Source organism: Haliotis asinina, chromosome 14, assembly GCF_037392515.1.
Source record: "Haliotis asinina isolate JCU_RB_2024 chromosome 14, JCU_Hal_asi_v2, whole genome shotgun sequence".
NCBI classification, from domain to species: Eukaryota; Metazoa; Mollusca; class Gastropoda; order Lepetellida; family Haliotidae; genus Haliotis; species Haliotis asinina.
The window spans coordinates 35,748,549-35,892,727 of NC_090293.1; the positions used below are offsets into that span (position 1 = coordinate 35,748,549).

The 144,179-nt window shown below is 40.5% G+C and overlaps 3 protein-coding genes across 3 annotated transcripts; all 3 read right to left on the reverse strand.

Annotated features, from left to right (window-relative positions):
* Positions 1 to 6,756: 6,756 nt before the first annotated feature.
* LOC137260772 (inactive cell surface hyaluronidase CEMIP2-like) lies at positions 6,757 to 34,231 on the reverse strand. The gene is made up of 36 exons (XM_067798345.1): positions 34,072 to 34,231; positions 32,890 to 33,078; positions 32,444 to 32,604; positions 27,514 to 27,655; positions 27,249 to 27,410; positions 26,668 to 26,892; positions 26,199 to 26,303; positions 25,840 to 26,027; positions 25,614 to 25,686; positions 25,400 to 25,518; positions 23,681 to 23,853; positions 23,487 to 23,556; positions 23,079 to 23,225; positions 22,306 to 22,460; positions 21,563 to 21,634; positions 21,206 to 21,349; positions 20,613 to 20,808; positions 19,179 to 19,391; positions 18,803 to 18,902; positions 18,558 to 18,663; positions 17,978 to 18,148; positions 15,821 to 15,983; positions 15,214 to 15,264; positions 14,968 to 15,049; positions 14,164 to 14,278; positions 13,564 to 13,736; positions 13,206 to 13,369; positions 12,397 to 12,559; positions 11,977 to 12,069; positions 11,650 to 11,798; positions 10,567 to 10,645; positions 10,083 to 10,157; positions 9,941 to 9,973; positions 9,002 to 9,083; positions 7,622 to 7,719; positions 6,757 to 6,955 (listed from the first exon to the last, which is right to left on the reverse strand). Exons 1-36 carry the CDS (start codon positions 34,229 to 34,231, stop codon positions 6,765 to 6,767), a joined length of 4,782 nt encoding a protein of 1,593 aa, XP_067654446.1. The 3' UTR covers positions 6,757 to 6,764.
* A 14,767-nt stretch (positions 34,232 to 48,998) lies between these two features.
* Positions 48,999 to 72,220, reverse strand: LOC137261974 (inactive cell surface hyaluronidase CEMIP2-like). Its single transcript, XM_067799779.1, has 36 exons — positions 72,061 to 72,220; positions 70,868 to 71,056; positions 69,942 to 70,102; positions 68,499 to 68,640; positions 68,022 to 68,183; positions 67,480 to 67,704; positions 66,850 to 66,954; positions 66,456 to 66,643; positions 66,082 to 66,154; positions 65,749 to 65,867; positions 64,455 to 64,627; positions 64,203 to 64,272; positions 63,689 to 63,835; positions 61,478 to 61,632; positions 59,769 to 59,840; positions 59,244 to 59,387; positions 58,792 to 58,987; positions 58,341 to 58,553; positions 57,949 to 58,048; positions 57,039 to 57,144; positions 56,107 to 56,277; positions 55,632 to 55,794; positions 55,499 to 55,549; positions 55,176 to 55,257; positions 54,837 to 54,951; positions 53,271 to 53,443; positions 52,943 to 53,100; positions 52,580 to 52,742; positions 52,278 to 52,379; positions 51,913 to 52,061; positions 51,481 to 51,559; positions 51,005 to 51,079; positions 50,812 to 50,844; positions 50,461 to 50,542; positions 50,037 to 50,134; positions 48,999 to 49,585 (listed from the first exon to the last, which is right to left on the reverse strand). Exons 1-36 carry the CDS (start codon positions 72,218 to 72,220, stop codon positions 49,383 to 49,385), a joined length of 4,797 nt encoding a protein of 1,598 aa, XP_067655880.1. The 3' UTR covers positions 48,999 to 49,382.
* Positions 72,221 to 78,136: 5,916 nt separating this feature from the next.
* On the reverse strand, positions 78,137 to 95,732 carry LOC137260773 (inactive cell surface hyaluronidase CEMIP2-like). Its single transcript, XM_067798346.1, has 36 exons — positions 95,573 to 95,732; positions 94,753 to 94,941; positions 93,848 to 94,008; positions 93,189 to 93,330; positions 92,555 to 92,716; positions 91,754 to 91,978; positions 91,519 to 91,623; positions 90,940 to 91,127; positions 90,557 to 90,629; positions 90,278 to 90,396; positions 89,595 to 89,767; positions 89,372 to 89,441; positions 88,710 to 88,856; positions 88,458 to 88,612; positions 87,131 to 87,202; positions 86,724 to 86,867; positions 86,251 to 86,446; positions 85,800 to 86,012; positions 85,328 to 85,427; positions 85,018 to 85,123; positions 84,652 to 84,822; positions 84,272 to 84,434; positions 84,139 to 84,189; positions 83,873 to 83,954; positions 83,534 to 83,648; positions 83,214 to 83,386; positions 82,886 to 83,043; positions 82,523 to 82,685; positions 82,220 to 82,321; positions 81,867 to 82,015; positions 81,438 to 81,516; positions 81,181 to 81,255; positions 80,970 to 81,002; positions 80,546 to 80,627; positions 79,771 to 79,862; positions 78,137 to 78,333 (listed from the first exon to the last, which is right to left on the reverse strand). Exons 1-36 carry the CDS (start codon positions 95,730 to 95,732, stop codon positions 78,137 to 78,139), a joined length of 4,785 nt encoding a protein of 1,594 aa, XP_067654447.1.
* Between the last annotated feature and the right edge of the window lie 48,447 nt (positions 95,733 to 144,179).

Below are 144,179 nucleotides of genomic sequence, written 5' to 3' on the forward strand. Positions count from 1 at the left end.
AGATATGTAAATAGAAGCAATGAAACTCTTTCCACATTCATAAATCTCCTCTAAAACCTGAGTCTTTGTTAACCATGTCAAATGACCAAGGGCCAAGGAATACACTTCTTCTTTAAGGTTCTTATGGGAGACAGTGCTGATTGAAAATGAACAAAAGTGTGTTTTGACATATTACATCACTGAATATTTACAATATGGATGCTGCAGATATTTCATTATCATACAGCACAAAGTGAAACCCAGGAATGAGTTTCACCTTAGTGTTCATTTGGATACATTTCTTGCTGTATAAAGAAAAGAAAGAATTATGTAAAAGTTGAAACACACACACACAAACAAACTGATAGCTGTTGTTTTAACAAAGTCAAGATAAAGTAAGTGAAGTGAGTGATGTAGACTTATTCAGATCTAGCATTGATGTGCCTAGAACTAGAAATAGATTAATAATGAAAATGTTATCACACCAGGAATATTGTCGTTGAACTGGAAGTGGCACATTGAAGCAAGGCGTGATGTCAACAAATCCTCAGAATAACCAGAGCTGATGTCATGGTGACTTCTCAACCAGCTCTTCCTCCAACCCATTGTCATGCTGCCCACCCTTGGCCTACTTCCAGAATAACCAGAGCTGATGTCATGGTGACTTCTCAACCAGCTCTTCCTCCAACCCATTGTCATGCTGCCCACCCTTGGCCTACTTCCAGAATAACCAGAGCTGATGTCATGGTGACTTCTCAACCAGCTCTTCCTCCAACCCATTGTCATGCTGCCCACCCTTGGCCTACTTCCAGGATAACCAGAGCTGATGTCATGGTGACTTCTCAACCAGCTCTTCCTCCAACCCATTGTCATGCTGCCCACCCTTGGCCTACTTCCAGGATAACCAGAGCTGATGTCATGGTGACTTCTCAACCAGCTCTTCCTCCAACCCATTGTCATGCTGCCCACCCTTGGCCTACTTCCAGGATAACCAGAGCTGATGTCATGGTGACTTCTCAACCAGCTCTTCCTCCAACCCATTGTCATGCTGCCCACCCTTGGCCTACTTCCAGGATAACCAGAGCTGATGTCATGGTGACTTCTCAACCAGCTCTTCCTCCAACCCATTGTCATGCTGCCCACCCTTGGCCTACTTCCAGGATAACCAGAGCTGATGTCATGGTGACTTCTCAACCAGCTCTTCCTCCAACCCATTGTCATGCTGCCCACCCTTGGCCTACTTCCAGGATAACCAGAGCTGATGTCATGGTGACTTCTCAACCAGCTCTTCCTCCAACCCATTGTCATGCTGCCCACCCTTGGCCTACTTCCAGGATAACCAGAGCTGATGTCATGGTGACTTCTCAACCAGCTCTTCCTCCAACCCATTGTCATGCTGCCCACCCTTGGCCTACTTCCAGGATAACCAGAGCTGATGTCATGGTGACTTCTCATCCAGCTCTTCCTCCAACCCATTGTCATGCTGCCCACCCTTGGCCTACTTCCAGGATAACCAGAGCTGATGTCATGGTGACTTCTCAACCAGCTCTTCCTCCAACCCATTGTCATGCTGCCCACCCTTGGCCTACTTCCAGGATAACCAGAGCTGATGTCATGGTGACTTCTCAACCAGCTCTTCCTCCAACCCATTGTCATGCTGCCCACCCTTGGCCTACTTCCAGGATAACCAGAGCTGATGTCATGGTGACTTCTCAACCAGCTCTTCCTCCAACCCATTGTCATGCTGCCCACCCTTGGCCTACTTCCAGGATAACCAGAGCTGATGTCATGGTGACTTCTCAACCAGCTCTTCCTCCAACCCATTGTCATGCTGCCCACCCTTGGCCTACTTCCAGGATAACCAGAGCTGATGTCATGGTGACTTCTCAACCAGCTCTTCCTCCAACCCATTGTCATGCTGCCCACCCTTGGCCTACTTCCAGGATAACCAGAGCTGATGTCATGGTGACTTCTCAACCAGCTCTTCCTCCAACCCACTGTCATGCTGCCCACCCTTGGCCTACTTCCAGGATAACCAGAGCTGATGTCATGGTGACTTCTCAACCAGCTCTTCCTCCAACCCATTGTCATGCTGCCCACCCTTGGCCTACTTCCAGGATAACCAGAGCTGATGTCATGGTGACTTCTCAACCAGCTCTTCCTCCAACCCATTGTCATGCTGCCCACCCTTGGCCTACTTCCAGGATAACCAGAGCTGATGTCATGGTGACTTCTCAACCAGCTCTTCCTCCAACCCATTGTCATGCTGCCCACCCTTGGCCTACTTCCAGGATAACCAGAGCTGATGTCATGGTGACTTCTCAACCAGCTCTTCCTCCAACCCATTGTCATGCTGCCCACCCTTGGCCTACTTCCAGGATAACCAGAGCTGATGTCATGGTGACTTCTCAACCAGCTCTTCCTCCAACCCATTGTCATGCTGCCCACCCTTGGCCTACTTCCAGGATAACCAGAGCTGATGTCATGGTGACTTCTCAACCAGCTCTTCCTCCAACCCATTGTCATGCTGCCCACCCTTGGCCTACTTCCAGGATAACCAGAGCTGATGTCATGGTGACTTCTCAACCAGCTCTTCCTCCAACCCATTGTCATGCTGCCCACCCTTGGCCTACTTCCAGGATAACCAGCACCAAGTCCTCCAAACTAATCTGGGCAACTTGTGTCTCATTTACTTTAATTTCGTTTTTCGTATTTTGTTTAGAAAAACGATATGTACAGCTACATTTCTGTGGCCCATCTACCTGAAGTACGTTTGACAGCAATGGCATCAAAAATATACTGAGTCAAAAAAGAAACTTCACATTCTTTCTTCAGGGCACTATGAAAGAACAAGAGATAGTAAGATGGTTAAATTGTAATTATTTCATTGCTGAGATCTGTGTGATGTACTCGATACACTGACAGTGCCACAATCAATTCCATTAAGCTACACCACCGTTCCGAAACATCGGTATACAGAATCTCAAGTCACAATATGGACGCTGAGAATGGAGTCTGGCAGTCCGCAACCGATTTCGAATGGCCTGTGAGGACAGTCGACTTCTAAACATCTCAGCCCTGGTTCGTGTAGCCGGCAGAAATCTGTCACGTAAGTGACGTAAGACGATTTGATGGTCTTCTGTTTGTGACGTCACACGTGGACGACCTGAACTTGGGCGATCAGAAGTTGTGCCAGTTTGTTGTAGATGACCTCGCAAGTCATACACAGTACGACGGCTGCATCCCATTGCTCTTGCAACATCAATAACCGATCTTCCCGCTTGCAACATGCCAACGGCACGTTCACGTTGCACATTTGACAATCATGGCATATAAAGTACCGTTAGGACTGGTTTAAAAGTATTTTTCTTTCAATTCTTGAGTACCGTTAGAACTGTGGTTTAAAAGTAGTTTTCTTTCAATTCTTGAGGCCAGTGCAAACACGTGCAAACGAAGGAAACTTCGATGCGAAGATCACGTGATCGACTGCACGTGCAAGACCTGATTTGGTACTAACGTCATTTGCACGACGAATGGATGGGTTTGAGTGGGTTTAGCTAACATTTTTCGAAAGATAGGGATCCCATTTCGGATACATAGATCTATCATCAGAACAAATATTCATTATTTTTAAAAGTTACATTTGTGAAGTTTCTTTTTTGACTTGGTATATTTCCCCTTTATTCTGCAGCCACTGTGAGCTTTCCTCATTAAGAGGGCACTCTGTGATATAAGCGAAACATTGCTCAAAGCGGCATTCAAGCCAGTTCAGGTATCTTTTGATGAGCGACGGTATGAGTGTGTGTATGCAGACTTTCAACTAGTGCCTTTCATTAAACAACTGTACTGCCGGTGGGACTTTACAGGCTCTACTCAAGGACGCCGTCAGGACATATCAAGGAATTTTTGTGGACAACGTCAAATTTGAGAGAGTCATGCAATACTTCATGAGATTAATCTTACCATCAAAAACAGACACCTCTAACATTCTATGGAAACTCATGTCATTTAGCACTGAAATGTCTCGTAACAGTAACTTCAGATGCTTTTGATGGCAAAGCAATCCTCGTTAATTCTCATGCAGACGCACTACAGCCATGGCTTTGGAAGTACATGGAGTCATCCTGTCGGGGATTCTTATAGGTGGGTATGCTTCATAACTGCAGGATGTAATGTAACATGCTTTACAGTCGAATCATTTTGTTCTGTCCCTTGCCCGTTGAATTCCTTTGATCTGAAATTTAATTGCCGACATACTGCCATTTGTTTTTAAATACTGAACAGGCAAGGCAACTGGTTTTCCTTTTGCCAAGTTCTTAAATAGAAGAAATAAACATGAACGCTTACCTCGATGAGATTTCATTTTTATTAAACTTGATGAAGTATAGTTGTTTTGTGGTTCCGTAAAGTATTTTGTTAATTATCATGTTTATGTTGACCAAACAAGTAAACATCATCAACCTTTAATTTAATAGTCAACTGATCAAGTTATATGGAATATAACCCACCCCTGTTTCGAAAGAATGACTGTTGTTGTAGTTAGCGACACTATAAACTGAGACGTTACGTACATGTCATGTGAAGTGATTTCTAACGAAGCTGTTACTCGCTAGTGTTGAATATACTGCTGATGTGACCACTTCTTCAGTACCGCACAATAACTTCTTTGTCATTCCAGTAGCATCAACACCTGGTTTGTGCTTGATTTCTGTGGAGACAGTTCCGGGGGTTCCAGTCTTGCTGTCCTCTATCGGCATTGACTTGACCTCAAGAACATCTTTGGCCTTCAGTATCACAACCTGCAGTAGCGGCTTCATACTTATAAGTGATACCGATCGAACCAGGAACCACAGCCTATCCCTCAGCATGCCGATTCCGGATCTTGATGCTCGCTTAGCCGTCCTACTATGCAATGATCAATGTGAAATTGACACGGTGAGAGTGACCATGACCAACCTGGAGAATTGCTCCACCCCACTACATCTGTGGGTGAGCTGGGAGAATGGGAAGTTCATGTTCGGAGTGTGGCGTGAAACTGAGAAGGTAGCACTGAAAGAACTGCCTATGACGTACAGTGTTGCCCATGCGATTATTGCTTCCAAAGAGAAAACTATGTGGGCATTTGGTAAGTACCGTAGGAACGTTTAGGTTAGATCTCTAACGTGATAACAAGTGGTCGATAGCATGAGAATTGAGTCCCACAGAGGGCGCATTCAGACACATTTAATTTAACCACCGGTGGTATTTTTGTATTTGTAACGTGGGCCCTTTATGCATGCATGTAGTTTGGTAATGAGTGAGGACGTCTAAGGAAAGCGATGTTATTTACTCCTATTTTGACATTTAAATTTAACTTAGTTTTCTTGGATAGATCAAATTATATGTATGCAGCCACCGACGATAAACCTATCCATCAGGTATCTCCCCTCAATGTACCACTTATACCTTAATAACATATTGTTATCTCTGGTAAGAGATTAAGGTTTAATGGACCCTTAAGATCAGTGTTATGAAATATTACTCTCATGTCTTAAAAGAAAAGACGAGAAAGAGAATACTTAGTCGAGTTGGTCTTGTTGACAACAAAAATATACCTATTGTCACTATCAGTTTTGCCCATCAGGTAAACAGTAACAGAAGGATAAAAACACGCTCTGTCATACATGTGTGTTTCTATCCAGACAATGGACCCATGCCAGAAAATGACGGCAACACTTCTGGCACTGACACGGGAACCGGAAGTTTCGGGCTCGGACCTATCCATAAGTCGCCCGCCCCTGCCACGTCATCAGCACTTGGACGCATCTGCATGTTCATCTGCGCATGTGTGAAATACAAAATAATGGTGTAAAGTATGGAGTTATCTTAATCGTTGTTCCTAACAATGGGTCATTGGAAACTGGAATTGGAATAAACGTCCTTTTATCATTGCGGATAGTGTTTTGTTAATATCACGGTGTCATCATGAGATTATCCCTCTGGGTGAAGTTGATTGCTTCACCTGGAATGTTTGACATACCGCACATATTCAGGTACTCCTCCCAGGCGTTCTAGTGCGAAAAATCATGAGACCAGGTCGGTCAGTGTGAAGAGAGGGCCATCCAGTTTTTATTTCAGCATGCACCAAAGGCCTTAGATTGATTTTTACTGCAAGGGGTGGATGTCGGAAAGTTTCCACACTTAAACCCATGAGTACTCAGTTGACAATACTTACCTCCTTAGAAACTATTGGTTCTTTTCCAAGTACAATGCTTCGTAAGGGTTTGTAAGAAACACTGTTTATTCAAACGAAGTGTTACAATGAGAATCACAGACATTAAAATTATGGAGGACAACCTCCAGTCAAGTATTTCAAAATAAATAATATTACAGCAGAATGAAAGTCAAACGATTATCTCACCAAATATATATTGATTGAATCCATTTGTTCGAGATCACATATATATCTACTATTGCACGAGTCCATAAAATAATCACAATATTTACAATGCTAGCATAAATATATTACACAAGAAAGCACAGAACCTTGGATACACACGTGTTGCAGTCAGTGTCATGTTAGTGATCACGTGGCATAATGAGATGAGGATGCCTACATGACAAGAAATCGACCATGACAGTTTTCTCGGTTCATGAAACGAAGTAAGCGATTGAAAATAGAGGGTCTACGCTAGCATTAAAACCGTTTGTAACAAAGTGTTCTATTTTCTTGATAAGATAAATCAAACATCCCACACATCCCTTAAATCTGCAATTATCTCGACGGAAGCATATTGATGTGTTTGTCATGATACAGCCCGCGCTTTACACAAAATGGCTGCGATCCTGCTACACTTGGTGTTCCGCCATTTCGAGTTGTGAGATGCCAGTAGAACGCAGCTACCTTTGCCCCTGCCCCGTTTGCTGTCCCAGTTGGTATAAGGTGATGAAGACTCGTCATCTCCGTCGTCACTTGTAGCCTTGCTGTACACGTTTCCTGCAGCTGGGTATGGACAAGGAGGTTTGTTGTAGCTCATATAAATTATATCAGGTGTGAGTTTGTGCTCACTGGCTAAGTGAATCGTTTAACCCAAGCAGTGCCTGTATATTTGGTGGTAGATTCTGGGATTCAAAAATACTAGTGAACTACTAGACACCACTGAAGGACGCAATTTGGGGGAAGCGTTTAAAATAAAACGTTACTAATGAATTGATAGATAAATAATTTCATCAACTCTGGCATAATGGTAGAGGAAGCGATACGCCAACCAACCAATTAACTATGTACACTTTATATTCTTAATTACCTTTGATTTAATATTCCACTAGACAAACGTTTATCCTGTGAATGTATATAACTTTGATAGAAACAATAAGTTCCCTTTAAATTGAAAAGGAGACCCAGTGAGAATAAGAACATTCGGAACTTGGAGAAATCTAGACTTGCATCATTTTAGATTGTAGGCTTGTTGCAGAGAGCCGTATACAGAAGGGAAAATAACACGGTTCAGGGACTGAGCTCGATCACACAATTTCCTCTATACAGCTTTATTACGTTTATGTTCTGATATAGGGAAACGTCCAGCATCCCAGCATCCACAAAAAGGGGCATTGTCAGCAAATCGGACACCTGTCAATGCATTTGCTGAGGACGTCTACTCACCAATATACACAGAGGGACTGAGTGTCTCTGTCTTCACGACGTCTGCGATGAAGGAGTTCTCAGCGTCACTGATAACCGTCGCAACCTCGCTATCGCCTCTATAACACAGTATGGACAACATTGACAACCTCGCTGTCGCCACTATAACACAGTATGGACAACATTGAGAACCTCGCTGTCGCCTCTATAACACAGTATGGACAACATTGACAACCTTGCTGTCGCCTCTATAACACAGTATGGACAACATTGACAACCTCGCTGTCGCCACTATAACACAGTATGGACAACATTGACAACCTCGCTGTCGCCTCTATAACACAGTATGGACAACATTGACAACCTCGCTATCGCCACTATAACACAGTATGGACAACATTGACAACCTCGCTATCGCCACTATAACACAGTATGGACAACATTGACAACCTCGCTATCGCCACTATAACACAGTATGGACAACATTGACAACCTCGCTGTCGCCACTATAACACAGTATGGACACCATTGACAACCTCGCTATCGCCACTATAACACAGTATGGACAACATTGACAACCTCGCTGTCGCCACTATAACACTGTATGGACAACATTGACAACCTCGCTATCGCCACTATAACACAGTATGGACAACATTGAGAACCTCGCTGTCGCCACTATAACACAGTATGGACAACATTGAGAACCTCGCTGTCGCCTCTATAACACAGTATGGACAACATTGAGAACCTCGCTGTCGCCACTATAACACAGTATGGACAACATTGAGAACCTCGCTGTCGCCACTATAACACAGTATGGACAACATTGAGAACCTCGCTATCGCCTCTATAACACAGTATGGACAACATTGAGAACCTCGCTGTCGCCACTATAACACAGAGTGGACAGCACTGACAATCTTGCTGTCGCCACTATAACACAGAGTGGACAGCACTGACACAGCATTGACAACCTCGCTGTCGCTATAACACGAGAAACAATAATCATTTACTGGATAGGGACATCGCTAACTAAGGGACCGTTCATAATTTATGGCCAGGGTGGGAGTGGGGTGCTCACCCATTTAGTTTTGGGGAGATGGGGGTCACCTATTTTAGACATGACAAGCAGGTGGGGAGTGGGGGGGGGGGGGGGGGTACTTACTTTGTACTTTAACTTTAGGGGTGGGGGGTGTCATTCACATTGTACATGCAACTAAAAAAGAAACCATCATCACCCCTCCACCCTCGCCATAAATTATGAACGGTCCCTAACTATTACGCACTAACGATTTTCCCCTACACTTAATGGTTACAGATGTAGCTCACACTAACACTAGTTATTGCACACACAGGTTACAGATATTGCGACACAAGTAAAATCGAGTAAATGCTCACTGATTGCAGAACAACTTGGCTTTATCGTAGTTGCCGCGGTCCCCTCTATTCAGGTAGCAGTTGCCGTCTTTGTGGAGCCAGTCTGAAAGACATGGGTGAAACACGCTTTCCTATTGCTCTACATACTACTATGTAAAATGTGGGCAACGCAAAATCTTGTGTGTCATATGCCATATAACACATATTATACAGCCATCTCCAATTCTCGGGGTAAACACGTTTTCTGGCGATATCGCCGATGCGTGATACTTAGCGGTTGTCTACATCACTGACCGGTAACTAGGAAGTGGTGTCGAGTGAGTGAGTTTAGTTTTACTCCGCACTCAACAATAATCCAGCTCTATGGCGGCATAGAAAATAAATCCAGTAAATAATCCAGTCTGGACCAGACAATCCAGTGACCAACAACATGAACATCGATCTGCGCAATTGGGAACCGATGACATATGTCAACCAAGTCAGCGAGTCTGACCACCCGATCCCATTAATCGCCTCTTACGACAAGCATAGTCGCCTTTTATGGCAAGGATGGGTTGCTGAAGGCCTATTCTACCACGGGACCTTCATAGGTCTGTTTTTCATCGAGCTCAAGAGTGGTAATACACCTGATGAATCAAGCAGTTGATAGATGCAGATGCTAGAGGGTGAATCCCTTCATTTAGAAACAACAAGCATTCATACGATAAGAACTGTTTGTATTATTTTTTCAGCCGATATCCGTAAATAGCACGAGAATAGGAAGCGCCAGTAGAATTGTTCCAAGCATCATCAAGACTCATCGACTTCAAATTGTTATCCAAGATAAGGTAATACTAATTTATAGCCACAAGAAACGTTTGTTGATCTGAAACACTATTCAGACTATCCTTACTTTGGATAATTAGAACATGTATTGCAAAAAAGTGTGCCTGTAGTAACGGTACGTCTTCAAGAACTTACCAGCTGAACATGGTCTTGTAGACGACAGTGTTTCTGGAAAGTAAGGAGTGCGTACAATCAGCAAGTCAATTGAAAGGATATAGAATAAAGCATTAGATCACACAGCGGTTATAGCAGTATGGTAGTTCAGGTACAAGCTCACCTATGCTACACACGACGCCGTTCCTGCTTTCTTTGTTTGCCTTCTTCTTGTTGTAAACCAAGGCGTGGTCCAGTTCTGAAGTGAGTGAATGAGCATGGCTTAACACACAGGATGTGTGGTGTGTGGTAGGGTTAGGGGTTTAAAGGGGAGCACCGTTTAGCGCTCTGGTGGGCTTCATCTCAGCACAGCAAAGTTTCGCGTCTTTCAAAAAGCACTCACTATAATCCGTCTGTACAAGAACCGAGATATCAGCTGCATGAGTCAGTTTTAACAGGATACTAAATACAACAGAATACAAAATGAGATACCGGCCTTATGGTTGTCCGTTCACAGGTCAAGAGACCGTGTTGTTTTGATAGACAGAACACAGTTACCGTTGCTGCCTGAACACTCTATACAAGACCATCTGACACGCCATCAGTACAGATCCCACCAGAATAGCCGTTTGTTCACTGAGCAAGAAATATGCACAGAATCAACTCACCAAAAATATCACCGTGTTCTTCAGCTATCCAGTAGTTCATCGTCCGACCAAACCTGAAGATGTGTTCCTTCACTGCAGCCTTTAGAGGAGGAAGGAACGTTAATTGTACATATATATCTCCTGAAGACGATGCAGGGTACAGGAAAAGAAATCTGAGAGAGGAGCGAGGTGGTTAAAGAATAATGAAATCTGAATAAATAACGAGGATGGTATCGGGTTACAGAATCTGAGAGAAGTGTTATGAATCTGAAAGAGGAGCAACGAAGTTATACACGAATGAGGTTGCTCTGGTATTACAAAATCTGATAATTATGTAGCAAAACATTCTACGGCAAGGAGCACGTGTTATGGAGGTTGGAGAGAAAGGGTGAGATAATGGGGTTCAGCAATCCAGATGAACGAAGATTTGTTAGTTTGTTGTTTATCGCCGCACTCAAAAGCATTCCAGCTGCATGGAAACAACTGAGCCTGGTGCAGACAACCAAATGATCAAGAGCATGAGAAAGCGATGTACGCAGTTCGAATACGATGTCGTGTCAAGCCAAGTCATTGACTCGGACCCGTCAATACCGTCCTGCGATAAGCTGAACACCAATTCTAACCCGGATCTTCACGGTTGATGAACTCCGAGGTTATGGACATGGAAGCGAGAAATCTACCGGTGTATGGAATTGGTGACAGGAGGGTAAAGGATTATGGAATACGACAGTGGAAAGAGGTGGTTACAGGGTTATGGTTTTCAAGGCAGGAAAAAGGAGGTTACTGGTTTATGGAATCCAGGCGAGAAACGATGATACTGCAGGGTTACGTGGTATGAGAAAGGATACAGATCCAGCGTTTTGGTATCCACGAAATCAACACTGATGTCACATGATCCGAAAGCAGAGCCGGAAGGTTAGATGTTTTCGTTAGGTAGCTTTAAAGGTATCTAGAAGCACTATACATGATATGTAGCTACAATTTAGCGAAATTAATGACACGTAGCTACATTAGGAGGAAAAGCTTGATATGTAGCTCTACGGTACAGACAGACGTAGCAAACTGTGTAATGTACAGACATGGCAAACAGTGTAATGAACACACCAACTTGCGCACAGTCGAGGCATCTGCCAGAGTTCCACGTCTAGTGCGGCAGACGTAACCAGCGGTGATGTAGTCAACGACCTTGTTGATAACTAGGTAACAATCGCCGCCTTTTAATCGCTGACCATAATTATTCTGACCACAGCGAACTGAAAGGGAGACATTTATAGGTTATCAGAACTGACTTTTAAAAAAAATATTATTCCCTCCTTATATGGTCTCCTTATGAATTCTGCATATCCGAAATCCGAAAGCTTGTCAGAAATCTAAGCAACCCACCTGTGCCATGTCGAATAATGCATGCTGTAACCATGCATGCATTCTTACCTGGTACTGGGACCGGCATAGGTAGCTGGCACAAAGCCGGATAAGTCGCGTCTTCGCGGACATCCCAACGGTAAAGACTACTTGCACTCAGCACTGAAACAGAAACATTGACCCAGGACACCATCACAGAAAATGTTCTTGCTGACAATCCTATGCCGGAAACCTACACTGTATTACAGATACCTCGCTCCATAGAGAAAACCAGTGGTCATTCAGGAAATGGCTCCATCGAATCTAGTGTAGCTAAGGGATCTTTCATTGGATATCCCGTCGTGGATACATAAAGTACATGTAGAAAACAGATATCGGAGCAGCACATTATATAAACATAAACGATTACTGGCACGGAAACACCCAGGTGTGTTTGTGAGAAGTCCCGACTATCATGTGTTCTGCAACATTTGTACAGGCAATACCAACCTCCGAAGTCACGCTCTGAAGACAAGCCTTGGTCTGGAATAAAGTTTCTGTAACTGCCTAAGGGTGTACCATCGACGAAGGTGTAAGTGCCTTCACTGACGACGTCGTGCAGACCAAACCAGGCGTCAGTCTTAAAAGGTCTCATGTAGCGCTCCACTTGAGACTGAAACGAACACGACCATTATCATAGGGGAACACTGGACACTTTCCTGGACCAAGATACAGTCCGTGTAGGGACAATGGACGACAAAACTAACATACACAGAGATGTGGACATCGAGAGCTACAACGTGTGAACAGAATGTACGTGCTCCACACAGTTGATACAATCTGTGTTCTGTTAACAATTGGTCTGTTGGTGCATGTGAGTAATGTGTGGTGAGGAGGATCTCATAGGTTCCAAAGTGATCTATCAGAGAGATCAAATCTAATTTGTTGGATCCACATTGGTGCATTCGATCACCGTGAATTCACTTGAGAAGAAATAGTCTAACTCCCTACAAGTCAGTAGCATCAACGATGCCCGATGCAATTTACTGCCGCAACTTGCAACTTTTATTTGCACGAGTTAGTTATGGGTGCTACCCGTAGGGAAGATGCTCATCTCTTGGCGAATGCCAGGTAGTATTATTATACTGAACGGCAAAAGAGACGCAATTTCCGAGAAAATGAAATCTCATAAAGTAAGCAAACACCCCTCCAAACACACATTTAAAACTGTTACATAAACCACGCGATACTGAAAACAGAGGAGAGGAAATTTATATCATCACTCTCTCGGTACATAGGTAAAGGCATGGGTCTCCTACCTGGACAGTGTCCGAACTGATGGTCGCCAGTTCACCTCCTTGCAGGACACACTGCCTTTGAGCTTCCACGTAAGAGTATCGACCGGAAGTGAGGCAATAACACTTCCCGTCAATCACTGATCCGTTGTCTCCAGGTCCGCACGTGATTCCGGCCAGCGATGTAGCTGCAAAGATCAAAGTTAATTTTGCCTTTTATTTATTTCAAAATGTTGATGCGATATAATACAAAACAAAGTGCAAAATACACTAAAAAAATCTATTTTCGAAAATATACTGACATGCTATTTACAGACACCTCTGAGGTCATCTAAACCCGAATAAAACTGACCCCTCAGCCTCAGGAAATGCGTTTACATACTGTTGCCGGTGGTGTAGACAGAGTTAGCCAGGGAACCTCCACAGTTGGCGGTTTTGTTGCCTGAACAGGATTTGGAACACATGGTGCTGGTTCCAAAGCCTCCATACATATTACCACATCTGCACTCTGTACCGTTCTGTAGAGCAGCGTAGACATAGCCCCGGTTGTAGCATCTGGAACCATATACTTTACTCCATATTTGGTTTCAGATAACCACATGTTTGATAACCACATGTTAATCATTAGCACCATGAATATTACAATAGCTGTGTTTATATTCCAGTGCGCTAGCAGCCAGTATGCCATTTGAAACTAGGTATCTAGATATCAGACATGCTCTTTTTGTGATATGAAATACTTTGGCAGAAATACTTTCCGGAGACGTACGTTGTACTCTTAGCAAGATAAGTCGATCGTCGGTTCAAACCCCACTTTCATATTACAATAGTTTTGTACTTCAAATAATTTTGATTCTTTGGTTTGGCAGTACAAATCCCCAGGTTCTTGAGTTTCGAAAACTGGTAAGCCTTTATTACAGTCCTACCTTGGCTTTCGGATCATCACTAAGTCTCATTTTCATGACATCAATTTTGTTCAAACCTTTCAACACAGGTGTCCACCGTCATGGACATTGGTAGTTCCATAAAACCATAGGGAATATCTCTGTATGTTGAGGAGTCTTTGAAACAACCCTTTAGCTCGGATTTAGTTCGACCTGGGCGAGAAAGAAAGTTAAAAAACACATACTCACAAACACGAATTTAAAATAATGCGCGACATATAAAGCTATTATATTAAACCGTCTTACCACGTGACCATAACGATACATACAGCATGTACACATTCCTTATACTTACAAGTGTAATCCTGTACATGACCAGTGGGATATAATAGAGAAAGGCAATAACCTTTATGTACAGGACCAGGGGGACATACTGGAGAAAGGCAGATGACTTTCTGTACAGGTCCAAAGAGATATACAGGAGAAAGGCAACCACCTTCATGTACAGGACCAGAGGGCCATACTGGAGAAAGGCAGGCACCTTTATGTACAGGACCAGAGGGACATATTGGAGAAAGGCAGGCACCTTTATGTACAGGACCAGAGGGACATACTGGAGAAAAGGCAGTCACCTTCATGTACAGGACCAGAGGGACATACTCGAGAAAGACAACCACCTTCATGTACAGGACCAGAGGGACATACTGGAGAAAGGCAGGCACTTTTATGTACAGGACCAGAGGGACATATTGGAGAAAGGCAGGCACCTTTATGTACAGGACCAGAAGGATATACTGGAGAAAGGCAACCACCTTCATGTACAGGACCAGAGGGACATACTGGAGAAAGGCAGGCACTTTTATGTACAGGACCAGAGGGACATATTGGAGAAAGGCAGGCACCTTTATGTACAGGACCAGAGGGACATACTGGTGTAGAAGGTGCAGCACTGAAGAAGTTGGATTCCACTTCGGCACCAAAGGCCTGGAGGTCAGGTTCCTAGGTCAAACAAAATACGACGAATTACGAAAAGAGCTACTGATGTTTTTCAGGCGTTTATACGAAAATGAAGTCACTTGAGTAAGCCACATGAACACCAAGTGTTATCACAGTGACACATCTGACCTCATGGGAGAAGCAGAACTCACCCTCGACGTAGTCGTAGCACAGGGTTTAGCTTTGGGGATGTTCACTGCATCCTGCAACATGTAGAAACTCTAGTCAGTCAACATTATAACATGGCTGGATTGAAGCAGACTAAGGATTAGTCTCTGAATATAAATAAGTTTGTTAGTAACAAACAAACCCATTTTAATTGAAAAGGAGACCAAGGGAGACTTCATTTAAGGCTTTAGCACTGCAGAGAAGGCTTGGCAGCAGACAAAATAATGTGGTTCAGGGACTGTGAGACAGACTACGATTGAAGTACCAACATCTGCAGGATGTGATGCATGTCAGATGTTGGGTAGCCCTATACGTGACAAAATGTTAGCCAAAGAGTTCGAATGTGAAATCCTATCCACGATATGCCTCTTGGCCCCAAAGCCTAAGTCACTCACTCATATATTGTTCTGGCGTGATCAGTAATTTTGATGTGATGCACACAACGACCAAACACAAGCTTTTAACTGTTTGATGACTGCTTGTTTCGTTTATAAATAGAAACTTTACGTTAAGAAACCACGGTTGAGGTCTACTTGCAGTTAAAGACCCATATGACGAAATGTTCCAATGCGGAGCTGTGTCATAACGTACATCTTGAGGCTGGTTGTAGGTTCCATCGTATGCGTCGAGAAAACAGTCTGCAAGGCTGTTACTGCCACCGGCTCTAGTGATGATAATATACGGGCACTTGTATCCTGGACACCTTTCTCCATCAACACGGTCGACATTGGAGTATATCTTGATGAAAAGCAGGCTGGAAAACACCAAATACACTGAACTAGACAAGTCCTATCTGTATGCTTGGTTGTATTGTTTTGATTGTATTGTTTCTTGACATACCGTACTTGTTCAGGTGCTTGTAGAAAGTTAAGAAGAATTCCGAATATTTGATTCCCGCCAAGCGGACCCAGTTATCATTCTTAACGTCACTGGGTGTATACAACCCAGCTCCACAGGAGCGCTAGACTAGTTTTCAATCCATTTCATTTATCGCGCATCCATTCCCTTGCTGTAAGAGCACGGGCACATCTGCACATTGTAACGTAGGTTTTGTCACTGGTGTTTGTACGTATATATTGACAGTCTAACCTACCGTTATTTGAATGTCCTGACTAGGGTAGTCTGATCCGTAAAGACTGATGGTCCATAGACCGATAAACATGCTAGACAACCCTATCTCGGCACCTGCTTGATGTCAAACCCACCAGACATGGCCATGTAATAATCTGCAGCACCTATATCCCTCAGTGAACACCGCCTAGTCAGTGAGACATGGCCATGTAATAATCTGCAGCACCTATATCCCTCTGTGAACACCGCCTAGTCAGTGAGACATGGCCATGTAATAATCTGCAGCACCTATATCCCTCAGTGAACACCGCCTAGTCAGTGAGACATGGCCATGTAATAATCTGCAGCACCTATATCCCTCAGTGAACACCGCCTAGTCAGTGAGACATGGCCATGTAATAATCTGCAGCACCTATATCCCTCAGTGAACAACGCCTAGTCAGTGAGACATGGCCATGTAATAATCTGCAGCACCTATATCCCTCTGTGAAAACCGCCTAGTCAGTGAGGCATGGCCATGTAATAATCTGCAGCACCTATATCCCTCAGTGAACACCGCCTAGTCAGTGAGACATGGCCATGTAATAATCTGCAGCACCTATATCCCTCTGTGAACACCGCCTAGTCAGTGAGACATGGCCATGTAATAATCTGCAGCACCTATATCCCTCTGTGAACACCACCTAGTCAGTGAGACATGGCCATGTAATAATCTGCAGCACCTATATCCCTCTGTGAACACCACCTAGTCAGTGAGACATGGCCATGTAATAATCTGCAGCACCTATATCCCTCAGTGAACACCGCCTAGTCAGTGAGACATGGCCATGTAATAATCTGCAGCACCTATATCCCTCAGTGAACACCGCCTAGTCAGTGAGACATGGCCATGTAATAATCTGCAGCACCTATATCCCTCTGTGAACACCGCCTAGTCAGTGAGACATGGCCATGTAATAATCTGCAGCACCTATATCCCTCAGTGAACACCGCCTAGTCAGTGAGACATGGCCATGTAATAATCTGCAGCACCTATATCCCTCTGTGAACACCGCCTAGTCAGTGAGACATGGCCATGTAATAATCTGCAGCACCTATATCCCTCAGTGAACACCGCCTAGTCAGTGAGACATGGCCATGTAATAATCTGCAGCACCTGTATCCCTCAGTGAACACCGCCTAGCCAGTGAGACATGGCCATGTAATAATCTGCAGCACCTATATCCCTCAGTGAACACCGCCTAGTCAGTGAGACATGGCCATGTAATAATCTGCAGCACCTATATCCCTCAGTGAACACCGCCTAGTCAGTGAGACATGGCCATGTAATAATCTGCAGCACCTATATCCCTCTGTGAACACCGCCTAGTCAGTGAGACATGGCCATGTAATAATCTGCAGCACCTATATCCATCAGTGAACACCACCTAGTCAGTGAGACATGGCCATGTAATAATCTGCAGCACCTATATCCATCAGTGAACACCGCCTAGTCAGTGAGACATGGCCATGTAATAATCTGCAGCACCTATATCCATCAGTGGACACCGCCTAGTCAGTGAGACATGGCCATGTAATAATCTGAAGCACCTATATCCCTCTGTGGACACCGCCTAGTCAGTGAGACATGGTCATGTAATTGCAGGACCTATACCCCTCTGTACCCCTTGAACCCACCCTGAGGACTTGTCCCAGAAGTAGGCCCTCCCCGTGGTGTCGCTGTCCAGGTCGCTGATGCTGCTGACGTTGAAAGCAGGAGTAGATGTCCCTATCATGGGAAGTCCACTGGAAAAGCTGAAGCTGATCACATCTTTAGGATAGCACAGCCCCAGTCTGACATAGTCACCCCTACAAAACAGAGCAATCGCAAAGTGCACGATTCTTCAGTCCAAGCTGCGAGTTTATTCAATCAGGTACATGCAGCTACAAGCATATTATCAGGCAAACTTCTTCTGAACACACAATTTTCCAAAATATTCATATTCTTCAGGTTTTTCAGAATCTAAAGCTGTCGGTTAACCAAACAGCCATCGGTCACAGACAAGTATTAACATTGTTCAAATAGTTACTTGAGCGGTGGAGGTAGCCTAATGGTTAAAGCGTTCGCCAAGACCCGGCTTTGACTCCCCACGTGGGCACAATATGTTAAGCCCCCGTGACATTGCTGGATTAGTGCTCGATACGGCGTAAACCCACACTCACTCACTCATATAGCTACAGTTATGCGTTCCTGATATTGCACCAAAGGCCGATCTACCTTTCCAAGTTGTGTCCTGCGACCTTTAGCCTAGTCGGAGCTGTTCCGTTGAAGTAGACCGTATAGGATTTCTTCTTGATGACCAGGTAGGCATTTCCCTTTGTACCTAAGTTTGAAATGTACAGGTTGAAAATGAATACATGTGCGGGCCCCAGTCATACTTACGGAACCATCAACAACGGGCGTTTGGAAATCGTCCGTCTTAACGAAATCTGAACTATAATGAGGATCGCACCCAACACTACCTTTCAAGGCAAACGCATCATCAGGTCTGTCGTCCCGGCGCATGTACATTGGGTAGTTCGACTTCAATGTTTTAAGAGCTCCGTCTCCACTAAAGACAGTCTGCAATATGTCACATGGAATATAGCTCTTTGAATAATAACGTACAAGAATGAACTATAAATCTGATATTAGACTGCAACAGAACAAGTCGTTAGAAGACTGGCAAATTCAAGGTAAATTTTAATAGATAGACATATTTACGTGAAACTGCTCTCATATCGACTCAGTAACTCGGTAAAAACGTAAATATAGAGGTTTGTTATAACAGTAACCGTGGAATACCCATACTTACCAAGTGTTAAGACAAAGATGTGAGCGACTGTACAAAACTGATACCTTAGCATAGTCGTGGGGACACACGGCGAAGTTCGAGACGGGCCTGTAGTCACACTGGTTGGTGGTGTGGAAACGCGTATTCGGCACGAACTGTGTACCAGGTGTCCCAGAGACGCTCCCGTCGATGTCCCTGAAGGTGATCTGTCTGTTGCCGTCCCTGTTCTTCATAAGCGGAACAGATGGGTTTCCCTTATATGCCCAGTTTCCCTGAATCTGGAGTAAACGACGTAACAGTTCTATATCATGACATGTACCCCTCGTAACAGTTCAATGTCATGACATGTACCCCTCGTAACAGCTATATCATGACATGTACCCCTCGTAACAGCTATATCATGACATGTATCCCCGTAACAGCTGTATATTCTGACATGTACCCCCATAAAGTTCTATACCATGACATGTACCCCTCGTAACAGTTCTATATCATGGCATGTATCCCTCGTAACAGCTATATCATGCCATGTACCCCTCGTAACAGTTCAATATCCTGACATGTACCCCTCGTAACAGCTCTATATCATGACATGTACCCCCATAACAGTTCTATAACATGGCATGTACCCCTCGTAACAGCTGTATATCCTGACATGTACCCCTCGTAACAGTTGTATATCATGGCATGTACCCCTCGTAACAGCTGTATATCATGACATGTACCCTCGTAACAGTTCTATATCATGGCATGTACCCCTCGTAACAGTTCTATATCATGACATGTACCCCTCGTAACAGTTCTATATCATGGCATGTACCCCTCGTAACAGCTCTATATCCTGACATGTACCCCTCGTAACAGCTCTATATCATGACATGTACCCCTCTTAACAGCTGTATATCATGACATGGACCCAGTAACAGCTGTATAATATGACACGGATCCCCGTAACAGCTCTATATCATGGCCTGCTCACTTCCACTCCCGATCCTCCGTAACTGTCTGTATTCTGACATGGATCCCGAAACACTCTATATCATGACATCTATCCCCGATACAGCTATATATCGTGGCATGCGTGGTTTCCCGTAACAGCTGCATATCGTGACAATGCTCTCGCAAAACCCGTGTATCGTGACATGACCCCTACTAACAGACTAATAGATTTATATCGCGGCATGGTTCCCCGTGACTTGCTGTATATCGTGACATTGTCCTCCATAACACCGAGTCTTGTCTATAACATTACATCACTTATCATGACAAGATATCACATAAAGTGAAACAGCTTGGTCCCACTTAACACAGAGCTACGTTACACATCACACATTTTCGTAATATTGGTGGCGAAAAGATTGTTCCAACAGACCACGACACCAGGCAGGGTTCCCAGACAAGCTGCCTCCACATCGGACTGCACCACAGACACAACTACAGCACAATGTTGTAACACTAAGAAGGCATAACATTCATAACATTGCAAGTGGAAAACGCACCACGTCACAGAAGCCGAACTTGATGCCCTCAACATGGCTGCTGGCTTTAGGGGGATAGGGGTTGCTACGCTTCACGCTGATGGCCCCTGCGTATCTGGTCACTGACCCTGCTGTCTTCGTCTCGTATTTGTTAAAGAAGGTATTCGTCACGTGACCCGGACCCTGGTAGAAGACAACTCCCTGAAGCGGTTCCTCTCTGGAGGTGAAGATGGAAGACACTTTGATTTCATCTTCACACTAATGCCATACTGATCGCAGACTATTGCAAGAATGAATGTTCTTTAATCATGCACTCGGGAATATTTAAACCACACAGACAGTGAAATGATGAACAGCTACTCTGTCTGAGCAGGAACGTTCATTTTAGTTCATTTTAGAGCGAGCAGGCCAAAGCATAGTTTCTCGAGGATATCACAGGGGGACTTGCCTCATCGCCGTCATCCGACACAGCGACAAGCAAGGCAGCAAAGTATCCTGGGAAATGTACATTATTATTTTCTTTCATCTGATAATGACGAGCCAAGAAGCTGGCTTCTTGAACAAACCTTTGATCTCAAGGCACGAGGCATAATATTCAGGAAGTTTCAACATACGCTATGCCAGATCTGGAACGTCCAAATGGTTCCTGCGGAAGACCCAAGTTGTCCGTCTCGCCCACCAGCATGGAGCTGGTCAGCTTGGCATATGTCCCGGTATCAGCAGACGCCATTGTGATTCCCTGCATAGCATCGGCCAGGCTGAAGATATGGAGTGCCCACCATTAATGGAGATAAACACTTATCAGTCTCCAACATTTTATTCATACTACATGTACATTGCGCTGACAATCATGTCTTGTAAGTAGTCTAACAATATACTAACTATAGATAGTGTGAAATGACATCATTTTCTTACTGTAGTGAGGTCTTTAGTTTGTATCTGAAGGGAATTCGACAGAGATTCGGACTTACGTGAAATTGCTCATAATGACGATCCCAGCTTTAGTCCAGACGTTCGTGCCTCGGTTTTTGTAGGCTGTAAATCTGTATTGAAAGTAAGCACAAACCACCATTGATAAGACAATAGTTCACATATCCAGTATGATTTTAATGAACTATAGTCCGTTTTTTTTCTGAAGTGCTGACCGGTGAATTGCAGTGTAACTCGAAAACTAATGTTCGAGATGCGTGTGCACAAGTGCCGAAAAAGTTATTTATTCATTAACCTGTGCTGTCTCCATGCTTTCTCGCACGCCTGGCTGTTCCTTTCTCTGCAGTCCTCCCTCGTAACAAATAGTGAACTGTGTCAAAATTAAAAATTTTAATGATAGTTTGTTACATAATTTATTTATCAATAGGACAAAAAATCTGCCCAAACCTTACAGAGTTGACATGGTGTTCTGATTATGATCAGCGTTTCATTGAGTATGCTATGCTTGTTCGTTTTCGAGTTACATTGGAATTCATCGGTCCACTTTTTAGTCCAACAGACTATAATGGTGATGTATGTACTTATGGCTAAAATGCCCCGTTGTGTATGAATAAATGCATGCCCGTGATGAAGTACAGTGTATTCTGGATATGACGCAGGTTTTAAACTGATCACATGACGTTCCGTTTCTTTATAGGATACAGAACTGTGTCATTAACAAAGTAGTATTTGCCCTACATAAAAGGGACACATTGCAATTTACTGGAACGAAGCGCGCACTTACCCATATAGGTAGGACTTATCAAAATGCCCTCCAGTGTGAGATGGTGAAGTCATAGGTGTGTGAGACACTTTGGCACCAAGGACGCCATTTTCTGGGACGTATACTTTGTTCTTGTATTGTCCGTGAGAAATGCGTTTGTCAATGCGAAGGCCTCTCTGTTGAAGCAGAGTGAATCTCCCAATAACGTGTGACGGGTTATCATTCATCTCTTCTCACATACAGTTCTTGTTAAGCATTGAGAAAGTACCAAGAAAGAGTGTACACCTGACGTGAAACCTGCTGGACTCGGATGTTCTCTTGTATATTACGGCATGTCAAAGTGTCAATCCAAAACACAGCGATGCCTCTGAGTTCTAGTACACGCAGTTCCCTTGGTTCGAGAACATCTTACCATAACATACTCGCTGGTAAATGGAAACTGCCTACAAGGTGCGGGATGCGGGTCTGTTTCTCGCTCATCATAATAACTGAATTACCGTTACATTGATTACAACTAAATAGCTGTTATATTGATGACAACTGAAATACCGTTGTTTTGAGGACATAACTGAATTAAATTTTCATGGCACATCTAAATGAGAGTGAGTGAGGAATAGGACTGGGAAGTTCTAAATCGCACTCAACAATATTCCAGGTATATGCGTGGCGGGGGTCTCAATGGATGGACTAACTTACTGACAACAATATATATCATAATTGCTTGTCGTTAATTGTCGAACGGTTTTGTCCACTTTCAACAAACCTAGTATAATATGATTTTTTTTGGAACGTACATCCATATTCGAGTGAGCAGTGTTGTTTCTGAATTCCTTGATCTTTGTCTGCATGGCATGGAACTCAGGTACCAACCCCCTCTCTAGCTGGCGTTGTCGGGAGAGGCCGAGGGGAAGACGAGACGCAAGGATCCAAAATCCTGCATTCTGGAAAACAGTTACTGAATATTTTATTTATGTGACTGAATGAAAAATTCATAAATCCATTACCTCATACTTTAACAGACCAGAAAAATTATTATTTGTTACATTAACAGTCCCGTAAACATATTCTAATTTCGTTATGAGATCAGGTGTAACTTGATCTGTTATTTATTGTGTTAGGTAAATCCATGTTAGAGGTCTGCCAGTTTCAAATCCATCCATCAGCGTTACAATACGTGTAATTCTACTGTACCAGTAACTTACATCTGAGCCGGCGGCCACGTTGTTGATGAAGGTGTTGTTGGGGTGTGTAATCCAGTAGGAGGAGAGGGCGCTGTTAGTACAAGAAGTTAAAAATACCGATAACTAAAAACACGCTTAAAAACCAAACTCATGGTCAAAGAATAACACCAATAGTATTGTCTTGAAAGATACACAATTAAATATCCTGTCCTTACTCGCAGAATTCCTCCATGGTAGAATTGCACCACTCCTTCTTCATGTCGGACATGATGTGGGTGCCGTGCATGGTGCCGATACACAGGTTGCTGTCGAAGACGTTCCTCTGCTCTGCGCTGTCCTCCAAGAAGAAGCCGTGACCGCGGTGTAGATAACACACATTGTGAGACACCTGGTAATAGAGAGAAACCATACGAAGAGATACGGAGATGTTAAGAGACTGTTGCAAACCTTTTTGAGACACAGCGGTCCCAGAACACACTGACATATACTGAGAGCCATTAAAAACGCAATTGGCATTTGTTGTTTGTTGGTACAGAGGATGTAGGGATAGAAGGCTGATATTCTTACCTATTTCGAGTTTGAGTCCCAGAACCTACTTCTTTTATGATCGTCGATGCTTAAAACTGAACCTTTGACATTTCTTGTAAACACAACTACTACATTCATGAAACATGTTGTGCACGTGCATCACCTGCACCAAGGCTCTATAAAGCACGAGGAATTGTGAAACTGAATCACGTTGAGAAAATGTCACCCTTGATACAAGACAAGAATCACGTTTCGGTGAGAGTAGCAGCGTTTCTTCAGATGTGATGATTGTCAGGCACTGTAAAGTGCATCCAGTCACTGTTGGTCAACTCAGACAATTTTCGGGCCACCGGAAGTGTTGCATTTGTCCGCGATCTGGCACACCATCTTTGACGACAGCTCGACAGGACCGCATTATCCAAGTCTTACACTTTCGAAATCGGTTCAAAACAGCTGCTGATACTGCAAAGAGGACATCTATGACAAAGCGCAGGATTAATTTACCTTTTGCAAATGGACGTTAAAGGACTTATAGACGTCGAGAAGAAAGACTTGCGCCAAATTGTGTTTTTGAACATGGTCGTTTTGGAAGGGATGGTGCCATGACCAAGGCAAGTGCTGAATTGACACCGGCCCTTCAGCATCACTGGCAGACCACCCCACAGCTGTTTCTTAGATATCTGTGTCTTCCAATGACGCAATGACTGTCTTGCAGTGCACGCTATTAACTGCAAGTGACCCAACCTTTGTTTAATGTCGTTGTTGCGTCAGTGACGTTGTTGTTCATTGGACATTTTCCTATTAAGTTATCCACAGACGTTTATTTAAAACATATCAGCATGTTACATCTATATATGTTGACACTTGTGTGAGTAAAGAAAGTATGAAAGTCAAATTGCGTGTTTACTGGTTTTAAAGGAATAAGTCAGAATATGTCGAAGCGTATGTCAAAGGGATATGTCAGGAGATGACTATGCATAGGTCAAAGGAATATGTCAGAGGACATACATACAAATGTCGATGTGTGTCAGGTGGCGAATATATACGTAGGAAGATGTAGTGAGCAAGTGAGTGAGTTAAAAATTTAACGTCACATCGGCAATATTTCAGCCATATCGTGACGAGAACATTTAACTTTGGGAAGGAATCCGGAGATGTAGATGTTAGACATGTATGTATACATATTGTTATATATTTGTCTTCTGCAGATATGTGTGTGTTTGTCAGTGTGAGAAATGTTGCATTATAGCGTGTTTCAACACACGGAGAGAACGGAAACATTTAGTTGTTTGGAAAAAGAAACTCCTGAAAGTCAGATATCAAGACAAAAAAGACGAACGATCAACTCGTCACTGTTGGATTTATCACTATATATCACTTTACTATAGTAAAGTTATGTTTCTAACCTCAGCGCCATCGGTGCCGTGGACAGTGACGCACCTCGTCAAGGAGTGGTGGATGGAGTTGTGACGGAACCAGTTACCGTCCACGTCGTCGCACATGTGGAAGTGGAGTGGGTAGGTACCTGGTCAAGATAAGTTAGTTCTGTTGACCTTGTGTTTGAGCAGCAATACAAATTGTACAACGATATACTCTCCCAGGTGAGATAAGGACACTCACCGACAAATCTCTGCTGTCCCATGTGGTAGAGCTCAATGCCTTGGATGTGAGCTGACTTGAAGCCTTTCACAATCTAAAAAAGAAAAACAAATCGTAAGTCTTTCATGGAAGTAACAAACTATAAAAGTAATTTCGCAAGGTCCATCTTTAATAGTTATTGCCATACTCTGTTGGTCTTAGACATGCACGACATTGTATCTAAAGCCAAATAGAAGATTATTTACACCTTAATATGACCTCCAAATGTGTCAAATCCAAACAGGTCACAGAGGTACTGATCTTCCGGTTCGTTGATACTGCAACCCTCTTCCGGTATCACACCCTCGATGATGATGTTCCGGCTCAGCAGTCCCACTTCCGCCCTCTCGTCCACACCAAGAGTTACCTCTCCATAGTGTGTGTATTTGAGCGGCTCTGAAGGAGAATGGCTGGTTTTGATTCTCAAATTCCATAAACTATGGCATACTGGGGAACAGTATACTAGCAGATGTTTAGGGAGGGACAGTAATAACTGAAGACAGAAAACATGTTGCTCTATATACACGTAGGTGCAATGATAACAATACACCAGCTATACCTACGTACCTGTCAGACAGATTTCGTTGACGGCACAGGAAGGACAACTCTTGATGGTCATTTCTTCAGCTTGTCTCCAGTCGAAGTCGGTAGAGGATATGACGATCTTGTCACCTGTTGAGGATACGAAAGAATATGTTTTTATATAGAGTAACCATTTGGATTATCCAACAGAACTAGAAACTAAGTGGTAGCCAATGTGGGAACATGGTCCGTAAACATGTTCCAAGTCAGAGACTAAATGTTAGATAGTGGGAGAGCACAGTAGTTGGATGAAATATTTATATAAGTTATAATGACAGATCTAATTGTTTAAGATGTAACAAGGGATCAGATGAACAAATTGTCGAAGATGTAATGATTGATGAGATGAGCAAATTGTCTATAGGACATAAGTACATGTCTCCTGAGGTTGTCAGGGGAAAATGCTAGGCATATCTTTCAAATGTACACATGGTATAGAGTACCAAATACACACCGGGTCTCCACGCCGAGACATCAGCGTTCAGTGTCAGGCATGGGTAGGCTGTTTCTGTTAGAAGAACTCGAAAGTTGACACCTGTCTTTTTGTTCGCATTTGAAAAGACTTTGCTGTTCACACTGAACTGGAATCCATTGACATCGACAGCCAGGTAGCCAGTTTCTACAACGCCCTTGTGGTGTGGGTTGAGGACATGTCTCTCGATTGTTGTATCAGGGCGGCCTTACAAAAAAATAATAATAAGGATATTCATAAAGTGCTAGTTCCACATCACTGAGTGACTTGCTCATAGCGTGTATACATATATACAGAAAACGGATAACAGTAAAGACATTTGCCGGTAGCGTCGGAAGAACTTATATGGAAAGAGTTCCACGATGAAGCAGCTGCTCGAGAGAAGGATCGAGCTCCGAAATTTTTCAGTTTATATTCTATATACTAGAGCAGTTGGCCAGCTGATCAGAGATATCCAGAGGGATGGTATTGAAAAACACCTCCTGGAGAGGCGCAGAGACAGTGCTTTGAGGAGGCTGGTAGACTAAAGAACAGTCAGTCTAGTGAACGTAATTGCACCTCACCTGTTCTTGTTATAAAGGCGTAAGCCTGTCTGCCTGTGACTCTCCTGATAGCTGATGACGTCAGACCCCCTGCAGCCTCCAGTGTTGTGTACACAGCGGTCATGTCTCCAGTACCAAGTTCACCTTGAAGCGCAACTGCCAGAATCTTGTCTTGGGGAACACCTGAAACATTAAACATAAAACATGTCATCAGATAGAATCACAGCACCAGTCAATTACCAATTCACTTCCAAACAATCAAATCACGTCGCGTCGATTTGCTCACTTTTTATAAATTCCTTAAATTTGAGGTCCTCGTCATCAATGTCCTCCCCGGTCCTGAACACGGCAAAGTCCCACAGAGAGCTGTCCTCATTAAACACAGACACGTACAGACCTCGAGAAGATTCCGCTCGGAACACACTTGTCTGTAAAATACACAAATAATTGTTTGTTATCCCTGCAGGCATTACTTTTGTATCACAGCGTACACTACACTACACCAACTCAGTTCTACATTAACGATGATTTTACAGGTATGTCAATAAAACAAAACATCAACTCAGCTCGACGTTAAAGATGCTCTCACAGGTATCTGAACACTACATCTTCTAACCTGAACCGCTATCATGACTCTATTGATACCTCAACTCTACGCCGTCTCATCTGTACCTTTATCATGGTTCTATTGATACCTCAACACTACATCGTCTCACCTGTACCTTTATCATGCCTCTATTGATACCTCAACACTACATCGTCTCACCTGTACCTTTATCATGCCCCTACTGATACCTCAACACTACATCGTCTCACTTGTACTTTTATCATGCCTCTATTGATACCTCAACACTACATCGTCTCATCTGTACCTTTAACATGCCTCTATTGATACCTCAACACTACATCGTCTCATCTGTAACTTTAACATGCCTCTATTGATACCTCAACACTACATCGTCTCACCTGTACCTTTATCATGCCTCTATTGATACCTCAACACTACGTCGTCTCATCTGTACCTTTATCATGCCCCTACTGATACCTCAACACTACATCGTCTCACCTGTACCTTTATCATGCCTCTATTGATACCTCAACACTACATCGTCTCATCTGTACCTTTAACATGCCTCTATTGATACCTCAACACTACATCGTCTCATCTGTACCTTTAACATGCCTCTATTGATACCTCAACACTACATCGTCTCACCTGTACCTTTATCATGCCTCTATTGATACCTCAACACTACATCGTCTCATCTGTACCTTTATCATGCCTCTATTGATACCTCAACACTACATCGTCTCATCTGTACCTTTAACATGCCTCTATTGATACCTCAACACTACATCGTCTCATCTGTACCTTCAACATGCCTCTATTGATACCTCAACACTACATCGTCTCATCTGTACCTTTAACATGCCTCTATTGATACCTCAACACTACATCGTCTCACCTGTACCTTTATCATGCCTCTATTGATACCTCAACACTACATCGTCTCATCTGTACCTTTATCATGCCTCTATTGATACCTCAACACTACATCGTCTCATCTGTACCATTAACATGCCTCTATTGATACCTCAACACTACATCGTCTCATCTGTACCTTCAACATGCCTCTATTGATACCTCAACACTACATCGTCTCACCTGTACCTTTATCATGCCTCTATTGATACCTCAACACTACGTCGTCTCATCTGTACCTTTATCATGCCCCTACTGATACCTCAACACTACAGCGTCTCACCTGTACCTTTATCATGCCTCTATTGATACCTCAACACTACATCGTCTCATCTGTACCTTTAACATGCCTCTATTGATCCCTCAACACTACATCGTCTCATCTGTACCTTTAACATGCCTCTATTGATACCTCAACACTACATCGTCTCACCTGTACCTTTATCATGCCTCTATTGATACCTCAACACTACGTCGTCTCATCTGTACCTTTATCATGCCCCTACTGATACCTCAACATTACAGCGTCTCACCTGTACCTTTATCATGCCTCTATTAATACCTCAACACTACATCGTCTCATCTGTACCTTTATCATGCCTCTATTGATACCTCAACACTACATCGTCTCATCTGTACCTTTAACATGCCTCTATTGATACCTCAACACTACATCGTCTCATCTGTACCTTTAACATGCCTCTATTGATACCTCAACACTACATCGTCTCACCTGTACCTTTATCATGCCTCTATTGATACCTCAACACTACGTCGTCTCATCTGTACCTTTATCATGCCCCTACTCATACCTCAACACTACAGCGTCTCACCTGTACCTTTATCATGCCTCTATTGATACCTCAACACTACATCGTCTCATCTGTACCTTTATCATGCCTCTATTGATACCTCAACACTACATCGTCTCATCTGTGCCTTTATCATGCCTCTATAGATACCTCAACACTACATCGTCTCATCTGTACCTTTATCATGCCTCTATTGATACCTCAACACTACATCGTCTCACCTGTACCTTTATCATGCCTCTATTGATACCTCAACACTACATCGTCTCATCTGTACCTTTATCATGCCTCTATTGATACCTCAACACTACATCGTCTCATCTGTACCTTTAACATGTCTCTATTGATACCTCAACACTACATCGTCTCATCTGTACCTTTAACATGCCTCTATTGATACCTCAACACTACATCGTCTCATCTGTACGTTTCACATGCCTCTATTGATCCCTCAACACTACATCGCCTCATCTGTACCTTTATCATGCCTCTATTGATCCCTCAACACTACATCGTCTCATCTGTACGTTTCACATGCCTCTATTGATCCCTCAACACTACATCGTCTCATCTGTACCTTTAACATGCCTCTATTGATACCTCAACACTACATCGTCTCATCTGTACCTTTAACATGCCTCTATTGATACCTCAACACTACATCGTCTCATCTGTATGTTTCACATGCCTCTATTGATACCTCAACACTACATCGTCTCATCTGTACCTTTAACATGCCTCTATTGATACCTCAACACTACATCGTCTCATCTGTACGTTTCACATGCCTCTATTGATACCTCAACACTACATCGTCTCATCTGTACCTTTAACATGCCTCTATTGATACCTCAACACTACATCGTCTCATCTGTACGTTTCACATGCCTCCATTGATACCTCAGCACTACATCGTCTCATCTGTACCTTTATCATGCCTCTATTAATACCTCAACACTACATCGTCTCATCTGTACCTTTATCATGCCTCTATCAATACCTCAACACTACGTCGTCTCATCTGTACCTTTATCATGTCTCTATTGATACCTCAACACTACATCGTCTCATCTGTACGTTTCACATGCCTCTATTGATCCCTCAACACTACATCGTCTCATCTGTACCTTTATCATGCCTCTATTGATCCCTCAACACTACATCGTCTCATCTGTACCGTTATGATGCCTCCATTGATACCTCAACACTACATCGTCTCATCTGTACCTTTATCATGCCTCTATTGATACCTCAACACTACATCGTCTCACCTGTACCTTTATCATGCCTCTATTAATACCTCAACACTACATCGTCTCATCTGTACCTTTATCATGCCTCTATTGATACCTCAACACTACATCGTCTCATCTGTACCTTTATCATGCCTCTATTGATACCTCAACACTACAGCGTCTCATCTGTACCTTTATCATGCCTCTATTGATACCTCAACACTACATCGTCTCATCTGTACCTTTATCATGCCTCTATTGATCCCTCAACACTACATCGTCTCATCTGTACCTTTATCATGCCTCTATTGATACCTCAACACTACATCGTCTCATCTGTACCTTTATCATGCCTCTATTGATACCTCAACACTACATCGTCTCATCTGTACCTTTATCATGCCTCTATTGATACCTCAACACTACATCGTCTCACCTGTACCTTTATCATGCCTCTATTGATACCTCAACACTACATCGTCTCATCTGTACCTTTATCATGCCTCTATCAATACCTCAACACTACGTCGTCTCATCTGTACCTTTATCATGTCTCTATTGATACCTCAACACTACATCGTCTCATCTGTACGTTTCACATGCCTCTATTGATCCCTCAACACTACATCGTCTCATCTGTACCTTTATCATGCCTCTATTGATCCCTCAACACTACATCGTCTCATCTGTACCGTTATGATGCCTCCATTGATACCTCAACACTACATCGTCTCATCTGTACCTTTATCATGCCTCTATTGATACCTCAACACTACATCGTCTCACCTGTACCTTTATCATGCCTCTATTAATACCTCAACACTACATCGTCTCATCTGTACCTTTATCATGCCTCTATTGATACCTCAACACTACATCGTCTCATCTGTACCTTTATCATGCCTCTATTGATACCTCAACACTACAGCGTCTCATCTGTACCTTTATCATGCCTCTATTGATACCTCAACACTACATCGTCTCATCTGTACCTTTATCATGCCTCTATTGATACCTCAACACTACATCGTCTCACCTGTACCTTTATCATGCCTCTATTGATCCCTCAACACTACATCGTCTCATCTGTACCTTTATCATGCCTCTATTGATACCTCAACACTACATCGTCTCATCTGTACCTTTATCATGCCTCTATTGATACCTCAACACTACATCGTCTCATCTGTACCTTTATCATGCCTCTATTGATACCTCAACACTACATCGTCTCACCTGTACCTTTATCATGCCTCTATTGATACCTCAACACTACATCGTCTCATCTGTACCTTTATCATGCCTCTATTGATACCTCAACACTACATCGTCTCACCTGTACCTTTATCATGTCTCTATTGATACCTCAACACTACATCGTCTCACCTGTACCTTTATCATGCCTCTATTGATACCTCAACACTACATCGTCTCACCTGTACCTTTATCATGCCTCTATTGATACCTCAACACTACATCGTCTCACCTGTACCTTTAACATGCCTCTATTAATACCTCAACACTACATCGTCTCATCTGTACCTTTAACATGCCTCTATTGATCCCTCAACACTACATCGTCTCATCTGTACCTTTAACATGCCTCTACTGACAACACAATACATCGTCGTCTCATCTGTACGTTTAATATGTCAATGTGGATATCCCAACTCAACAGATTCTAACCTGGAAATTGAAGAGGTTGTCACAGGTGCTTGGTTCAGCTGTTTGGATCAACTTCGTCCATGATGGCTTCTCTTCTCCGTGTATCTCAATCGTGCCTCCTGCATCCACGCCAATGAACTTCCTCCCAAAGCCAGAAACAGACAACGTAGAGTTGCTTTCACCTGGGAAAGGGAAGTGATGTTGATCTTGGTGTTCCGTGTTAAACTCATCTCAGGGTACGTTGACATGCCATGGTTGATAACTGTTTGGACAGATTATCTTCCACGATACATTGACATTGTCTAACATCCATAGAAACTTTACTTTACATCTCTTTCGCATAAATATAATCTATGTAAAATTAGCGTGATACACAAACACATTCCGCCCATAAACCAATTGTTGATTTGAAAGGTATGCGTCTCTTTAATACCGATATATCTGTCTCTAGATATGTGTTGTCCGACCTGTAAGTCTGATGTGGGTTTTCTTGGTGAACCTACAGTCCTCACTGCCGATCTGGAGGCGGCCTCTGATGAGGATGTAGCTGACACAGACGGTGAGGTTGTCCACGTCGCCCCAGACTAACGCTGCCCCATCCCCGATGATGATGGAGGACAGACATGGCGGGGACACGTTCAGGAGGAGTTTCTTGCCTGGAAGGAAACTCAAGGTTAATCAAGTAAACGAATGTCTCTGAAAGATTCCATGGAAATAAAATGGTTTCGTAGATTGAACGATTAGCCATGGATGTTCCCATGTACATGAAATGTGTTTAAGACTAACAGGTCAGGTAATTTCCGGGTGTAATATCAATCCTGTCTTCATTAACTAAATCACATGAGTAAAATGTATTTTCAGAAACGATCAGTATATTTCAGTATTTAGAGAGGACATAAACGTATCACAACTTATTTTTATGCACGAAGTGTAGTTTTATTATCATCCAGATAGGCGGAACGTAAGTGTCATGTCAAAATTTATAAAACTTTATAAATTATATGAAAAACAACCTATTTGTTCATTTAACCACATTTACCAGTTACTATCTATTGTTCTGATACTGAAATGTCAAAGGTATTTAGAGGTAATGGATGACAACACTAATGATATCTCCTGTTGGAACATTTAAAAATCGTTTCCCTTACTCGATATAATAACGGTCAGGTATTTAAATATGGCATAATTAAATACGGTAATTAAAGGTTAAAGGCAATGTACTGAAGAAACAGTGTTGAACATAGACCGTGAATGGCAATTAAAGTGTTTAACTACATTGCTTCGATTGTTGACAGTGATTATAATGTTGTTGAGTAATTCAGTTGGGACACAACGTTTGCACGAAATTGTACTGGTTCTGGTGGTATTTTGTACTTGATGACTGACATATTCACCCAAAGTTGTTTATTTGTGACGTGAACTAGCAAACAAAAGTCAACAATGTAGAGAAAACAGCTTACACATCAACAATGAGTGACTGTGCTAAACTGTAAAAAATTAAACAGAGGCGCATATATTTGCTTGAAAGAAGTCTTTGACGATAACTAACGTTTAGAGGCAGGTTTACAATTACGTACGTCGGTTTCCCTCGTTTCAAAGGAGCTCGACTACTCACTACATTGTCTTGTGAATGAAAATATCAAGTTTACCTGATGGAATGAGAACCTGGTCCCCTTTTTTCGGTATTGTCTTGGATGCCCAGGAACTTGTGTCCCCCCATTTCAGTAACCCGCTGTCTAGGTGGGGACAAGCACTTTCTCCCACCCATGCGGACAGACAAACGATAACTACTTGCAAGAACAAATGCATTTTCAATAGTGTCCATCAGTTCAACAGGCATATTTATACTCTACAGTTTTGTTAAGTTAAATCATGACATCACCAATAATCTATTAAGCAGGTGCAGTAAAGTGCGTGCATGTAACCAATCAGATCCGGGCTGAGTAAGATTAAGGTCAATGGAAGTGAGTCGCGACGCACTTCCCCTGTCTCCTGAAGTAGGCAAGTACATTGTGTGCACCAGGGGGTGCGACACATACCGACTTTCTCGGTGTGTCAGGGTAAGTCACTGTTTGCAACTGTTGCCACATCAGCATCACTAAACCCAATAAACTAATACGGTAACGTGCACTCTGAAGTCACAATACCCTGAAAATGGAATATCTTCATCACAATGGAGAAACAGTAAATCAGACACCAGTACTTTAACTTCGTTATTTTAAAATTATATCTGCATATATATTTCACAAACACATGTATAAACATATGTTTATACACCAACATACAAATATATGTACATGTATACACATATGTATATATAACACGCATGCAAAAATGTGAAATGTAAGCATACACATAAATGAATGCAAACATATATACAAACACTGATACACATATACATACAAGTAAACATTTACATATACATACAAGTAGACATTTACATATACACACGTATGATCATCCCATAGATGCACATATGCATGATCACATACACACTTACACTCACACACACGGTCACACAGACATATATAGACGCATGCGCACATACGTACGCATACACACGCATGCACGCACGGACATACATACATACATACATACATACATACATACATACATACATACATACAATTTTTCTTTTTGGAACCATTTAATATCATTTACACTCAACATTAACTGGCATAGGAAAATATCACAGAAAATAACAGGCAACATATAAACTCCATAAACCTTCACTGTGTATGTTGTAAACAAGTTACTGGGGTCACGTAGTGAACATCTGTGGTACCGGAGTGAACTGGGATTGGGTTTTATTGGTTACAAGATTTTTTGAGGAATGAACTTTTACTGGCATATGACTTATTCCGTATTATCTAAAGTTTACTGTGGATCACTTGATTTCATTTACATCCTAGGTAGTTTGAAGGATTTGAAAACTTGTCCGAAAGGCCTATGAACGTAATATCTATTATCCAATAAAGCATTCATTATCAATAATGTCACAACTGGACAACAGCCTAATCCGTACGATCAAATAAACAAAATGCACACATACATCATTTATTAGTTTGTCAATGACTTGTTTGTTTATGTTTTACCTAGTTCCACAACATCTAAAACCGTTAATCTGCTTGAACTATCTTGTAGAGAGTGTTACCACACGTGCATTGGTGTAAACTGTCCTGGTGATTGAGCCAAGTGTTCTCTCACATCAAGTTACGCGTATACCGGCCGTCTGTTCTCTCACATCCAGTTAAATATATGTAGAGCCTCGATCTGTTACTGCTGCAACTGGTGCCGCCGCTCGTCAGTTACATCACCTGGAAATACTTGGCGACACATGCACTCAGTTTCATCGTCTGTTTATTCCAGCAGTTATAATATGTCGTCAAACGTTATGAAGTCATTATAGGTTGGTTCTGAGTCGGACGCCTGGTTGCATGGAACTACCACACGGACATGCACTGAATAACCTCTTGACTCTCGGTGTCACTGTGGAAACTTGACTATTAGCAGTGTGAAGCAGTAGCACTTTTGTTGTAAACGCCACATTGCAGATATCATGTGTGTATGATCTGCGACATTGTCGTAATCGTGTTATAAAGTGTCCAACATTGTAGTAATCATGTTTGTATAGTGCGCTACATTGTAGTAATCGTGTTTGTATAGTGCGCTAAGTTGCATAGTAATCGTGTTATAAAGTGTCCAACATTGTAGTAATCGTGTTTGTATAGTGCGCTACATTGTAGTAATCGTGTTTGTATAGTGCGCTACATTGGAGTAATCATGCTTATATAATGAGAATAATAATGAGAATATATATAACGCGCCTTTTCCAGGCTAGATATCCTGTTCAAAGCCAACAATATTCGCTACATTGCAGCAATCATGTTTGCATATTCCGCTACACTGTAGTAACCATGATTGTATATTCTGCTACAATGTAGTAATCAAAGTTGCATATTCAGCTATGTATGAAACTCCTACAAAAAGACAGGAAGCCCACAGGGCTGATAACTTAAAAATGCTGCTGGCCCTGTTAACATGTAACCAGCCCTGTATTAAATATAGGCAATTGAGATAAGGTGTTAAAAGAAAATAATGAATGAATTGCATGTAGTGAGGTAAACAAAACGTGCAAAAGTAAATTTAATAAAACCATGGCTTGGTGGTCACTGTTAATTTAGTGTCACTGCCATCAGAAAAGAACGACATTATTCAATGGCTGAAAGCATTCCCTAGACCAGTCACATTAAGTGTTAGATAAATGGGTAAGTTAAAATCGTTCTGAGGAAGTTAGAGTTTGATTGATCATGAACTAGACCTCATCTAGTTACCACAAATGTAAATTATTTTCGAAATATTTCCCGTTTCTAAAATAAACCTGTAAGCCCGCAATGTAACTATCAAGCAGCTGGCCGCCTGTCAGACGCTATTTCATACACTGATTGTAGTAAGCATATTGTTGTATACGCCATATTGCAGTGATCATGGTTGGATAGTGTGGTACATTGCAGCGATCATGCTTGCACAGCACTGCCTAACGAGGAATGGAGTAGGGGCTCACTGTTCTGACACGGATCATCTTATTGCCCTCTACGGGACATCTTATATTGGATCTCCTCACCTCGTACAGACACTGAACAATTCGTGTTACGCGCTTAATACCCAGTAGCTGTCCGTCGTCTTACATAACAACCAAGACACGATTGGCCAGTCAGTCTGAACACCACCAATTAGAATTGCTCATACTAAACATCCTGACTACAACTGAAAATGGCATCGAAGACTATTCAACCACCGACGGAACAGAATTACAAATATGATACCCAAAACCTAACAGGAAATATATTCCTGCACCTAGGATCAACAAAGGGTACAGTTCCTAAAGTACGTTAACGACCAACACCCGGAAGTAAAAAGTCTAGGTCTACACGAAACGTAAACACGTGCTACCCGTTACAGATATATTATGTTTTGTTTGAAACTGATGAAAACATGAAAACACTACTTTGAGAAGATCACTCACTTTCTTCATTTGCAACCAACCACATACTGGCTGATATTGTGTACTTGTGGCTGTTAATTGTTTTAGGATATAACATAGATTTGACACAACTATGTAGAATTCAAAATTTAAGTATGAATGTTATTTACGTTGATAGAGAAAACAAAGGATCCCTCATGTTAAAAAATTGAAGTGGTGCTCCTATAGCCTCATATGTATATTGAGTAAGCAATGTGGACAATGAACACGCTTCTTTAGTAAGTGTACTAATACGATGACAAAGCCTGAACACATGAGGCAGATAATTGGTGGTGCCGCACATGACCTGACACAATTATGAATGACGAATTTTCAGTCGTAATTGTTCTTGCTTCTAACATGTAATAATCTGAAATAGTCTGTGGCACATTATTTTTTTCCAAAAGGATGACACGCGTACGTATCAGCATAAAATTGTTTTTAATGTCAACATTGTCAATTTCGTGACTTCCGAGAAGTTAAGGTTGAGTCAGTGAATCGTATCATACCGCATTTTTAGATGTTTTGCAGGAACTTTCATGGATTACTGTTGTATTGATCAAATCATTCTTGATGAATATGTCATAGATGAAAGTACATTCTTTAACCCCCAACATACTCTGTTGGGTCTTAAGAAGCCTATGGAAAGAATAACACAAGATACAAGAAAATATATAATTTTGGTAAAAAGCTCACAGATTTATGCAAAAGTCTAAATCTGCTTATTTGTAATGGTCGAAATGGTGGAGACGAAGGTGTTGGTAGCCCTACGTGTAAAGACAAAAGTCTTGTTGATTATGTCATATCATCCCCTTCCTGTCTACACTTATTTGTTAATATGAAAGTCATACCGTACTACTTGTGCTGTGCGTGGTAAACATTCCCGTAAAACTTGGTTTGGTATACACTGGTATGTAGCAAGGAGAAAGTACAGAAAAACTCGTAAACAGTTTCAGAAATTCAAATTGCACCAAAATGAGATATATTATACAAAAACAAGCTAAGGATTATAAAATATGTCTGAATAAATGTATAAACAAAGAACTAGTAATGTGATGCGAGGTAAAACACAATCTTCAGTCAAACAGTATTGGAAACGTTTGAAACCTGCGGATAGTAGTCATGACTCCTCTGGTCCAAATCTGGAGGATTTCTTGAAACACTTCAGAGATATTAAACAGTGAACACAAGATGACGCTGAGAGTGATGACAATATCGTTTTGAAACATATGACACTTCTATACTCAACGATGATATCACATTGCTAGAATTAACACAGGCTGTGAAAAATCGTAAAAGAAATAAGGCAGCAGGTATAGACTTTATCGATAAAATGACTACCTAATTAACTCTTTGGATATGGTTGGTCCTTTATGTGTGACTTTATTCAACCGTGTTTTAAAAACTAGAACAATGACTGAAGCTTGGCTAGCGGGAATAATCAAACCTGTATACAAGAATAAAGGGGAAAAGGATGACTCCTCATCGTATAGGCCAATTGCAATGTTGAGCTGTTTAGGAAAAGTATTTACTTTTGTACTAAACACCGGATTGATTACATTTTTGGACAGTAATGCTATTCTAAGTAATGTTCAAGCTGATTTCCGCAAAGGGTTTTCCTCAATTGATAACCACCTTGATAGCCATGGTGCATTTTTGCAGAGTAACAAAGTTGTGTAAGGTGTGGGATAATTTAACGCTTAATATTGTAGGTACTGCAAGTGTGTGCCAATATTTAATCAATCGCTTTACCATCTTAATTCTCAGAGGATACCTTCCCGTTTCTCCGTAGACCATGTAAGTTGGGGTAGATACTTGTGTGCGGGAATGTGTACATTTGCTGTCAAATCTAGAACAGTGTAAGGAGTCTTTATTACAATTCAGATCTGACTTAACACATACCCTCCCAACCCCACCCCAACCCCACCCAGCTGCATCCAAATGCCATAGTATTCAAGGTCAAATGTAGTTCAATGAGTGAGTGAGTGAGTTAATTTTTAGCGTCACACCGACAATATTGCAGCCATATCGTGACGAGAACCATTAATAATATACATAATAGAGAATGGTAAAAAATCTGTCAACGAAGGGCAGTAAAACAACTAGACTATCACAGACAGACAGGTAAAACTAGTAATTAAATCTAAAACAATTTAAGTCTAGAGGACGATACAATATAAAAAGGGCTATAGACCGCCAACAACTGAAGGTAGATCACCATACCAGGGTCCATGGGGACTTACAGTACCTTTGCTACCTCCATGGACCCTAACTGGATTTATACCACCCCTTCGGCCGCTGGCGATTGTACGAAAGTTTAGCCAAAGTTTCAAAAGAACAAATATACTACGCTTAAAATCGGGTAAGTAAAAATTAAACTGAGAAAAGTGTTGGGACTTACGTAATCTCTCAGGAGGACAATAATTTTATGATACTTTAACCCCTTTGAGGGTGTAGTTCAATGAAGTTCAGTAAATAAAGACGTCTATTCCGGGTTGGGTGTTGTCTTCAGTGGATGTTGTGGCCACCATGAGAAACAAAGGATTGGATATGCAGTCTTGTCGAAATTCTGATCGAATGTCTGGGGAGTCGATTGACGTTCAACGACACGCCGGCCAAGGTCATCCCACACATGCTCGACTGGGTTAAGTTCGGGTGATTTGTTAGACCATGGAAGAGCATTGTAATGCATTAATGGTCTTATTCTGAACATACTGAATAGGCCTGGCATTATCTTGTTGGAGCAACCCCCTGCTGGCGGTCAGTTCTCCGAACCATGATTTTGAATCTTTCAGTGAGTGAGAGAGTGAGTATGGTTTTACACCGCTTTTGCAATAGTCCATCTATATCAAGGCGAAGAGACACCAAAATATGGGCCTTACACATTGTACCCATACGGGCAATCGAAACCAGGTCTTTGGTGTCAAAGGCTTTAACCGCGAGGCTACCCTACCACCCGTGAATCCTTAAGACCTGGCAGTTAAATTGTCCTAAAGTCGCCCAGAGTAAGAGGTGGCTCGTCATATCATGACACTCCAACCACCACATTTGGCAACCTGGGCGACAGTAGTCTGGGCAAAAAAACCCGTTCATTTCGACTTTGACACCTAAGCAGAGAGCGTGATTTGTCAATGAACTATATAAATCGCAAGTTGTGTAGACTAGTGCGCATGCGTGAGTGGTAGCAAGCCGCCTTCAACTTCGTCTCCCCATATAGGTGTATCTTTATCCCTATGCCGTATGAGAATTGGTTCAGTTTGGCAACCAAACAAGGCTAGAAGAACTATGCGCGGCATACATATCGACCCTGGAGCCGTATCGTTAAGTTTGAAGCTGCAACTACTTCTCGGCATCCTCCTTGTTGTTTGTAACTCGGTGGAACGCAACCCAGGCCCTCAGACACGACAGCAGACTCTCACTACAGAAAAGGATGGCTCACTCGGTTTTGATTCATCAGATAAGGACACAAACAGTGTATTAGAAGCTCTCAAAGACATTAAAGGTGAGACGAATAAAAATTTCGAGACACTCTCCTCGAAAGTTAACAGCCTGGCCACCGAATTCCACGTGCAACTTGACTTGAAGGCTGAATATAGAGAGTTGAAAGACAGACTTATAGCTCTGGAAGGTAAACTCGAGGGTATCAAGAAATAGACGAAATAATCTAATATTTCACGGTCTGGAGGGGTCACAAGGTGAGACCTGGTCCGAGACAGAAGATAAAGTTCGTTCTTTCATGGTTGAAACGTTAAACATGTGTAATGTAAACAGCATAATTATTGAAAGGGCTCATCGTCTGAACCTGCGAAACAAGCAGTTTCCAATCATTGCCAACCTAATGCTCTCAAAGGACAAAAGCAAGGTATTTATGAAATCTCGAGAAATATTATCTAAGTCAAGTGTTCACCGTGTTTCAGAAGATTTCACGGAAAGGCTGCGTGAAGATCGACGATCCCTTTCTCCTTGGTTCACTCGTGCACGAAAAGCAAATCATGTGAAAATGAGACTCGATAAACTTATTGTGGATGGTGCTACGTTTATCTATGATCGTGTGAAACAGGACATTGCTCAACTTGCCGGTAAACCCTCTGTGAAGGAAACCTAACCTTTAAACGTTTCTGTGGAACATTTGACATTATTGTCTTTCTGGAATCTTTCGCAAGTAATGTAGACGACTTTAAAGACTTCTTACCAGATTATCACATTATAAACAGTGTACGACAGAAGGTCCATCGTCCTAGACGATGTAGTGGTGGAGTTACGGTGCTAATTAAGCAACATCTGGTGAACTTTGGCAACATCCGCAAATCGTATTGCGAATTTGAGTACTGCGTTGTCTTGTTTTGTAAAATATTGACTGCTGTTTTGAACAAAACTCTACAAAAAGGGTGAGATTTAAAACAAACGATCAGTGAATCTCAGGCTGGTTTTAGAGTCAACTACTCAACTACTGATCACATTTTTGCATTAGAGGCAATTATCAAAAAATATGTATGTAAGAAAAAAGGACGGTTTTACTGCCTTTTAAAAAATTTTTCTAAGGCCTTCGATAAAATTGGACACGATGTACTTTGAGGATCTCTTCATGATGCTGGTGTAACAGGCAAATACTACGACATGCACTCTCAACTTTCATCCTGTGTAAGAACAAACTGTTGACTGTCATCATTCTTCACCTGTAATGTGGTTACCCGTCAGGGGTGCATACTGAGTCCACAAGTGTTTATTATTTTATAAATGAACTGCACAAGAAAATGTTAAATGATGGTGGGAAAGGTGTTTTTACTACACAAACCATGGACAACCTATGTGCACTTATGTTTGCTGATGATATCTCAGCACTCGTTGATCGAGTCTTTTTCTACAAAAGAAGATTAACGTTTTAGAAACTTTTTATAATGAAACTAGAATGCAAGTTAATCTTAAGAAGACTGAAGTTATAGTTTTTAGAAATGGCGGTCCTCTACGATCATACGAGAAATGGTTTTACAAGGGCCAACAGATTGAATCTGTCTCTTTATGTATGTACTGTAAATCAAAAGGCTTCGACTATATTGAAAATGAATGGCATGTCATATTTATGTGTAGTATTTATAAAGATTTAAGAGCCAAATACATCGCTAAATATATACAAGAACCCTATACTGCACACACAATGGTAAATCTGCACCAAAACACGTAAACAATATTATTAAATGTAGGAACAAATGAGCGCTATGTATGCATCCTAAAACATGCGTACGTGAAAGGTGTAAACTATTATCTCCATGTATTATGGGCCAGTGGCCTCCTTACTGAATAAACTGTCTGTCTGTCTGTAAGTTGTGTAGATGCATGATTCGAACGTTATTGCACCACAGGACCAAAATAGGGTTTTCAGGCACGACGTCCATAACGATTTGATCTACTGACCACCAGGGTGACGTTCACTGAACTCTAGCTTCCGGGCATTCAGTGGCAGTGGTTTGATTTAAAACAGTGAATCGCGGCATAACAATATTCTTTCACTAGGTAATAAAGGTAACAATGCCAGTGACTGTCTAAACGCCAAACTGTCTCATCCAGTCAATGTCCCTGCCCTCCATTTCTCAGACCTGCACGTGCATATTGCTGACCACTTTCCTCCATGACGTTCTGATGCAAGTTGACACTTTCGAACGTAAACATGCATTAAAGTTTCCGACTGTGCGTTTGTGCGCTGTACATTCGTTCCGTGTACATAAAGCACCAAGATAATGCCAACATTATTGCAATCAAACACTAACTTTCAAAAAATACTAATATTTCGTTTACTCGGACCCCGCATATCCTGAAACACCTCCTTACGGACGGTTTTTATGTGAAACGGAACTTAAGTTCAATAATTGTACTCGCTTAACCGGATCCCGCGCTTCCGGACCCGGACTTTTCAAACCATTCCCATAGATTTCCTTGAAAAAATTATCCTGTTATCCGTACGGAAAGATCTGTGTCACGTCAGTACTGTTTACCGCACGACTAAGTGTATTCATTCTAAATCTATCGGATGGCATTTGATGTGCATTGTTTAATTACCCATCAAAACACTAGGGACGCGTGTCACTGTTAATTAGAATTTGGAAAGTGTGAGAACATCTCAGTCACGAAAGCACATGCTAAGTGGGATTATGGTTAACTACACTGTAACTGTTCTGTATTATACACGACACCTACTAGTAACCTGTCGCGATGCAAGTTGAAAATAGCCTGTCACATGATCTAAATCACGTGATCCCGTTCGGAAGTTTACTTTCCGCAAACAGCATAAGTTCGACGCGATGTCATTTGTTTTCAAGTCACGAAGTGCATCTTTAAAATTGAAAAAATAAGATACAGTTGGCACAATAGTGCCTTTTTGTCACGGATGTACGTTTTTTATCTAAATTACCACCATAAGATTCACATGCCACATGCTTATGTCCGAGACAACCTGAAAGCTTGTAACCTGCGTTCCGTTTTGCATCTATTATCGGTACATTTACATGTTATGATGATTCACTGTTATTACTATTGACTATTCATTTATTGATCTACGTACATGAAACAATTTTCTCTTTTAGCTTTCGCTAAATTTTCACGTTTTGCTTGTTTGATCCAGTTAACCGGACGTCTCGCTATCCAATCGATTTTCGAGTGAAACCAAAACGTCCGGAAAAACGGGGTTCGGCTGAATCAAGATCACCTATGTGTTTATTTTAGTGAGAGTACACATACTACTTTGTACAATGAGCTGGTGACTCAGTAGTCTACTGGCCTGAACTGGCGGCGCAGATGCAATGTCCTCCATAATGGGAAATGTCATGATCCTACTCCAACCGTCGACAACCAACTTGTCTCAACTCATCAACATGGAGTTTTCATCATCACTCGCTGTAACAATGAACGGAATTTATTTCTGTCTGATCTTTTGCATTTGCAGGAGTAAAAATCATGAGGCACAACATTAATTTTTTATGCAAAACATATCAGCTTTGGATAAGAAAAACGAAATAGTGTATTGCACTTGATTATCACCGCAACAAAATATTATATGTAATTTATGCAAAGCGATGTTCTGATTCGCAATAACAGTTTGGTGGATTAAAAGAATACCCACACTATGTGAAGTTGACAAATGTACTGCCTTTCCGCACGGTAAACATGGTAAATCCTTTCCTTCCTGTTCATCTTGCAATAACCTCTTCACATAGACGACATGAACAAGGTATTCTTCTAGGCAATGAATTATCTGCCACCCGTGTCCATACTTTGTATGCTTACATGTACCGCAAATGCAACAATAATGTACCCATCATAAATACATATAGTGATAAAAACAACAGCAATAATAATAATATTTAGGCATTTTAGTGTGTGAAAATCCCAATTGCTCTCAAGGTCAATTGGAAAGGATCAACATGAGTTCAAATTATTCTAGATATCAACTTCAGAATCTTCATTTTTTAACACAACGTTTCGGAGCTGCTAATTTATTCCTTTTTCAAGGGAGTGATTGAGGATGAGTAAGATATCCTGTTAAGCTTTCGTTCCTATTTCCAGTATTTCATTAAAGAATGTAAAACTGACAATGTTTCCACTGAATGCTAGACTGCACAGTTTCAACGCTGTCTTGGAGTGACTTATATTTCTCGTCGAGCTCATAAAATACTCACAGTGCCGTTCATTCACTAATTATCTCTCTTCTTCTATCCGTAACTTCCAGATGCAGAGCTGAGACTGATATTCTACTGTACGTCAGAATTTATTTCTGATTAACGACCTCACACATCAGTTTTCATTAGCCGGAGTCACTTATGTGAAGGAACAAAGTAACCCGGACTGAACCAAATACCTGAGAACCGCAGAGTCCTCTAGTAGGACCTAGGCATGAACTTGATGTCTCTGAGGCAAGAGCAATGTAGATAACAAGAGCAGCTCAACCCATGCCTCCATCTACATAGTAGATGGCTACTTTCATGTGAGAAATAACGGTATTTCACGTCTATGACGAGGGTTTATCAGAACATTCACTGTTATGCATAGTGTTTGCTGATGGGTCAGTGTGAAAGGACAACGATATATCTCGATTTTTTAAACCTTTCGTTTATCATGTCCCATTCATCATATGCATCTTACGTTCGTATACAGGTGTGGTGTGGTACACTATAAGTTGGTCACTGGTCGCGAGGGGGCCAAGGGCTCATGTACCCTCGAGGTGTGGACCCCGATCAACGTATTTCTCTTACCGAACACCTTCATTTTAATTTTGAACTGCTTGAAGCACTTCTGTTGAACGCGAGACGATTCGCCATTTTGCAGACGACACAAGGTAAACAGATTTAGAGTGATCTCCCTTCCATCAATTTTCAATCGCAAAACATCGGTAATTTCGGTGCTTGATGCGTGATTCAGTGTTGTTGGAGGCAAAGAAGTACTACCATGAAGGACCAGAAGAGTTCGGAATTCCCAGCGGTGTACATTGAAAATGATACATTGCCTGTAAGCGGGGTACATTGAAAATAGTAGAATACCACTTAGCCAATCGGGGAGCGACATTCATGTGTGAGGTAAGATGATTTGAGTTGTTCATTGGTCATGAGGAAGGCATGGGTTGATGTATCCTCGGGCTCAAGGAACATATGCAAACATCGAGGGTATATCAACCCATGTTCCCCGATGCATCAGTGAACAACGTATTTATCTTGCCAAACACCTCAATGTTAAAGGTCACATGCAACCAGAAAAACTAAGTTAAACATAATTAAAATACAATTATAACTTATGCAACTCATGACATATATATACTATGCATTGCTGATTGTGAAAAACAAGTAAACAACATCATAAGCGTACGATCACGAATCAAAAGCACATTATTTTGCACGTGGGCTTACTTCCCTCAAAAAGAAGCACGATGGAGACTGAATCCGGTCAGAGAGGATGTGTGTGCACTCAAGAGTAACGGAGACTTTTCATTGACTGGTTCATTTGCCGATACTCTGAGAGCTCAATGTGTGTGAGATGGTCTGTTTGATTGGCATTTCAGAAGTATGGTGAATAATAAGAAAATACGATTTTTTATTGATAACAAGATCTTTATGAGAGGTTTCGCTATGGATTCATATATGCCGTTGTCAAGCAAGAGTGATACGGATATATAAATCTATACCGAAACGTCGCATCATATACAACAGAAGAAGTTATTATCCATGAATAATGTAAATACAGATGTTGAGTTTTGTGAATATATGCTCTCTGCATTTGCGTTCAATCCAATCAACAAATACTGAGATTGTGAACTACTGGGTGGCTGGAGTATAAAGAATCCAAGTTTAAAGCAGGACCTGAAACTGACAATCTGAGTTTGCACAAGTTTCCGTCCAATCCAGTCATCCGGGAAAAATGGATCCAGTTTGTTCCCAACCCACAGACAAAATAACATGCCACGTGTACAAGTATCACATCTCCCTGTCTGTGCAATTACATTAAGTGACAGGGACAGAACCCAGGTGCACGAGCCCTAAATCAATGTATTTTGTTCATGGTGTATAGCCTGATAGGTATTAAGTTCAGATTGCATGTGGTCAGTGATTGAATCTGTGTATTGCATATTGTTATCAGCAGACAGCAGACACATATGTGTCAATAAAACAGACATTGAGGTTTCTCTGTGACTGAAGCTGCTCATCACAATCAACACGATTACACGATGCCATTTAGAAAGTGGTCAAATGCAACATATGTCATATTTGGGATTTCACTTTCTTAGTAAAGTACAAATTCTAGTACTTTTTTCGGTTGAGTCCCATCCGGGATTCGAACCCGCACCCTCAGAGTCAGGCACCTAATCGCCAGCACACAAAGTCAGCCGCCTAGCCCGCTCAGCCGGAAGTCGCGGTGGCTGAGCGGGCTAGGCGGCTGACTTTGTGTGCTGGCGATTAGGTGCCTGACTCTGAGGGTGCGGGTTCGAATTCCGGATGGGACTCAACCGAAAAAAAGTACTAGAATTTGTACTTTACTGAGAAAGTGAAATCCCAAATATGACATATGTTACAATCAACATGTTTTTCTATGTTTCCATGGACTTGCATTAAAACATTTCACTTTTCAAGCTAAGCAATGTTTAACAGTGAAATTAGTACTTCTCATGCTACACTTTCCTGAAAACTTGGTTTGCATATCCGCATATATGGGGCCAGAGTGTTTTCATTACTGCAGACCCCAGATGCTTGTAATCACAAGAAATATCTCTGTTCTCCACCTTCTGCCGCAGCGATAATCCTTGCATGCATCATTTGCTGTGTTTTTACGAGTCGCTTTCCCCTTTTCAAGCTGCGCGAACCTTAACACTGCGCAAGCGCTATGGGCGCAGCACAGCACATCTATTGAAACCATTTTTTATCCCAGCGCTGGGGAAAAATTAATGAATCGAAACGCCGATTGCGCGGGTTTTTTTCAGTCTCGTTAGTTTTCAACTTTACAAGTGAAATTTGCATTTTTGATAATTTGATAGTGAAAATCCGCACCAAAAGGAATCAGAATATGCAAAGTTGTGTGTTTTGCGTTGCATGTGACCTTAACTGTTTGAAACACAGGTATCGGATTTAACACTTTAATCCACTGTGAATAAAACGATTTGAATCTTGCATTTGGTGTTTTCCCGGCTGGGATTGCCTTAGTAAAGTCGCCGCGGTGTAATTCCCCTTCTTAATATTCACAGGGACTACATTTGAACGTTTTGTGAAAATTTATCTATTAGAGCGCGAGGCAAATCCCGTAGCCATCGATAGACTTTGCAGACGACACAGGAAAAAAGAGATGTAGAGTTATCTCCTTTCCATCGATTTGCATTCGCATAGCATCGGTAATTTCCGTGCATCATGCGTGATTCGAGATAAAGAGGTACTTCCACGAAGTACCGAATGAGTTGCCATTGGCAGCGGAGTACACTGGCATGTACCTCGTTTGTACGAAGGGTACATTGAAAATAACATTAGACCGCTTAGCCAATCAGAAAACATTTATGTGTGAGGTAAGATACAGTGTGATGTACCCTGTCTGTGACACCTGGACAACAAATGCCTCATCTGTCCCCAGAGTACGAGGGGAACAAACGCCCACTCAAAAATCACCTGGAAACGTGTATGTTAACTGAAGGTAATTGCGACATTCTTACACTGTTGTGGTTTGGTGAATCGCAGGATTCTGTAGGAGAAAAGACTACCAACTACTTTGAGATGGATTTGAAATGAAACATATTTATTCAGTTTGTGTTTTTTTTTCGTTTTATATTTTTACGATGGTGAGCTGCATGGTACTCATCTACTTTGTATTGTTTCTGTCATGTTTGCCTGTCGATATTATTGTCAGTGTAGTGTGCCGTTATATTTACTTTCCCGTGTATAAAACAACGGTACCAGTTGTAGAGTTTCAGCAGATATCACAATAGGGATATATATACATAGAATTGACTCAAACTGAGCTCTCTGGTTTCTACGCTTATACAGTATAAAAGCAAAACCAACTCCTATAAATAAGAAACCAATAATTAAACTTCTCAGTCTGGGTATTTAATCATTAATACAATGCTATAATGACAACAACATGAAACCAGTGACATCCATCCGCTCAATGATGCAACCAAAGTCCTTCTAGCATATTCATAGCCAAACAGTAAACTTTCACTTTGAGGGCGTGTACACTTTCGATTTACCGACATAGACCAGGACCAGGACATAAACACATTACAGTTTGCTTGGTCGGCCAATCCAAAATACCCTGAATAAGAAGGATCCGTATCCATAAAATCTTAATTTATATTAAGTTATCCGTGAAATCTAATTTCGTTTCATCTACATCAAATCGAAGTAAATCACCATTATCAGCTTACTGATATATGGTAGTTGACATGGAAGGATGTTTATTCTTAACTGGCCATGATCATGGCACTGAGGGTGCCTCGCACACGACAGCAACCCTCCTGCTGCATATGGTGTTCTTCCACTTGTAGTTGCGTGATTGCAGTCTGGCACATTCTCCATTGGCCACGTTGTCCTCCCCTTGTCTTTTGTTCCAGTTGGTATAGGAGGACGGAGACCCGTCATCCCACTCAAAGGCGCTGGTGACGTTGTTGTACACGTATCCTGCACGATGCATGAGTCAATACATAGTATTAAATGCATATCTATGGAGGCAAACAGTGAGCCTCAAAGCGCAATTTACTCATCCCGAGTTTTCTTCGTATTCTTTAATGTCCATATTTACGGGGCCGAAGCTTCAAATTTTCATATGTAACTAACAACAGACAAATATAGATTAATTTGATCATAATACAATCTGCAAATGAATTAGCCGATGGTTAAATGTCTCTAACAGAGATTCCAGTCTGTTTCACATGATAACTCTATACACAGGATATGAAGGAGTGAATAACGGTTCCAGCAATATTACAGTTTGTTCATGGTACGTTCCGAATGATGACAAGATCAAACTTAACTTTAAATTCAGCATATGCAGTAAGGGCTAGGAGTCACAGTCTTCAATATCGTTAAGCCATGGCACGTCTATTCCCAGCGCCACAACAAGCCTACTCACCAATATAGACATCTGGTGTCAGTGTGTCTGTCTTTACCGTGTCTCCCACGAAGGTGTTTTCAGCTTCACTGAGAATCGTGAGAATCTGACTGTCACCTCTGTAATAACACCAGTACGTCGTTAGCTCCCCGAAACAAATTCAGATGATGGAAGTTGATACATATAAAAACGTATCCACAATACGAGAACCCTTAACCACTTCAGCAAACAACCATTCGAGTTGTACTCTTCTCCAAGACACACTGGTTGCTTTCTACCAATCACAAGGAGGTAGTCTTCACTCATCTCAACATACTGGACACCTGACTATCTACCACTTACAATCAGATTATCGTTGCAAGACTGTCCCCTGATCACAGCGACATTCTGTTCACAATGACTGGCCCACTTGAACAGACTACGACACTAAATAAGTACAACTCACTGGTTGCAGAAATCCCTTGCTTCGTCGTATTTGGCCCGTAATCCAGAGTAGAGGTAACAACTGTCGTTCTTCTGAACCCAACCTGAATCGTATGGAACCATGATGTATCGGTGAATTGGTGAAGGAAGATACACGTGGACCAAAACTAGCTTTGGTTGCATGTAGGATAACATGTTGATGATACACTTTCAGACTCGAGCATATGCTTCCGGAAAGTCAGAATGGACCCAACTGTGACGGCAATCAGCTACATGAAGTTTAACGTTTTGACATATGGCGTGTTGATCTGGGTGATCTCTAAGTGATCTCCTAGATTGTCTTTTGACTGGACATAGAAAAAACAATACGTACCAGTTGAGCACGGCTTTGCAGCTGACAGAGTTTCTGAAAATAACAAGAACCAGGCTAAAGTGTTGGACGCAGCCATTTGAAGTTACATTATATACCTCAAAAATAATTGAATGTTCAAATCACAAATGTTTTCCTGGAATTCTGCTGATGACATTGTGTAAGTATGGCTAGGACGACAGATGTATATACTCACCGATCTTACACACGACACCCATCGTGGCTCCCATGTTAACTATTTTCTTACTGAACAGCTTAATGTCATCCAATCCTGCAAGGCAAATAAATTCACAGAGAATAAACACCGTTTATATTGGTACCTGAACATTGCAAGGACATCAAACATAATCAAAAGTAGTTCAAACAAAGTTTTGCCATAATCCAAATACAGATCCATTCAGGGTGCAGATGTCATCTCCACATATAAATAACTAGAAAAATCGTAATACCCTAGTCTGTCTGACCTCATAACCTTCCCTACTGCCCAGCCCTCTCAGCAATAGTAACGTATTAAAACAAGTAAGTAGAGCACGTCTAGATTTCTCCAGGTTCAGAATCTTTGGTCTCCCTTGGGTCCACTTTCAGTTTAAATCGGTTCCTTTGTTACAAAATTACATATATTCAGATACTAGGCGTTAGTCTAGTAATATCCTAATCTATCCATTTACTCACCTTTGAACGCCTCTCCTTCCTTTTCAACCCAGTAGTCCATGGACTGTCCAAAGCGGTAGATGTGTTCCTGGACGTGTGCCTGTGGAGAGAGTAAGACCATACCACGAAGAACTTTAACGAATGGGTTCCGAGTAACATAAACGATTTGTATCAGTATTAAACGATTCACGCTGATGAAATGACGTTATTATTTGTGGGTATTGAATGGTGGTCTTTAAATACATGTTTAGTAAATACTTACTCATTGCTTCCTTGAACTCATCTAGCAATAGTTACCAGACACCAATTGTACTGACAGTTATCAGACACCCTCTTTACTATTGACCGCAAACACTACTTATTGTAAGTGGCAATTTCTCAAGTGTCCCCAATAGGTCTGGTTACTAGTTACTAATGAGTTATTTTCTATTGTATTGATAACGAGGTACCTACCAATGTCTGAGCGTTCGATACATCAGCCAAAGTGCCGCGTCTGGTGTAGCAGGCGTGTTTGGCGCTGCTGTATATGTGGTTTGTGTTGATGATGAGGTAACAGTCGCCGTCGTTCAGTTGCTGTCCGTAGTCGTTATGACCGCAGCTTACTGGAATGAAGGTGAACATCGCATGAGCTGTGTTTGTACATTTCGTATGTCCTCGTATAGACAACTGCTGCTTTGAGTGACAAGAAGTATCTTTTGTTATCTGATTTGTGATCAAATTACCTGGGGTACTTCGCGACGATGTGGTGATCGTTTTGGTTGGGGTAGGATTGGATAGTGTTGCTGATTTCGACTAGGGATAGCGGACCATGCACATACCTGGAGAAGGAGGGCTTTCAGTGAGGGGTAGCTGACACAAGGCTCGGTGACTCTCTTTTACTCCACCATCATCCCAGCCATAAAGGCTGGTTGCTCTGAGCACTGTAAAATAATACCAACACGCTTTATCTCCTGACCATGAATGTCATTTATTCTGTATATCATTAATATCGTCTGTAAATCAATTTGCGTAAATTGCAGGATGTCGGCTTTAACAACAGCATATCTATTAGTACAATCCAAAATATACATTTAGGACCATTTATGAAAACATCACATTAAATTATTCCTAATATACTCACCTCCGTAGTCCTGAGAACGTGACGTGCCCTGACCAGGCATAACATTTCTGTAACCACCAAGCGCTGTACCATCAATGAAGACGTAGGTGCCGTCATCGATGACGTCGTTAAGTCCGAACCACGCGTCCGTCATGAAGGGTCTCATGTAGCGCTCCACTTCAGACTGAAAGAGACAATAACAAACATGGGCAGCGTGAGTAGAAGAGGTCGTGTCTACTTTGAAGAATATCAAATTTCTCGACAATGTTTCACAGGTAACAACGTCTTTGTAACAACACCTTTGCCCTTTCGTCAGCAATAGCCCTGAACCTTCGCACATATCTTTTGTTAACGAGTAACACACATGAAACATATGTAAATTACCTGAACACTCTCTGAGTTGATGGTGGCCAAGTTCCCTCCGAGTTTGACGCACTGTGCCTGAGCTTCCACGTATGAATAGGTACCAGAAGTGAGGTAATAGCACTGCCCGTCGATCACCACGCCTGTAGCCCGACACGTGGTCATGGCCGAAAGTGTTGCTGAAATAATCATCACTTGGAAATTATGTCTTTTGTTGATCCATTCTACTTTGCAGGGTCTAAGGTGACAGTCCAAAATCAACACGCATGGTTGGACTCTATTCATTTAGCACAAATCTGGCACATTTAACTGCTTGACGGGCCTACATTTATCAGTTGACGATGCTTACCTCTGCCGGTGGTGTAGACAGCGTTAGCCAGGGAACCTCCACAGTTGGCGGTTTTGTTGCCTGAACAGGATTTGGAACACATGGTGCTGGTTCCAAATCCTCCATACATATTACCACATCGACATTCGTTACCGTTCTGTAGAGCAGCGTACACATAACCCCGGTAGTAGCATCTGAAACAAGAGTCATCAGAAGATGACATATCCTCCCAGCCCCAACATGTTTGAAAGGACTCAAAATCTGAGAGTTACTCATTGGTTTTTTAGACTACGTTTGAATCGTTTCCATAGAATTTATGAAAATTATAAATGCCATATATCTGTAACCAGCAAAGTCACAATTTCAAGATCTGTCTCATAGATCTGTTGAAAGATAGGAAATGGTTTTCGAGTTGTGCTCTGGGAACGAAGTCCACCCATTCATTTTGAGAGTCTGAAACGTTTCCGTGGAAACTAAGAAAAGAATACATCACAAAAACCTTTAAAAATCACAAGACACCACTTTGGGGTCTGCCACACATATCTAGAAAGTTTTACTAACAGATATTAAGAAGTTTTAGAGTTCTGTCCAGGAAATGAAACACACCTCTCACTTTTCAGACTAGGTCCCAAAAGTTTCCATTGAAACCGAAAAAACAATAAATCACTAGATCCGGTACATAGTAAAAGGCACCACTATAAGTTCTGATTGATATATCCACCAAGTTTTGCAGAAAAAAACATTGAATGGTTTTTGAGTTCATCCCTCCATTTTGAATTTAAGTCAGAAAGGTTTCCATGGAAACCGAGAAAATAATAAATCACAAGAGCCTGTAGAGAACAAAAGGCACCACTTTGGGGTCTGCCACACATATCTGCTAAGTTTTACGGACAGATATTCAGAAGTTTTTGAGTTCTGCTCAGGAAACGAAACACACCTCTCACTTTTCAGACTAGGTCTGAAACGTTTCCATGGAAACCGAGAAAATAATACATCACAAGATCCGGTACATAGCGAAAGGCACTACTTCAGGCTCTGACTGATATATCTACCACGTGTTGCAGAAAAACATTGAACGGTTTTTGAGTTCTGCTCAGGAAACGAAACACACACCTCACTATGAGACTATGTCTGAAACATTTCCATGGAAACCAAGAAAATAATAAATCACAAAACCTGTAAATACCAAAAGGCACTTCTATTGGTTCAGATTGATATATCTACCAAGTTTTGCAGAAACATATTCTGATCCGGAAACGAAGCACACCCCACGAAGAGACTAAAACCAAAATGTTCCATGGGAAAACAAAAAAAAATATTAATGCCAAAAACCTGTAAATAGCAAAAGACACAACCATAGGCTGAGATTACTATTTCTGTCAAGTTTGGTCTAAAAATATTGAACAGTTTTTGAGTTATACTCCGGAAACAAAATGATTACGGACGGACGGACCATAGGATATCATACATAACTTAAATATAAACACACAGGTTTCTTTCTATGTGATGGATTACACGTTGAACTTTAACCTTGTCCTTTGCATCTGTTCGGTGTCCATTATTGAACAACTCATTTTGTTCACCTACCTCTCTACACAGGAATTGACAGTCATGGACATGACTAGTTTGATATACGCATAGGGGATATCTCTGAAGTTGAAACTGTCTTTGTAGCAGCCTTTCAGTTCCGATGTCGATCGACCTATGAAGAAAATGGCAAATTCTCACTCGAAGCACATGGCTAAGGACTTTTTGGTCATGAATATTTCAACTTGAAATAAAGAGGGTAATGCCAATGCTGACTTATCCTGACAGGCAGACTTTGACCCGAGTTAATAAGTCAGAAGGATTGATTGTATGATGAAAGCTTATGTCTTTGTTGGTACTGTGAATCATCAGCGAGATGCACTGTAGTAGAGTAGTTACCTTCATGTACAGGATCAGCTGGACACACTGGGATGGAAGGTGCAGCACTGAAGAAGTTGGACTCCACCTCGGCACCAAAGCCCTTAAATCCGATACCAAGATACATTAAAGGCTTACCTACATGACACTGAGAATATTAATACATTAATTGAAAGATTTGGAGCTGAGGTTTAAGCTGCTGATTACATTGAGAGAACCATTTAAGACTGAAATTTATGTTACTGAAGGAAATATTATATTATCTTTTATCCCTCCTTTGACTTGAATTTTATGCCCCGTTAATACTGGTACGGAGAAGCTCAGATTTATAGCTATAAACTCACCTCTGGTGTTGTCTTGTTACAAGGCTTTGCCGTGGGTATGTTCACTGCATCCTGAAATATTGGATGTCGATGGTTAAATTTGACCTATTACAAAATACGTTTTTCAGACGTTGCTTGATTAAACATCACTTACATCTTCAGGTTTGTTGTAGGCTCCATTGTATGTGTCGTTGTAACAGTCGATAAGATCATCACTGCCACCAATTCTGGTGATGGTTAGTGACGGGCATCTGTATCCTGGACACGTCTCGCCGTCAACACGATTGACATTGGAGTATATCTTGATGAATAACAGCCTGTAAAACATCAAAAGTTAAATAAGGACTCCATCAAAACGGGATTTCAAAGTTTCTATTCACGTTTCTATTAAAAATAGTGATCGGGTCACCAGGCTCTACAGAGCATCTATCCATCCTGTGGACATCACTAAACCCATACCCAACTGGATATAGCCTTCCACTGAATGAAACAGCTGTATCAACCCTGTAACTCCCTCTCGTGTAGTCTCCTTAATTATGCTTTCGTTACTGCCCTTGGCTCGTCAATATTATGGGCATAACCCCACCATACTTCACAGAAGGTGCAATACTATGCAGCGCCGAACCCACCCTGCGGATTTGTCCCAGAAGTAGGCCCTCCCCGTGGTGTCGCTGTCTAGGTCGCTGATGCTGCTGACGTTAAAAGCAGGAGTAGATGCCCCTATCTTGGGAAGTCCACTGGAGAAGGTGAAGCTGGTCACATCTTTCGGATAGCACAGCCCGAGTCTGACATAGTCACCACTGAAACAAAGATTGATATATTCTAGTGTCAATGAAAGACAGAGTTAAAACACAGAATTTGTGTTTTAAATGTGCGTACAATCGTTCAGTCAGCATATAAAAGATCTTTCTCTTAGAATATCAGGTTTTGTCGCTAACAGCTGATAATCATTTCGGCTTCAAAACCTACGACAAAACTATTTAAAGAATTGTAAGTATGTGCAGTCATGGTCGGTGGTTTGCTGACTATTTAACCAATAGATATATTATAGATTTTAACCAATAGATATGTATTAAACCAAAACGTACATTATACATTTAACTAACAGATATATCATACATTAAACCAATCCGTATGTTGTACATTAACCCAATACATATATTATTATATATTAAACCGATGCGTACAGATGTATAAAGGCACATGGCAAAGGTGAATTAAGCAAGACATAATCCATGATATGTCATAGATTAAACCAATACATATACTATATATTAAACCATAGATATAGTATCATGTATTAAACCATAGATATATTTTTCATTAAACCAATACGTATATTATACATTCAATCAATACGTATACTATACTTTAAACCAATAGATAAATTATACATTAAACTAATAGATATATTATGCATTAAACCAATATGTATATAATACATTAAACCAGTAGATATATTATACATTAAACCGATAAGTACAGAATAACGGCACATGGCAAAGGTGAATTACGCAAGACAAACATTTGCGACACAAGCATCGTTGTGCAAAGACCTTACCTCTCTAGATTTTCTGCAGATACCTGTATTTTCGTCGGAGCTGTGCCATTAAAATACACCGTGTATGATTTCCTCTTGATTACCAAGTAGTTATTTCCCTTAGTACCTGTCAAAAAGGAACGTCATTTAACATTTATGTAAGTAAGAAGATTCATGATCGCTGTGTTATACATGATATACACTACTGCTAGACACACATCAGATGATCCTGGCACTAAACGCATTTGTGACAAGTGAGGCGGTACAACGAATTGGGCGAGTACACTTGGCTGCTACAGGTAGCAATACATGCTAACCGTGACATGAAATCAACACCGCTACTGATTAACACCTGTCTCGCTACTGTGTAACACCTGTCTCACTACTGTTTTACACCTGTCTCAATACTGTTAAACAGATTTCGATATTTATCAGACAACCTGTCTCCCTCTTGTTTCAAGTGGATCGTTCTGTGGGGCGTTCCCAAGTATGCAAATTGGGGTCATTTGTCAGGTCGTGGATAATCTTATATGTGTTTACCAGCTGCAGCAGTGTCCATCAGGTTTTGTAAGGGAGATTCCTGGATACTCACGTATCCGTCCGTTTTGCAGTTATAATGAAATGTATCTTTCCATTTCCTTTATCTTAACTATCGCAAAATCAGTTATTGAGCAACCCAACAACAATATTGACTGTGGAAACTTGATGAGTTGAAAATGACAAAAGTTCGTGGTATAATCACAAGAAGCATTTGAAAAAAATTGAACAAATGCCTGCCGTCCACATTAAGACATTTATATCATTACGTTTAAGTTTGGCTAATACGTTTGGCTAATGCGTTTAAGTCTATTTTGTGTCGAAGTGAGGCCTAAGACAGGGCATATTGAAAACAGTTACATACTAAACACCTCTGGATGGATAGGAAAGATACCTTCTAGGACAAAAGGATCATCAGGTCTGTCGTCTCGGCGCATGTACATTGGGTAGTTCTTGTCTAATGTTTTAAGAGCCCCGTCTCCTTTAAAGACAGCCTGGAATGCAAGTTAAGAATATGGATACTCTCTCATCACAATACCAAATCGAGGATATAACCACTCCCCGTTTCACTGATCTGGACATGCTGACATATACAAGTGCCTCACAATATCGCCACATAGCCGTCAGCACACCCTCTACAATATATTTCGATGAGTGACGTCAACAATGACAGTGTAACGATGAAGTGAAAGTGCTCCTTGTCGAATGGTGGAGAAACTGAACAAACTATTGGTTTGATGTGCAGAGTAAACAGTGAGTGAGTAAGTGGTTTTATAAAGTTCCTACCTTAGCGTAGTCATGGGGACACACGGCGAAGTTCGATACAGGCCTATAGTCACACTGGTTGGTGGTGTGGAAACGTGTGTTTGGCACAAACTGGGTCCCGGGAGTCCCGGAGACGCTGCCATCGATGTCCCTGAAGTTGATCTGTCGGTTGCCGTCTTTGTTCTGTAGGGTGGAGACAGATGGATCACCCTTAAAGGCCCAGTTGCCCTCAGTCTGAATGATAGATAGTTCATTGATACAATACAACTACAGTCGAATCACACCACAGTGCTACAAAGAAGGCAGCACTTCGTGGAAGAGAACTAACGACACTCCCTTTCGTGTTACATCACCACATACATGCCCCACGTCATAAATTTCACTGAGGTTCTACTTTTAAATATACTATCTGGTAACATGCTTTGATTTGTTCTGGGTCTCTCTGGACAGTTCACACGCGACAAATACACACCACGTCACAGAAGCCGAACTTGATGCCCTCAACATGGCTGCTGGCTTTAGGGGGATAGGGGTTGCTGCGCTTCACGCTGATGGCTCCTGCGTATCTGGTCACTGACCCTGCTGTCTTCGTCTCGTATTTGTTAAAGAAGGTATTCGTCACGTGACCCGGACCCTGGTAGAACAACACTCCTTGAAGAGGCTCATCTCTGAAGAAACAGTCAGCATATATTGGAGAATATTGTTAAAGCCGTTTGAAAATGAGTTTACAGTTTCACATTCTCCGCACACGATGACTGAAATCGATTGGTAGATATCTTAAATTGTGTTAGACTTGTAACCATGATCCTTCATATATGATAACCCAAATCGATGAGCGCTTGTTGTACACTGATTTCAGGCATGGTGGGGTAAAAAGTAACCGACCCATGGCGTCGATTGCATACATTGAACATTATGACGTACTCATTTCCTGGTCTTGACCGACCGAAGGGTTCCTGAGGCTCGCCGAGGTTGTCCGTCTCCCCAACAAATAGCGAGTTTGTAATCTCAGCGTATGTTTCAAACGTCCCTGCAGCCATAGTGATGCCTTCCGTAGCATCTGCCAGGCTGTGTAAATATAGGTACAACGTTGAATATCAACATATATATTTTTTGGTGTCACTGTAAACATGAGGCAGAAATTATAGATAACGTAATGCATATCCTTACTGTGGTACAACGTATAATCAGATATAACAAGCAGTTGCTCCAGCTACTGCCAAGGCTAGTAAACAAACCATATTGTTTCACAGAAGGCATTCTTATTACGCAACTGTTATTTAATTTCCGAGTAGCTAGTGATGACTGGTTAGTGTTTCATCCAATGACACAAAGGATGAAGGCAGTAAGGGTAAGCTTGTACTAATTTGTTAATTTGTCTCAAATAGGTATTGTTCAGTATGCTATATTTTGTTACGAAGCAATGGTTTAGCGTTTGTCGATTCTTACGTGAAGTTGCTCATGATAACTATTCCAGCTTTCGTCCACACATTCAGGTCTTTATTTTTGTATGCTGTGAACCTGTAAAGGCACAAAACAGTAATTACATTATTTCAATAAACTCATTACCTTTTGTGAACAGGTAAGTGTTCAACCAGAATGCTTACTGCTGAAGAGCACATTTCTTATATTCCCTATCTATCTATCTATCTATCTATCTATCTATCTATCTATCTATCTATCTATCTATCTATCTATCTGTCTGTCTGTCTGTCTGTCTGTCTGTCTATCTATCAGTGTTGACATGGAGAGGAGTCACATTTGGATGTTTTGCATTACAAATCAAGACAGAATGCAGGAAGGATGATCCCGAAACAGTCAGACTGGTTACATGTACCACCAGCTCATGGCACTTCACCCTGGAAGCGCTGCATCGTGGAACCCAGCAAGGAACACGGAGACCCCTCAACACTGAGACTTGTGTACTTGGGATATAGTCATGACATATTAAAGGCTCGGTCCGCGTGTCATGCTTTGTCTCAGGCTGCATTTACGCCTAATTTGAACACATTAAAAGTATGATTTTTCTATGCACCCGGGGTACCATCGCTCCATCTCGGGGTCAAAGGCATAGGCACGAAGTTGAAACAACGAGCCATGACTTCATGTCGCTGAAGTTCTACTGGTTGTGTCAGTGAATGGAATCACTGTCTCAGCAAATGCTTTACGTAATCGACACTTCACTATAGACTTCTCTCCAAGACTCACGCAAATGTGAGTAAGAAGTGGCTGGTACGCATTCATCCAGACGAGGAACTTAGTTTATATCATCGTTGTTCTGTTATACACTCTGTATATATGCACGGTGCGGTACATTAACAGAAAGTCCCTACTTGAGGGAACGACCTAACTGACATTTGATGCATGACTGCACCTGGTTAACGCCAGCCCAGTATATCACCAAAATGCATCGAAATTCATCACTTGATTCTTCAAATGCATCACCAGAGTATCATGAGATAAATACATATGCGCAGATAAATAGGTTTAGGTACACAATAACATTCTATTATGAAGAGCTCCTACTTCAAATCCCGACTTCCCTAATTAACAGGCAAATCAAAACGATTAAGAACATATTGAGTTGGTAGTTGGTTCTGTTTTCAGACATGATCCGTGAGGCGATAAGACCTATGTCCTGCCTTGTCCAAGCAACTATTCCATGGGAGAGGAAATGCATGGGCTTTAACCTTGTTTCGAGCATTCAGCATTCATCTCCACATTTTCTTTAAGCGAGATTTATACTCAGTCCCAAAATTTGTCTTTTACATGGGGTTCCTTGCGCTTATGTCGAAGCAAGGCAGATGTAGACCCAGTTATGGAAAAGATTATCAAATACTCCTCCTTGCAAACTGACTGATCCATCATTCATTGCCCCTAAGAGTACATCTCAAGTTGAATCGATCAGCAACTTACTGAAGACTTGAGTCACTTAAGCAGTCACATTGAGAGGACAATACAGAGAATTGGCCATTCGTCGGGGATAGAGAATCATGCTGTAGTCATTATTATATGAAGCATCATATCCTCATTTTGGCGAGTAGTGACTATATTGGCATGCAGTATCGACAACGTAAAGAGAAATGTGCAGGCTGTGTAACACAGACCGGCTGACATTCACCACCATAGGATGAGGACAGTATGTCAAGAACTCTTACCCATAGAGATAAGATTTGTCTAGAAATCCCCTGGTCTCTGTCGGCGGATCCCTTGGTGTGTGTGACACTGAGGCACCAAATACGCCATTCTCGGGGACAAAAACACCGTCTTTCATCTCTCCGTTAGATATACGGTGATCGATTCGCAGGCCTCTCTGTTAAAGAAACGTGATTTCAAGTTAATCATCGCGCCAAAACATCAGATTTTATACAGAATCCACGGATGTCAATCGCTGTCTACAAGCTTTTTATTTATATGTATATATATGTGTGTGTAGGTAAGCAGGTAGGTAGGTAGGTAGGTAGGTAGGTAGGCAGGTAGGTAGGTAGACCATATTCTCAAATTCACCTGCTCAACGGTCGGATACATATTATGCTAGGCACATAAAGAAACAGTGCGTACAGAAAATTAAAATCTAATTTTATCAAACGTGTAGGAACATAAGGATTTAAACTCAGAGAGTAGCGACATGTATCGAAGATGCATGCACATGCCACGTTCCGTGAAGTTAGTGGTTTCCTCCTTGAGACATGCAATACGTTGTTGCACGTGCATTCCGGGAAATAGAAACAGAGCAAATGAATGCCACACAATACTGTCATTTCGGAGAGCTCAACCCCTGCCCTTGCCAAAAAACTGAACGGCTATTGAAATGCATAGCATGCCAAGGCTAACGTCTGAAAAACGTCATGAGGGCATTGGGATGGTCCGTGGGGGAATGTCTCTACGGCAAGTGGCTGCACATTTCCACTGCCACCGGAACACCATTTCTGCACGTGAGACGCTACCAGAACAACGTCAAGACAGGACAGATGGATAAGGGTGGCCCATCTTCGCCACAGGTTTCAGACTGCAGTGATGACTGCCCGTACCTTCCGATGATTGCGCCGTATTCACCCCAACACATTTCGACAACGTTTACGTCATCACGGGATCAGACCACGACGTCCCGCCATACGACCTTACATGACACAACGTCATCGACAAGCTCGCCGAATGTGGTGCTGAAATTACGTCCGCAGACCCATGGTTTGGTGGAGAAATGTTTTTACAGATGAGTCCAGGTTTAACATTTACCATAGTGATGGACGTCAACATGCCTAGACTCGTGGGAGAACGTTATGCCCAGGCTTATGTCTTGGAGAGGAGTCGCCTTGGTGGTGGTTCCGTGATGATTTAGGGTGTCATAACAACACACCAATTAACTCCTCTGGTGATTGTTCAAGGCAACTTAACTGCTGTGGGCTACAGGGATCAGTTTCTTCGACCTGTGGCAATTCCTTTTCTGCAACGTCATGGCCCTGGGTTAACATTCCGACAGGACAATGCCCGCCCTCATACGGCAAGGGTTGCGACGGATTTCTTGCAACACTACAAAGTTGACTTACTGCCTTGGCCTGCATATTCACCGGATCTCTCCCCGATAGAGCTTGTTTGGGACGAGATGGACCGATGTCTACTCCGGATAACGTCATTGACCTTGCAACAGAACTTGCAACAGAATCTGACGTGACAGCCCACAAACCTTCCACGCACGTTTGATTGACTCTATAAGCCGTCGATGCACTGCTGTTCTCAATATGTCAATGGACATATCCGTTATTGAGCTTGTGACATGGTCGTTTGAGTCTTGTCCCGCTTGTGGGCTCGTGACGTCATTGTGATTGACGTTTCATTTGAAATTCTCCCGACTTGTTATGGTCTCATGATCCTCCAATCATGTACATGTTCACATGTGCTTTTTACATCGTTAATTTACATAAAAACTGGGATAAATATTTTGACAATGTACAATTGTTTATGTGGCTAGTATATTTAGACATGTATATTAATATATTCATTATACTGAAGATAATAATTATTAATTCACTCGAAAAAATGAACGATGGAAATAAACAGTAATTCTTTTCCTTCATTGATTATTAGTTTTTTTCAATAGCTTTACAACTTTTAATTTAAATACACTGAGTAAATTAGTAAGAATCTGGAGTTTCATACCCGTCTGTGTGTGTGTATGTGTGAATGCATATATGTACTTAGGTACGTAGGAGGTGAGGGGTGGGATTGATGAATGGTTGGCCAACTTCATTGATGTATGGACGAGGTTCACTGGCCTCTTTGTTAAACAAATGAGATTTTCAGTTATCTTTTCAAACTTAGGATTATTTAACAACGTAATTGAACAAACCATGTACATACATGCTACTAACCTTGACATTAGAGTGAGCCGTGTTGTTTCTGAATTCCTTGATCCTTGTCTGCATGGCGTGCAGTTTCGGAACTAGCCCCCTCTCTTCCTGGCGTTGTCGAGAGGGTCCGAGGGGGAACTTAGAGGCTATTATCCAGAATCCGACGTTCTGTCAACAGTCAAACCCATAAAATTAATTGCAGGACATAATACATCTTTGCTACACCTTTGTTCTACAGCTCCCAGGTAAGGTGACTTACTGCGAAGGATAACAGCTCTTACACGTGCATATATGTACTTAGGTACGAAGATTCATCGGTCGTGGTCTGATGCACCTACTTTCCCTGCGCACTTTCCGTGCCAGCTGGAAAGAATTGAAGGCCGCCCACCTCCATCAGATCGAGCTTTTCACCCACGTGAAGCAAACACTCCAACCCTTCTGCTGATATGATTACATCTGCCCTGAGACATAGTATCTTGAATACAGAACTTTTGTGTCGGTAATTTTGCAATTACGGTGACCCTTGTCTGCTTACATCTGAGCCGCCGGCCACGTTGTTGATGAAGGTGTTGTTGGGATGTGTGATCCAGTAGGAGGAGAGGGCGCTGAAATTACAGTGTATCAGTGTATCTGTATAGCATGAAGGTGCTTTGTACAAACTGTCAGCGAAATGACACCGTTGTAGAAATTATGCAAAATACTGATAGTCAAGTAAAGGCGTTAACTGTAAAACAATGACATTTTACTTATTTAGAATTATAATTTCAGGAGATGAGGTTATTCTTACTCGCAGAATTCCTTCATAGTAGAATTGCACCACTCCTTCTTCATGTCGGACATGATGTGGGTGCCGTGCATGGTGCCGATACACAGGTTGCTGTCGAAGACGTTCCTCTGCTCTGCGCTGTCCTCCAAGAAGAAGCCATGACCGTGGTGCAGGTAACACACATTATGAGACACCTGGTGAGGAGAAACATAAACAGATATGCTCTTTTGGTCAGTGTCTTAAGTGCACATATGTCGTGAGATACCTGAAGTGTGAGACACCTGGTGTTACAGTGAATGTATTCCTGTGAATATACATTATGTATATACTCAACACCTGGAAGCAATATAGATCACATATTCACAGTGAGGTACTAACTCTATGCATCAGCCGGTTGTGATGAATTTGACATTACGTTGTGACCAATGTGCCGTTAACATGGGTCTGCTATAGATCAGATATAAATCGACCGGCCATTATTGAAAAGTAAGCGCGTTTCCCACGGGAATGTCCAAGTGCCGAAGGGTCATATATCATGTTATATCGGGTCATGTTGGTATTTACTGTGGAAATCAACTGGGATGAGACAGCCAGCCGACGTCTCACAATGCACGTGCTCCGCACGCGCTATCCGTTCACTGCCCGCACTACCTGCCTTGCAAGGAACACACGGTTCATGCCGACAAACAATTTCATTCTTCACAGCGATCCTTCGAACCCAAGTGGATAAAACCGTCAAGCTAGTTAGCGAAGGGCTGGGGTTGCGAAAGCGGGTGTTGGCACTACATGTTTGAATCTATCGATAATGTCATATTTTTAGATTGAATTCAGTGATGGCAAGACAAAGTCGTATCAGTCTACAAAACAAGTAATAATTCAAAGTGAAGGCCTATTCCTAAGAAAAGTACCATGCAGGGGGACATTATTAAGATAATTGCCCAAAGAAGCAAGATTGTAACAGATTTGAGGGATAGTACGAGACAAAGTGTCTCCTAAGAACAAACGAGTGGCGTCACTGTCGGTTTATAAGTATGTGTTTCAAATAAGGGCAACATTGGTAAATAACGAGTGGTCCCATCAGTCATCCTTTCAGATTGATTTTCAGAAGACCCGGGGCAATGGAACATTCTGGTGTACCGTCAGAAATGGACCCATGACCAACCTAACATTGTTCAGATATTTTGACAGAACACTTGGTATTAAATCTCACAGACAGCTCACGTTCCATGTAATATACTTCTGGCTGCAGAAGACAACACCACCTGACACAGCATGTAATCATACTGGTAGAGAAACTATTGAAGATGTTTCTAACCTCAGCGCCATCGGTGCCGTGGACAGTGACGCATCTCGTCAAGGAGTGGTGGATGGAGTTGTGACGGAACCAGTTGCCGTCCACGTCGTCGCACATGTGGAAGTGGAGTGGGTAGGTACCTGGGGAAGGGAAGGTGGTTTAGGTACGATTTTAGGTCAGCACAGCACTCTGAACTAACATGTGCATGTGCGTGTGAAAGATGAAGGACAGTCATATACAACCGCAACATTAAGAATACACAGGTATGTTACACAGGTAAGTTTAACTTCAAACATATCAGAGTGCGGCACTACGATGTTTGACTATATTTTCCTACCTACTACCACAACTCACCGACAAATCTCTGCTGCCCCATGTGGTACAGCTCTGCACCCTGGATGTGAGCAGCCTCGAAACCTTTGACAACCTAAAGCAAGAATAAGGTTTTGTGGTAATATTTTCATAATGATAACACGAACGTTTTCGGTTTAAAACGTATTTAGGCGGCAGAAGATTGAACAATGAAACAATGAGAAAGCGTTCCACATATAAATTAATCGTAAAATCATCCTCAGTATCGTTAATACTTTGTTTGCTAGAGCCCCACCCGTCATCATGGGATCTGAGGCCGTCCCTTCTTCACTAAGGTGACAACTTTCCAAAACAGCATCGTATCACAAATCGTTTCATTGAGATGATGAATGGTTTATCTGCAAATTTAATTTCACCTTGATATGACCTCCAAAGGTGTCAAATCCAAACAGGTCACAGAGGTACTGATCTTCAGGTTCGTTGATACTGCAGCCCTCTTCCGGTATGACACCCTCGATGAGGATGTTCCGACTCAGCAGTCCCACTTCCGCCCTCTCGTCCACACCAAGAGTTACCTCCCCATAGTGTGTGTGTTTAAGTGGCTCTGTTGGAGACGAAATAGTTTTCGAACTTGGACATAAATGTCATCAGACTGAATATAAGATGGCTTAAGCATGAACGTTTATGTTTCTATTCATATGATAAAAGTTAAGTGAAAGTAATACACACTCGGTGACAACAGGGTCATTGTTGATGTACATATATGCAGAGGCAACGACGGCAGCCACGACACGTTTCAGCTTCACATACCTGTCAGACAGATTTCGTTGGCGGCACAAGAAGGGCAACTCTTGATGGTCATTTCTTCAGCCTGTCTCCAGTCGAAGTCGGTGGAAGCTAGGACGATCTTATCGCCTACAAAGTATTCGTGCACATATACACAAATGTTTCGTTGTTTTATCAGTAACAGTTGAATGACACTTAACTGTGTGGTAAGCCACATGAGCTTAATGAACCATAGGAAAATGCACGACAAGGAATGAATGAATGACAATGATTTGTATAGCGCCTAATATTTGTATAGCGCCCAATATATTATTGCGTGCTCAGATGCGGCTTTAAATAACAAAAAAGGAAACCAAACCTCCACCCCCACCCCCACCCCCACCCCCACCCCCACCCATAAAAGGATAAGCAACTATAAAAAATATTGTCTGAAAAGGTGTGTTTTAATTTTTCACCATTGACTTAGCCATTCTCAACTCAGCTGGAAGTTCGTTCCACAGCACTGGAGCTGCAACTGTAACTTGCCTAATGGTGTTTGAATGACAATATCATTCAAAGTACTGGTTCGAAGAGTTCTACTTGAAATGTTTCATGAAATGATACGTCTCAGATACCAGAGAGTAGTGGTATGAATCACAACTGAAGGGTACTTACCGTCCCTCCATTTGGAAACGTCTGCGTTGAACTTAAGACATGGATAAGCGGCTTCGTGTGTGAGGACCTTAAAGTCGACACCTTTCCTCATTTTCGGATTGGAGAACACCTTGCTGTTTACCCTGTACTGGAATCCGTTGAAGTCAACAGATAGGTAGCCTGTTTCTACAAATTTCTTGTCGAGAGGGTTAGCAGCATACTTCTCATGCGTAGTGCTGCTATTACCTGAAGAAGTAAACACTTGCATATTCACATTTCAAGGTGAGTAAGCGTGTCCCAAGAACATATCAGCCATCTCCATCCATATGCTGTTTGTATCCGACCAACATCTCAGTGTTTTGGAAATAATCTAAAGACGACAAACGTTGCAGAGTACCTATCCACGCACAGTGATTCAAAACAGTTATGTTTGAAACAAATCCCCCAAACCTATACATGGTTTCCATCCGATGCTCGTTTTAGTATTTTCTAACGATAACCATGGGCTGTTCCATAGTTGTCCGGGGTTTTTACTTCTGTTAGAGCAACGAATCATAAGGCACCTGTTCTTGTGATGAAAGCATAAGCCTGTCTGCCAGTGACACTCCTGATAGCAGATGACGTCAGACCCCCAGCAGCCTCCAGTGCTGTGTACACAGCTGTCATGTCTCCAGATCCAAGTTCACCTTGAAGCGCAACTGACAGAATCTTGTCTTGGGGAACGCCTAGAAGTGTAACATAGGAACTACTGATTTAAGCTTATAGGTCATATCAGAGGACACATCGCACTGACACGATTTGTGATAAATGAAACAAATTTAACCCATGTATACATTACTTCGGAAGCATCATTTGTTATATTATGTTTTAAACAATATAATTATCGAGTGGATGGAAGATTGACTGGCGGTCAAATGTGTTAACTGGAAAGAAAACAGGCGTAGGACCTTTGACATTGTAACACGTCATAGAAAATATACAGCCGAGCAGTACAATAACCCCACCTTTATATGATTTATAGTATTCCTTGATCAACTCACCTTCTATAAAGTTCTGAAACTTGAGGTCCTCGTCAGCAATGTCCTCCCCGGTCCTAAACATGGCAAAGTCCCACAGAGAGCTGTCCTCATTAAACACAGACACGTACAGACCTCGGGACGATTCCGCATTGAACACGCTTGTCTGTAAAATAACTGTACTGATATAAAATGGGAAAAGTATTTATGTTTCAATTTCTGAATCAGATGCGTGGAAGCAAACATCAATTATAACACTGTTATAATGAAAGAGGAATGATAGTTGTTACGAGAGTGTGTTTTTCTGTAATTTGTGTAATCATTGAATAGATGATTGTTATTATGGGTAACATTTCGAATCGTTTATCTTCAACGACAATAGTAGTTTAGCGGCACGGCTTTCAAGGTAGCGCTTTAGAGTTGCCTCCCTTTAGGCGATCTTCCATACATGAGCATGTGTTTTGACTGTGGGTAAACACGAGACCGATCGAGAAAGTGCTAAGTTAATGGCGATGCGGTCGGACTGTGCTCGAATGTTCAGGAATCTGCAACTGTATATACATATATAGAGTAGGCATGTTGTGTTGTTGGGACACACAGACCGAATTACACTTGGAATAACTGGAGTTCTTACCTCATTCAGCCTACCTACATCTGTCTGCCTGTTCATCTGATTGTCAACGTCGGATCTATATATTCAATACTGGCACGTCTGTGCTCGCTGTGTAACATTTAGTATAACTGTTTCTCACTGAAAACCCAAACTTTGGTGTGTTGATATATGTGGCCCATTACTTTAGATTTGACTTAGTTGTACTAGAAACCTCTAGTGTGAATCACTGTGAGTTGCTCACGATTGTCACGGCAAATTATTCACCGTAACAAAACAAAGAAGAGCTCTTTAGAAAAATATCAACAAATGACGTCAAAGGTATCAATATCCTTGTACACTAGCAATGCATTCGTTCTTTCTAGATATAACAGTATTGTTTTAACACATTCATAGAATATGACGTCACAGAATAGAACTAAAGTTATATTGGAATCTCGATCCCTATGCTTCCTATCATTTTAATGGTGCGTATTGTCGCAGTTGTTTTATGCGAATCAACCAGGTTTGTCTGACATTGCAAGTAACGGGACAAACCATCTGTTTGATAAAATGGTATTAATATAGTGATTCCCTCAAGCGTATCACAACAGTACAACGTCTCGGCCTGATGTTAGAGGATATCTCATTGGTGTCCGAACATAACATTGCGTCTCTCTCTGGTCTTAGTGGTTATTACACTGGTGTTTGAAGATTATACTGTCTGGTCCTGATGTTTGTGGTTATCACACTGGTGTCTGAACATTACACTGTCTGGCTCTGATGTTTGTGGTTATCACACTGATGTCTGAACGCTACACTTTTGCCCCTGCAGTTAGTGACTCCGTCACAAAAATATAAAATCTAGACAGTCTCACCTGGAAATTGAAGAGGTTGTCACAGGTGCTTGGTTCAGCTGTTTGGATCAACTTTGTCCATGATGGTTTCTCTTCTCCGTGTATCTCAATCGTGCCTCCTGCATCCACGCCAATGAACTTCCTCCCAAAGCCAGAAACAGACAACGTGGAGTTGCTTTCACCTAGAAAAATAGTAAAACTTACAGATCTGTGTATTTTATAGTAAATGCCACCATGATCCGTTGGACTTGTCACGTGATTTATAATGTACACTTTGGAAGTACATTGACAACCATATGTTTTGCAGAATTAGCAGGATGGCAGAAACATGTTTTCTTCGAATAACTTCAACAGGATATGTCCCACATCATGGCAAAAGAAATACAGGTTATGTTCCATTCGGTGAAATAACAATGAAAAGTCAAATTGTGTTGGACGTTTTATAATAACTCGTCAATGTTGCACATTTACACTTGGGATTAGTAGGGCTCGAGAAGAAAATCTTTGAACTGAGACTTACATTAGTCGGCTCAACGACTCTTTGGTCGTTTTACAGTTATGATCATATCCTTAACGTCCTGTGTTAGCTCTCCTACTTAAGAACAGTCGAAATCCAACAGTCTGAATAGCATAGAAAGAACGAATTCTTGACAACAAATCAGTCGAACTGTACAGAGACGCGTGTACTCAAGGATGTGCTTGAGGAAATCAAGCGTGTAAAAAACAAACATAGCCAACAGAGAGGGTATTATTATCTTGCTAACTGGAATAAGTATAACGAAGCATGTTCAGTATTGAAATACAGAAGTATCATCATCACAGCAGACAAACATCTCCACGATAACGACCGTTGAGCAAAAAGGTTAGATCCCTGATCAAGGAATGGAGTATTAAGAGTTATCAGCATAACGTGCTGACAATGTATGTTTCAGACAACTATAACCAACCTGTAAGTCTGATGTGGGTTTTCCTTGTAAACCTGCAGTCTTCACTGCCGATCTGGAGGCGGCCTCTAATGAGGATGTAGCTGACACAGACGTTGAGGTTATCCACGTCGCCCCAGACTAACGCTGCCCCAGCCTCGATGGTGATGGAGGACAGACATGGCGGGGACACGTTCAGAAGGAGCTTCTTGCCTAGAAGAAGATATTTAACCCTTAAAATGGGACAGAGCACCTATTGTGAACAAGAACACTGGATTATCTGTGTTGTGTACTTCACTAATCTTACCTCTGATACATTTTAGGAAAATCTAAATATGACTGTTTTGTCGCCCTGTATGTGACTGGCTGTTGTTAGTTAGAAGAGAAAAACAAAATGTACAGACACGTGCGCGGATAAATGGCTTTGGAACATTGTTATACTTTACTGCAGAAACAAAATATATGTATCAAGTTCCAAAGCTTATGATAAGCACCATAAGTTTTATCGTTGTTAGTTTAGATTCGTAACTGAAATTGTTCGTGGTGATAACGTCAAAAGGGGTTGATGTATTGTAAAAACGATCGTCTTCCTGAGAGGGTACATAAGTCCCGAAACCTTGAAAGCTAAATTTAAATTTACCAGATTTTTAAAACGTATTTGTGTTCTTTTCAAGCTGGCTAAATATTTCTTACAATCGCTAATGGCTGAATGGACAGTGCAAATGCAGTTGGGGTCCATGCAGGTAGCAAAGGTCCTCTAAGTCCCAATGTTCCCTAGTATGGTAATCTATCTTCAGTTGTGGGCGATCTATACCCTATTTTTATATTGTGTTGTCCCTTATACTTAAAATGTTTTAGATTTAATTACTAGTTTTACATGCACATCTCTGATACTGTCCATCGTTGACAGGATTGTATAATCTATCTTTAATCATTGTTTGTCTATTTATTGTTTTTGTAAGCAAATGGCTGAAACATTGTCAAAAGGATTTTAAAGTTTAACTCACTCACTCACTGACAGTAATTTATTTAATTTAACATATATTTCTATAGGTATGTTTCGTGGCACTCGGTTTCTGCCTTTCAGTATCGTTAATAACTAGCCAACTAACCATGGCGTGGAAGGAACAGTGACAAGGACATGACAGGTGACAGAATACAATATGGCAGAATTTGTGAATTGTAGAAATATACTACTGCTTATAAAGTATGTTTACCTGATGGAATAACCACTTGGTCATCTTCTTTGGGCAGTACACCAGATGACCAGGATGTCGTATCCCCCCAGTTCTCCAGTCCAACCTCTAGGTGGGGACAGGCACTCTCCCCTACACCTGCATACAAACACACTACAGCTAACAGCAGCAACATTCGCATCTCTGGTGAATGATAACTGGTACAAACATACGCTCATATTTATACTGAACCGATGATGGACACGACAGAAACAAGAATGCCTCTGTCAATAACGTCATCAAAGCTTTCAATCCCCGTTGTGTGATGACAATGAAAACGATCATCGAGAGTTTGATCAGCAGGTGGACAGTCCAAACAATATACAGATAAGCTAGATACCGGAGGCCATAAAGCGGATATACGTCCTTGATACAATCTGAACCTTTTGTTTGGCCGGATGGACTGACCAACGGGGTTCCTGCTTCAGAAACAGGTGAAATAACAACATCCAGCTGGCGAGAATGGTAATTAGATATTGACTGCCGTGTAACAATGTGTAAATAAATATATGCCGAAAACTCAGTAAGAAATATGGAAGGCCAGTTAAAACAGAAAAGAGGACATGTAGCTAATGACAGTCTGTATTTAGTAAAATCAGTTTGGGGTCCTCTGCCTCTTGAGCTTGGTTCATGCAAAGGGTCCTCACGGTTCACCGGTTGTGGGTTGAACTGGCTCACGGTTCACCGGTTGTGGGTTGAACTGGCTCACGGTTCTCTGGTTGTGGGTTGAACTGGCTCATGGGGCATGACATGCTTAAGCCGACGGAGTTGAATTCGGAGACTTTGCTCCGTCAGGTAAGCGAACATGGGTATGGCATTGTCACAATGCAGATTAAGCGACTTGCCAATGATACATGGATTATGAGACCATCCTGTCGCCTTCGCATACTCAAGTAGTGTGGATTTTAAATGTTTTGACCAAGGTATTCTTCGTCGGATGTGAAAAAAGATAATCCTACAGCTGGTCTTTCCTCCCGAAAGGTCAGGCCATGTCTCATCAATGTAGAATTCATCCGGCAGGTGTGTCGTTACCCGGAACGTAGCACTGTTTCCATGCATAGAAGAGGATAATGTGGGCTTACTTCAAAATCTTTAGTTACGAGGGATTCACACTACATCCGACTTTTATTGTGTAGCATCATGTGTTGCGTCTAAAAGTACGCACTAAGTTATTTTCACATGTCTGAATTGTAATATATTGCGATGCGATGCGATGCGATGCGATGCGATGCGATGCGATGCGATGACTATAGGTTATACAGCTATTTTTGATCTTAGCAATTTTTGACATTGGAAAACGCATAGGAATGCCTTTGGTGACGTAATGTATTTACACGTGCTCAACCCTTTGGCTGCAATCAGGCACGTGCTCCTGTCTCTAATTGGGCGTTCATGTCTACGTTTCCATTGATATTAGCGCATTTCATTGGATACACTTACTGAATAAATAAACTAACGAGCGTCCGAAATAAAAATAATTGTAAATTGTCAAAAAATTGTCAGTCTGTTTGGAAAAAAACTCATCTCTCGCACTCAAAATGCCTCGTTTACAGCAGAGCAGTGGGAGAAGCAATCGGTATGCTACAGAATGGAGCAACATAAGAGCATGTGACTTGGACCATGAATGCTGCAAACCCACCACAGCCAGACTTGTCACACGTCTACTACAGACTGGAAGTACTACAGACAGCACAAAGAATAGTAGACCGAAGGTCACTACCCAACAAGAAGAAAGGCATTGGGTGTTTCAATTGAGAAACCGATACGACATAGTGACGTCATCAAGCACCATCAAGTAAGCAGACAGACTGTGCCCATACGACTTCGTCATTATGGCCTTCGTGCCCATCGACCTTTCAAGGGCATGACGTTGAAATGCCAACAAAAACATGTCAGATTGCGATGGACCAGGACTCTGCCACACTGGCAGCAACAAAATTGGCGAAGGGTGCTCTTAAGTCGATTCTGCATTGTGATGGATTACTGCATAATGCACCCCGATGACATTCATGTGTCAACAGAACAGAAGTTGCAACGGTTTTCTTTTTGTCATCCATAAATACTGTTGCTAAGTGATTGCTTTTTACAATAAAATTTAATTGTACGGCACTAACCACAATTTTCCTTTGTTTTGTATGATCAGACCAAATATTTCGTGGCGTTTTTTTGGACACGTATTTATATAGTTGATAGTGTTATGTTTTCAAACATCACGAGTGTGAAGAAATCACCCCGGGACAACGATGTTGAACACCTCATAAACATTAACACAGTGGTTGTTCAAATGCTTCAGAAACAACCTGTTTCTGAAATCCAGTGCTCGGAGACTACGCGGGCTGTTCAAAAGCTTTTATTACTTTTGTATAGAAAATGAAACTTCCGCTATCAGCCAACAAGTGCTTCCAGATGGGTGTCGCCATAAAATCATAAAGTTGCATTCTCGGGTGCAGTGTGATCTATGTGAGGGCCATAAAAGCAGGCAATACATCTAATTAAGTGTTTGTAAGTCATGTGAAGCGCAAGCAAGAAACCAGAAGTGAAGAGGAATATGACAAGCGGAAAGCTGTCAACGTTCTCACTAAGGATCATCACTGAATGCATGTTGATTGTATTGCAAAACGTAATTAGCCTAACACAACTTTTAACTTGCTTTACGTGACGTCCTGTACTACTTCCGGCACGAAAGCCAAGGTGATCTAAATGCTGATGTCTTTTCCTCCTGCTTCACAGTGTATATTAAAGAATCGTTTCTTCGAGTCTCAAAGTCACAGTATTCAGTGAATATAAAAATGCAATCTTCATGCAAAGTGCCTTGAAAATGGAGAGCGATTCACAGTGTCATTGAACGGACAATGTTACACAGGTCAATCTAAACGCCAGTTAATTACATGGGTGTTATTCAATTTGCCAGTGAAAGCAATTCCTGTGAAGTCAAGAGTCATATGTCATGAAATACTTCTCACCTAGTCACCCTTACATGTATCCCACACCCCGTGACAAAGTTGGAGGTCCAAACGTCACTGGCATCAGAGCAATAATATACACAACCCAAGGTGTGATTTTGTACAAACCGAAGTACATATATCTCTAGCAACCTAAATTTGTTATGCCATCCAATCATCAATGATGCTCTGCACACTCTTGAGACACAACATTATTTCTCCTACCAGAACTGTAAGAGCTGGGCAAATTTCTAATCACAGAGTGTTTGGTTAAAGTAGTTTCAGATTAAGACGATACTGCTGTATGTTCATAATTCAGAATGCATCACTGAGTGAGAGAACCTGTTTTATGTTACAAATAGGGTATACATTACAAAGACGTTTTTTGAGTGTGTATTCATTCTAAAGACTTTATCAGACACCCACATAATTATGAGACGTCAGTCACTGTTGTAAATGTGGTTATGCCCAACAGTTTGATCAGAGTTAATATAAGAGTTTATATAGCAAACTGGAAACCAAAAGTCTCTGTGTATTGTAATCTGACTTGTTGAAAAACATGATCAAATGAGATTTGATCCCCGGAAATTGCAAGACTATTCGCTGCGTATTGACTGGTAGAAACATCGCAAACAATTGCTTTGTTGTGTCATCAACAGTGGAAACGTCATTCAAATCATATTATGACGTAAAGTCAGAATGACGTCACAAATGAGCAGCTGCAGATGCTACCATGGGAACCAGCTAAAACGGCCAGCTGATGACACTTCACTGCTGTGCCCCTACTCGATGTAAATGAGTTCAGACATTAAAACCCTTTGGTTTACTTTTGTGTTTACAATGTCGCTAAACATCATGTGTTGATCACTTTCCATGTGTTATTGAGTATTTGAAGCATGGGGATATTTCATTTGAAACCTCCGGCCTACGCCGTCAGTTCCAAATGTATTTCCGTGCTTCAAGTACTCAGTAACATCCGGAAACTGGCCAACACATGATGTTTATCTCCTAATTCGTTACAGTTCGTTCCATTCTTAATACTTAAGTTACACAGGTTTCTCACAAAGTGTGCTCATTTTAAGGGTTTTGAATATATAGTCGGTATAGTTTTTGTTGCATTAGTATTATTTTAGGATATTTATATAGCGCACATATCCATTATCAATCTCAACTACCTGGGGAGTATACAACTCTTGCTAAACTAGAGTTTATTCTGGTTCTCTCATCCTAACCATTCACAGCTTGGTGGACTGGGATATATAGACACAGTACTGTGTCCATGTTTTGCTGCACGTTGTTGTACCCGCAACTATGCACATAATCCACCTTGTCATCTTGCCATGATCTGATTCGTGGGCTTGTTGTACCGTACACTAGGGTGTGTGACAACACGGAATGAGTCAGCACACAAAGTTGACTCCAAGATTTTAACACCGGGTCACAAGTGGGCTCGATCCCGACACCTCAACCTCGCTGGATCACTAGCCTGGCGCTTTAGCCAGCTAACCTACTGTGCCCCCAACAGGTACAGAGCCGCGAAGTGTCAAAGATCTTTAGCCATGACGCTGTAAGTGAGCTGTGTCTTATAATTGACTCTGTGCTGGGGATTAGGTGACTGACTCTGGCGATTAGGTGCTGGTTCTCAATCCAACTAAAGTACCAGAATCTGTACCTGAGGCCGTGTAATCCCCCGAATATTTGTGTAATATGGTTCTTGCTGGTTCAGGGGACACCAGAGCGTCTCTTGTTCCCATTACATTGTTGTTTGAAAAACAATTTAGTGACATGATGCAGTTTTCATTGTTTTCACCTCTGTGGTGCCAGAGTATCTCATTTGCAAACATCTTGATTCCACACCTCGCATTTCTTATCCAGACCTAACCTTTTCAGTTCAAGATACCCAAAGGTTTGTTTTCACTCCAAATACCGATGCCAAATTAAACTATTATTGAAAATTCATTGCGTAAAATCTGCACATAAAATAATGAAACCATTATCTCAAACATTACCAGAGCCAGATACCAGGTTTTAGCATGGTTACGTCGTCGTCCTTCTTACTAAACGAAGCAAAAGTTTATATACTGGGCAAAATAAGTTAGGGATATTGGTATTGTTATGACTGACATTTCGTCAGTATGTCAATGAAAAGATGCCTCTTTATTTATCATTTCAAAATTTACAAATATCCCTAGTTATTTTTGTCCAGTATGTGTACCAGTTTTGTGTGAGACATACCGTGTGAATAAACATAGAAAAGAATAAAGGAACACGTATACTTTCAAACGTTGTCTTATTCGTTTCCACGATTCATTTACTTGTATGCCTAGTTGCCACGATATTGAAATGTTACGGAAAAACCTACACTTTCATCAGTGCTCATACCATGATCTTGTCAAAGATCTATCTATCTGCCTGTCTATCTATCTATCTATCTATCTATCTATCTATCTATCTATCTAGATGTATGTATGTATGTATGTATGTATGTATGTATGTATGTATGTATGTATGTATGTATGTATGTATGTATACACACACAAACATATACATATACATATGTATGTTGTGCAACCGGATGACCTTATGGTGACGTTTTTCCTTTGTATGAAACAACCATTTTAGATTGCAGGGTACAATCATGTCTGAGCTCGCCCCATGTTTGAGTATACCATTTTAAAGCAGAAATAACTTCTAAATAGAAAGGTTAACAGTCAGAGTATTTAATCATCAGTAACAATAAACGATGACAACAGTATGAAATCAGTGACACCCTTCAGCCCAGTAATGCAACCAAGGTCCCTAAACAATAAACTACCAATTAGACAGTGATATTTCTTTCCCAAGACATAGATATAGACAAAAACATACACGCATTACAATTTCCTTAGTCAACCAATCAAATGTTATGGATTCACTAGCAATGTATTATATTAATGCATCCAACATACCCTGAAAGGGCGGAGTCCGTATGCATCAAATCTTATTTCGTTTAATTGCATCAAATAAAACAAAGAACACCACCAGTATCAGCATACTAGCACTTCATTACAAAATGCTTATATTCTGCGAGATATCACAGTTTACATGGATCAATATTTCTTGCTAACTGACTATAACTACGCTCCTGTGGGTGCTTTGCATATTACAGCACTCCTCTTGCTGCATTCAATATTCTTCCACTTGTAGTTGCGTGTCAACAGCCTAGTACATTGTCCATTGGCCACATTATCCTGGGAATGTCTCTTGTTCCAGTCGGTGGACGGAGACCCGTTGTCCCACTCAAAGGCCCTGGTGACGTTGTTGTACACGTATCCTGCACACACGAAGCATCATTAAACACGTGACTATAAATATTTATGGAGACAAAAACTGAGACTCAAAGCGCAATTTAACAATCCTGTTTTGTCGTACTGTGTTTCACAATCGTTGATGTCCATATCTATGTTGCATCCTTTCATTTTTTTCTGTGTAACTAACAACAGACAAAATAGATTAATTAGATCTTGCAAACATCCACTTTTAATTAAAATTATTCAATTGCGTAATAATCTTGCTACTGGCCAATACGACATCGTCTTCTGTTGGTTACCCAGCCACGTAGGCATTTCTGGGAACACAATGGCCGATCTTGCCGCTAAGGCAGCACTCAACAAATCTGTGACACCACTTCTTATTCCATACTGTGATTACCAAGCTAGCATTAGAAGTTACATCCGTGCTCTGATGCAGAGGAAGTGGGACACCCAAGTAGGTGTAAATAAATTACATGAAATAAAACCGTACATTGGGCTGTCAGTCCAGATTTGAAGAGGTTATTTTACGACGATGTCGTATTGGCCATACGAGATATACACATAAATATTTGCTAAAAGGTGAGGATCCTCCGTTTTGTATCCCTTCTGATGAAAGAATCACAGTTGCTTGACTGTGTTGAGTATTCCATCACCAGAGATCAATTTTTTAATTCACGAACTTTGAAGGATCTTTTAAGAACTATTAGTCCTCGTTTAATTATTTCATTTTTAAAGGAATTAGATTTGTTAATTGCATCGTAACTAGATAAATATTTTATAATTGGAAGATTAAATTGGTAACTCAAATCGTTCGTGGCTGTACCCTCAAAGGGGGTTGAAGTACTGTAAAATATCTGTCCTCCTGAGAGGGTACGTAAGTCCCAAAACATTTGAAGTAAATTTAAGTTTTCCAGGTTTTTAATCGTAGAATGTTTATTGTGTAGCTAGATTTGTCTAAATTGCTAGCAGCTGAGGGGATGATGTAAATCCAGCTATGGTCCATGCAGGACGCAAATGTACTGTAAGTCGCCATGGTCTTTAGTATGTACTGTCGTCTATAGATACATTGTTGTAGTTCTAATCACTAATTGTACGCTTTATTCTGTGATATTCTACTTAGTTTTACTGTCCTTCGTTGACAGGTCTTCACAATGTATGTGCTATTAAGTTATTTGTATTTTTATAATTAATTGTTCTCGTCACGAAATGGCTGCAATAATGCCGATGTGACGTTAAATATTAACTCACTCACTCACTCAATAGATTAATTAGACCTTAATACTGTCAGCAAATGAATAAGCCAACAGATACATGTCTAAATCACATACCCTGATGATTCCATTCTGTTTCACGTGGTAACTCTATACAAAGGGTATGATGGATTGAGTAACGGTTCCACCAATATTACAGTTTGTTCATGCCGCCCCTATCCACAGCAACATAACATGCATACTCACCAATATAGACATGAGGCGTCAGTGTCTTCAACGTATCTCCCACGAAGGTGTTTTCAGCGTCACTGAATACCGTGAGAATCTGACTGTCACCTCTGTAATGTAATCAGTACGACTTAGCTCCCCGAAACAAATTCAGATGATGAAAGCTAACACATACTGAAAACGTAGTTTGTCTAGAATCACTCACACATTTAGAATCTTTAACCACTCCTGGAGTAAATGTTAGGGTCCACTTTCCGAATAATAAGCGAGTGTAGAAAAGCTTTTATTAAGTATTATATGTCTGGTTGGTCGTAGTTTGGATGAACGACACAGTAAATAGTTACTATTCCTTGTAGTTAGTAATCTGTGGAATGTACGAGGAAATGCCTTAATGCTTCACATCGTTTCCAGTATTTTCCAACTTCAGAATTGTTGCAGCATAAGGACTACGTTGTACATGGGGTTTTTACACCTGAGCCTCGGGAATCTGGATGTTGACATCCTCCATCGATTTGACACTCAACACTTCACAAGGTATAATGGTCTCTGCCTGCCACTCATAAGGGGTGCGTTAATGACTCATCACAACATACTGCGCACTGTGTACCACTTACAAGGAGGAAGTCGTCACTGGTGTGTTAATGACTCGTCACAACATAATGGACACTTGACCGTGTACCACTTACAATGACATGCACGTTACAGAACTGTGCTTTGATTACAATGACATTCTGGTCACAAGACTGACCCACGTGGACGTACAGACTATGGTACTAAATAAAGTACAACTCACTGGTTGCAGAAATCCCTTGCTTCGTTGTATGTAGCCCGTAATCCAGAGTAGAGGTAACAGCTGTCGTTCTTCTGAACCCAGCCTGAATCGTATGAAATCATGAAGAGGTTGGTGGTTCAACAAATTCATAAACACCCTGAACACTACAAGCTATGGTGTTTTACTCATTCTTTGAATACACGCAGCAGGATGACAAACTGCAATAGTGGCTACGAGGAAGATACACTACCCACAGACGAGGACTTGAGGAAGGAAGACATATTTGGGCAAAAATATGTTTGGTTGTGCAACAAGATAATTTCGTAGACATGATTACAACTGCGACGGTAATCCGTTACATTCAGATTAAAAAATAGATACATTATGATGTGTGGACTACACAGTGACCTCTTAGAATGACTGGACGCAGAAAAACAAGACATACCAGTTGAGCACGGCCTTGCAGCTGACAGGGTTTCTGAAAATAACAAGAACTAGGCTGAAGTGTTGGACACAGCTATTTGAAACAGTTACTCTTTTAATGGCATCTGTTACATAACAAAAAATAAATGAAATGTTACGAGCACAAATGTTTTAAGGGCTTCTGTTCATGACATTGTATTACTGTGGCCAGGACGATAGAGATATATACTCACCGATCTTACAGACGACACCGATGGAAGTTCCCATTTTAACCACTTTCTTACTGAACAGCTTGGTGTTCTCCAGCCCTGCAGATCAAACAAATTCGCCCAGAATGAAAACCATTTTCATTGAAACCCGAACACTGCAATGGCATCAAACAAATGCGGTTGCAAAAAGCTTTTGTCACAACACAAATACAGCTCAAAGTGCTGCTCACGTGGGTAGATACATCGACAATCCTGATACCCTATGATCAAAACCCACTCACCGATAAACTCCTCTCCTTCCTTTTCAACCCAGTAGTCCATGGACTGGCCAAAGTGGTAAATGTGTTCCTGAACGCTTGCCTGAAGAGAGATTATTCGTGGTTATTGAACGTTAGCCCATTAATACATATTTAGTAAATATTTACACAATTGTTTCTTGAACCCATCCGGCTAGAGTTATCAGACACCAGCTGTACTGATGGTTACCATACTTTCTTTATCCTTGAAGTTCCAAGACACCTTCTGTATTATTGAATGCAAACACTACTTATTGTAACGGGAAATTGTCCCTAGTATCTTCATTCGGTCTGGTTACATGGTTACTTTCGTAGTTGTTGTTACTTACTTTCTGTAGATCTTGTTGTGCAAACATTCTTTGGTAGTAGTTACTGAAAAGATACCTTATGTAGAAATGATAACGAAGTACCTACCAATGTCTGAGTATTCGATACATCGGCCAGAGTACCGCGTCTGGTGTAGCAGGCGTGTTTGGCGCTGTTGTATGTGTGCTTTGTGTTGATGATGAGGTAACAGTCGCCGCCGTTCAGTTGCTGTCCGTAGTTGTTAGGACCGCAACTTACTGGAATATATGAAAGGGTCGTAAGAGGAAGGTGGGCTGGACATTTCGTCAAGCTAATGTTGACAGATTTACTGCCCATAGAGGCTGGTAGTGTTGTGTGGTGTGGTGGTGTTGTGTTGTTGTGATGTGTGGTGTGTATGTTGGGTTTGATTTGGTTGTGGTAACGTTGTTGATTTTATTCGGGGTAGAGGACCATGCACATACCTGGAGAAGGAGGGCTTCCAGTGAGAGGTAGCTGACACAAGGCTCGGTGACTCTCTTTTACTCCACCATCATCCCAGCCATAAAGGCTGATTGCTCTGAGCACTGTAAAATGATACCCAACACGCTTTATCTCCTGACCATGAATATCATTTATTCTGTATATCATTAATATCGTCTGTAAATAAATTTTCATAAATTGCAGGATGTCGGTTTTAACAACAGCATATCTATTAGTACAATCCAAAATACACATTTAGGACCATTTATGAAAACATCACATTAAATTATTCCTAATATACTCACCTCCGTAGTCCTGAGAACGTGACGTGCCCTGACCAGGCATAACATTTCTGTAACCACCAAGCGCTGTACCATCAATGAAGACGTAGGTGCCGTCATCGATGACGTCGTTAAGTCCGAACCACGCGTCCGTCATGAAGGGTCTCATGTAGCGCTCCACTTCAGACTGAAAGAGACAATAACAAACATGGGCAGCGTGAGTAGAAGAGGTCGTGTCTACTTTGAAGAATATCAAATTTCTCGACAATGTTTCACAGGTAACAACGTCTTTGTAACAACACCTTTGCCCTTTCGTCAGCAATAGCCCTGAACCTTCGCACATATCTTTTGTTAACGAGTAACACACATGAAACATATGTAAATTACCTGAACACTCTCTGAGTTGATGGTGGCCAAGTTCCCTCCGAGTTTGACGCACTGTGCCTGAGCTTCCACGTATGAATAGGTACCAGAAGTGAGGTAATAGCACTGCCCGTCGATCACCACGCCTGTAGCCCGACACGTGGTCATGGCCGAAAGTGTTGCTGAAATAATCATCACTTGGAAATTATGTCTTTTGTTGATCCATTCTACTTTGCAGGGTCTAAGGTGAGAGTCCAAAATCAACACGCGTGGTTGGACTCTATTCATTTAGCACAAATCTGGCACATTTAACTGCTTGACGAGGCTACATTTATCAGTTGACGATGCTTACCTCTGCCGGTGGTGTAGACAGCGTTAGCCAGGGAACCTCCACAGTTGGCGGTTTTGTTGCCTGAACAGGATTTGGAACACATGGTGCTGGTTCCAAAGCCTCCATACATATTACCACATCGACATTCGTTACCGTTCTGTAGAGCAGCGTACACATAACCCCGGTAGTAGCATCTGAAATAAAAACCATAGGATATCATACATAACTTAAATATAAACACACAGGTTTCTTTCTATGTGATGGATTACACGTTGAACTTTAACCTTGTCCTTTGCATCTGTTCGGTGTCCATTATTGAACAACTCATTTTGTTCACCTACCTCTCTACACAGGAATTGACAGTCATGGACATGACTAGTTTGATATACGCATAGGGGATATCTCTGAAGTTGAAACTGTCTTTGTAGCAGCCTTTCAGTTCCGGTGTTGATCGACCTATGGTGAAAATGGCAAATACTCACTCGGAGCACATGGCTAAGGACTTTTTGGTCATGAATATTTCAACTTGAAATAAAGAGGGTAATGCCAATGCTGACTTATCCTGACAGGCAGACTTTGACCCGAGTTAATAAGTCAGAAGGATTGATTGTATGATGAAAGCCTATGTCTTTGTCGGTACTGCGAATCATCAGCGAGATGCACTGTAGTAGAGTAGTTACCTTCATGTACAGGATCAGCAGGACACACTGGGATGGAAGGTGCAGCACTGAAGAAGTTGGACTCCACCTCGGCACCAAAGCCCTGAAAGAAACCATGATTTGAATTCAATAAAGATGAATTCCATGATACAATAAAAAATAAAGTAAGGCTGAAGAGTTGCGGCTGAAATTTATGATGCCGATTGATTGGAATTTGTATTACTTGTGACACAAATTTACATGTGCCTTGTTTAAAAAACCGATGGGATATATAGCTATAAACTCACCTCTGATGTTGTCTTGTTACAAGGCTTTGCCGTGGGTATGTTCACTGCATCCTGAAATATTGGATGTCGATGGTTAAATTTGACCTATTACAAATTACTTTTTTCAGACGTTGCTTGATTAAACATCACTTACATCTTCAGGTTTGTTGTAGGCTCCATTGTATGTGTTGTTGTAACAGTCGATAAGATCATCACTGCCACCAATTCTGGTGATGGTTAGTGACGGGCATCTGTATCCTGGACACGTCTCGCCGTCAACACGATTGACATTGGAGTATATCTTGATGAACAACAGCCTGTAAAACATCAAAAGTTAAATAAGGACTCCATCAAAACGGGATTTCAAAGTATTAACATTATTCACTATTCTATGAAGAATAGTGATCGGGTGACCAGACTCTGCAGAGCATGTATCCATCTGTGGATATGAGTGAGCACATATCCTGTGTACATCCGTCCACAGAATGAAACAGCTGCATCCATCCTGTAAACACCCTCATCCTGCAAACTCACCCTGCGGATTTGTCCCAGAAGTAGGCCCTCCCCGTGGTGTCGCCGTCTAGTTCGCCGATGCTGCTGACGTTAAAAGCAGGAGTAGATGCCCTTATCTTGGGAAGTCCACTGGAGAAGGTGAAGCTGGTCACATCTTTAGGGTAGCACAGTCCAAGTCTGACATAGTCACCACTGAAACAATCATTGATAAATGCCTAAATGTACGTACAACTGTTCGGTTAGGCCTGTAAAACTTTAGAACATAAAACCGTTAGGTTTCGTCGCCCATAGCTGATAATCATTTCGGCTTTGAAATGCACCAACAAAAATATGTAAAACATGTAAGCGAGTGTAATGATGATCGATGCCTTGCTGTACAAAACTTACCTCTCTAGATTTTGTGCAGATACATGTAGTTGCGTTGGAGCTGTACCGTTAAAGTACACAGTGTAGGATTTTTTCTTGATCACCAGGTAGTTATTTCCCCTAGAACCTGTCAAGGAAAATGCTATATATAATTGCAATAAGCATTTTTGAAACGTGTAGGATATATCTACTATCAACTTTAAAAAAGTTAAATGTATTATTTCCCCATGCTTAATACTGTGAGGTCTATTTTGTGTTGAAGTGAGGCCTTAGGCAAGACATACTGAAAACATTAACATACTAAACACCTCTGGATAGATAGGAAAGATACCTTCTAGGGCAAAAGGATCATCAGGCCTGTCGTCCCGGCGCATGTACATTGGGTAGTTCTTGTCTAATGTTTTAAGAGCCCCGTCGCCTTTAAAGATAGCCTGGAATGTGAATCACGACTGTCTTAACTTCCTCATCAGAAGAACGTGTCGTGTTCCACTGATCTGGACACTCTAACACATCAATATTTACCTCTAAAGTCAACAGTATTACAACAGCACCAGGCTTGTCAGTCTAGAAAGCCTTTCACAAAAATGATATACCTGACATTACCATGTCATCACCATCAGCACACTCTCTACCTTCAGCATATACACCTTCAGTGTAACTATTGTTTTTTCAGAAATCGAAGGAACTATGGGAGTGCTTTGAATGAAACATTACAGATGTAATTCCCCCCAAAAATATTATTCACTTTTAGATAACAATTATATACATTATATGTTTGAATGATTTTTTAATTACGTTTCTACCTTAGCGTAGTCATGGGGACACACAGCGAAGTTCGATACAGGCCTATAGTCACACTGGTTGGTGGTGTGGAAACGTGTGTTTGGCACGAACTGGGTCCCGGGTGTCCCGGAGACGCTGCCATCAATGTCCCTGAAGGTGATCTGTCGGTTGCCGTCTTTGTTCTTTATGGTGGGGACAGATGGATCACCCTTAAAGGCCCAGTTGCCCTCAGTCTGAATGATAGATAGTTCATTGATACAATACAACTACAGTCGAATCACACCACAGTGCTACAAAGAAGTAACACTTTGTGGAAGAGAACTAACGACACTCCCTTTCGTGTTACATCACCACATACATGCCCCACGTCATAAATGTTCACTGAGGTTTTACTTTTAAATGTACCAACTGGTAACATGCTTTGACTTGTTCTGGGTCTCGCTAGACAGCTCACCCACGAGAAATACACACCACGTCACAGAAGCCGAACTTGATGCCCTCAACATGGCTACTGGCTTTAGGGGGATAGGGGTTGCTGCGCTTCACGCTGATGGCCCCTGCGTATCTGGTCACTGACCCTGCTGTCTTCGTCTCGTATTTGTTAAAGAAGGTATTAGTCACGTGACCTGGACCCTGGTAGAACAACACTCCTTGAAGAGGCTCATCTCTGAAGAAACAGTCAGCATATGTTGAGATTACTGTTGATTTTTCTCCAGTTACAAGACAAACACCATTTTAAAATTACTTTACAGCGTTACATTTTTTACACATGGTGATCGAAATCGATTGGTGCATATCTTGAATTCTATCAAGCTTGTGGCCTTCATTCTTCGTATATGGTAGCCAACAACGAGGTGTGCTTCTTGTAAACTGATTTCAAGTTTAGTGAGGTAAAAGGTAAGCGACCAATAATGTCGATGCATACATTTAACATTATAACATACTCATTTCCTGGTCTTGACCGACCGAAGGGTTCCTGAGGCTCGCCGAGGTTGTCCGTCTCCCCAACAAATAGCGAGTTGGTAATCTCAGCGTATGTCTCAGACTTCGCTGCAGCCATAGTGATGCCTTCCGTAGCATCTGCCAGGCTGTGTAAATATATGTGGAAACACTGAATATCATCAGCATATATATTTGATGCAATATGTTTGAGGTATGTATTTGAGGCATACGTTTCATAATAGGCATTGTTGTTAACAAAACTCGTGTTTCGTGTCTGTTATATAATTTTAAGGTAGCTTCTAGTGGTTCATCCAGTGACACAAAGGATACAGTTATGGTAAGTTTGTATTAATGTGTTTGTGCAGATTGTTCAATATGCTATATATTGTTATGGAGGAATAATTCTTACGTGAAGTTGCTCATGATAACTATTCCAGCTTTCGTCCATACATTCAGGTCTTTATTTTTGTATGCTGTGAACCTGTAAAGACACAACATAGTAATTGCAATATTTCAACAAACTCAATACATTTGTGTTCAGGTAAGTGTTCAATCAGAAACTAACGACTACTGCTGAAGATTGGATATTTCCAGCACCATTACCATGTACCCGATGTACGTATTTATTGATAGGGAATAAGATTGGATGAGATTCTCGAGAGGCATTAAGATGCTGTCATTGAAGTAAAAGACATTTGGGTGTTATTATATTGTGTTTTACAGATTACGATCAAACGGTTCGGGCGATCATGACACAATGTGGCTGTGTAAATGAATCATCCGAACCAGACAGCGAATGGGAATTTTCCCAGGAAGCCCTCTTTAGACGATCGAAAGAGATCCTTCCATGGATCATGGACACTCTCCAACGCTGCAGTCTTGTGCGTTACCCAGAGTATTAGAAGAGCTCTCCTGATTTCTGTCAAGAAATTTGTCGAGTCCAATGTATAGCCTGTAGCAAGTAAAAAAAGGACTCGACCAGGAGGGCCTGTCCTTTGACATCGGTGTCTCCTTTGACAAAGATCTCGATGTCATCAATGTAAAGGATATGAGAAAGCAAATTCGTGCTGCAAATGTCAGGGATGGTACCCACCCTCTCCATTAAGCAGAGAGCGTAAAGGATTTGAATACAGACAAAAAGAACAGAACCAGTCACTGTGGGATATTCCCCATCAGACTGGAAGGTTTGAGTAAGTGAAACATAGCCGCTCTGGAAAGTCAATACAATGACGAGACTTCACAATCCTTCTGTAACAGACAGAGTCGTAGGCTTTCTTGTAGTCAATCCAGCACGTGGATAGGTTGCTTCTTCCAAAATCATTTTGGTGCAAGATGTTTGTCCCAGCAACCCAACATCCCCCCTCGCTCTCTTCTGCGCTCACTTGGAGAGCAGAACGATGACAAAAACCTTGTGAAGATTTTATATTGTTTACTTAAACGGGAGAGGGCGGGAGTCAATCCTAATTCTTTGACGTATTGTGTAACCTTTGCAGAACCATGAAACAACAGCATCTGTATTCACGAGAGACAATATAGTACTGGCATTTGGACACAATTGCACAGTTCCCCAAACTGGCGTCGAATGCATCCTCGTCTCATGCATTATATGATCGTAATCATATATCGATAGTACTGCAAAACATAACTGTTTCCAGAACTTCTCACTGTCATCAAACGGAATACCGTTCATAATGGCCACCACCAAAGGATGAGGACAACAAAGCAAGAACTCTCACCCATAGAGATAAGATTTGTCTAGAAATCCCCTGGTCTCTGTCGGCGGGTCCCTTGGTGTGTGTGATACTGAGGCACCAAATATTCCATTCTCGGGGACAAAAACACCGTCTTTGATCTCCCCGTTAGATATACGATGATCGATTCGCAGACCTCTCTGTTAAGTGAATCAGATATCAAATAAATCATCTTTCCAAATTAAAATTATTTAACAACGTCATTGAACAAACCATATACACATACATGCTACTAACCTTGACATTGGAGTGAGCCGTATTGTTCCTGAATTCCTGGATCCTTGTCTGCATGGCGTGCAGTTTCGGAACTAGCCCCCTCTCTTCCTGGCGTTGTCGAGAAGGTCCGAGGGGGAACTTAGAGGCTAGGATCCAAAAACCTACGTTCTGTCAATTACATGAAAATTAATACTTTGAATAGATCTGCAGTGCTTGTGTGACTCAGTCACCTGCCTAATGGACACTCAGATGGACATTCAGTGACCTGCCTAATGCTGTAGTATAAAGGAAGGTCGGACTGACTTTTTAAAACGTCTTTCTCTATCGGAAGCGTCAGAGAGCTGAAAGTGATTAATCACGGCTGTCTTCATTACGCCTATCGTTATATGAAGGATGTGGAAATGAAATGCTTGCTAACCTAAACCCCAAAGCGCCCTGGTACCACGACGTACTGTGAAGAATAGCACCTCTAGTCTGTTCACAGATTTGTCAGTCACGGTTTGCTGTGTCAGCTCAGACAAATTGAGTGTTTTTGTAAACTCAAACACACCAGCTACACGCCATCTCCTTCACTGACTCGGAACTAACTATCAAACAGGTTTGACATAATGCTACTATCCCGGAGGCATGGAAACGTCACCATAGAAATTATGTCTCAGTTCTTTCTTAGTTTGCCTACTTACATCTGAGCCCGCGGCCACGTTGTTGATGAAGGTGTTGTTGGGATGCGTGATCCAGTATGAGGAAAGAGCGCTGGAAACAAATTGTCAGTGTATTCGTTTAACAGGAATACCGGTTTATACAGTGTGCTGATATGTTATCGATGCATTATCTAATGAAGAAAATGTTGTAAAACAAACAACAGCTTGGTTATATAGATTTATATTTTCATTAGATGATTCGTACTCGCAAAAAGGTTTCATGGTAGAATTGCACCACTCCTTCTTCATGTCGGACATGATGTGGGTGCCGTGCATTGTGCCGATACACAGGTTGCTGTCGAAGACGTTCCTCTGCTCGGCGCTGTCCTCCAAGAAGAAGCCGTGACCGCGGTGAAGATAGCACACATTATGAGACACCTGGTGTGAAGAAGTAAAGGGAAGGTGCACGTTAGTGAAATATCTTAACTCCACATACGTCGTGAGATACCTGTAATTACTGAAGTGTGAGACATATTGTGTTAACTTGAACATATTCCTTAGCTGAAACATCATGTACATATTTGAAGCAATACATGTCGAAAAAATGGATGAGTACTAATTGTTTGCATCGGCCATTTGTGATTTACTTGACCTTACGTTTTGACCAGTGGGTCTTTACCATGGGTCACCTTCGGTCAATGGAATCCTAAAAGTTGTAATCAATGTATAACTGATGCTGCTGTAGCGTCACAAGAAAGAAATTTATAGAAAATTTATAGAAATTGCCTAACCTTATTCACAGACGTCACATATAACACATGTTAAACAGTTGAATAGCTTCAAAGATGTGATGACGAAAGTGTAATATACTTCCGTCTGCATAAGACAACATCACCTGACAGTGTGTAATCATGCTGGTAGAGAAACTATGGAAACTATGTTTCTAACCTCAGCGCCATCTGTACCATGGACAGTGGCGCACCTCGTCAAGGAGTGGTGGATGGAGTTGTGACGGAACCAGTTGCCGTCCACGTCGTCGCACATGTGGAAGTGGAGTGGGTAGGTACCTGGGGAAGGGACGTTTGTGTAGGTAAGATGTTGTGTCAACGCAGGATTCAAACTAAATTCGAATACCCAGGTTCGAGTAGTTCCTTTGATACTACTATAAGTTCAAAGTTTGACACTATGGTATCTGGATTTTGTTTCAAATCTGTCACTGTAACTCACCGAGGAATCTCTGCTGCCCCATGTGGTAGAGTTCTACACCCTGGATATGTGCAGCCTCAAAGCCTCTGACAACCTAAAACAAGAATAAAGTCAAATGAGGTGTTCGTGGTTACACTTTCTGTTGTTAACACGAATGTAACAAAGTTGACACATTTCCAGATTAAATGTTAGGTACATGACAGAAGTCTGAACAAATGATGCCTTCCACATATAAAAAAATCAAAATCAAACCCAGAATCACCAATACTTTATCAGAACCCTCCCCGTGCTCAAAGGATCTCAGACTGTTCCTTGTACATTAAGTTGACCACTGTTCAAAACATATTTATGATTCCAATACTTAGTCTTTCATGTTGCTACTTCAGGATATAACGTCCATTCACCTTGACATGACCTCCAAAAGTGTCAAATCCAAACAAGTCACAGAGGTACTGATCTTCCGGCTCGTTGATACTGCAACCCTCTTCCGGTATCACGCCCTCGATGAGGATGTTCCGACTCAGCAGTCCCACTTCCGCCCTCTCGTCCACACCAAGAGTTACCTCCCCATAGTGTGTGTATTTGAGTGGCTCTGAAGTAGAATGGCTGGTTTTGATTCTCAATTCTATAAGCTGTGATATTCGGGTACTGGGGAACAGTATATTGGCAAATGTTTAGGGAGAGTGATTATCTTGTAAGTTTGAACACAGGAAACATGTTGCTCTATATAGACGCTAATGCAATGACAACGATGCACCAGATATACCTCCATGTCAGACAGCTCTGTTGGAGACGAATTAGTTTTCAAATTTGGACATAAATGTCATCAGACTGAATACATGGCTTAAGCGTGAACATTCATGTTTCTGTCCATGTGACAAACTTTCCTGAAAGTAATACACTTTACATTGTGCTTGAAAACATGGACACTTTTGATGCACACACACGCAGAAGCAAGTTCGAAACTTCTCAGCTCCATCTACCTGTCAGACAGATTTCGTTGACGGCACAGGAAGGACAACTCTTGATGGTCATTTCTTCAGCTTGTCTCCAGTCGAAGTCGGTAGAGGATATGACGATCTTGTCACCTACAAACAACATATACATACGCATTGCTCTGATGTTTTTGAAAACATAACTGTTGAATGACATTAAGCTATATTGTACACCAGAGATATTGAAAGAAACGCATGAAAAATGCACGAGAATGGTATTCACCGTCCCTCCACTTGGAAACGTCAGCGTTGAGTTTAAGGCAGGGGTATGCGGCTTCTTGTGTGAGGACCTTAAAGTCGACACCTTTCCTCATTTTCGGACTGGAGAACACCTTGCTGTTTACCCTGAACTGGAATCCGTTGAAGTCAACAGATAGGTAGCCTGTTTCTACAAATTTCTTGTCGAGAGGGTTGGCAGCGTATTTCTCTTGCGTAGTGCCACTGTTGCCTGGCGAAGTATAAATATACATACGTATTTCACATATCACACACACACACACGCGCACACACACACACACACACACACACACACACACACACACACACAATATCATTCTGGCTTTGTCACAGGTATATTCCTTTTATATGTCATCTATATTCAAGCTGGTTATAATCCACCAATATCCCAGCAATAGCACTTTGTTATGGACATAATCTGAGTGATTGAGCATAGCTTTACGCCGCTTTTAGCAATTTTCCAGCAATACCACGGCGGGGGACACCAGAAATGAGCTTAACACATTGTGATCACTTGGGGAATCGAACCCGTGTCTTCAGTGTGACGAACGTCTGAACCATTAAGTTACCCCATCACCCCGGAAATAATCTGAGAAATAAAATGCCCTGGTTGATAACATGAGAACTAATTCACATTGCTGGAACACAGTGACACACACAAGATTTGTTAGAAACATCACACACACAGCGTCCACACAATGCTCGTGTTTGTGTGTAAACGTGGATGTTTTTAATTTGTAGACCAATGTTCGAGTCACGGCTGTAAACGGAATGGATCGTAAAGTACCTGTTCTTGTGATAAAGGCGTAAGCCTGTCTGCCAGTGACACTCCTGATAGCTGATGACGTCAGACCCCCTGCAGCCTCCAGGGCTGTGTACACAGCTGTCATGTCTCCAGTTCCTAGTTCACCTTGAAGAGCAACAGCCAGAATCTTGTCTTCGGGAACACCTGCAAGTGCAACATGAGAAGTTCAGATTCGAAAGTATTGCAGGTAGGTTACACTATAATACAGCAGGTTTGTATCACATCTGAAATAAGATTTGTTCTGGTTTGTTTTTCGGGTAGGCGTAGGACATTTGACATTCTGATACATTGTATTCGATATGCAATTATAGTATAATAATAAATCAAGAATAGATCCCGTGTAGAAAAGAGTCTTCAACAACTCAGGCTTGCCACAAAGGCGACTAACGGAATCGGGTGATCAGGCTCACTGACATGGTTGGCACATGTCAGCGGCTCCCAATTGCGCAGTTCTATGCTTATGCTGTTGATCACTGGATTGTCTGGTTCAGACTCGATTATTACAGACCCCCGCCATGTAGCTTGAATATTGCTGAGTCCGGTGTGAAACGTTACTCACTCGCTTCCTTTCTTTATAGAAAGTAATGTGGCAAAGGTACTTCCTTGATTAACTAACTTTCTATAAATTCCTGGAACTTGAGGTCCTCGTCAGCTATGTCCTCCCCGGTCCTAAACACGGCAAAGTCCCACAGAGAGCCGTCCTCATTAAACACAGATACGTACAGACCTCGAGAAGCTTCCGCCTGGAATGCGCTTGTCTGTAAAATAATATATTCATGCAAGGAGCTGTGTATTTGTGTTTTGATCTTTCTATTTCAATGACTATTTCAAGTACAAGATCGTTTATGGACAAATGAATTATTTGATGAATTATTGTATGAAAGGTAGTTATGCTCAGAGTTCATGCCAACAAATGACGTCAAAAGGATAAATATCCTCGTATAGATTTTCAGATGTAACAATATTTTCTTTTAGATTGTAAGAGAGGGGTCTTCTACGAATCATACCGATCGTTACTTCTTGGAATAGAGCAGTGGACTCAACTGGTTCATGTCAGTGGTCAGTCACGTCACGCATCATTACGTTCGTAGTGCGTTAGAAACCCTCAGGTCCCGTATATATCTGTTGGTACTAATATAGTGAATCTGTCATGCGTATCTCAACATTACAATGTCTCACCCTGCAGCTAGTGATGATATCATTGGTGTCCCTTAAACTAAACATTGGTATCTGAGCATTGAGCTGCCTCGATCGGATGTTAGTCAATGATCTCACCTGGAAATTGAAGAGGTTGTCACAGGTGCTTGGTTCAGCTGTTTGGATCAACTTTGTCCATGATGGCTTCTCTTCTCCGTGTATCTCAATCGTGCCTCCTGCATCCACGCCAATGAACTTCCTCCCAAAGCCAGAAACAGACAACGTGGAGTTGCTTTCACCTTATAAAAGTAAAAGTTCTCATTATTTTATTTCATTCTAAAATTACACCACAATGTAATGAATTTGAATGGCGAGGGATTTACAATGTGTTGGTTTAGTCGACGGAATTGTAACTCTTATCATGATATTGGTGACATGCTCTCGGGGTTACATGATGTGTACCACATGCTGGGAAAACATATGCATGTTGCATTTCACATAGCAGATTAGGAATGATATGTTATATTCGAAATAGTATGATGAAACTAACATTCTGTATTCCGAGTAATCCTATGACAGTGGCATGCTGTATTCTAAACGTAACAAGATATAGCCACTGACGATACAGATGTCCTATTTGATTGTCACTACAGAACCTCCGAAACGCACTGTACGTGAAATTACTTTTGAGTCGACTCGAAGGACATGCTAACTTTTACTTCTCATGGGATGAGAATCCACATAACATGGAAGAGACGAATTCGTAACAACCAAGGATCAATTCAAATGTTCGAGGACTTATTGGCAATGTCCTTACTGAAACAACGCGTCACAACCTGTAAAAATCAAACAGCCGACAAAGAAAGATTCTATATAAACAGCGTTCCTTTGGTTACCTTAACACTGGTGCTGGCGTTTACAAATGAGCATGTGAGTAAGTAACATTATAGCAGAAATAGTTTGGTGTTCCCTTATCGCATTCGATGAGTCGATCATTTGTATAGCGTGCTAAAGGCTATATGCGTCAAACAACTATAGCCAACCTGTAAGTCTGATGTGGGTTTTCCTGGTGAACCTACAGTCCTCACTGCCGATCTGAAGTCGGCCTCTGATGAGGATGTAGCTGACACAGGCGGTGAGGTTGTCCACGTCGCCCCAGACTAACGCTGCCCCAGCCTCAATGGTTATGGAGGACAGACAGGGCGGGGACACGTTCAGAAGGACCTTCTTGCCTGGAACCAAAAGTACAACACTCTATAAAGGCTGAGAGTATTTAATGTATATTGTACGATCTGTCTTGATCATATATTGGAAGGAACCTTCCATTTGCCATGTGTGGAGCAAAGTAGTGGCTGAACAAGACAAATCGCCAGTTACAGAGGTACGGTTAGCTGAAGTACATTGAAAATATGATGGTAAATAAACTGACTTAGAATATTCATCCGTCCGAGGAGTGATGAGCAGTTGTACATGTTTAAGAAATTTGGACAAGGTCGTCTCAAAGACAAGTGTTCGGTTCACTGAGCTTGAAAGTGAAGATGTCATAGCAATTACTATGAAAAGACACGTGACACATATACGTCTATACGTCCTGTAAATACACATATTGATTTTGATATTGCGTTGATTACATGTAATGGCTGAAAGTGGTATACACCTGGCACCAACATCAGAATTTCAATGTGTATGGGGTGCCGCTCAGTCTTGTCCTTTCAATGTATGCAATAACTGGTCAGCTAGCCATGTGTTACCCTCAGGTTATGCAGACAGAATAAACTCGGAATAGTAAGAAGGCCATGGTAGGTTAAAATGACAGGAGTTTGAATGTGGACGAGTGCACTGCTGCTCATAAAGTATGTTTACCTGATGGAATAACAACTTGGTCATCTTCAACCGGCAGTACACCAGATGTCCAGGAAGATGTGTCTCCCCAGTTCACCAGCCCAGCCTCCAAGTGGGGACAGGCACTCTCTCCCACCCATACGGACAAATATACTACAGCTAGCTGCAGCAACATTCGCATCTTTGGTGAAGAATAACTGATACAACAACACGGCCATATTTATACTCAACCGACCACGTACACATGACGTCAGAAACACGTTTATCTATCAACACGGTGGTCAAAGATTTAAACCCCACCGTGTCCTAGGTAATGAAAACGATATCATCGCCAGCCGAGCGTGGAGAGTTTGATCAACAGGTGGACAATACAAATAGATACAGATAAGCTAAACACCTGGGGCCATCAAGCGGACATACGTCCTTGATACAATTAGCATGTTTTGTTTGGCCGGATGGACTGACCAACGGCATTCCTGCTACAGAAACAGCTCAATTAACAGCAATCAGCCGCTGAACTTGACAATTAGATATTGATTGTCGAGTAACAATGGGTAAATACACATTGCTGAGAATAAGTACTATAGGAAGCCAGAAATGAAGAGATGTAGCTAATAAGAGCCGGTATTTAGCACAACTGGATCCATGATAACAGCTTCATGTCAATGTATGAATGTATGTTTGAATCGTCATAATATAATACAATACGGACGTTGACACCTATGAAGTATCCTACCTGTCGTATGAAGTTATGGTGACGAGGTACCTATCACTCTCTGCCACTTTACATGCATTGCTGCTTTAAGATGTATGATTATTTCAGTACCTCTTTATATCTATCTTCAACCGCAGAACGACCAGAAACAAGCAAAACGATTCACGACTGAAACACCGATGGATCTAAGGAATAATTAATATATCTGATCTCTCCCAGAAACCAAGCCTATGTGGTATGGAGGACAAAACAACTGTGAAAATGATATGCATGAACGTAGCGCCGTAGCACCCTGCATTCGCACAATTTTCCTGAAAGGGTATGTAGTTGCTGTATGGAACAGCGCTTAACAAATTATTCATGTTTACCGTATACCGCTGAATGCCTCATTCTGAAGGTCACTTGAATGCACACATTTTATTTAATCGTCTGAAGCAACAAATAAATGAATATTCTTCTTGAATGCACTAACATGAATAAAGCTTAAACAGAAATAATGCATAGCTCATTAAACACTATGTATATTTGTTTACTCCGTCCTATACCCTGTAAACACAAGAAACGTCACGAATGATTTGTTGTTCGGCATACTAGTATTTGTTTGTGGTCTCGTCCTTGACTGTGAACTGACCCTCAGCTAATGGAGTCTCTACATCCGTACCCAGCGGGTTTCACACACAACAAGAATGAACAGCATTTACCAAGTTTAAAACTGCGACAGTATGAACGTATCACCCGAGGCCCATATGACCAAAGTTTGAAATTTACGTATAATGAGAGCATATTGTAGACAATGAACAGATAAAACAAAGACGTGGGATGGCAACCACTTTCCTAAACTTCTAATGCGTGAACTAATTGTAAACGTTATTCATTGATATCATAGTCGATTCCAAAATTCAAGGTTTTATTTTAAATTTAAATTTGTTACAATAAAATGTCCATTGTAGGCATTGGGAAACAGAAACATCAAAAATAGAGGGGCCGAAGGAATACTCAACTCCATGTATTTCAAGACCTAACGCCAAACTTCGCAAAAATGAAGGTTCGCTTGCTGTAGCCACAGCACTGAAAGATTATGCTTTATTACGCAATAATATACAGTAGGAATATATTGAAGCGTATTATGGTCATATATAAAATATATTATCTCCTAATTAGGGCATAGTATCTGCTAATTAGAACTTCATATAGTTCTAATTAGAAGATATTACGTCCTAATTAGGAGATATGAGGTCCTAATTAGGAGATATGAGGTCCTAGTTAGGAGATAATATGTTTTTCGTTACGACCGTAATACGCTTTCATAGGAATAACTATTTACAACAAGGAAAATACGGACTAAGACTGTGACTATTGTCATTGTAATAACCCATTACGTCATATCATAATGATCAGATTTCTGTATAATGGTTTAACAATAAACCGCAGGTGACACTTCACTTGCATGGCCTCCCATAACCTGGAGGATATGTTCGTCCTCCTCTCTGATGTTGTGGTACCACCAAAATATGTATGCCGCCCCATTTGCATGTTTCTTTAATAATGTACTTCCACAAACTATATGTAAAACTCGTTATACACGCGAAAACGTAAACGAGTTCAAGGACCCAAATCGCTATAGTTTTATTTCTATATATGTATATCTGTGTAACACACACTGAGAACGCATGCCCTCATAATATTTAGAATATTGCATAAGTTGTACTGAGCAGTCAGTGAAATTGAATCAGCAATGGTGAAACAATTGATCAACTGGTATTTATGGTATCAAAAGCTTCCATAAAGCTTCACTATAAAACGTGTTTGAGCATGTGTATAACTACACTGTACGTTATATGTGCGATGTGTGTGTGTGACGTCTTTACTTTCCCAGTTACCCACTGGGTATAGTGGAAATAAGGCGAATACATATTTGTAGAAGGTGTCAATTCAGTGATACGTCTCGATACTTTCAGATAAGCTGCGCATTTGCTTAAGTGCATGTGAAAATAAACAACTCGTTTCTCTCTGAGTTCCATGCACATAGATACACATGAAGAAATTGAAGAACCGAAACGTAGAGCATAGATACAGACTACTTATATGCAGGAATACCGTATTAAAAATCTGTCTGCAGACCTTTTCTTCTATTCCCATTTGTCGAAAGAGCTGACAACTATGTGAATGAACGTGATTTACCTGGTAACCTGGTCACGCTGAAACGCTCACCACACCTTAAAGGTAGAAGCTTAGCTAGGTCACGATACCAAAACCATGGACGTACGTGAAATAAAGTCAATATTTCACATACTGGATTATTCTGTTTACGTACAGGTAATTTGGACATATTTATGCTGTTTACATAGATACCCTAGTTAACGAATGGTACATAAGTTTCTAATGGGATGAAAACATTCGAAACTTGAAAATTTATTGAAAATGTTGCTTAAGTATGTATCGACTCTATATTTCTAACCCTAGTAAATTACAAACGGTTCCAACACATTCTGGGAAATGTCTGCAAATCCGATCTCATCATAAAAAGTAAGTACTGGGCGATGATGACATGTTCCAAAGGTGCAGCTTCTTACGATAAAAGCACCCAAAGTCCGGAAATACCGCGAATCGTACACAAATCCGGCCATAGCATCCGGTACTTACTGGTCTATTTACGTACGTTTCAATAGTGTACAATCGTCCCGTGTGTACACTCGAATATTGCAGTGCAAACGGACTATGATCATAGTATGTAAAAGGTCACGAGTGAGGGCTATGGTTTTATCTCTCTATACAGAGAAGGAACTCAGAAACATTCGTCGTATTAAAATGTGTGTCAGCTTCTGACTGATTGTATCAGAAAATACTTTTCGTTTAAACACGTTTGGGAAACATACATGAGGCTGCTTTGAGGCTCAGTCAAAGAAATGTTCAAAAGAAAATCATTAGTTCTATGTCTTTGTTTGTTCCTAAAAAAATAAGATGGTATCTTTTTAAGACAGTATCTTAAACACATCTTGTGTACATGGTGCTTAGTTTGGTGTCAAGGGGAAACTTTTTTTGTGTGGTGTTGTCCCTTTCCTAATATGTTTTGAATAAATCAGATCTATTCAGCATGCTCAGATAATGCTGAAGTTGATTCTTCTGAACTACGAGTGGTGACGAATGTGACGAGTTAAAATTCACTAGGTCCATTAATTACACCCGAAATAAAGAAACTGCGCATTGTCAAAATGTTATCACAGTTGATAAGTACGATGACAATGTTAAAGGTACATTTAAACTATACTGGAGGGATCATGAGACCATAACAAGTCGGGAGAATTTCCACTGAACAGTAAATCACAATGACGTCACGAGTTCACAAGCGGGACAGGGGTCAAACGGCCATGCCACAATAAAGGTAAGTCCACCATCGGCACTGAGAGCAGCAGTGCATCGATGACGCATGGAGCCTATCAAACGTCTTTCTTCCTAATTTTGGGGCCAAGTGAAGTCGGTGTTAGCTTTCTTTTGCCCTATTTGTGTTTCATCTGGTATGTATATGTGATGTGTATAACGCTTTAGAGAAAGAGTATCTTCCACAGAAAACGTTATCCAACCCTAGTGTTTTGTTGCAACAGCACTATCGCGTATTCGAAGCCTGTTTCACGCTTCAAGTGGGACGACATGGGGACGTATTTGCCATTTGTGAGGTAAAGTCAATAATATTCATATTCAGTGACACTATGCAGTATACAAAGTGGTCATACAAGACACTATTATGGATGACAACTTCTTCAGAAGGGGCACACCTGACTAAGGGGCAAGAATTAGCCTTGAAACGTCGTGTTAAAAGAATTAAAGAAGTTGTCATCCATAATAGTGTCTTCTATTACCTCACCAACTTCTAAATGCCTTTGAAGAATTACAAAGTGGTCCAAAACACAAAGTTACATCCTATAAATAAATAAGTCTTACAACAATCATCTTATAAGTAAATCCCCCAAGACTTCTCAAGATGCAACAGATTATTTACGGTACACATAAATCTGATATCTCTCTGTAGTAAACCAATTCCCTCTATCCGTTTAATAACCAATCAGGAAACGGTAATGTTGTTTCCGGTTTACAGATTTATATGATGTTTCAACCAGGGTTTACCCGGGTCAATTAAACCCCATTTTATTACACCAATTGCAGACATAAAACTTTAAGCCTCCATGGTCAGTGAGTCACTGAGTTTAGTTTTATGCCGCACTCAGCAATGTATTCCAGCTATGTCCCGTCGGTTTGTAAATAATCCAGTCTGGAACAGACAATCCAGTGATCAACAGCATAAGCATCGATCTGCGTAATTGAGGACCGATGACCAAGTCAACTCCATGATCAGCATGTCAACAGAATTATCGTAATCATCGTCGTAGCCAAAGCAGCCAAACAAGGAAACCGTCGTTGAAATTGCAACGTAAGTAGCATGAAACAAATATACTTGAGAATTTCAAGGTCACTGTCAATTAATCCTCAAACCCAGATACAGCTTTATCTATGTACTCACGTGTGTTATTATATTGTTTTGGTGGTAAGTTAGCCTACTAGTTACATGGTTAGACTGTATGAAGCCTATTTCTGCTTCCCATTGCTGAACAATTGCAAACAGCAGCGTAAAACAAAACTTATATTTTTTTTCACACACTTACTATGGAATGTATTGTGTATACAAGGTATTCCGAAACAAGGGCACTCAAACCACAATGTGAAACTTGTGGTAGTTATATCTACTCTTTGACGACACTGTGCGTTTTTCGAATTTCTATGACAAAATTCTTTTAACCGGTGACATGTGAAAAATTGAATATTCCAAACTATTTACATCACGCCCCTGATGTCGCTTTGGACATTACAGCACTCCTCCTGCTGCACCTGACATTTTTCCCTTGTAGGTGCGTGACTGCGGCCTGGCACATTGTCCATTTTCCACGTTGTCCTGCCCGTGTCTCTTGTTCCAGTTGGTGTAGGGGGAATGGGGACCCGCTACAGACTCGCCGATTTTGCAGAAGACACCAACAGAGGCTGTTTTCATAATCTTTTCCGTACTAAAGAGCCTAGAAATACGGTAACACCTCCACCTACTCGCTGAACATTTCCACCAACTCACCCATAAAATCCTTTTCTTCCTTTTCAACTCAGTAGTCCATGGATGTGATCATTCACGCTTTCCTGAAGATACTACGAGCTCGCAAAAGCATATAGCAAACACCTTAAGAAATGAGGCCCGAGTAATACATACGATTTCTAATAATATTGAACAATTCACGGAGGTGAAAAGAACTGAACATTTGCATGTATTGAGGTTTGGTTAATAACATGTATCTTACTCGTTTGCTTCCTTAAATAAACGTTGCTACAGTTGCCAGACTTCCCATCTATCGATGGTTTCCAGACAAGTTCTCCCTGACTTACCACACACCAACTGCGTTGATTAACTGCAGTTTCAAGACATCCATAAAAGGTCATGCTCCACTGTAATTGTTTAAACGAGGTTGTTGAGTCACAGCGGAATCGTGCAACTTACACTGTCATCAAGCTAAAATTGACTATAACTGATGATGATTTAGGGATTTTACGTTTGCTTTCCAACATATTGGGTATTTGGAACACGGGCCAGCCAGGTCATGTAGTGTTTGATCGAAAGAAGGGTGATTTGACTGAAACATATGGCAACCTGAAGGTGACGTTAGTGTTGCATAATGAAGTTTGAATAATATTTCAATTGGGAAATTTGTAAGAAGTTGTAAAGGGGGTGGTTTGGTTGGTATTTGCCTTGTTTGTTTTAATGTTTTGTTTTGCATTACTTTTAAAGGTAGTACTAGTTGATTATGTGGGATTATGAACGGCGTAAAAGGCCGGTTGTGATACAAAATATGCCTAAGGTTTGGGTGACTGGGCTAAGGAGTGTTTGTAATGTTAGGTGACCGTGTGTGGTATTGTCCATTGATCTCTGGAGCATTGTGGTAGGGCGTGATGGGGCGTTTCTCTTTCTGCTTCTGGGATCGTTTGTCCGTTTGATGGTGCTTTTTGTTTATTTTTGTTTTTTGTTTTTTTTTATTTATGTAAATTGGAATTCTTGTGTCATTTGTTTGTCTTTTGGAAATAGCCATGTCAATAGTTGTTTGGATTTATTGCAGTTTTTAGTTTGTATGTGTGTGTTTTTGAGCAGATTCTTTAGTTTGAAATTCAAATTTTGGTATGTACTTTGTCACTTCAGGAAGATTGTTTTGCTGGGCTTTTTCGTTTTAAGATAATGGTATCTTCACTTCTTGGAGTTTAAGTGCCGCTTTGGCTGCTTGGTCGGCTGCACACCAACATGGGCAGGGTCCATATGAATCATACCGTTTTGCTTATGGCGTGTAGTTAAAATTGACTGGTTATCTGGGAGTCTGAATGACTCTTGTCGTGTGGGTTCTGATGAGTAGATGTCAAAACCGGTAGTATTTTACACGAGTCAACAGATAGGTCTGGGTAAATGTGTCAGCAATTTGGTCACTGTTCATGCATGTAAGCTTGTGTTGTGTTTTTAAGATGTTTTGGTTCGTTTATTTATTTCGGAGCTGAGTTTTCGTGTTTATGTTACAGACTTTAGTCTGGTCATACCCCTCTTAGACGGACAGCTGATATCATTCATTTTGTCATTTACTATACTACCAAGAGATACCAAGTCCTACGTAGGTGTTAATAAGTCCTACGTAGGTGATAGTAAGTCCTACGTAGGAGATAATAAGTCCTACGTAGGAGATACTAAGTCCTATGTAGGTGATAGTAAGTCCTACGTAGGAGATAATAAGTCCTACGTAGGAGATACTAAGTCCTATGTAGGTGATAGTAAGTCCTACGTAGGTGATAGTAAGTCCTACGCAGGTGATAGTAAGTCCTACGTAGGTGATAATAAGTCCTACGTAGGAGATACTAAGTCCTATGTAGGTGATAGTAAGTTCTACGTAGGTGATAGTAAGTTCTACGTAGGTGATAGTAAGTCCTACGTAGGTAATAGTAAGTCCTGCGAAGGAGATAGTAAGTCCTATGTAGGAGATAGTGACACCAAAACAATTTTTCACCGTGGCCTTAATACGCTTCCGTACTATTACCTGGAGAAGTAAACACTTGCATATTTATATTTCAAGGTGAGTAAGAATATCAGTTACAGCTCCATCTTGCAATAGCCAACAGTATCCCATTTGGCTCTATCGCCGCTATATCCTACCAAAATCCACGTAATATCCCAAGAACATATCAGCTATCGATATCCATATGCTATTTGTTCCCGCCAACATCTCAGTTTTTTGGAAATAAAGACAACAAACTTTGTAGAGTACTATCCACGCACAGTGACTCAAAACGGTTATCTTTGAAAACAACTCCCCAAAGTCTATACATGGTTTCCATCCGATGCTCGTTTTAGTGTTTTCTAACGATAACCATGGGCTGCTCCATAGTGCACTGGTGTTTTTACTTCTGTTTCCGGAACAGAACTGAAAAACTTCAAAAACATCTGTCAGTCAAACTTGGTAGATATGTGTTGCAGATGCCAAAGTTGTGCCTTTTGCTATTTATAAGATTTTGTGATTTATTATTTTCTCCGTTTCCATGGAAACGTTTCAAAATAGAGGGATGGGCTTCGTTTCTGAAGCATAACTCAAAAACCGTTCAGTACTTTTCTACAAAACTTGGTAGATATATCAGCCAGAACCTAAAGTCGTGCCTGTTGCTATTTACAGGTTTGTGTGATTTATCATTTTCTTGAATTCTATGGAAGTGTTTCGGACTTAGTCTCAAATTGACAGATGTGTTCCGTTTCCGGAGCATAACTTAAAAACTTCATAATATCTGTCAGTAAAACATTACCTGTGCATTATAAGGACGTCTTGTTCATGCTCTAGGCTGGTGTGTTTGGGCGTTTGAATCAAACTTGGTGCTTTTTTGTTGTTTTTTACAATATTTCTTTTCACTCGAATTCAATGAATATTGAATTTTATTTAAAGTGTCCATTAAGCACACAAAAATGACATTTAAAAAAAGTATAAAGGACTACACCATGACTCAATTTAATATCTGACTATCAAATTTTGTGATGTTCCCACTTTCTTTTCTTTCTTTTTTTTTTGTAGTATATAATGAACAATATACAATTAGGGAAGAGTCCATTATGGACAGTTATTGAATAGTAAGTCTTTGTACCTCAAGTGTACTTTTTCACATCCATAGCTAAGCCAAAAATGGTACATGAACTTGTCAATAAATATGGATGAGCATTTGTGGCTTTTGCACTGAATAAGTTTGTTAACAACTTGACTCATGTTCATTTTCAGTAAATTTTATAACATTATAAATATTAATCACATAATGTGAGATAAAAAAAGAATGTTAAACATGACATTATTTATTACTATACCTCTCCATATAGCTTAGCTATTGTTGAGTGTGGCATTTAATAACAACAACAAAAAATAAACAAAAACAATTGAGCCTAATGATTGATATTGATACATTTCAGGCACAACCTTTATGGAAGAAAAGTAACGAAGCTGCAGTTGCTGATCAGTCTGGACAACTATCCTTGTGTGCTGGCGATTAGGTGCCTGACTCTGAGGGTGTGGGTTCAAGTCCCAGATGGGACTCAACCGAAAAAGTGCTAGAATTTGTATTTTACTAAGAAAGTGCAATCGCAATTACGACATACATTACATTTGATCACTTTGTAAATGGCAGTGTAATCACGATCAGTTACGCCTTGAAATGGGAACAATAAGTCATACTCAACATTCCCTATCTCAGGGAAAGGTAGTTGACAAATATCAAATAAAATATGTGTGATCTGATATCAAATATCAAATGTGATTTTTAAAGGTCATATGTAAGGTTTTGGTCACAGATGCTGAAGCATCTTCCTGATGCCTGATATAAAGGCGATTATTGCTGATGTAATGATTGCTGAGACACATACACAGAAAAGATGTATTTGACTTCCACTGCTGAGGCAGTATATGCTCAGCTTTCTGTGAACCCTTAGTACCAATACTATATGCCATTGTAGCAATCAGACAATTCCCTCAGCTCTGTAGTGGCATGGCTCATTTTCCCATTCAGTGAATAAATGTATTTGACAGGTCAAAGGTTTCTGCCATGAGACCTTAACATGTATGCTGCTTTTGGCAATTTTATATAGTTAGACCTTTGTGTATTCACGTTAGATTTTAGCCATAATTGTCCAGTAAGGCATTTTTATGTTTTATGTTTAATTCCATTATATTTTTCTCATATTTTGCTCCCTTCACGACATTAAAACCAAATGTTTTTATTAGTCTAACTTCATATGTTCACAGGTTGTTCACCATTCATCCCATGTTGGGTTGCACCCCTAGTCCAGATCAACAATTTGCGGACAGCTTGGAATTCAGTTGATGTGTACTCTTGCTCTCAAGTGAAGCATTATGAACTGAATGCAGGGGCACTGTTGAATTTGTAGATTTAGCATTTAGTTAGGGTAATTGATGCACCCACTTGCCAATGTCATGCAGCTGTGCTCGATTTATAGGTAAAAATAGATCCCAATGAACAAATTATTATGCAAAGTGGTGACCATGTGATCGGTCTTAGTGACCTAGCTTATTATTCAGCAGGAACAATGTGGGACATAAAGTGCATGTAGTTACAAACCTTTAAAAACCTATTCCAATTGTGGTGACGATCATGTAACAAATAGAATAGTTAAAAATCCCAGAAAATTTGAACTATTGACCCAGTATATTGAGAAGTTAATCACAAGTTTGAAGTGCAATTTGGTATCATCAGCCCAGAGAATATCTCCAGATTCCATTAACTGTAGATTTCAAAGGCGTTATTCCATTTGTGGTGACGGTCATGTGCAGAATAAAATTGTTAGAAATCTCTAAAAAATAGAATTATTGACCAAGTACATTGAGAAGTTAATCACAAGTTTGAAATGCAATTTGGTATCAGCTGTAAAAAGGGAATATTGAAGTTCCATAAACTGTAGGGTTTGTATGCTTTATTCTAAGTGCATGGGACTAATGACTCATGTGTTATCTAGAGTCAATTAAAAAGGAAGGTACAGCATCATTAAGGAACTTATGAATGTTACAATATTCTGGGTATCCCAGAAGCTACAAGTAATTCCAGTGTCTAGAGAATATTTATGTCACCACCAGTGGCTACCACCTAGGTACCTAATGTAACCACCCCTTGTACAGACATCTTCTGTCCGTTTTCTCCTCGTATTGACATTCAGTCATCACATCAGCAGGATTAGAATGTGCTTCTTCACATGTTTTCTAATAACTTAACTGTAACTGGGTGGCTAATGCTCAGGTCAACGAGGAAGCACTGGTGTTCCCACAGGACATGTCATGCATGCCAGTAACTTGCCATCATGTATTTTCTGCCCTGTCAAGAAAAGTCCCCTTTTCTGTTCTTTTTCACTCATAAATGGTCATTTGTTTTGTAATGCAATATTTCCAAAAGGTTCCTGTTTCTACATGCATATATTTTATGATATTATAAAATGATTAAAAGAGCTATGTTCTGTAGGATGAACAATTAGGAAGTGCTATCAGGTAACTGGCTCTGCTGCCATATTTTACCATATTTTTACCTCACACATACATGAGTGAGCTTTGATTGCTGTGCAAATTGTTTTTATACATCATAAAAATAATACATATATGTTTGTACTTCAGAGCAGCCACAGATGTATGTTGGGGTGTTGGGGTATAAGAAACAATTGCATTTATTCTGATGGATGTGAAAAAAAAACGCAATGAAGAAGTTAACCAGAATGCAAATGAACAGAATTTAACGCTGACGAATTTCTAGAAACAGGTGTCCACATCACTGTACATGACAGTACAGGTGATGACGGTTACTTTGATGGACTACATTTATGCATTTATGATTTGAGAGAGCCTGATGGTTTATTATTAGTGTATGCTGCATGTAGTAAACATTGGAATAGTAAAGTTATACCATATTTCATGAACTTGACTGTTGTTCTTATTAAAACTGACTTTTTTGATAGTTTCTTCTTAATTAAGGCTGCATATAACTGCAACCATGTGGCGTTAGTCTTGCAGAATTGTTTCAGTAAAATACCCATATCGACACAGGTTCTAAGAAAGAAATTCCAGAATGCATAATTCAATATGGCATGTGCCTTTGTCTTTCCAACAAGTACCCTGTTCTGTGAAGATTTTGGTGAAAATCGTAACATTGATATCAATGTTCATGTAGCTGAAATGCATGTTTTCATTTTTTTATATGATGCAATATGTTCCCAATTTTCATGCCTCTTTATATTTACTGCCATGTTCAATGTTAATGATATGTGAACAATGGTGGATTTTAAGCTTGTATTGCTTTAAAGTTAACATTGTAATAATATAAAATGTACTAAAGAATGGGGTCAATGATCTAGGTAGAAAGCTTTGCTACCTAGATCATTGACGGCTTGCCCAACTCTTTTAGCAACAACCATCTGTAAGCATTGGGTCTTTTTCATAGTGGTAGCTAAGCTCATGCAAATACGAAGGTTATAATGTTCAATGTCATAGAATTGTAACTGCCATATACTGACACATTCATTGTTGGTTAGCCAATGGCATTACTTGTTTGTTGGATTCTTTTGGACAGACATAAAGGTATGTGTGTATACCAACTTAATGCCTTTAGTACTACATATCATTACGTTTAACATGGTATTCTTCAACTCTACTACATGGGAAGACAGGCTGAACTGTTCTTTTGTAATAAAACATCTTAAACAAAACAGATTTCTTTTTGTCATTTATGGGAAAATGTGACAATGGTTATGCTTTTCCTGGTCAGCTGATGCTCTACAACATTTCTGAATACACAGACAAGTAACACCATGATTTGGACAGAAAATGTCCACTGTGACATGTTCACTAAGAACATGATTGTCAGTGTTCAGCTGCATTTATAGGATGCCACAGATATTGGCTTTACTCTTACTTCAATGCAAATATGTACAGTTGATATCCTTGATTGTGATGTGACTGGTATGATATGAGGCATCATGAGCAACTACCACTCATTTTACACTTTATTCATAATTTCAAAAGCTGTCCAAAACATGTAAACTTCTGATGTCTTAAGAGTCACATGTGCATGTGGTACCTTTCGTACGCTGCACTAAAGGTGTACAGAATACAGTGCTTCGAATGATCTATAAGCACACCCATATTTCAAGTTTAGTATTCAAGAACATGACACAACTCAAGCATTGATCAGCAAACATCAATTTCAGTTCCAACACTGGGAGGGCCTGCAAACAACCCACCACTCTGCTGATAGAGTGAGTATGGTTTTACTACACGTTTAGCAATATTCCAGCAATATCACGATGGGGAGCACCAAACTTGGGTCTCATGATGAGCAAACACTTTATAACCACCCATGCAATCAGTAGAATTCATGCTCTCAAATTCTCTTCAGGTACATGCTCACCCAGACTCCTTGGTGGAAACAAAACAGGCTCAGTGGTGATGAAAATGTATATATTATATATTCTTTAGTTTGATGAATTTACTGGAATCATTGACGGATTAAAATAAACTGTAATTATGACTTGACAACTACACCACTCCATTTCCTTGTCAAAATCTTCCATACAACGATACATAACTGATACAGCGTAATCAATTCTGTACACATGTTCATTGATTTTGTCCATGCCAACCCTGGGGGTCACTTAGTAGACTTACTTTGGTGTCATATAAAACATATAAAACATCATCACCCCGCCCAGTGGTAAATTATCAACGGTCCCTTACATTATTACGATCGATTTTTTAACAGACATGGGATATGCCTATATTTTCCGTAGTATTGAAATGGTAGTTGGGGTGAAATACACTCTCACTGCACGCTTTTCAACTTTACACGACACAGCAGAAGTAAATGCTCTTCCGTGTTCAATTGAGAAGTTGTGCGTAAGAAACACGTACGACCTGGTCACATAAACTCATGCATATTTATGATTTATGTGGACTTAAGACCTCTCGGGGTTTAAGGGCTCAGATCGGTACATCCGGGTAACCCACCTTGGGTGACCACCATCGTACCGCCCCGGGCACAGCACTAGAACAGTTTGGATCGATTCCATACACCCGCAGATCGGAAACTGTGCTTGCCCAAGGCAGTCTGACGGCCAATGGGTACATCGACCAGATTCTCCACCCGCACGCCCTTGAACTTGTTGGCCATCAACGGCAGCTCTTCCAACAGGACAACACCAGGCTCCACAAGTACGCGCCACGACAGGAATGTCGACGTCTTAATCCATCACAGAATCTTCAACAGTCGTTCCACATGCTGCAGGAGGAATGGAGAACATCCAAATGACTGATTCGATCTGTACCCAGGAGGTGTCGGGCAGTTGTAGCAGCTGGAGGTGGTCACACGAGGTACCACCTGGTGGACAGCAGTAATGACTGTAGTGACTTATTTTCTTGAAATATGGACAAGATAGCAATGCATTGCTCCACAAAAGTTCATTCGTGTATCTACTTCCGCTGATCTACACGTTTTGGGTTTTGCGTTTCTTTTTTGCTTTGCATATAACGCTCGATCATCACAATGTAAATGGAATGCATTATTTCTATGAACATTAATGCTTACAGTAGTGGTCTATTGCCATGACGTACCAACCAGCATAGCCCTACGCCAATGCCCTGTAGAAATAATGACCATTCTGTTTATGAATACAATCTCACAATCAGTCTTGACCATGGCTACAACACTCACCAGTATGCACAAATTTACTATGTATTATGTTGCATTATGTTAAATATTATGTGAATGGATATGGATGTACCTACACTTAAGAATAAAAATAGTGGAAACAAATTCACAAGGATGTTTACTTAGGCAATTTTTGTTCCTTGTGTACATCAGTGATTTACCTGTAACTTGAGTTCCTGACGTGATTGTCAGTAATATTATAAACATTTGGAACGTGAACATCAACATAAACACATCAGTGTCATCATAATACAAAATGGTCTCATCATGTATCTGCTGTAACAGAAAAGACCTTAAAAAGTATTCCCTCATTACTGACGCAACAGTACTTATTACCTAGATATATCCTTTCTAACATGTATAAAATGTGTATTCGGCCTATTATGGAATAAGTATCTGAGGTCTGGGATAATTGCCCTAGTTTTATTTGTGATTGAAGCAGCAAGAATTGTAACCGGATGAAACTGGATGGCTACCATTGCAAGTTAGACGAACACAACGAAAAAACTGTGTAGATTCTACAGCATTGTTAATATGCAAGCTCCTGACTACCTGATAGATCTACTTCTACCCTCTCCTGAAACCCTTTCTGGATACAACTTGTATTACAAATCAGATGTGCCTATTCCTAAATTTCGGACCTCAGTTCTCCATTTGCATAAATACATTGTACGAACTAAACGTTTCGATTAATAAATAATATGTCTTAATGTCATCATGTCCGCTATTACGTCCATTCAGTATTGTCCATGTTTCTGATGGGAGCGGGAGGTAAAAAGTTACATAACTTGCACCCAATTCCTTTCAACATTGAACAAATTATGTTCAAAGAAAGTTCCAATTATGCAAATTATACAAGAGCGTCTACATCCTCTATTCCAAGCACCATGTCTCTTTTAAACAGATGTGATCACATTTAAATCAATGAATTTATGTAAATATGTTATGTATTAATTGCATCTCTGTGGTGTGTCAGTAGCTCTGCTGATGTATTTCACGCAAATTCTTGAAAAGGCATGAAGTCCTGCTCTGCTCTGCTCTATATAGGATAACGACTGCACTTCATGCAGAGGCACCGTACCACCAACTAAAGCATTAATGTGAACCGGTGAAACCATATTAATAACGCGCCTAGTTAAACCATATATTCATACGTGTTTTATGGTATTATACAACCACGTCCGTTTTGAATCTTGATAATGCATGTTCATTTTCTTACATGATTTGATGAACTCAATATTATCATATAATACAGCGTGACCTCCTTTCAAGAGTAAAAGCAACAGTTTAAAGTCATATTGGTTCAATATTATTTTGTTCAACGTTGTGTATTGTAAGAAAATAACAACCATTCCTTTAATGTACATTGCACTGCTTGAGGCCGACCAGACAAAGTGTGTTCTTTGGTTTTGTATGCTCCAGGGGGCAGCTGAAACATTTGAAACATTTCGTAACCTCCCGAGACTGAAATCCAGCCACCAACATCCAACAGTCTAAAACATCACATTGAGCGAGTAAACTACTGAGTGCATGTTTGGAAACAGTCTCTGCAAGCAATCATGAACATTCCCGTGAAGGTCCCGTAAAGGTCTCACTGACTTGGTTGACATATGTCATCGGTTCCCAATTGCGCAGATCGATGCTCATGTTGTTGGTCACTGGATTGTCTGGTTGCAAACCGCCGCCATATAGCTTGAATAATGCTGAGTGTAGCGTAAAACTAAACTCACTCAAGTCTAAACATGCAGACGTGTCAATCTCCAACCATAAACTCCTTGACCCGCCATGAGTAGAAACACATTCTATCATTCCTGATGAGATGTAGGGGCGAACAGGTCATCTCAAGAGGACTGCAACACCGTTCACCCATCCAGTCAGCGGCAGCCAAAACTATCTTCCATCAAGCCACCAAACTTGGCCGAACGTATCAGACGCCACTTGAAAATGAAGGCCTCCACCACCTCCATCCATGAACACCAGTCATCGCTTAGCACCTACTTCAGCCCTGAGTTATTCTTCTCTCTAAGAACCGGCCAGACCACTGCCAACAACACACTCGACGCCTCCACTAAATCTGTACACATTAAGAAGTTCCAACAACTCACCTCCCCCACGAACTACGGAAAGACGAAAGCCATTCCCACCATAAAAGCTGTGGTGAACCGTAGAAACAGCTCACCTCACAACAAACCAGTGTCCTTGCCAAAGGACTCGAGTTTGCCTCCACCCCACCAAAGATCAACGTAGATGTGTTTAGCTCCTGCATTGAGAAGGGACTGCACCAACTGGTCCCAGGGGGGAAAAATTGGACTACCTCCACCACCAGATCAGTAACATCCAGGATGCACAACCCCAAAGATCCAGACCAGCAACTACAACACCTGAACAGCCAACACCACTGCATTAAATTTACTATGGAACCTGAAACCAAAACCACGCTGCTATTCCTTGGCATCCCTGAGGCCCGCCTCCCTACCAATACACCCCCAGACCACTGTTTACCCGCATGCCGACGCACACCAACCAATATGCAAAACTACCACTCCAACCATCCACCACAGGTAAAGACTCACATGATATCCACACTCACCAGGAGAGCCAAGAATATCTCCAAGAGGAAATAAAACATGATTACACAATGCCATTTAGAAAGTGGTCAAATGTAACATTTGTCATATTTGGGATTACACTTTCTTAGTAAAGTACAAATTCTAGTACCTTTTTGGTTGAATCCCATCCGGGATTCAAACCCGCACCCTTAGAGTCAGGCACTAAATCACTGACACACTAAGTCAACCGCCTAACTCGCTCAGCCATCTCAAAGACATGTTCACTGGCCTCAATGATTATCCACCCCAATTAGTCAACAGGAGAATGACCTCCGCCCTTTCAGCATTATCTAAGCCACCAAGAACCAGCACCGATAAAAATCTCCATCCTCTCCATTGGCAAGACCTCACACTAGATTAGCAGTCTGGAAACAACAAGACGGTATACGTACCACGTTTTCCACTTCACGAACTCTGAATAACCCTCTACAGGCCAACGGGCGTAAACTCACCAAAAACACAAAATCCAATCCCATGGGTGTTGGTTACAACAAAAATGACTGTACCTGTAGACAGTCACATATTGGTGAAACATCCAGGCCAACCAACGCCCCAGTGAAAGAGCCCCAGGCATCAACAAACAAATCCGACAACAAATCAGCCATATCAGAACATATTCAGTCCAAACCCAATCACCAAATCAACTGGATAGAATACACACTACTATCAACCAACCAACCTGACTTCACAAAACGAAAATTAACAGAAGCCATCTACATTAAACGACACCTACCCCTGATCAACAGAGATCAAAGTTATTTCATCCCGTCGGCATATGATCAACTTATCAGTCAACCCTAAGTCCTTGTAAACATGTCCAAACTCCTGCTCTGTACAACCCACTGTATGGTATTTATTTTCACTGGCATCTACATGTAATTAATCCCTTGTCATCACATCGTTACTGTACTGCCCAATTAAGTTCTTGCTGTTGCATTTACATGTGTGTATGTATGTAGGTATGTATGTGGGAAGGTGGGTAGGTAGGTAGTAACAGTTGTGACTTGTTGCTATGTCTGTTTCTGGCATGAAGTAACGTATGATATGAAAGAAAGTGAAGAGGGGGGTTAACTGTAAACTTCAGAATGTATCAAAAGTGATAAGTGATTAAGAGTTATCTGATGGGCCATTTTGAACAGCTACAACCAGAGCTTAGACGCAGTCATCAGCCAAGCATAGTTTTCAGATACCACAATCTGAGACTATGGCTTTTTCACTAGTTCACCATATCATACTAACTGATAATAGCGTCAAATCAGTACTGGGTAGGTTATGGAATCTTTGATTGTTTGATTGACTTTATTTGGGGCCACAGACCCTTTACACAGAGTACAATATCTGAGTATTACTAGGACACAGGAAGCGCCTGTAAAATCAGACATAAAGATGTAGTTAGCAATACAGGCAATGGCTATCGAAACAAGACTAATGAAAAAATCTCAATAAACCTTGTGTAGTAAGCATAAAAGAAACAACACTGTTTCACTGGGCTGCACATCTTGTTTATTAATTATTACCTTTATAAAATAATCTGGTATTTGGTTATGCACTCAAGATAGGAAGCTACATTTCACAAAAGGCCAACACAAACAAAATATGGAAAGATCTGGAGCAGATAAAACTCACAAAGCTGAATATTTTATGAAGGGATGATTTTCTTTTTTAAAAAACTTACAGCATACGTATTAGATAGTAAGACATAGCATCACATGTCATATATATCAGACTTCTGCATATATCATGAATTTCATTTTTCACAACTTTCTGGCAAAGGGAAACGGTTTAACCTGCTTTCCTAGTAGACATGCAGACAACACATGGTTGCAGTTATGTGCAGCCTTAATTAAGAAGAAATGATCACAAACGTCAGTTTTAATAAGAACAACAGTCAAGTTCATGAAATATGGTGTAACTTTACTATTCCAATGTTTACTACATGCAGCATACACTAATAATAAACCATCAGGCTCTCTCAAATCATAAATGCATAAATGTAGTCCATCAAAGTAACTGTCATCACCTGTACTGTCATGTACAGTGATGTGGACACCTGTTTCTAGAAATTTGTCACCATTAAATTCTGTTCATTTGCATTCTGGTTAACTTCTTCATTGCGTTTTTTTTTCACATCCATCAGAATAAATGCAATTGTTTCTTATACCCCAACACCCCAACATACATCTGTGGCTGCTCTGAAGTACAAACAGATATGTATTATATTTATGATGTATAAAAACAATCTGCACAGCAATCAGAGATCACTTTTGTATGTGACAATGATAAAATATGGCAACAGAGCCAGGTACCTGATAGCACTTCCTAATTGTTCATCCTACAGAACATTGCTCTTTTAATCATTTTATAATATCATAAAATGTATGCATGTAGAAACAGGAACCTTTTGGAAATATTGCATTACAAAACAAATGACCATTTATGAGTGAAAAAGAACAGAAAAGGGGACTTTTCTTGACAGGGCAGAAAATACATGATGGCAAGTTACTGGCATGCATGACATGTCCTGTGGGAACACCAGTGCTTCCTCGTTGACCTGAGCATTAGCCACCCAGTTACAGTTAAGTTATTAGAAAACATGTGAAGAAGCACATTCTAATCCTGCTGATTTGATGACTGAATGTCAATACGAGGAGAAAACGGACAGAAGATGTCTGTACAAGGGGTGGTTACATTAGGTACCGATGTGGTAGCCACTGGTTGTTCATACAACTGCAGCAATCAGTACCTAAGACCTGTGACAGTGATACTGCTTGTCATGGTGACATAAATAATCTCTAGACATTGGAATTACTTGTAGCTTCTGGGATACCCAGAATATTGTAACATTCATAAGTTCCTTAATGATGCTGTACCCTCCTTTTAATTGACTCTACATTACACATGAGTCATTGGTCCCATCAGAGACCATATAATAGAGGGACGGCCCTCAAGCCAATGCGCGAAACCATCTGCGCTACGGCTTGTACTGCGCAGCCTATCCGGAAGCTTCGAGGAACGTGTGTTCACCTCAGTCATAGATTTTGCGTATTTTCATAACAAAGGTAAGATTTAGTTTTTCTCATTTATTCTCATGTACATACATATATTTGTAAGAGTGCATCTGAGGGTTTTAGTGGTGCTAAAGCGTATACATGTCTTTGTATTTGATGAATGCTGTCATGTGTGATCGTTGGTCTGTGAGGACAATGGCGGCGATGCAAAATCGGCGAAAGTCCCGATTTTGATTTTCAATAACAGCTACTAATTTTCAATACTAATCCTTAGTTACCGGGATGTAATAAAAGCGGATTAGATAATGTTTGGTTTAGTGGTATTTATAAATCTGTGGAGGCCGTATAATTCCTTATTTTGACTCCTGCAATACGACGAAATGTGAATGTTTTCTGAAATATTTACTCCACAACACTTGATTTCCGCACGCTTTCACAATAACAGCTTACTACTAGCATTTTTAAAATAGGTATGTGAACATTTACGGCGAATTCCTCTTTTGCTTGGTGCTAAATTTATATGGCTATGATCGGTAGTTTATTTTTTATGATTTTTTTACGTAAACCCGCATTTGCATCATAAACTGCACATTTCAGATACCATGTAGCAGACGACACAACATTAATTTTGTTTGTTATTATGACCCGAATATATGTTTAATCCATTCTTCAAAAGTCTCATGCACTTATGGGTTGTAAATAATTGTACATATTTCCATTTTTGTTCATTGTGATGATTATGCTTGTAGCAAATATCATTATTTTTCATGAAATAATATATTTTTCTGTTTTGATCATTTTTCTTCTTAATGAAGTTTAATTATGATTTAAAGTACCTTATTCAGCTTTATACTTATATCATAACACCAATCATAGCATAAACTTATTATTTTGTCTTGTAGATGCCCAGGAAAAAGAAAGTTCAATGAACAGTTCTTGATTGCAGGTAAGTAATAATGGAAGTAATATTCAAAATGGTGTCTCTGTTAACTAAGGGTGCACACCAAAGAAATCATTTCATTGGATGAAAAATTGTTGATAAAAAGTTGATAATTTGTAGTTATTGGTACTTATTTATTCTATAGGTGTTTGTATTATCCGTTATCTGCAGAAAACAAGTTTGAAATATCAAAACGTTTGCATAGTCAAGAATTAATTTTGCTTCTTTTCTTATGTAAGGAAAGATACAGTGTTAATTAAGTGCAATATTCCCATCTTGAGAGTAAGTAAACAGATCTTGTTTGAAAGAGCATTGACAACCAGCTATCATGTAATTTCAACAAGTATTTTGAGCACTGAATTCATGTTATTTTTTCTTTAAGATCAAAATTGTTCCTCTCCTTTTTTCAGTTCAATAGATGTACTGTGTGACAAACAGTGGAAGTCATTCTTCATTGACCTCACTGATAAACGTACAGACACCCCATGCCAGCAGGAACAGACAGATTATGATGGCTGTTCTGCCATTAATTCTGCGGTTTAGCAAAAACTGGGTGAAGATGTGAATAAGTCTATGAGGGCTGCTGACTTCTATACAGGTGTGCATACTCTAAATAAAATCTTCCTGTATGCACATCTGATGATATATGATCCAAAGTACCTCTCGAGTGCTTGATAATGAGCTTCAGTGGCCAAACCCATTGAACACATGGTGTAACTTTATTGTCACAATGAATAAAGAATTTGACTATCCATATAACTTTGTTTTTCTTCAACTATGAAATCGTTTGTGACATGGGAATCTCTACTAAGGGCTTTTACAGTTTGAATCAGATCATGACCAAGTATTGAACCTGACTGTGATGCATCCATCATAGGGTTGCAAATACACTATCTTTCAGGCATCCATCATTTGAACATCACTTGCAAGACACAAGACCTTTGAACTGTGTTTTTCATCAGGTTTCAAACTGTGGTTTGATGGTTATTCTCTTAAAGATATCCGTGGACGAAGTTGTGTACAGATTTGATATTTTTCATTTACAATATCATGTTTTAATATTTTAAAAAATTAGTATATTCTTTAGTGTTAGTCTCAATTTCAAACAGTTGACATTCATATTTGTTTTTAATGAAAGCTTGAAAGAATATTATCTAAATAGTTGTATTTAGCAATACATATACATTTATTGTTCTTTTATAAAACATAAAACATAACATCACAATCACACCTGCACAGTCCCAGTCAGTTGCAATTCCGGTATTTTCGGAAAGGTATGTGACAAATTTTTCATGGTAAGTGTCATGATAAAATTAAAGTTATGAACCCTATGAAAATAATTAATTTCATTGGGTGGTGTGTTTGGGGGGATGCCTCACGACCTTTATATCATGACAAGTTCAAGTTCTCAAGTCATTGCTTCATTCCCTCTCAATCTACTGTGAAAGAAACGGTCAAATGGTCACAAAATCAACTATACGCGGTTACTGTATGTAATGTTGTACATTGACGTTTGTGAAAATGGTCCTCGTGGCTTTAGTAGTTCTGAGTAGCTTTCCTTTGCAAAAAAAACCCCATATTATAATGTGCGTATGTCTCCGTACGGCTCCTAAAGCGTTATCACTGTCAGCCCCAAACTGGCATTCAAACAAACATTACTGTAACGTTCATGGATAACGTGAAATCGTGTTTCGTTGGGACTATCAGCTTCATAAAGTTACGCAAATTAATATGAAATCAAAATCAGAGACTAATAGCGTCATTTAGTGAACCACCAACCAGTCGCAACGGATACTTAAAACAAAATCTAGAGGTTATGTGATGAAGTTCAGCGAACATCGGGGATATTGACAACAGTACTGTTGTATGACTGGCCTAAAACGGGACGGATTTCGCGAACGATACACATTTTCAGCGATTTTGTCAGCTGACATGTGGGACAGTTGAAAAGTTGACATCTTGTGAGAGACAAGATAGAGATTACGATTATTGTAATCAGTTTATTGGAGCTGTTCATGTAATCTTTGACTGTCAGTCGCAACCGGTGAAATCCAGCTAAGGAATTAACTCTCGGTCCGGATATTACGCAATATTGTTTACGTGGTTACCAGAGTGTTCATTTGCGAATGTCTGCGCATGTGTTCCGGTAACCGGAAGTTAGCAGCAGGGTGTCGATGTGTATCAGTTACATGCCAGACCGTAGCGCTGATGTTTAATGATGAACTGTTGGAGAGGGCCGTCCCTCTATTATATGGTCTCTGGTCCCATGCACTTGGAATAAAGCATACAAACCCTACAGTTTATGGAGCTTCAACATTTCCTTTGTACGGATGATAGTAAATTGCATTTCAAACTTGTGATCAATTTCTGATTGTACTGGGTCAAAAAGTAATACTTTCAGAGGTTTTTAACTATTTCTATTTGTCATACACCCTTGACCAGAAATGGAATATTGCACATAACATCCACACTTTATGGAAGTTTTAAGGTGTTCTGTTAGCTCATTACAGTAAACAGCATTTCATACTTGTGAACAAGTTCTGACTCTACCTAATCAATAGTGCAAATTTTCAAATTTTTAAACGATTTTGTTCTGCACATGACCTTGACCAGATATGGAACAACGCCTATAAAACCTACAGTTTAGGGAATTTGAAGATGTTCTCTGGGCTGATGATACCAAATTGCACTTCAAACTTGTGATTAACTTCTCAATATACTGGGTCAATAGTTCAAATTTTCTGGGATTTTTAACTATTTTGTCACATGACCGTCACCACAATTGGAATAGGTTTTTAAGGGTTTGTAACTACATGCACTTTATGTCCCACATTGTTCCTGCTGAATAATAAGCTAGGTCACTAAGACCGATCACATGGTCACCACTTTGCATAGGAGTTTATTCATGGGGATCTATTTTTACCTATAAATCGAGCACAGCTGCATGACATTGGCAAGTGGGTGCATCAATTACCCTAACTAAATGCTAAATCTACAAATTCAACAGTGCCGCTGCATTCAGTTCATAATGCTTCACTTGAGAGCAAGAGTACACATCAACTGAATTCCAAGCTGTCTGCAAATTGTTGATCTGGACTAGGGGTGCAACCCAACATGGGATGAATGGTGAACAACCTGTGAACATATGAAGTTAGTTATTAATAAAAACATTTGGTTTTAATGTCGAGATAACCTGAAGGGAGCAAAATATGAGAAAAATATAATGGAATTAAACATAAAACATAAAAATGCCTTACTGGACAATTATGGCTAAAATCTAACGTGAATACACAAAGGTCTAACTATATAAAATTGCCAAAAGCAGCATACATGTTAAGGTCTCATGGCAGAAACCTTTGACCTGTCAAATACATTTATTCACTGAATGGGAAAATGACAAATATGTCATTAGCCATGCCACTACAGAGCTGAGGGAATTGTCTGATTGCTACAATGGCATATAGTATTGGTACTAAGGGTTCACAGAAAGCTGAGCATATACTGCCTCAGCAGTGGAAGTCAAATACATCTTTTCTGTGTATCTGTCTCAGCAATCATTACATCAGTAATAATCGCCTTTATATCAGGCATCAGGAAGATGCTTCAGCATCTGTGACCAAAACCTTACATATGACCTTTAAAAATCACATTTGATATTTGATATCAGATCACACATATTTTATTTGATATTTGTCAACTACCTTTCCCTGAGATAGGGAATGTTGAGTATGACTTATTGTTCCCATTTCAAGGCATAACTGATCGTGATTACACTGCCATTTACAAAGTGATCAAATGTAATGTATGTCGTAATTGCGATTGCACTTTCTTAGTAAAATACAAATTCTAGTACTTTTTCGGTTGAGTCCCATCTGGGACTTGAACCCACACCCTCAGAGTCAGGCACCTAATCGCCAGCACACAAGGATAGCTGTCCAGACTGATCAGCAACTGCAGCTTCGTTACTTTTCTTCCATAAAGGTTGTGCCTGAAATGTATCAATATCAATCATTAGGCTCAATTGTACTTCACATGTTTTTGTTTATTTTTTGTTGTTGTTATTAAATGCCACACTCAACAATAGCTAAGCTATATGGAGAGGTATAGTAATAAATAATGTCATGTTTAACATTCTTTTTTTTATCTCACATTATGTGATTAATATTTATAATGTTATAAAATTTACTGAAAATGAACATGAGTCAAGTTGTTAACAAACTTATTCAGTGCAAAAGCCACAAATGCTGATCCATATTTATTGACAAGTTCATGTACCATTTTTGGCTTAGCTATGGATGTGAAAAAGTGCATTTTAGGTACAAAGACTTACTATTCAATAACTGTCCATAATGAACTCTTCCTTAATTGTATATTGTTCATTATATACTACAAAGAAAGAAAGTGAGAACACCAGAAAATTTGATAGTCAGATATAAATTGGATCAAGGTGTAATCCTTCATACTCTTAGATAAATGTAATTTTTTGTGTGCTTAATGGACACTTTAAATAAAATTCAATATTCATTGAATTCGAGTGAAAAGAAACATTGTCAAAAACAGCAAAAAAGAAGTCTGTTGAAACACACCAGCACCAAGTTTGATTCAAACGCCCAAACACAACAGCCTAGATCATGAAGAAGACAGATTTCCGTATAATGCACAGGTTATGGCAACAGGGCACTGGCAGTATATTTAGTGATAACATTTTTCTATCTTAACCTATATAATGTGTTGACTAAAGAAGAATGAATATGAATCATATGTCCATGATAGTACTGGTTCTAAAAATGTGTTCAAAATTAAACATGATTTGAACATTCCAAACCTTAGTACAAAAACAGATGAGCATGATGATTACTGTTGACTTCTGCACTCAAAAAAGTTTTAGCAAGCCTTAACTTACATAGCATGTGCATGTTGATGCTGCTGCACAACTTACAGTGTTGGACACTGACCAAAATGTGTCTGTGATCCAAAGTACCAGCCTACAGAAAAAGTCTATTTGTCCCGCTGGATTGCTGGATTCACATATCATTGCTTCCCAAAAAGATGAATATAAAAATACTTTACATCTAACCTGTACATTTGTTGTACTTCCAAATTAATGATGTAAAATATCTTGGAAAAGTGGTAATCAGCATCATGTCACAATTACAACGACACAAGGGTCATCAGAAGCGGACATACGCCCCCTGCCTCCCAAATATTTAAAAGAACAGTTACAGGGGGTATGGTAGGTGAGCTGGCTAAGGTGCCAGGCTAGTGACCCAGTGAGGTTGAGGTGTCAGGATCAAGCCCACCTGTGATCAGCTGTGAAAAACCTTGGAGTCAACTTTGTGTGCAGACTATTTCAGTGTTGTCACAACCTCTAATGTACAGTGCACAACAATGGGCACTTAAAAGAACCGACAAATCTGTTGGCATATGACCAGATGGTGGCAAAGTTCAGTACAGCAGCATGCAGCGAACTTGGACGAAGCACTGTGACTATGTGTCCCAGTCCACCCAGCTGTGAATGGGTACCTTGTAAGGATGGAAAGAGTCACAATAAAACGTGGTGCACTTAGTGGCAGCATGAGTTGCATACTCCACAAGGAGTTGAGACTGACATCCAGTGATCGAGGGAAACAATACCAGTGCCTTGAGCATGTACTAGTGCGTGGATATGTGTGCTATATAAATATGTCATGTCATGTCATGTCATGTCATGTCATGTCATGTCATGTCTCACTTAAGGTTAAAGTCCAACTTGACTAATTCCAAATCATTTCCATGGAAATCATGAAAAATATAAATACCATATATCTGTAATCAGCAAAGTCACCATTTCATGATCTGTCTCATATATCTGCCAAGATCTGTTGAAAGATATGAAATGGTTTTCGAGTTGTGATCCGGGAACGAAGTCCATCCCTCCATTTTGAGACCAAGTCCAAAATGTTTCCATGGAAACCTAGAAAAGAGGAAATCACAAAAACCTGTAAATACCAAAAGGCACCACTTTGGGGTCTGTAACACATATCTACTAAGTTTTACTGGCAGATATTTATTTAGAAGTTTTCCAGTTCTGCTCCGGAAACAAAACACACCTCTCACTTTTGAGACTATGTCCGAAACTTTTCCACGGAAACCGAGAAAATAGTAAATTACAACAAGAGTCATCAGAAGATATATTTGAAAGGACAAATTATCTGACGGTTATTTAATGTCTTTTTAGGCTAAGTTTGAATTGTTTCCATGGAAATCAAGAAAAATATACATGCAATATATCTGTAAACAGATATGCACCACTTCAAGATCCTCTATTTTGCAACAAAGTCTGAAATGATTCCATGGAAACCCAGGAAATGATAAATCACAAAAACCTGCAAACAGCAAAAGGCACCACTTTAGGGTCTTCCACACATATCTGCCAAGTTTTACTGAGTTTTTGAGCTGTGCTCTGGATACGAAACACATCTCTCAATTTCAGACACAGTCCGAAACATTTCCATGGAAAAGGAGAAAATAATAAATCACAAAAACTTGTAAATAGCAAAAGGCACCACTTTGGGGCTGCCACACATATCTACCACGTTTTGCAGAAAAATATTGAACGGTTTTTGAGTTGTCCCCCGGAAACAAACCCCACCCCACAATTAGACACTAAAATGTTCAATGGAAAAACAAAAAACAAACAAAACAAAACAAAACGAAATAGCAAAAGGCACAACTATAGGTTGAAATTATTATATCTATCAAGTTTGGTCTAAAAATATTGCATGGTTTCTGAGTCATGCTCCAGAAACAAAATGATTACGGACGGACGGACGAGGAGTCGACTTTATCCCCCCGCATTACATGCTGGGGGGATAAAAATCTGTCAGTAGCAAAAGGCACAACCATAGGTTGAGATTAATGTATCTATCAAATTTTGGTCTAAAAATATAGAACAGTTTTTGAGTTACACTCTAGAAACAAATTGATGATGGACAGACAGACGGGGACTGACTGAAGAGGTGTTGACTATATCCCCACCCCACTATTACATGCCAGCGCGATAACAATTCACAAACATCCCATCAATATCTGGGAAACACCTTTATCAAACCATTCTGAGGAAAGACTTTTATGTTGATGTTTGGGTTGAGGGATAGAGCTTTGGAAAGGAAATCCTTACAAGATTCTATAGAAATTTTGATGCCCAACTTATTGAAGTACTACAGACACACTTTCCTAAATAGATTTCCAATGTTTTAATGAAATCAGTACTTACATTTGAGAAATCCTCGATTTTGTACCATATCATTCCAAATATGCTTATCCAGTATGAATCAGAGCTCATGAGTTTTCTAATCCACACAAGTTTGATCACTTTGACATTTGCAATTGTGTTCATCATTCCTTAACCCCCTTCTTTTATCGGTTTACACACAAGGGCCCTCTTTGTTGCATCTGGTTTATTTCCCAAAATATGAAAAGTATAAAACAAGTCAAAATGAGGTATATCATATTTTAATGTATTTGCCTCATCAGCTTCCTCTATAAATGTTGTTTGGGTATACAAACTGACATTATGGTACAGTGAACAGATCACTGCACACTAGATGAAATAAACAAAGATCAAACACATAAAAGTCATTATTAACATACCTTATCAAGATACAATCACATCAAAATAGTTCAGCTGCTGCCTATTTTTATCATGTGCCTGTGTATGCATTAAGGCAAATGAGACATTAACATGCCCATGAACAATTTTCTTAAAACTAAGAATCGAAGGCCATGTGCTGAACATACTGTTGGGATGGATTACCTGCTGAAGTTGTTGAACATCTCAGTGATGCATTATGGTAAGGATGATGACTATAAAGCCTTTTAAAATGGAAAATGAAACTCATATATTACCTATATCCTTCAAATCCTTCCTCACATACATAACAATGCTCAAAACATACCAGATGTACACATACAACTTGTACATATGAAACTGTGTTATGTGCAAGATTACACTTTCTCAGTAAAGTACATTCTAGATCTGTTTTGGCTTCAGTCCCATCCAGGGTTTGAACAGACACTCTTCAATAAATCACCACCATACAAAGTCAGTGTTCTGAGCAACTCAGCTGTACACATGGTTATATTGTCAGACTTTCACCACATTCAGTTAAATACATCCGTTATGGTACTTGGTCAAAATTGTGTTATACATGCTCTGACACTGAACAAGAGTGTAAGTGACATGACAACTAAATAACAGTGCACACATTGGTTATTATTTTAACAGGTCAAATGTATACTTACAAGCTGTTGTGAAAATGACTTATTTGTTGCATGAAATATTTTGAAACTATTTAAGTCAGTAATGCCTTGACTTCCTATTTGATGTTTATATGTGCACTTATGATCCTTATGCAGCTATCATTAAACATACAGAAAGGTCTGAACGTAGACAAATGTGGAAACATCTGCACTTGACAAATCTGTGATTTACGACCTTAAATCTACAGAAAGGTCTGAACATAGACAAATCTGGAAATATCTGCACTAGGCAAATCTGTGATTTAGGTTCTGTATATGTATGTCACTTCTCAGAAAAATTCATCAGTCATAAGGAGATGACAAATCCCCCTGGACCTCACATATTTGAAAGAAAAAAACATCTGACAGTTACTTTATGTCCAGCTTGAATGTTTTTAGACAAAGTCCAATCCATGGAAATCATGAAAGACATAAAAGCCAAAAAGTCTGCAAATAGCATAAGGCACCACTTTGGGATCTGCCTCGTATATCTGCCATGTTCTGTTGAAAGATATTGAAAGGTTTTTGAGTTGTGCTCCGGAAACGAACTCCACCCTTCCCTTTTGAGAAAAAAATGACAAAAATCTGTAAATAGCTAAAGGCACCACCTCAGTGTCTGTTTGGTATATCTACCAATTTTCACTGAATAATAATGAACAGTTTTTGAGTTATGCTCTTTGAAGAAAATCATTATGGACAGACAGATGAGATGTCGACTATAAAAGCGTGAGGATAAAAGGAAACTGGATGAAGCTTCAATACTTTCTCCTGTCCAACATATCCATGAAGAGGAGATTTGTTGCATTGAAAGAGCTGTTAGAGACAAATTATGTCTGTTATAATGTCGGTGTGTCACTAAATAAAGAACTGAAAAATGTTTGGCTCATTAATACTGGATAGAAAAATAAACATTATTATCATAAAATATCCAGATAAAGGTACAGAGGTTGATTACAAGACAAACATAAATAATGTAAATTTTCCTGAATGTACCTGAATTACTCGATTGACAGACAGATGTGTTTTATTTTAGGAACCGAATAATTTGTCCAATTAGTGCCAACCGATTTCAGCATTCTTATTACTGATATTTCATAAGTATCTGAATTTCGTACATTTGTATTGGCAGATTACAGTCTAAGCGCTGAAGGGACCTGAAATATAATTTATCTTGAGCGCGCGAGTTAGTATGTTGAGTGCACAAATTATTAAATGAGCGCACAAGTTAATATATTGAGCGCACAAGATAATATTTTGAGTGCAGAAGTTAATATCTGGAGCACACACGTTAGATATCTTGAGCGCACAAGTTAATATGTTGAGCGCACAAGTTAGTTATCTTGAGCGCGCAAGTTAATATGTTGAGCGCTCAACCCAGTATCTTGACATACACTGCTGAATAATGAGAGAACAGAGCTGAAACTGAACTTTTTTCTGAATGTACCAGAAGGCAGATTATTGGTATGCATGAAGCTGGACTGTCCTGTCCTGTTGCAGTACTGGGTATAGAGTGAATATCAACAACATTGTCATAAGTCGCCTTGTAAGGAAACATGCGGTCACTGGTTACGTCAAGGATCGTCCACGATCAGGAAGGCTGTTGTGTAGTGGAAATTAAAGTAACTTATTAAGATAAATTTTGACTTACCTTTTAAGGAACTAAATGTGAAATTGAAGTCGTCTCCATTGCTTCTTAGGATTGAAGGAGGTTGAGTCTAACTCTGGTGCAAATTCCCCACCTACCTGACCATGTAGGAAATGATTGGGTGTTAGTGGCACATCAACCTGTGGATGTGCACTTTGATAGGTCAAAGGTCTAGAATTCATAAGGGCTTCCACTCCTTTGAAGGCTGTCATGAGCTCCTCATCGCTAACATCTCCTGAACTCAAAATGGCATAAATAGCTCTTTTGGCCGACTTCACTAAGGACTCAAAGACCCCGCCAAAGAATGGTGCATTTGGGTGACTGAACAACCAGTTAACACTTTTGCTTGCCAAAGTTTATTAACCTCACCTGAATCTAGACCAGTATGAGTTGTTTCAGCACCTCTGCAGCACCAACAAAGTTGGTTCCATTATCCGAGATTATTTCCTTTGGCATACCTTGTCTGTGAGTCATACGGAACAAGGCATTCAGAAATGAATCCGTTTCTAACCCAAAAGCCATTTCTAAATGCACTGCTCGAGTTGATAGCCATGTGAAAAGGCAGAGATAACGTTTTTGTCTGCTCTTACCGCGACCTTGTACCATGTAAAACGGACCTGCATAATCCACTCCTGTTGTCACAAATGCTTTCATTGAACACCACACCCTCACTTTAGGGAGATCTGCCACTATTTGATGTGCTGGCTTGGCTTTCTGTCTTCTACACCATGCACACTGTTTTTCCCACTGACATATTTCCTCTCTAGCTGAATTAACCCAGAATATAGTGGACAAAGCTGACAACATCCTGTTTGTACACATGCGACTCACCTGCTCATGATAATACTTGACTATCAGTTTTGTGATCCAGGAATATCTTGGGAGTATAACAGGGTGTCTGGCATCAAGTGACAATACATCCGAAAACCTAAGTCTGCCTCTTGCTCTCATTAGCCCATTGTCATCGACAAACGGTTGTAAGCCTACCAACTTACTGTTTGCTGTCAAGTCTGATTTTCTCATCAGTGAAGAATAGTCATCAGGAAATCTTCCCTTTGGCTTCTTACCAGTATTGTTGTCTCTGCATCCTCAATGTCTTCTGCATCCAGTTCACCCTTTTTCCTGAGAGCTCTAGCATTGTTAAGAAACGAATAGATCCAAGCATACACTCTGCAGTCTCTTCCAGCTAGAAAATCTGTTTGGCTCTAATCTACCAATGTTTGACTGAGATGTAGAAAACATGGCTTGCTTGCTTGAGAGGGCTGTTTTAGCTCTGATTTTTCACTTTTGTCAAAGGTAACGGTCTGCTTTGGCCACTCATTTTCATCATGAGTCAGAAAGTTTGGTCCACGTAACCATTTGTCAGTGGAAAGGGTTTCAATATCTGCACCTCTGCTAAGAATATCTGCAGCATTCTGTTTGGAAGGGATGTATTTCCATTGACTGATGTTTGTATTTTCCTGTATGTATGCAATCCTGTTTGCTACAAATGGTTTAAAACACCTGCTTTGTGTTCTAATCCACCAAAGAACGTTCTGGCTGTCAGTCCACATCGTTATACATTGTAAAGGTAACTCTAGTGATTTTAATACAAGAATCAGTCTGACCCCAAGAACAGCAGCTAGAAGTCCAGCCGCGGCATACTAACTGGATTGAGAGGGGCTACACGACACTTTGAAGCTACCAGATGACTAGTCCTTTGACTATCCTCTTGATCAGTGACTGAGAAAACTACAGCTCCAAATGCTACTTCCGAAGCATCTACAAATGTGTGCAACTTCACCTTTGAAGTATCTAAGTTGATATTGAGTTCTCTTGGAACTTTAAGCGAGCACAAACTTTCAACCTTATGGTACCAAGCCCATGCCTTCTCTTCAAGCTCTTGACTAACAGTTGACACCCGATAGCCATATCTCTTGCAAGAGAATTCTAGCCCTAATGATGAATGGACCTAAGAACCCAAGAAGATCAAACAACCTAGCAGTTTCTTTCAAGAAATTCCTTTTAGTCATCTTGATGTCCTGCTTAGAGGACATGAACGAGAATCTAAACTCATCTGAATCAGCACTCCACAGTAAACCCAATGCCTTTAACAGATGCAGTTCATTCATTTGAATGTTAATCTCCTTCAAGCTATCTTCTTCAGGTATTTCTTGGAGAACTGGAACAGAATTAGAGACCCACTTACGAGCATGCATTCCTGCACTACTCCACAGCTGTTGCAGTCGTTTGTAGAGCTCTATAGCTTTGATGTTTGTCTCTGCAGAATCAATATTGTCGTCCATATAGGTTGACTTTTCTATTCTAGCTGCAGCTAATGGAAGTTCTTTCTCATTTTGCATGTTCTTTGGTGATATACTGTGCTAAAAAGGGAGAACAGTTCAGGCCAAATACAACCTTAGAGAACTCGAACACATCTGGCTTTTTGTTTTGATTCCCCCATCTCCAAAGAAATCTTAAATACAGACGATCATCCTGAGCAAGTTCAATTTGGAGGTACATCTCAGCAACATCACAAATGATTGCAACAGGGTGTTTCCGAAACCTCAGTAAGATCTCAAACAGATCATTTTGTAGTAAAACTGACGGTGGGCCCTGTCGGAGTGGGATAGGCACTTGTTTTAGTAGCAGCGGGGTGACCGGTTTCGGTCTAAGTGAACTCATCAGACCATTCTGCATTAACTGTGCAGCCCTTTATATACTCTGTGTGTGTGGCTGTTGTGTGATGTCACAGTGGGCAAGTGTTTATGATTGACGTTATGACGTCAGCAACCATTGTGTGTGTTTTGGCAGTGGTTCAACCACCAGCTGGCAAGGCTCCAAGTTATTTGGCAGCTCTATGTTTTTGCCAGCGGAGTTATAGAAAGCGGGTGGCTTGACTTGACACTTACGAGATCATCGCACAACTCAGAGAGGACCCTGAGCTTGTTAGCACCACCCAAAAGAGGAGATCACTCAAACTTACGTGGATATTTAGACTCCACACGTTCGCCCTGCAAGGCCTCAATGACAAGATAGTCGGCTAAGGTATCCCCCTAGTCTTATTTATCTTCAGATCATTTTGTAGTTTAAGGCCTTGATAAATGGAATCATTCAAGGACATACCTTTATACTTGCAGATGCATCAAATACTATTCTTACCATTGTTGTACCATTGTCAGGTTTAATGACTGGAAAATGAGGCAAGAACCATTTACTTTGACCTATTTCTGATTCAGGTACCTTTCTGATGTAGCCCTTCTGTATGTACTGTTCTATGACATCATTGTAAACTTTTGAAATGGTTTGATCTTTTGAACTTCTTTTCTATATTGACAAGACCACTGTATGCCATGTCATAATTGTTTTGCAGATTATCACGACTCCTTCCATGGAATGCCAACCTGATATCTGTCCTCTTTGTACACAAGGCATTGTTTTACGGCCTTAACTGCTACATCCTCATCAGCAGTTCAAACTGTTGAGCCTGAAATACTTTCAGACTCCCAAAATAAATGAATAAAAAATTCTGCATCTGCTTCTACCTCTGTATTCCTGATGAAGAATGAACCTGCGACATGTGTTGCAAGCTTATCTAAACCTGGTACCTGACCCACATAGGTCCATCCTAGAGGTGTCAACCTTGCTACTGGCTCTCCCGGACAGATTTCTTTAAGAGAAGAATGCAGTTCTATATATTCCATACCTATCAGGATGTCAACTATGGGCCGAGAACTTACCTCTTGAAATTGTATATTCCTCAAATGTGTCCATTGTTTGGCATGTTTACGCCAATCAATAACTTCCATTCAGCCTGTTACTTTCGTAGTTGTCAAAGCTGTAATGGTCATATCTACTGAAGCATCCATACTCTCTAGGCCAGCATCAATTAGCATACTGTCAAAGGTCTCTTGTTTATATTTTCAGGACACTGACCGACACTTGTTGTGTATTACCTTGAACACCAAGTTCATATGGTATATCCTCATTGATGCAAGTGTGCGTGCTTGCATCATCAAGCAATGCGTTCACGGTCATTCTACGATTACCATTCTTAAGAATGACAAGTATTGTCCTCAAAGCAAGATAATGTGCTTTTTGTTTAAAAGTTGACAAGGTGGTTGTCTCTGATCGACCTTTGTAGTGGTTGTATATTTAACCTCGGACATACCACTGTCAGTCCTATCGTTCCTGGCCACTTTGCTGTTGTCATGAAGTAGCCTATTATGACTTGCTGTACAGACATCAAGCCCGAATTTCACAATTCTACTGCATGATTTACCCAGATGACTGATGTCAAGGCAGTGAAAGCATAAACCTAACTGTTTAGCCCTGTCCCACCTTTCAGGTACACCAAGAGATCTGAAGTGTGCACATCCCCAAGTGTCATGATCTGTTCCATGTCAAACATGACATTTCCTCACCTTGGCCGTGTTGTGTGTGTTTGTGAATGTTCCTTTCTTGTAACTATCTCTCTTATCTGTTGTCTTGGATCTGTTTACTATTCCATGTATTGTCTCTGACACTGTTGTCTGAAACTCTGCTTCTTTTAGTACCCATTCCCTAAGTGTCTCGACTGACTCTTGTCTTTGGTGCTAAAAAATCCATCTGTGAAACTGCGCTATCATAGCCTCATTCATTTTTTGAACCAGCATTGAATACAAACACCCACTCCCCAGTTCCTTGATCTTATCAGAGTCCCTCAAACCGACCACAGCCACATCAAGCATGTCAGTGAACGTGTCCAAATCTTTAGCACTACCTGGTCTCATTGGCCTGAAATTATATATTTCCTCCAATTTCAGCGCTATCTGACGTCGTTTGCTGCCATACTTTCAATCCAATTTGTCTAAAGCTACATCATAGGCTGAAGAACTGTGGCCTAACTTAGCCACAAGTTGTGCTGCTTCACCAGAAAGATACTGTTTTGGCTGCAGAAGCTTATACTCATTAGTGGCTGGTGCTTTATCAACGCCTGCCATAAAAGCAGCTTTCCAGCCTTCATATTCTCTGGTGTCACCATGAAATACTGGAATTGATACTCGCTTCAATTGTTTCCACATATCTTCCCCTAAATTGTTTTGTCTAGATGGTTTACCTGATGAGGAATGAAAACCTCCCGTGTCAAGTTGAAGTTGTGAAAGTTTATTTACCACATTTGACTTTTGTGGAACACACCCTATGCTATGTGAATCAACTTTGTCCCTTTGACCAATGCCGGAACCATGTTGCGAACCTTTACAGTGCTCTTGCGAATGACTTCCTTCAGAATGATATAACCTTGATATTCCGGACATGACGCTACTTGAACTAACTGGTGCTTTGGTTTTAAGAAACCCTTCAGCATTATCAAGGGTCAGTTGTATCTCATCTTCAACAATTCCAATTTCCTTACCAGTTTTCTGAACTTTATCCGCGTCACCAATCAAGTTGTAAGCCTCTAATAACTCGACTATGCCTATGGCCTTGCTCTGCAGAGAACTAACCTGGTCTATGGCACTCCTGATTGTTTTGTGATCTGGAGTCTCAATTTCAACTAAATTCAAGAATTTGTTTTTCGCTTTGGTTAGAGCTGACTTTGTCACAGTCTTCTGATGCTTAACTTTGGCTATTCTCAGTTCAATGTTGCTGGGAGCGACCTGTACTGTAGACTGAACAGTTGGCTTGGACTCTGACATCGTGAATAGTTATTTCACAGTAACTATTCTATGTCTTACACTACTCTAACTAAACTCAACGCTAATACAAATAAACTGAATATTCTAACCAGAGGAACCACACTCTGCTACCAAATGTTGCACAGTGGAAATTAAACTAACTTACTAAGATCAATTTTGACTTACCTTTTAACGAACTAAATGTGAAATCTTGTTTTAAGGAACTAAACGTGAAATCCCCTTGTAACCAACTAAACGTGAAATTTCCTTGTAACGAAATGAGAAAATAAACTAATAAATTATGAACTTTAAACTAAATACATAACTGTTGCCTATTTAGATACTATCAAATTGTCAATGGATAACTTTCTCCAACTATGTTTCTATTTCTAATATTTCTAATACTTGGGGAAAGCAAACCATCAACACCCTTTCACCTCTGACACTCAAAGTATACTATTTTTCTTAACCCTGTTAATGATGCACAGTCAGTCGGACCTTGCACAAAATCTTGTGCAGCATGAAAAGCCATGACCTGGCTGCCAAGCGGATGCATTTATGCTATCAATCCGAAAACATCCGAGAACATAAACTCTTCAGAACAAAGGCCGAGAAAGACCACTCCCCGTGATGACTGTGCCCTAGTTCCCCTGGTGAGACGCAGGCCCATGGCCAATGCTAAAGTTCTCAGAGAACAATGGAGAGTGGGTGTTCATCTCTCAACCAGCACCATCCGAAGAAGGCTCAGGTCCGCTGTCTTTGTGCACTTCATCCCTTACTCACTGATAGACACAAGGCTCAACGTTTGGCGTGGTGTAATCAACGGCAAAACCACAATCTGAGGACATGGTGCAGGATCCATTGGTCTGATGGAAGCCGTTTTTTTCTTAGTGTTACTGATGGCCGTTGGCGAGTTTGGAAAAGGAGTGATGAGGCTTACTAACAGTGGACGATCCATGCAGCTGAACCCTTTGGCGGTGGCTCTGTAATGGTATGGGAGCGTATCTCCTATGGCTGTAATCTGAATCATATTGCCATTCAAGGGACACTCAATGGTCAGGGATACCAACAGGAAGTACTAGAAGCTGCTGTTGTCCTACATTTTGAGCATTTATGGGACCATCTTGGACGTCAACTTTAGGTAAGGGATCAACCTGTTCAAAATCTACAGGAATTAGCCAAAGCTCTTCATGACAAATGGCAGAAGACTCCAGTGATGCACATTCGGTGTTTGATTTCCAGCATGAGGAGGAAGGTTGCAGCAGTTATCCTTGCGAGGGGAGTATACGCCAAATACTGAAGTCATCATTACTGTTGGCTTAGGATTGAACAGTGAACGTTTTTTGAGAACTTTGTGTATGTTGGAAAATAGACATTGTCTGTGTGACCACAGTTTTGGATATGATTACTGATAACGTTTTTAGTGCCCCCATATAAACATCAATAAAATACAGCCAAAAGTAGTAGCAGCGTTGGTGGCTGATGGATTGACACTTTCGATGGTTCAGTTAATGAAATTATAACCATGTGTTTGGTTTCCATATCATGAATGACCAGTGTGTTGTGTTAAACACAATCTTATAGCATAAAAATGGGTGGTGCTTCATTCATGCTCCTGTGTTAGTATACATGCATGCATGTAATAAAGCCCTAGCATAATACGAGTAACAAAATCTTTTTGCTTGTGTTCATATCACTTCGTACCAACATTAGAAGTCAGTAAAACTACTATTCGTGACTGCAATGAACTCAAACTCATTGTTATGTTTAATTTGTATTATGACACGACAAATAGCACGACCTGCGTTATCTAAAAAAACAAAAAAAATGGTAAAATCAGTTACAAAGCATGGTATTGCTAAGCAAAAAGTAGATGAACATTTACATAAACCTTATCAATGTTCATGATAAATTTGCATACTGTTGCATGGTTTCAACATAAGCACCTAGTTACCTCGATCAGACTTTTCATCGTTTGAAATCTTTCAAAAAGGACATAACTGTACATTTTAGCCAGGAAGCAAGCAAACGTGCGTTCCTGTAATGCCACAAGATGCTAAACAGCAAGGTGTTAACTTGTGCACTCAACATACTAACTTGAGCGCTCAAGATATTAATTTGTGCGCTCAAGATATTAACTCGTGCGCTCAACATACTAAATTATATCCCATGTATTCTACTGGCTGACGACACAACACTTCTTCTACTTCTCCAAAGGGTCTTCAATCATCACTTGATACTGTCTACAACTATGCTTGTAAGTAGAGTCTTACATATAACGGTTGTAGAAGCACTTGTGTCATTTTCTTCAAAGATAAGAAACCTCTGGGTAATTATTCTTTCACATTTGGTGACTCAGACATACCAATAAGTGAATGTGTCAAGTGTGGAGGCATTTTACTTTCGTCTGATCTGTCCCCTAAATCTAGAGTACACTCATACTCTCAGAAAGCATGCCAATCTGTCAATTCTCTAAAAAGTCTTGGTTCAAACAGTAAAGACCTCCACCCTACTTCTTCTGTCGAAATATGGAAAAGAATGATACTTCTGACAAGCTTTTACCCATTCTTCGAGGTAAAGATTATGATTTGGTAGAAAGTAACAGAGATATTTCGCCAGGTACATTCAGGGCTTCAGTAAGCGCTTGTCCTCTGCTTCAGTCCTAGGTAACCTTGGATTGTGGAGCATGGATGGATATATAGATAAATGTAGACTATTATTTCTTGGCAAGCAATTCTTCATTCAAAGATATTTTCTGTGTACATCTAACTACCTTTCAAAAAAGAACAGCTGCCTCACATAGTATATGTAATACACTTATTCAACCCAGTTTAAAATACAACCTCTTCAGTTATCTTAGTGACTATCTAGGTTTTGGAAGGTTTCCATGTAAATCATCATGGCGCAGAGTAATAGAAGTTGTTTTAATGAATCTGAAACTGAACGATGTGTTTCTCAAGTGTGTGTAAGACAAGACATGAATAGATATCGCCTGACCCACAATTTCTTTTGTGTACATAGATTGTATTGTTTGATGTATTTTTAGCCACAATTAAACATGTATTACTGTTTTGTGTACAAATCAGCTCAAGAGGAAAATTCTCAAAATACTGCGAATTCTGCAAAAGATATTGAAATGATTATGACTGCCATATAATTCTGCAATGTGAACACTATATGAACAACAGAAACAACTTCTTTTCAAAACTCATAGATCTTGATGTGGATGTTTATGTACAAATAGAACTACTGTCTGAAGATGAAATGTTGTCACTGTTTTCTGGGTGTGAACTACCAATAACTAGCAATATGGATGAAATGTCATGGAGATGCAAGATTGTCCACTTCTGTAAAAACTTATATTCATTGCTTCCCTCTCTAAACCTTGCATTCTAGACCTTTCATTATTTTTCTTTGCACATATGATATAGTTATATATAACTATATGAATGTATTGTAGATATATTGCTGTGATAATGTTGCTGTAAATATTTTACGAGGGGATGTCAATAAACTAAAAGTGCTTTATGGTTCAACTTCTTTATTATACAAGGTCACAACGTATCGAGACAGATTCTAGTCTCTTCATCAGGTGAACTGAAGGGTCGTAGTATATATACACATAACAGTAGACCGATAACAATGGGTAACAAGATATACAGGTTTGTATTGATTGATGTACAGGCTTCGATTGATGTACAGGCTTCGATTGATGTACAGGCTTCGATTGATTGATGTACAGGCTTCAACTTATGTACAGGCTTCAACTAATTGGCGTGCAGGTTTGTGTTGATAAGGTTAACGAGTACAGGTAAAGATGTTTGGATAAAGATTAGTCACTGAGGATAAGGTGGTTCCAAGCATTGGGTAAGTAAACACCTCCGTCTCTGTTGATTGAGGGCTTGTTCCGCTTGATTGCAATGGCTTCTAGGAGCTTGCGTTTTTTTAAGTCAGTGGCGTTCCTAACTAATGTCCTGGTGTTGATCCAAACAATCTTGTGATTGGGGTTGTGCATGATGTGTTCACATACGGCAGACTTCTGATCCAAATTTTGAACTGATGTTTTGTGCTCTTTTAACCTGATAGTCAGTGGTCGACCTGTTTCACCAATATATGTCTCTTTACAACTACATTGAATCTGGTAGATGCATCCTGCTGGATTGTTGCATTTAGGTGTTGTTGGCCCGCGTCCATTAGCTGATAGTAGCATTTTCAGGTTGGTGTCGCTACGGAAGGTGACGTCTATTCCTGTTGTTTTCTTGATGAGACGGCTGATGCGATGACTTATCTGGCCATGGTATGGTATGTTAATTCTGATGGGGGAAGGTTCTGGTTTAGTTGACTTGGGAGTTTCTTTCAGGGTCTTGGTGATGGTGTTGCTGACTAGATGGGGTGGGTACTCGTTAAGGTCTTGGAAGGTTGATTTCAGGTGTTTTAATTCGCTGTGGAGGCTGTCAGGACTGCAGACTGCTTTTGCTCTTCATGCCAGGGTAGCTACTATGCCTTTCTTGATCTGGGGATGATGGTTGGACTGGTGATGAATGTACTGATCAGTATGTGTTGGTTTACGGTAAACACTGGTAGCTATGGATTGTTGATGTCGATGGAGAAGAATGTCCAGGAAGGGAAGCTGTTGCTGTGTCTCTTCTTCCATTGTAAACTGAATTCTTGGGTGTTGGGAATTCAAGTGATATCAATAAGTTTTGAACCTTGAGCATTTTTCATACCCAGGTGTCACAGCCTGTGGTACGACATTGAACCTTGGGGTGTAGCTGATGTGATATATAAGTTTTGGTATACTACTCTCAGAAGTTATTGAACAGCTCAGATTGACAGACCCCCCTCACAGCAATGAAAATGAATACAATTGAGTATAGAGCAGTAATTAAGTTTTTAGTTCTTGAAGGAAACTCGGCGAAGAACATTAAAGAAAGGATTTCAGCAGTTTATGGAAAGTCTTCCCCTTCATCTGCTCCCATCAAATGATGGGTCAATGTATTTAAGCATGGTAGAGAGAGTCTTGAAGATGAGGTCCAGGTCGCCCAACAACAAGCACTAGTCAGGAAAACATTGACAGAGTGCGTAGACTTGTGCTGGAAAATCGTCCAATCACACTCCACGAGTTAGAGGAGACCACAGTCATTTCACACGGATGCATCGAGACAATTCTTCATGAACATCTCGTCATGTTTGAGGTGTGCGCAAGATGGGTGCCAAGAATGCTTACAGATGAAATGAAGCAAACAAGGGTCACCATAAGCAACTCCATGCTAACAAGATACAACAAGAATCCAGAATATTTTCACTTTAGGCTAGTAACCTGTGATGAAACCTGGATCCACCATTATGATCCTGAGAGCAAACAAGAATCCATGGAATGGAAACATGTCACTTCTCCCAGGAACAAAAAGTTCAAAGCCTCCAGATCAGTGCAGAAGGTAATGGTGACAGTCTTCTGGGATAGCAAAGACGTCATCCACATAGATTACGTCTACTGAACTTTTAAGGATTATTTGTCTTTGCTGAAGTGTCTGATAATGATGTACTCCAATTATTTAGTGTTCAATAGCCTAAACCATCATAAAACATGAAATGTTAAGAACAGTCTTCTTTGAATAACAAAATGCGAAGGACTGAGCAGTCTTTCGTTTAAGATCTGGAAGCATTTGATATATGTCTTTGCCATATACATAAGGCAATGAAAAAAAATCGAATTTGAAATCTTAATGAAATAGCTCCAAACTGGACAACAAAAACCACTAACTGCAGAGCTCGGTATTAGGAAAAAGAAATCTACTTGTCCCTGGTGCCACCTTACATGATTACCTTGATGCCACAGACTAACACCTCCTGCTCAAGAATTAATTATTTGTCACTTGTAGTTTTGATATTCCATATTCACAACATCACTACAACAAAATTATTCTAGGTCTGGTATGATAATTTCATATTACTTCATGAAATTTCATCACAAGAAAAAAATGAGTCTGTCTTTCAATCACTGCCAGTGTAATCATTGCTCTAAGAGTTTGGATCATCAGTCTGTTTCCCAGATGAAGTCTGTTTTAACAGTAAAATATGAACATAGACAGTGTGCAAGTAGGTAAAACGTATGGCCATAAAGGTACATTTGCAGTTCAGGTTGCACTAGTGCAATATCTAAAAGTTGTATGGAGCTACGGTCATGATTTTTTTTATAGACATATGCACACATGTCAAACAATTTGATCTGAAACATCAAAACTGTATTTCTTGTGACGATATACACCGAACAATATAATGTTATTGTTACGACACACTGACAATTTATAAGTCTCCCCGGGTCAGAACATTCTTTGAAAAAAATTGAACGCGAACATCATCGACTTCGGATTTGCTAAACTAAAGATCAACACATTGACGGGTAACTTGAGGAGAAATACTACAACACAAGCAACAAATGACAACTGCTATTGAACACAACTAACAGTAAATAATTGAGGATGACTGAAAGGTATGGATCTTACAGGAATTAGAATCAATTAAGAAAATGTATCAATGGTGGTTTTCGAACTCGTTTATATTTTACCTCCACGAATGCCATGCTGTGTACGCACTTCCGATTTCATCAAGGGTCTGTACAATTACAAATATTGTGACATTGTTTCCTGTTCTGCATTATATAGGTATTGAGTCGTTTTCTTTCAATGTATATGAGTTCAGATTCTGCTTATGAATGCGTATTTTCAAACATCCTTCGTGTCTTGTCACTTAGAAAAAGGTTGGCCACACCCTTTCGGGTCACCTACCACTACGGCTGTCAACATCGTGAATGTTGGAAGGTTTATCAAACAAAATCAAAATAAACTTGCTAAATATGGTAATTTCTGTGCAGAGACATTAACATTTACCTATTCACACCATGTAATTAATTCCAGATAAAATAGTTGGATATATCAAAAGGACGGCACATTTTCTTCGGCATCACGATGCACGTGGACTTGCTAGTTTACCGCCATTGCCATGATCGTTCCTGTTCATCCAATCGATGAAGTAACATTGAGATTGATTTTGTTCATAATTATTTAAGTTGAAAGTTACCAATTTTTAGAAAATGATAAACTTATGAGCTTTCTCTTCGTCAAAGAAAAAAATATTGGTTAAACTATCAAAAAATATTTCATTATGGAGAAAATATTAGACTGGGTACCACTCGACGTGGTGTGCTTGAAGTTAACAATGACCGTTATATTCGACTGCGTGTCGAGAAATTTGGTGATCACATTTTCAATTCGCAGGAATTTTGTTTTAAGGTATATGAATGTATCGAAGATTATATATTTATAAAGCTGAGAATTAGTGTCGAATGGGTTCAACAGTAGCATTGAGAGGATAAATGAAGAATGTTTTATAATCATACAGATACCATGGGATTTTACTCATTTGTCACAAAAGAAGGGGGTCATGTGATAATACCAAGCAAAGGCATATTTCGAATGTCGAATAATGTTTAAACCTAAAAACTAGTAACTACACAACTTCCTGCTCATTAATGGTCAGTTGTTGCCATGAGACTAAATACTTGTTTGACAGACATGAATGAAAAAAGTGTCTTTTTAAAAGAAAACTATGTTTATTCATATGCAAAAAGGGTCAAACAGAAAGAATGAATCATTTGCAACATTGTTTACTTCAATTAAAAGGGTTTGTGACATGTTGTGCCAACAACAGTGAACACATTTCATACTCACAATTCTCACATCTTGTGACTTTACACTGTGAAGATTAACTCAGACACCCAAATAGTGTCAGTGGTGACTTTATCCTAATTTGTTGTCAAATTCATCAGTTTTACAAATTTAGAAACCAGGTAATAATGACTCAATGTGGGCCTTTGTCACTGTTAGACCACAAGACCACTGTTCAGATCTGGGCCACTATACAATCCATTCCATTCAAAGCAGCCATAGCTTCACGCCCAGTACTATGAAATCTGTCACTATTTGCCAACTGGTACACATGGTAAAATATCAACAGGAAAGCATAAAGGTATGAATTATTAAAGTGTGTACTTGCCTTTACAAGTTGCTTAAAACTGAAGTGTTTTCCCATTAACTTCCACAGCAACATTATGTTTCATTGAAAAATAAATTCTCTTAACAGGCTGTTAACTGATTGCTGAAAAGTTATCACCATATTTTGGCAGTATTTACAAAAATATTCCACACAATCAGAATTAGTTATGGTACATACTGAGCTATTCACCGATGTGTCCTGTAAGTTCACTGCTGCTGATCATGTTTTTACATAAGATGGCAGTACAAATAGGTGTTTCCTCACAATTTACTCTATCGCCATTTCAGAATTCCTCGTGTCATTTGTGAATTAATGTATGTTTGTATCATGATATAGCAACCTCTGATATTTGATTGTGTAACTAGCTGATTGATTTTTACAATAGACTGATAGGGAATGAAGCAATTAATCACTTTTGTGAACTTGAACTATTATGTATGATATAGATTGTTAATATATTGATTGTGTGATATTGCCCCGACTAAGGTGAAAATATTTATGCAGTTCATAACTTTTTCTTTACTTTTTTTCTTATATTACATAGCATAATTTTCTTTTGCTGTCCTTTAGTGTTGTGAAAAACCATTGGAAACAAAACAGAAATTTAATGATCAGAACTGTGCACACTGATACTGATGTATTGGCGATAACTGTTAGGTAGTGATAACTTTAATTTGACATCCATTAGTCTACATATGGTCTGCTATAGCTGCCCTTAAATCCCGAATGGGTCTTATGTCGTGAATGGTTCTTTTCTCAGGTAGGGCAAAATGAAGATGCATTTCATTTCTTACCAGTCTCTTGGGGTGCCTGGGGCTGGATGGAGCTCCCTGAGCAGCTGTGACAACCTGTCAGCTGCCTACTGACTGTTTGCCATGAAGCACCGAGAGTGCGTCCACTGGTGACTGAAATGGGAGAGAGAGTGAATGAAATATTTGGTCTACAGAAGGCTGTACAGGCTGAAAGTGATCAGGGGCAACTTCTGCACCAGCCACAATCAACCATGAGGGGCCAGGTAGGGGCCAAAACTTCAACCGGGATTTAAGACCCCTTCAGGATTTTAGGGCTGCTATAGCTGCCCTTAAATGCTGTATGGGTCTTAAGTCACACATGGTCCATTTCTCAAAAGGTAGGGCAAAATGAAGATGCATTTTGATTCCTACCTGTCTCTTGGGGTGCCTGGGGCTGGATGGAGCTCCCATGAGCAGCTGCCACAACCTGTCAGCTGCCCACTGACTGTTCGCCATGAAGCGCTGAGAGTGCGGCCATTGGTGACTGAAATGGAAGAGAGAGTGAATGAAATATTTGGTCTACAGAAGGCTGTACAGGCTGAAAGCGATCAGGGATCACAGAGATCTCCAAGAATGGATAAAAATTATTCCATCAATACGACCTAATTGTCGATTTTTGAGTGATTTCAAGTTATGAAACAAATATAATTGATATTTAAGTGTCAATAAGTGTACTGTTGAGTCTTTAACAACAACCTTTATACAATGGTATTGTGGAGAGAACAGGCCTGCTGCAGACATATTAGCTGATGAAGGTTTTGGCATAGTGGTTATTTCTTTTGATGCTTTATATTTATACTGGCTTCATACCAGAAATTTACACTGTAAAAGAACTTGTCTGGCTACTTCAGATACAAGACCAAATATGCAGAAAAATAAGTTGTCATTCTACCAAAAAATGGGGACAGAAGTGTCGAACATATTTCTTTTTTTTCCAAATGTGAACTAGCTGATAGCGTGGCTAGCATTGCTTTGGCCTTGGCAGGGACAATCTATAGAATCTATTGGCTCCCTGGCCTAGGTAGATCAGTGCACTATCAGTGTTGACCCACTTTTCACATGCGCGGAAATAGCCTAATTAGGTGTGGCAATATACACCGCATAAGTACTACGTCGGCTGACAATATATTTTACTGTGTATGGAAGGATTGCAATGAAAAGTTAGGACTGGGCTGAGACATGGCACGGTCTAATGAGCGCCAGTGTATGTTTTCGAGATGGCTTTCGAAATCGCTTCGCCAGTGCTACCTGTAGGAAGCTGCGTCTCAAAAATTCAAAAGCACATTATATTGAATAAACGGCACATATACTACACACTTACATATACACCGTATGCATCTTGTGGTTGAGACATTGCATAACGCAAAGAAGCCAGTCATTGGGACACGTATTCCATCCTTAGTTCAACGGAAACTATTGTTGCTCATATGTGACGTAGCGCATAAGCCCCACCCACTAATGATTATTCATGTTCATTGTGAACACGGGACCTGTCGGGGTTTAAAGGGGCACTGATGCGGAGCGAATAATGTTTCTCGCCAACGGTCGAATTACGAAACCCAACCGCAAATTGGTCAGCGCCCGCTCCTTCGACCGTGACGGACAAAGGAACTGGGCTCCTGTCCATATTAGCAGAATTTCTTCACCTTAACAGTCAGGTGGCCGGATGCCCATCATATGCCATTTGTTAAAAAATATCCATGGTATTCCTTGTCTGATCGTAACCAAATATCCCAGCAGTGTAGTTCTTTTCGGATGCTTGGATGGTATAGTTACTGATCCAATTTGATCCTATTTCTGTGTTTTTAACCTCGATATTTAATCATGTTACATGAAAATATGATGTCTACAGGCACGTAGCAAGCCATTTGTTTCAGTACGGAAGATTGCAAAGCTTTATATATATAGGTAGTTTTGAGTGTTGGTTCAGCTGTGATAGCAAATATCATACGTAAATTTTGGTAGCTATGGTAGCTACAATGGTTTATTATTTATGATAATAAAAACACACAGTTGATTTATTTGAATTCGTAAACAAAAAACGATGACTTTGCCTTTGGTAGAGAAATCTGAAAATTTTCTTACGTCAAAAACCCCCTTATTTCACCTATTTACCCAAGTACTTAGCAAATGCCTGTGTGTATTCCTTATGTAACGAAATTCCGTTGGTATCCTCAAAACAGTTTCGGCCCATAAGTGTTTTCAGGCTGCATGCGACACAGAGATTACATCCTCCTTGCTGTAACTCGTATTTGTCATCATTCCCTGGATGGTCAATTAATGAATTTATAACAGGTATAATTAGTAGTAGCACCACTTCGGTTACTCAACAAAGGTTCCCATTTGGCATTTCTCCTGTCTGGAGTAAATACTCAACATTATAAATTAAGGTCTGTAATGGCAAATGTATTGTATGTTATGTAATATGCACATGTAAGTGATGCAAGAGGGTTTATCAGCTGAGTTACAAAAACAAACATCGATCAAAGGATTAACCGATAACACACTGATTGATTAATTACTTTTATCTTCTAGCGGATTTGTCAAAAGGCAGTGTGTGTAGATGACTACACCCTGTCGTAAAGAGTGAGTGCAAAAACAACATCCTCCCTTCAAAGAATTAACCACCCTTGCGTTGATTGATTGATTGCTCATTATTGGTTAACTAAATTACTTAGAATAGTGGACATCATAGAATTAGTTGCCAGGTGTGCTATCTTGGGAGACCAATGAGAGGTTTATCTGGTTTTCACCAACGAAAGACGTGAAACGATGTGTTACTTTTTCGCAAATGAGACAGTTGTAATACACGCGACACAGAGCAGGATCATTTACCAGCTGCAGATGAATGGAATACGATTTCTTTTACGTGGATATTGATGGATACATTCCTGAACAAGGTAGTAGCCTGACATTGTTGCTATAAAATTAGTCTGTTTTACATTCATTATTTGCATTTTGTTTTAATTTATTTGTTGTAGCATTCAGCAGAATCTGTATGACAGAAAACACACACTAGATCGCGTATGTGTGTGAAATAGGATCCACATTGGCAATCTATACAATGTATAAATGTTCCTGTTATGTTAGAAATGTACTATGGGTATAAGCAGCTCGTGTGTTCTTTTATTAATTTTCAGAATCATACAAATATG

Bases quoted from the DNA above. Each gene is read 5' to 3' on its own strand.
- LOC137260772 (XM_067798345.1), bottom strand. From the start codon at position 34,231: ATGCATTTGTTCTTGCAAGTAGTTATCGTTTGTCTGTCCGCATGGGTG. The intron at 27,656-32,443 runs GTTAGAATCTGT...TGTATTTTACAG, and splicing joins ACAACCTCTTCAATTTCCAG to ACAAGTGTGTTCCGAGCGGA. The intron at 9,084-9,940 runs GTAAGTTCTTGA...CATGTCTTTCAG, and splicing joins TACAAGACCATGTTCAGCTG to ACTGGCTCCACAAAGACGGC.
- LOC137260773 (XM_067798346.1), bottom strand. From the start codon at position 95,732: ATGCGAATGTTGCTGCAGCTAGCTGTAGTATATTTGTCCGTATGGGTG. The intron at 90,630-90,939 runs GTGAATGGACGT...TTCTTGTTTTAG, and splicing joins CTTTTGGAGGTCATGTCAAG to GTTGTCAGAGGCTTTGAGGC. The intron at 81,517-81,866 runs GTAGGTACTTCG...ATCTCTCTTCAG, and splicing joins TATCGAATACTCAGACATTG to GCAAGCGTTCAGGAACACAT.
- LOC137261974 (XM_067799779.1), bottom strand. From the start codon at position 72,220: ATGCGAATGTTGCTGCTGTTAGCTGTAGTGTGTTTGTATGCAGGTGTA. The intron at 63,836-64,202 runs GTAAGCAGACAA...GACTGTTGACAG, and splicing joins ACGTGGCCGGCGGCTCAGAT to AACGTCGGATTCTGGATAAT. The intron at 51,560-51,912 runs GTAGGTACCTCG...CTCTCTCCACAG, and splicing joins TATCGAACGCTCAGACATTG to GCACACGTCCAGGAACACAT.